This window comes from Lotus japonicus, chromosome 5 (genome assembly GCF_012489685.1).
Source record: "Lotus japonicus ecotype B-129 chromosome 5, LjGifu_v1.2".
In the NCBI taxonomy this organism is placed as follows: Eukaryota; Viridiplantae; Streptophyta; class Magnoliopsida; order Fabales; family Fabaceae; genus Lotus; species Lotus japonicus.
Window position 1 is genome coordinate 49,507,133 of NC_080045.1, and position 111,802 is coordinate 49,618,934.

Sequence of the window (111,802 nt, forward strand, 5' to 3'; positions counted from 1 at the left end):
CATTTTTTCTTATAAACTTTTGAGAAATATTTTATATATACCATCCGGATCCGTGATTATATACAAAGAGGATAGATCTATACATTTTTTCCTCCCTCTGTCAGTTTATATGTGCTTCCTTTAAATGCATGGCCATAGAATTCGGGCTTCGAGCATCTGTTTTTCTTTTGTCCGGGTGCTAACGCTAAATTTCTTTCTTAACCATTTCCTCTCTCTCTCTGTCTCTGCATGTTTTATTCCGCAATTTACACTCCATAAGTTGTATGTAGTGAATACATGCTTCTTTCCACTACTAATTTCAGATGGGGTAAATTATCTGTAAGTAGAAACCCACATCTATAAATTCATCTCTCATGCTATCAGAATTAATGCAATTTATATACTTAACAATCAATCATAATTTGTTTATGGGCTGATACATCTTAAGATGGGGTCTAATATTACAATAGGTTTTATAAATACAACTAATAACTAAACTTAATTTTATTCAGTCAAATAGTCTACTTTAACATGTTAAAAATAAGTGGTTGACTCAGTTCAGAAGTGTTTGATGAATGAAAATTATTTTGTAATGAACTAGTTATATTAAGTGATTAAATTTATCTCGAATTTAATTAGTTATACATAAATGTCCCTCTGTATAACTGTGCCTTTTAGTTAAGAACAATAGAGGGCTTTTTTTTTGATAATGCAATAGAGGGCTTTTAAATGTGAGAGAATGACAAATTTTATTGTAGAGGTACCCACCATTACCTGTGTCGGTATGTGTCTGGTATCAGAATCCTCTGTTATTTTTGAGAAAAAAGAGAACTCTATTTTGCGCAAGTTTGATTAGAAGTGCCATTGACCTAATCTCTTATTTTAAGTGATCAAACTTATCTCAAACTCGGTTAGTTACACATATGAATTTTAATTTGGACTCTTGCCTTTTAGTTAAGAATGACAGAGGGTTTTCAAATTGGAGAGAATGACACATTATATTGTAGAGGGATCCATCATTACTGTGTTGGGATTCATATCATAGAAAAGTACTTAGTTTCTTGCAACAGAATCCTGTTATTATTGAGAAAAATGAGAGATTCTTTTTACCTAAGTTTGATTAAAACTGCAAGATGATATCCAAATTTGAGCAGTGAAGATATCTTGTCTACTCTTAACAGAAGCCTTCTTTTGTTGACATGTGTTTCTATAAATACACCAAATAGCAGTGTATTGACAGGGTTGTTGATATAAATTTGTTTAAACTTTATGTATTGTAAAGGGTAAAAGCTGCTCTGAATTTGATTTTGCTCTTGCAGAAAGCAATTTGGGAAACTTTAGTGCTCCCAAATTGTGAAAGCGTATGTATCTCATGGATGTTAGCAGAAAAGGATGACTGGGTTCCTCGGAATGTTGCTCCATTCATATGGATTAACCATGAATTTGGGAATGAGACTTCCACTTCAACTGATACCAAGAATCAACCTTCTGGTGGAATGAAAACTTCAAGTAGTGCAAGCACCTCAAGTAATGGTCCAGAGCAAAATCTACAAAAACCAGAAACTGCTGAATCTAGTCCAGAACCAACTAGCAACTCATCAGGTTCTATAGCATTTCCTTTAAGTTCCACTACTCCACTAACACTGGAGAGAAGCAGGAGTTTGGAGGAACTGACAGTGCCTTTAACAGAGAATGACAAATTACAAAAAGAAACTAGATATTTGAAAGAACTTGGTACACCTTCATTACAGAATAACAAACCACTCGAAACTAGTGAACAAAAGGAGGACAATTCTGAGTTCCAACCACTAGACAGAAGTGTGGTTCCTGAGAAACATAATCCTTCTATTGAACAGGAAGATGGACTGCTAAAGAAAATGGGGAGAAAGGAAAGGATGCTTGATTTGGGGAAGAAGATGAGTGAGAAATTGGAAGAGAAAAGGCGTCACATTGAAGAAAAAAGCAGACACATTGTAGAAAAGATGCGAGGACCATGAGAATTGTAAACTAGGTAAATGGCGGAATGCACATACATATGTTGTTCATGAACTGCTGATCACGTAATATGTGGGATATCATGTATTATTTCGTTAATAATTTGTATATTTTCTAGGTGCTTCGAAGATCAAATGGAATTAGATATCCAGTAATGATCCTAGCAAAGGTAAAATTGTTAATTCGTGCCAGGACTTGGTCTTGTAAATTTGGCATAGGCATAGCCACAAGATACTGTAGGAAATCCATTTTGATTATTTTCTATTCAGATATATGCTCACTCATATTTCAGGAGTATTTCATATCTTTTTGTATACATGAGTTTCTACTTTCTATTAACACATGGATTGTATATTCAGGTTGAAGTTTGTATCACCATTAGAACTTGTTTGGAGTTAGGATACTCTTGCAATTTCTTCTGACCACCTCACAATACATTCAGTGTTATTCTCTTTTACCACCAGCGTATTTTTTCTTCCTATTATTTTTTTTTGTTAAGCCAAATATATATATATATATATATATATATTAATATGAGTGGAAATATACAAAAGTGAAAAGCCATAAGAGAGGAAAGTAAGGAAGAAAGAAGATGACAGGAGGAAACTGTTGGAAAATTTCATATCTAGGTAATTTAAAATCCTATTTTATGTTAGTGATATTTTATTTTTAAAAGCTATCTATCTGATATGATTTTATTTCAAAACCCTTATCCTACTTTTAGGGATTCTGTTTTACAATTCAGTTTTTATAGCTGATAAAAACTTTCTCCACTCCCATTACACGTTCTTTATTTTTTTTCCTCACGTTGCCTATTTCTCTGGCTGCACGTTGGCACAAAAGCTTTACAAAAAGGAGTCCTGATACAGCTTTCTAGACTCAGAAAAAACAGGACATACTATTGCCTTCTTCTTCCCCTAATTTTCACTGGTTTTTCATTAATCAATATTCAAAGAGCACTGTTTGTTCATCTAGTTCAGGGATCTATCGCTGCACACGACAGATTCAACGGGTTGACGTATCTTGGGAGAGGAGCGCATCAAGTTCTTAATCTACCCAGTGCAGTTGGGGCGTTTTCTCTCTAAGGACAGCGCCTAGCGTGCTTCAACCCAGGCTACTCTGAACTCATTCTCTTGTTATTTTAATTATAGGCTTATTTGTCTGTTATGTTGCATTGCTTGTTTCCTGCCTTGTCTGTTGTCTGCTGGTTTTCACGTGTTTAGTTTCTGTTTGTGTTTTCCACTGATCAATTTTTTTCTAACATTCTTAGAGAGAAAATTTTTTAATTCTGTCTACATCTTCTGTGTTTTGTTCTGTTCAAAATGTCTGCTATGGAAATGCTTAAGGCTATGTCTAGCAAACCTGAAAAATTCAGTGGTGAAAATTTCTATTGTTGGCAACAACAAATGAAATTTTGGCTTACTGAGTTGAGTCTGTTCTCTGTGATTTCTGGTTCTAAAACTGGAAAACAAACAACATCATCATCTAAAGAGGTTGTTGAAATTGATGGTACTAAAACCCCTGCTAGTACTAAAGAGGATGCTAATGATGATGCAACAGATAAAGATATCTTGTGTCATGGTCGTATTTTGAGTGCATTGTCTGATAATATTTATAAAATATTTTGTCATACCAAAACTGCAGTTGAGTTATGGGAAGCCCTTGAAAAGAAATATGGTTCAGCTGAGAAAGGGTTAAGTCGTTATTCTTGTGAAAAAATGATTGAGTTTCATATGGTTGATAAGAAGTCTGTGTCAGATCAAATCCATGAGTTTGAAAATATTGTTTATGACATGAAACTGAAAGGAATTGTTTTGCCTGATGTCATGCTTGTGACCTTCATGATTTCAAAATTGCCTCCTTCTTGGTCTGATTTTGCTAGAAGTTTGAAACATAAGCCTGAAGGTTTTACTTTTGATGAGTTGCTTATCTGTCTGCGTATTGAGGAAAAACATCGTCTTTCTCAAAAGAATTTGCAAGCCTCTAATTTTCAAGCTAAAGTCCACATGGTTGAAGGCTCTAGTAAATCCTCTTCAAAGTCCTTTAATAGGCATGGGCCAAACAGATATAAGTCTTTCAAAAAACCAGCTTTCTCTAAAAATAAAGACAATGCTCCTAATAACAACAATAGGCATGTGGCTAAAATTCAAGGGAATGAGACCTTTTGCTTTATATGTGGACGAGCGAATCATGTTGCTAAGAACTGTTTCCAACGTCGTCGTCAACCAATGTCTACCCATAAGCCTGAAGCCAATGTTGTCTCTGTGGGTGCTGCCTCCAATTCCCTATCTGATAGGTACCATGTCACTAGCCCAGAGTTAAACTTTGTTTTTAACTCAAATGATTGGTTTTTAGACTCTGGAGCTAATGTTCATGTGTGTACTGATAAAAAATTCTTTTCTTTATACCAGGAATCAAGTACACGAACTGTGAGCATGGGGAATGGGAGTGTAGCACATGTTGTTGGAGAAGGCCAAATTAGTTTAGAGTTCTCTTCTGGAAAGAGTCTTGTTTTAAATGGAGTTTATCATGTTTCTGATTTTAGGAGAAATTTAATAAGTTGTTCCTTGTTAGTCAAACAAGGTTACAAATTTGTACTTGAGTCAAATAGAGCTGTTATTTCTAGATTTGGTGTTTTTATTGGTAAAGGATACACTTGTGATGGTCTGTTTAAGTTGAATGTTATGCCCTTTTCATCTAATAAAAATTATGGAAATTCTTCTTTGATTGTCTCCAATGTAGAGTGCACTAATTATTGGCATGGTAGGCTTGGACATGTTAATTTGAATTCTGTTAGAAGAATGATGCTACTTGATCTTATTCCTAAGATGTCTGTTGATGTAAAACAAAAATGTGAAATATGTGTTCAAGCGAAACAACCTAGAAAACCTTTTAATAAATGTGTTGAAAAGGAAACTAGCTTGCTTGAATTAATTCATAGTGATATATGTGATAGCAATGATGTTTTAACTCGTGGTGGTAAAAGATATTTCATCACTTTTATAGATAACTTTTCTAAATATTGCTATGTGTTCTTAATTAATCATAAAAGTGAGCTGTTTGACAGATTTAAAACATATAAAGCAGAGGTTGAAAATCAGTTAGAAAGGAAAATTAAGGTTCTTAGATCTGATAGAGGTGGAGAATATGCTTCTACTGAAATGAGTGAATATTTTGAAATGCATGGTATTGTTCATGAATTTACTCCTCCTTATGCTCCTCAATCTAATGGTGTAGCTGAAAGAAAAAATCGAACTTTACTTGACATGGTAAATTCTATGCTTATAAGTTCAAGTTTACCTAAAAATTTGTGGGGTGAAGCTTTACATACTGCTTGTCATATACTTAATAGAATTCCTTATAAAAATTCTGATAAGACACCTTATGAGTTTTGGAAAAATAGAAAACCAAATCTGAAATATCTCAAAGTGTGGGGGTGTCTTGCAAAGGTCAATGTTCCTATTATCAAGAAAAGGAAAATAGGACCCAAAACTATTGATTGTGTCTTTGTTGGATATTCTTTGCATAGTACTACTTATAGATTTTTGGTTATAAATTCTGAGATTTCTGAAATTTCTAACAACACAATTATGGAATCACGTGATGCTGTGTTTTTTGAAAATATTTTTCCAATGAAAAGTAGCTTATCTAGACCAGTTGATGAGTGCTCTAGTTCTGGTTTGTCCTGCAGTAATGATGCTAATATAGATGTTGAACATGAACCTAGGAGAAGTAAAAGGACTAGAAAAGCTACAGATTTTGGTTCTGATTTTTGCACACTTTTACTTGAGGATGATCCTAAAAATTATAGTGAAGCTGTTAGATCCCCGGAAGCTCCTTTTTGGAAGGAAGCTATAAATGATGAAATGAACTCCCTAAGAGCTAACAAAACTTGGTTCTTAACTGATCTTCCCCCTGGTTGTAAGAGTATTCGTTGCAAGTGGATCTTTCGTAAAAAACTAAGGACAGATGGTTCCATTGAGAAATATAAAGCTAGGCTAGTTGTTCTTGGGTGTAGCCAAGTAGAGGGTGTTGATTTCTTTGATACTTATTCTCCTGTTTCTAAGATCACTACCATTAGAGTTTTAATTGCTCTTGCTTGTGTTTTTAATTTGAAGATTCATCAAATGGATGTTAAAACTGCCTTTTTGAATGGTGATTTAGAAGAAGAGATTTATATGAATCAACCTGAAGGTTTTGAAGAACCTGGAAAAGAGAATAAAGTTTGCAAACTTGTTAAATCTTTATATGGCTTGAAACAAGCTCCAAAACAGTGGCATGAAAAATTTGATCAAGTTATTCTTTCATATGGTTTTCAAATTAACAATAGTGATAAATGTGTGTATGTGAAAACACTTGATGATGGTGAATGTGTTATTTTGTGCTTGTATGTGGATGACATATTGATCTTTGGGAGCAACTTGCATGTTATTGAAGATGTAAAATCTTTCTTGTCTAGAAATTTTGATATGAAGGACCTTGGTCCTGTAGATGTTATTTTGGGCATTAAATTGATAAAGAAAGATGATGGCATTGTTTTAACACAATCACATTATGTTGAAAAACTGTTAAAGAAGTTTGATTATTTTAATGTCAAACCTGTTTCTACACCTTATGACCCTGCTGTAAAATTAAAGAAAAATACAAAAGAAGGTGTTTCACAACTTAAATATGCTCAAATTATTGGTTCCTTGTTGCATTTGACAAATTTCTCTAGACCTGATATTGCATATGCTGTTGGTAGATTAGGGAGATATACTCATAATCCTGATGAATCTCATTGGACTGCATTAGAAAGAGTTTTTAAATACCTCAAGGGAACCATTGATTATGGCATTCATTACACTAGTTTTCCCGGTGTTATAGAAGGATTTAGTGATGCAAATTGGATTTCTGATTCTGATGAAACTAAATCAACAAGTGGTTATGTTTTTACTTTGGCTGGAGGTGCAGTATCTTGGAAATCTGCAAAGCAAACTATTATTTCACGTTCTACTATGGAAGCTGAAATTATTAGTTTAGATACTGCTACTAATGAGGCTGAGTTTCTAAAAAATCTGTTATGTGATTTGCCTTTGTTAAATAAGCCTATAGCTCCAATTTCAATGCATTGTGATAGCCAATCTGCTATAGCTAAGGTTAATAGCAAAAATTTCAATGAAAAGAGAAGACATCTTAGAGTGAGACATAAATCTATTAGAAATTTGATATCTCATGGTGTTATTTCTCTTGATTTTGTCAGGTCAGAAAACAATCTTGCGGATCCGCTTACAAAAGGCCTGACACGTCAACAAGTACTTGAAATGTTGAGGGGAATGGGACTAAAGCCCATAAATTAGTCGCAACAACGGACACCCGTCTCCAAATTAATGGCGATCCCATGAAAGGAGTTCAACGGGTAAGAACGAAGTTGTTTGCTGATTATGGTACACCAAAATATTTATATGACGGAGCTGTTCCGTGTCCCATTCCTATGGCATGGTGTACTTTGAATTTTAAACTGTGGCAATTTCAAGGTTGAGGTTGGAATTACCTCTTAATGGACCCAATGACAATGGTTTGTAGGGGTGATGGTCACGGATCACCCTTTGAGGGTTCACCTAGTGAGTGTGGAGGTGGGGCCGCCTTTGTGAGATTTTGGGCTTATCTCTAAGTGACACTCACGAAACAAGATACATGCGCAAGGCCGTAACGCGCAACCACTGATGAGAACTTTGAATGAACAACTATATTGTATGTGATGTGTTCTTAAGTTTGGTTTTAGTGGATATGGCTCAAGACAATCAAGTCTCCATATCTACTCAAGCGGAGGTACATATGCACTAGGTGTGGGGCTCAAACCCGGAAGGTTCCTCATGCTGAATATACAATGTCATGTGCTCTTTGAATGTTGAAAAATATTTCTGGATTTTAAATTATGTGGGGGATTGTTGGAAAATTTCATATCTAGGTAATTTAAAATCCTATTTTATGTTAGTGATATTTTATTTTTAAAAGCTATCTATCTGATATGATTTTATTTCAAAAACCCTTATCCTACTTTTAGGGATTCTGTTTTACAATTCAGTTTTTATAGCTGATAAAAACTTTCTCCACTCCCATTACACGTTCTTTATTTTTTTTCCTCACGTTGCCTATTTCTCTGGCTGCACGTTGGCACAAAAGCTTTACAAAAAGGAGTCCTGATACAGCTTTCTAGACTCAGAAAAAACAGGACATACTATTGCCTTCTTCTTCCCCTAATTTTCACTGGTTTTTCATTAATCAATATTCAAAGAGCACTGTTTGTTCATCTAGTTCAGGGATCTATCGCTGCACACGACAGATTCAACGGGTTGACGTATCTTGGGAGAGGAGCGCATCAAGTTCTTAATCTACCCAGTGCAGTTGGGGCGTTTTCTCTCTAAGGACAGCGCCTAGCGTGCTTCAACCCAGGCTACTCTGAACTCATTCTCTTGTTATTTTAATTATAGGCTTATTTGTCTGTTATGTTGCATTGCTTGTTTCCTGCCTTGTCTGTTGTCTGCTGGTTTTCACGTGTTTAGTTTCTGTTTGTGTTTTCCACTGATCAATTTTTTCTAACAGAAACAGGGGACGAACAAAAGCCCTTACAACCACTGATGTCCCTTTGTCTCTCCCTGAAATCTATCCTTTCCAAACCTTATGAGACCACAAATTTTGGTAACAATGAAACAAAAGAAATTAAAAGAAGTAAAAAAAAAAGATAAAGACAAACACAACAACCTCGCATGATCCAATGCTTCTGCAACCTCCCACTCTAAAAGGTATGCAGGTGGAAAAACAGTGCAAGAATTACCCAAGAACCCAATACAAGAGGAACCCCTTCATTAATAATCAAGACTTCCCCACACCATCAATTTCCATCGAGGCCCAATTGAGTCCTTGATACACAGAATAGGCTTAAGACATGCCAAGCTCCTTAGACACCACTCTGCTCTCCTTCTCAAGTCCCACATTGGGTGTTATCACTAACTTCAAATTTTTATCATTGAAAAGTTCCTAAAAACCAGGGCTGTGCCTCCGCCTCTGGTTCGTTTGTCGTGTTTTTAAGATGGAACGGAACATAATTTAAGGCTCCAGATACGAGACATTTTAGTTTAATGAAAAATGGTGGAACGGAAGAGAACGGAATCTATATATATATGAAAATAAGGTTTTCTTCTAGAAAACCTATGACACATGACACCCTCTAAGTCATCCATTTTCCCTCCAAGAAAAAAAATCCTATCTACATTTTTGTCACAACATACTATCATGAGTCATAACTCACCTTAATTATTGTGGTCTAATTTAATTACAATTTTAATTTTCTGTTTTCTTTTATAATCATATTTTTTAAACCATTGCAAAAAAGATTCCAAACACTCATTAAATTAAATAATCCGGAAAAAATTGTGCATAATAAATGGATTTTTTTATTATGTAAAAAGAGATATTAACAAAAAAAATGATTGAAACCCAGATTTTTTTTATACAAAATTACTACAACAATGCTTTTGAAATAATAATTACATAATGTTTTAAAATTATAAATAAATAATGCAAAATTATAAATTAAATTTAAAACTATACATTTAACAATTTTATGAAATTAAGGATTTGAACATATTAATTTTATGTGTATTTGTTTTTACAAATATTACCGAAAAATATATATTAAAATAATAATTAAATAATTAAAAAAACACATATATTAGTGAAGAAATATATTGACATTAAAATTTCGTTTTTTATTTTATTTAAAAATACAACTATATTAAAAAAGTCATTCGAATTTCAAATATTTTTCTATTTTAAACAACCATTATTAAGTTTCTCCATAATCATTATTAAGCTTCACCAATCACTACCTAAATTTGATTTTTTTCCTATTTTAAACATACATTAATGCTTAATTTGATTGATACTCTTCAATTTTTTTTTAACGTGGAATCCTCTTGATTAAACTCATGCGTTATAATATATTCAAAATCATAATTCTAGCCCTAATATACTCCTCTGTTCATTATACGAAATACTATGCATGAGAAATAATAATCAATACATTTATTATACGGTGATTTCAAAGAAAAAAGTAATCAACACATTTATTATACGTTATTTTTTTTTCCATTCCATTCCAAAAAAAAGTAAAACCCCACGGTAGAGTGTTTTTCATTGCAAAACATTAATTTTTTCTTACACCACATCAGTGCCTTCACAGATAACACACAATGAATTCAAACATCGATCATATCTCTAAAATTAGAGTTGCGACCAATAAAGCTTGGAAGATTGTTACCAGAGTGCTACGATTATGGAAAGTCCTGAACACAAAGGAACCTAGCCAACCTGTCATTAATCACTAATACTATTTAATTTAAAATGTCAAAATAAAAATTTAGAAATTAGTTTCCCGGTTCCAATAATATTGAATTTTTTTAATTAAAAAAAAATTAATTCAAAAAATTCCTCAAACTATTTCATAAAAACATATGAAACTCGAGATTAATGATTAATGATAAAAATATCTAATCTTTGATTTTTTTTTCAAATTAAAAAAAATTATGACATAACTTAAGAAATTTGTATTTTAAATATTTAGGGTATTGAAACATTTAAATTTTAAATTCGAAATTAAAATTGGGGTTCCCTCCAATAATTTCAAAAATTATGAAATGATTTAAAATCAATTTAAACACTATAAAAGGAAGGATATAAATTAAGCAATTCTTAATTTTAATTTCACAAATATTAATTAATTTTATAAATAAATAAAAATCTTTTTTTTGTTACCGTGAGCGGCCTAGCCCCTAAATAAATAAAATTCTAAAATTATGCAATTATGATAATCAGACAACAATTATGATCATATTGTATTATACCTATATAATTAATATATTTAGTGAATTTCAAATTTGAAATGAGTGCTTGAAATATAAGTAAATCTTTATAATTATCAATATATAAGGTATGTTTCTCTCATATGCCAGGAACGTTTCCCCTTAAGGTGTGTCTCTCTTTTTCTTCTTCTTTTTTACTTTTCCCTTTAATCATTCATTTCTTCATTTCTTTCACTCATTATCAGATCAAGGTTTCCTCTCATTTATTAGATGTTTTACCCTAAGACTACAATCTCCTTCAAATCTTCGAGGTTTTTCTTTTTCTCGCGATGAATATGAATCTTCACCATGCAAAGATGAAATGTTGACTCTTTTATTTTATTTTTTAAAATTTTCTTTAATATTGGTTTTCCAGTGTTGTGTAGACTTGCATCTCGCGTTTCTTATTTTCTGTTATCATCATGAAGGTAACTCTATAGTTAAATTTTTCAGTTGTGTGTAATGTAGTCTCTTTTGTATTTAAGTTGCCTTTTGTGTCTGTCTTATTTGATATCCCAAATCTATTTTGTTGGTCAATTGAAAATATAAATAAGAAAACAAAAAAGAGACATCTTTCATGCTAAAATTTGATTTGATGGTTTTATATTTCTTCAATCTCTTAATCATATAGTAAGATGAGATGATATTTTTTAAGATGCAAATTCAGGTGTTCCAAATTGGGTTGATGTATAGGTGATGCGTATTGTTCCTGGAGACATTGAAAAGCAATCATCAAGATTGTGGAAAGCTACAGTATACAAAAGTGTAGAATTCTGTAGAAAAAAAAGAAGTGTAAAAGCCTAAAACATGATATGGAAAATTAGTTAAATTTTTCACACCATCGTTTCTTCATTAGTAGCTTTTAGTTATTGTATTTTTATTAAGTGGCTAGGCTACCTAAGACAAGAGTTTTACAAAAAATATATCAAACCTTGATCATTAGAACCATGTTAAAAATTGAAAGCAGAATTAAATTTTTTAACTATTTAAAAAAACATATTACTTTTAAGAAAGCTAATGAAAAAAATAAATATATTTCTCAAAAATACTAAAATAAAAAACTAATAATTTTTATTCTCTTTTAAGAATAAATTATTAATAAGCTATTCACTTCTTATTTTGTATATATTTGATATTCTTAACCTTATAACTATTAATACCCTTAAAAACTAATAATAACAAAATATCACTTCTAACTTAAAAAAAAAGATATATATTTTTTTCAAAAAGAAAAGTATAAATAATGTTTTTTTAATTTGAATGGCATATTCCATGGTAAAAGGTGGTTAGGGAGTTGGTTGTGCTCATGGCAGTGACAATATAATATAAGAGCGGTAGTGAAAGCAATGATGTGGCAGTGCTGAAGGGAAGTGATGGTGATAATGGTAGTAGTAGAGGGTAGAGGAGGTGGAGAGTGTGGTGGTGGACTTGGTTGTGGTGGTGGCGGTGGCAGTGTTGCAGGGTGCTGGCGATAGCAATGGATGGTGGTGATTATGGGAGTGGAGTTGGCGGTGGTTCATGTGGTGGTGGAGGTGGTGGAGAAACAACGATGGCGATAACAATGACATCGATACCGGTTGTAGTGGCAATGGTGGAGAGTGCTGGTGGTGGCAAGTAAGTTATATGTCACAATATTATCATTCATCTATATGGTGGATTAAATATTTCATCATTTTAATGTATACGAGTATATTGTTGGATAAGTCTATACAATACAATATTGCACCAAACAATGGATAAACTCATAATGTATTGTATAAGTTTAAACCATCATGCTTAATACGACATACTAAACGAGTCTTTATTAACAAGGTTTTATATGTAAATATCTTATGTAAAATAAGCATGCAAATGATTTTTCTCGATTCACATTAACATCTTATTTTAGAGGAAATATTGATATATAAAATTCACAAAAATTTAACTTTAAATATATATATTTCTAACAAGTTGTTTGAATAAATAAATACTTTCGATTTGGTTTGGATCGATTCGATTTTGAACATGGGAACTAAAAACTAACCCGATACATTTCGATTTACCATTATATATTGTTTCACCCCCTTTTTTAATTCATGAAGGAGAAAGACAAAAATCCTTCAATTTATTTGCTTGGATTGATAAAATGAATTTTCCCTCCGTCGTCCCTGGTAGGCGGTGGTTACCAAAAGTATGATCGAAGAGTCAAAGACAAAAAAAGGGTACGAGTTCAAACTTAAAAGTAATAGTCATGTGAGACTTTATTCAAAAATAAGACAAGCCTTTGAATCTAAATAATTTTCGTAAATTATCTATTATTTTGGTTTAATTAATCTGATGATTTTTTCCTATGATTTGATTTGAGTTTTATTATTAGTGGGGTTTTATTTTGTTGTTACATATTGATTTCTCTTCGAAATTAACATTTTGAATCAACATATATTATTATTATTATTGTTATTGTTATTATAAATAGAAACATTGATATGAAAAATAATCAATCAAATATTAATCATTAAACATGTATTAAAAAATTAAAAATACTGATTTAATGTATATACAAAAATTTGAGTGAATTTAAGTCTTATAATTTAAAATTTTAATTTTTTTTCATATTTAAATAATTAAAAAATTATAAGTAAAAAATTATGGTAAATTAATATACAATTATCATTATTATTAAGAACATATAATTGAAACAATTGTTAAAATATATTTACTTAAAAGATACAAAACATAACGTTACACGAAATTTAAATTGTAAATAACAAAAGTCACCCGTGCAGGGCACGGGTAATTCCGCTAGTGGAACGGAACATATAGTAAATGATTTAATGTTTGCACACTAATTTAAAATATTATTATACAGACACTCAAAGGTTTCCGCCATATATATTGGGAAATAAAATTCTATTTTAGTTTAAAAAAGAAGAAATACAACTGTTTGTCATACGTGGTATGATTGCAAAAAGATATATATAGCAAAACTATTTTTGAACAAGCTGGAACGTAGGACAAACGTGGCCGATAAGGAACAAACCTCTCTATATTTTTTGTTTGAGTAGTAATTCTTTTTTTAAACTCTTCCAAATTAAAATAAAGATTGGGTCAAAGCCCAAAACAACAATTAAAACCTTTTTCATAGTTTAAAATGGATTTTTGTGTGATTCAAGCATGACCTACTAATTCGATAAAAAAAAAGCATATCCTACTTGACCTACTGAATTATGGATTTTTCAAAATGTGGAACCCGTTTACCAGATTGGCATCCAAGAGATCGCCACCGCTTAGTGTGATGAATCAGCGGATCACAATGTCAATGGCAATGTATGGTTTCGGTTATGATCAACTTCACAACAAGTACAAAGTGCTAATTATTTTAGATGGCATCACCAAACTTCATACATTTGGTACTAAAACTAAATCTTGGACAATAATTCAGTTCTTACCGCTGTGTGAGCCGCCAGTGCATTTGGGGGATAGAATAGGTAAATTTGTGACTAGTAGTGGTATGCTTAATTGGTTGGTTCGAGAAAGAGATCGAATTATTTCCTTTAATCTGGAGACGGAGACTTATGGTCAAGTATTGCTCCCTCTTGCTCACCATGTGGATGGTGACCTCCCCAACAATATTGAAGTCTTGAACAATTGTCTTTGTTTGTGTTACTTAAATGATATGCATTGTGTTCTGTGGTCCATGAATATGTATGGCATTCAAGAGTCTTGGTCTAAATTGATTTCGATCCCTCGTTGCAAGATTCCAGGGCCTATTGGTGTTTTTCTTCACATTCGCCCCTTGTGCATTTCAGAAAATGGCCTAGTTTTGATGGAGGTGGATTCTGATCGTTTCAAATTACAATTAGTCATGTATAACGGATTGAATGGCAAGTTGGATTATCCTGAGATCATGAGCCCGGGTAATAGGCATTATAGGCATTATATGTATATTTACCATGAGAGTTCAGTTTCACCATTGTAGAGTCTTTCTATTTTATTTTACTTTTATTGTAAGAGTCTTTGTATTTTTACTTTTACTATTTATTATGGTTTTTTAACCAATTTTGATCTCATTTCTCGAATTATAAAATGAGGCTTGATTTATTTGGGGCACCTCACTCTTCCTCTCTTAGTTATATGTATTACTGGTTGTTGGTTCTATTCACCTTATGTAGTTCTCTTCTTTCTATCATATTTATGTGATGTCTGAGTACACATGATTAATTTGGTTGGCTAGAAGAAGAGACTGATGCATCTCTGGTGGAGTGATTAATGATTGTGTGTGTATATTTATCTGCATTTAAGAATTTTTAGGATTTTCAGTTTCTTCTCTTTGAATATGATTTTCCTCTAATTGGTAAGAACTTTGGAGATTGTTGTTTTATGCCACTCTTTAATAGCTTTTATTGTGCCCTTTGTTCCTCATTATCTGTAACTGTTGAGGAATTCTGGTGTTGTTTATAGGAGCATGACTGAAGTAGCTCCTTTTATTTTAGGCCCACTGTCCAACAATTGTTTTGTAATTTCATTGATAGTTTTCTAGGATACTATGATTTGATGTTTTTAACATTCAGTTTAATTGACTTGTTTCATGGTTAGAGTTCGGAATCTTCAAATTATAGAATTTTGAAGTGATTACAATTATGGAGAAAATCTAAAGAACATGAAATTCCCATATCGATCGGCAGAAACTATGTCGATTAATTTCTTATAACTTGTGGGCTTAAATCTTTTTTACAGTATGTATTATGCAATGCACTATATGGTTGTGAGGAACATAAATGCTTAAGTCATTGTGTAACAGAACCCTATAACTTTATCCTTTCGTGGTCTGAGCTGTCACAACACTAACCCTCGCCTCACCCTTGTTCGGGTTCTTTCTTACACATCTCTCTGTATCTAGGTTTTTCTTTTTCTTAGATTTTGAATCTCTAATTCCAATGTGTATGGCTGAGCTATGGATTAGTCTTGTTCATCTTCTGAGTAAGGCCTATTGTACTGAGAAATAAAATTGCATGTATTTGCTGTACTTTTCAACATCATGCATGTTAAGTTTTTTTGAAGCAATAGTGATTTCAAAAGCTTGTTATATTAAAATCAGGTAGTTTTTTTTGAACCAAAATTATGAATACAATTAGAATTTCAATGACAACTTGAATATTATTCATAAATTTGCTGTTGAAAAATAATTTCCTGCTCCTTTATTTGCCGCTCCTCTTTAGGAGCACGGTTTCCAAATACTCTTGTAAGTTGAAACTTGATCAATAGTGTTTATATTTTCCACTTTTGGGAGTCAGCACATACATCTTACAAGCGTGTGAATCTAAATCAGCATATATTTCTCCCGAAACAGATGATTGTGTTGAATGCTGCAAAATTAAGTACATTCATATTCAAAACCATAGGGATTGTAAATTCTCTACCTTGTAAAGAACAAAATAAGTCTCTTACCTCCCATAAGTCTCTAGCATCAACTATAGTTCCTGTTTTCAGGCCAATATCAGACCATGATGTTGTCACCGTCGCATTTGATGAGCTTCTATTCTATAAGATCACTGCTACCTTGTTACCTTTAAGAGGACCTGCCCACACCTACCACAAAACCTTTCTATTAAGATTAAGAAGTTGAACTTGTAAAATATGACCCAAATGACACATGTATGTTAGTGTATCGATAGACGTATACACCTACAAATTATTGACTTTGATTTCAAGAGTGCATTAGTTTGTATTTGTGTTATTTGTATGTGACAATATGAGATATATGCACTTAAATAATAAAATACAGTTTTGATGTATATTAACTAAAAGCATAGAGTAGTATTAAATATATAGAAGATGGTCATAAAACCTTAGCTCCTGTTTCATTGAATATTAAGAGAAAATGGCAAAACAAGGAAATTACCTCCAAATTGTTATTAGTTTTCACTTTCTTTCCTTGAACTCCTAGTTTGTCTGCAGTACCATAAGAAGATTGTAATTTGTAAGCTCTATAGCATTCTTATGTATTAAAGAAATCAAAGTCTGTTGTCATTGAAGAAAGTCACAAGTATTTTTATATGTTCATGCCTTGGTTTACTGCAATAACTTCTGGATTGGTTATTAGGTCACGTGTAGTGTTATCCATAGCAAGAATGTCACAACCAACCAATAAAGGGGCCTATACATACAAGAGAAAAATGGTTAAAGTGTTAAAAACATAATAATTTTTTCTGAAATGTTACAAGAATTGAAGGACATTTTTTTATATAAGCATGTAGTTAAACTTTGTTTAATGGTACCTTAGCTAATGCCCATATGCTGAAATGAGCACGGTATTCTTCTATTTTCATGCCTCCATTTCCAACTTCGAGCATGTCCGGATCTGATATTCAAATATCAATGACATATGTCAGGATCTAATTGTGAAGTTGAGTGTAAATGTAATTGTAATATTCTGAAGTTTAGTCACATGCTTGTGAATAAACTGTGTAACTCAAGTCTTTAAATCAATACCATTCCATCCTCCAGGTCGAGCATAAGGTGCCCATCGATCATTTGAATCTGGCAATCTGCTATGGAAGTCATACTAGGGGGAGAGAAATCAGTTGGCAATGTGAAAAACGAAGAAAGCAACTCAATAATGCAATACTTTTAAAACAAGGTCGTGAGAATTGATGACTCCTTTAAATCAATTAGCATATTTGGATCTTCTTCTATTTCATGATAATCACATCTAAATTCTAAAAGCTTCGTTCCAAATTTAATTATGGCTTAAAAATCGATTGAAGATTATTAATGCTCACCTTTCCCAATTATCTTCAATATCTCATGTTGTTCTCCAACTATTTTCCAATATTTTGCCCCAAAATTAATGGGTCTTCCCATCCCCTATGTTTGAGAAAGCAATTAACACACATGATGTAGCTTCTTGCAACTAAAAGATAAAAAGCAAATAAAATTCATACTAGTTCTACTTTATTAATTGTGTGAGAAACATCATGTCGTATTTGACTCACCACTCGCATATAGAGAAGAAAATTTGTCTTCCAGTGTTTAGTAAAGCTTGACTCATTGGTGGGTACCTGTTTTACAAAATGTATAAGAAATTTTGAATTTCTAGTTTTTATTTAACTACAAGTATTGACTTGCATTCGAATGTCGATAAATACCTTTGTTTGACGCTTATACCATTATTTTCGCAATTATCATACTTTAAGTAGTCAATTCCCTAAAGTAACATATAAATTAGACATAAGTTAGAATTGTGTAGGATGCAATAAACGATGCAAATACAAAGTAACTTTCAGATGAATTCATCATACCCAGGAAGCAAATGTTTTTGCATCTTGTTCTTCATGCCCTAGTGATCCCGGCATACGTTTACTGCATGTTTGATTTCTACAGAGAAATTGTTCGTGATCATAAATTCTTACATAATCATGGACATGCTCAAGATCAAAGTTTCAAGGTTAATGTGTGGATACCCAGCATCTGAATAAATCCCCAACTTTAGACCTTTACTGTGAACATAGTGAGCTAGAGCCTTAATTCCTGAAGGAAATGTTGAAGCCTTAGGAACCATATTTCCCTAGCATTGTTTGAAATTTGTCAGATGTATCGAAAATGGATAATATATTATACATAAAATTTAAACTATCTGCACCTATTTTTTTAGCCTACACAAGCAACAATTTAACACTACTAGTATTTAGCCCGTTTGTCCGTGCGATGCACGGATAAATTTTTACGAACTCTACTGCTAATTATAACAATTGACTAATGCAATGCACAGATAATTAATCAAACACTTATATGTTATTATTATGTTATGTTTATGTCTAGTTTCGCCCAAGCAAACACCCCAAACACATTAGCAGGAGATGTTGGTAAAAATGCTTTTAAATTGAGAGAGTGTACTACAATAGAGTCCAGAATTAATTAAATCATATACACTAATTGTTGTAAATTCTTTGGAAAACTTCCTTGAAGACAATGTTCTTTGTAACATCTTGCTCGGCAGTGTCTTCATTGCATATTAATATCTTCAAACCAGATCTACTCTTAACTCTAGAAATAGCAACATACAATTGGCCATGAGAAAAAACCGGCTTTGGTAGATAAACACCAACTTCAGATAATGATTGCCCCTGACTTTTGTTTATAGTCATCGCAAATGATACAATCAGAGGAAATTGTCTTCTTTGAAACTTGATTGGCATGCTTTCATCAGATGGCATTAAATTCATCCTAGTAATATATGCAATCTTTCCAATATGTGTACCCGAAAGAACAGTTGCACCAATTACATTTGGACTCAAGTAGTCAACAATAAGTCTTGTACCATTGCATAAACCTGTAGAAATATCTAGATTTCGCATGAGCATAACAGGTGCACTTTTTTTAAGTACCAACTTGTGATCAGGCATACCAGAACATCTAATATCATTTAAAAATTCAGTGGTTAACCAATCAGCATCAATTCCAATTTCCTCATTAACCTTCCATACTGAATCAGAGCTGAAGTAAGTTGTTTCCTCTCCGGGAAATAATGACAATGCATATTGATTAATAGAATCAACGGCATCCAAAGTTGGAGCAAGTATTGCTTTGTCACAGTAGTATTCAACACAACCTACCTTCTGAAGCATGTCTGGGTAAATTAACTGAACAATGTCTGCAATAGGATTTGATGATTGATGAATTAGTAAATCAGTAGGTATTCGAATATCAGACTCTCCATCATTATAATCACCCAAATTTCCATCACCAACATCTAAAACCCACTTGCTAAAATGTTTAATTCCTTGATCACCTTGAGAGCATGTGTTGTTCATTAGCCTCATATTCTCAGTTAAAGTCAAAACCTTGCAAAATTTCCATAGCCTTGAGGAGTTGATGGTTGACATAACTATCTCTGGCCGCCTACCTTTGGGGATAATAGGTAGGATTTGCCTAAAATCACCTCCAAGAACAACAACCTTCCCACCAAATGGTTTTTCAGAACCACCATTGAGTTTGAACCTCATGATATCCCTCAGGGTTCTATCTAAAGCCTCAAAAGCAAACCGACTAACCATTGGTGCCTCATCCCAAATAATTAGGCTAGCAAGTTGTAAGAGTTCAGCTTTTGGACTTCCTTGTGGTATCCCACAACAGGAATCTTCATTTAAGGAAAGGGGAATAGAGAATAGAGAATGGGCTGTCCGACCACCAGGGAGCAAAAGAGATGCTATTCCACTTGATGCAACATTTAGTATAATCTTTTTCTCCGATCTTAGCTTATAAGTTAAGGTCTTCCATAAAAATGTTTTTCCTGTTCCACCATAACCATACACAAAGAAAAAGCCACCATTGCATTCATTGACAGCTGTTATTATTTCATCATAAACCCTTGACTGACCATGGTTCAACTTGACAATGCATTCATTGTGTAAACGACTCATCTCTACAACATCAAAATTGAGCTCATTGAATATCAATATATTTCCAAACTCATTAAGTGTATTGGCTTGAACCCGAGGCATTCCAGAGTAATCCTTGAGAGATTTTCCATTAACCATTAAAATTTTCTCAATCTCCATTAAACATAAGTCCTTGAGCTTATGTTCTTCAATAACCAAATCTATATATAAATACAATAACAACAATAACTAAACATATTGTAGAAAACACATTTAAAATTTCAATGAATAGCATGAATATATTTAAATTTAATTGCAAAATTGAGGATTGAAAGAAGAATACCTGGTTTGTGATGAGTTTTTCGCAGATTGTAAAGAATTCCATCAGCAAGTGCATTCCATGTTTTATTCCATACGTTCAAAGGATTACTTAGTGTGTTTCCCAATAGGTATGTAACAAATAACTTCCGAACATATTCACCAGATGAAATTTTGGAAACATCATGTATAGCATCAATGAACTCACGATCATCTTTTAACAAACCCATTGCATCGCATGTATCTCGGAAAGTTTCATAGGTGTGGTTCTTATGTGTCTTCAATTGTTCATAACTTGAACAACCCCGTTGATAATTCAATAAAAGTCGCAAGTAATACAACTCGCCAGAACCTGGTGCAACAAAGTTAATTCGCCTAATGGCAAATCCCTTTTTCCTTGGGGTCCATTCTTGTTTATTTTCATCAAATACAAATGCAGAAGGGAAGTCAACATATGTTAGGTCTAAGGCTTCAGGATATTTAGAACATGCTGCCATCCATGCAGTGAACATGCTATTCTTCAATTTGTTTCGTCGAAGGACATTCTTAATTGGTTGTTGTTCCTTAAATAGGATGACTTGTTTTTTTGGCAAGTGGTAGATTAATTTTTTGACAGCTGGCCACTTGAGATGGATTTCAAATGAAAATAGCCTCCATAGAGCTTCACATGGAGACAAGTATCTGCAATCATAATATTGTTTGATCTCATCTACACCTTCATCTTGATCTGTCTTCGACTGTTGGACAGACATTGACATTGTGACCCTATCAACTCCTTTGTTAATATATTTAAATAAGTATTTAATGGAGTTTGATTTGTTGCAATACTCAATGTTGATATGGGCACGATATTTCATCAACAATTTTGGATTATAAGGAACAACAAATCTATTATCCAAGGGAACCCCTTTCCTTATGGTTGTTATTTTGGTATCTCTCCTTCTATATATTGGATAACCATCACTATCAAAGGACGTTGCTGCCACAAACTTTTTTGGAAAAAATTTGGAGCATTTACCATTCTTCATGCAAGGAGAATCTGTGTTGCTCAACCCACATGGACCATGAACCATATAGTTTGATACACATTCAAACAATTCAGGGTAGAGAATAGGGTCTGGCAATTCAGCACATATAACAGAATCAATCATATTAGGAGAACGCAGTTTATTTTCCATGCTAAGCCAAAGTAGAATATGAGCATGAGGCAATCCTCTTTTTTGGAACTCAATGGTGTATGTCCCTAAAATTAATATCATGAGAATGGTAACCAATTTATGTCTTGTTTGTGAAACTATAAATACATGTTAAAAATAAAATATAATATAGTTTCAAAATAAAACATACCTGCGACAGCTTTCCCAAAGAATTCACCCTTCTTTAGATCAGCAACAAATAGATTTAATTTCATATGGAAAACACGGCAAGCCAGATCTGGGCGATCAGAAGCAGTTAATCCATATGGAGAAACATGGCGATCAATTTCTGGCCATTTAGGATTACATGTCATTGTCAAGAACAAATCAGGATAGCCATAAGTTCTACAAATAGCCATAGCATCTTGACAATTATTGAACATGTATCGCCTACCACCCTTGAAAGATGAAGGTAGATATACTTTAGATCCAACAGTGGATGAATTGGTATCACCACGAGATATTGCTTCCTCAATTCCTTCCAAAAAATGTCTTCTGATAGTTGATTGGTTGTTACGGTAGTAATACAACCTTTGAGACTCAATCATTGAATAGCAATCAACAACAAATTGTTGGAATAGACGCCTGGAAAGAAATATTCTGTTGCACTCAAATTTCCTTTCAAAAAGTCTGAAAACTACCCATTCACGCAAAGAAATGTGATCACGCCTTGGATCAGTATTAACATTATGTAAATTGGCAAAATCAATATCCTCAGAGTAACCTTTTTCACCATGTGGGAATAAAAGTGGATATTGTAGTGGAAGGAAGGAAGTGTGGTTTTCATAAATCCTCTGGAATTGACCATGAGTTGTCCGCAAAATAATATCTCGTCCACAGTCAGAGCTATCAAAGTCACCAACTATTAAGGCTGCAACTTCATCTACACTTGGGAGATTGTAGGTTTTTGGATCAACGGAACAATTTCTAAATAACCTCAAAGCAACATTATCAGCATGACCATCTTCAACATAATCACGCACTCTTCTAAATAACTTGGCCAAACGATTGAACTCATCAACCATTTTAATTAAGTCAGAAACCAATTCAGGATCAATGTTACTATTTCCATCGCCACTCCTGTTGTTAGTTAATCATAGTTAAATGAATGAATAAACATATAGATGAATTAAAGCATTTTAGATTAACGTAATAAAATATACAATACCTGAAATGTTTCAATCGGTTCTCAACTTCATTCTTTGTATCATATATATACAATTGAGCAAACTTTGGAGAATGACCTTCTTCTGGGAGCAAACTCCCTATTCGATGGTAATTTTGACCACTAATAACAAATTGGGGAGGACCATGACCATCATTAATATTGGTGACAACTTTACCTCCAATTGAGGTAAAGGCAAACATACTATTATACAACCTAATATTATCAAGGAAATTTCGACTCCTTGGTTCATTGTTGGTAAGCAATCTCAACAATAACTCGGGGGGGTCTTTCAAATATGGAATGGATATTTTGCCTTTAGAACAACAAATAGAGAAGTCAGGGTCAAGCGTGGATTTAGCCTTTTCAGCTCGTTCCAAATCCCATAACATAGCTCCGCAAAACTTACAAATCATATTCATATCCCCAAGATCAACATAATCTGTGATTGTAAAAGAAATATTTAACATGATATTATTTGGATGTATTTATATATTTGAGGAAAAGAAACTTACTTTGTTTTTCAATTTCAATAAAATTGAAATTGGTCTGAAAGTTGTTAGAAGCAACCGTCACTGTAGATTGATTACATGACAATCCTATTTAAAAAAAATAAGATAAACTAAGAACAACAGGGATAATAAGAATTAATTAGCGTAGTACATGTTGAAAAATATAATAAACAAATAAACCAAATAACTTAATCGGTACCAATATAAAAATCAATAAGCTAAGATCAAAAATAGTAAAAATTAGAGTTACAAAGATATTTTTGTTGGCATTATATATAATACAAATTTTATATTTATTAAATTATGTACATATACATACGAATTCTGTCATGCACAGATGAATATAATGAGGTTCAAGTATTTCCTAGTAGTAATATGAATAACTACATACAAATATATAGAACCTAATATGTTACCTGACACTAAAACAAATATTTTGGGAAAATATTACAATTAAACAAATATGTAGTTTAATGTTTATAAAAAAGGAAAAAAAATAATAATGTATTAAAGGTTCAATACTTACTCATATTCGCCCTCCTTCTCTTTGGACGTTGTATATTAGGCTTTCTTGGGGTACATCCACGCTTGTACTTTTTTTGAGTATTTTCTAGCATAATTTAAAATATAAAAAAATAATATAATAAATAAGTATAAGTGTATAACTGTTAAACAAAAAAATAATGATCCAATTTGAAATTATGATATATAGATTAGTATGTAATTTATAATAGTGAAATAATTTGATGAAGATCTATGTAAAAAAAAATCATCAAGACCTGCTGTGCTTTGAGGGTTATCTTCATATGATAACCGGATCTGGTTAGAGATATCTGTATTTAACAAAAGAAACAATCAATTATTTTTAAACATTATATTTTAAAGCATTACATAATTCACTATAGGTTGAAATAATTTAGAGAAAATGACAATATTAATGGGATGATGAAATAATGGAAAGATTTAAATAAAATAATGATATATACATTGGTTCGAATGCTTATTTACACACACACACAAACATATATATATATATATCAATATATCTATGATAGAATTGGTACCTAAAGACAATCAGATGAAGCTGAAAAAGGGAAAAATCAAAGCCCAAGTGGACAAATTTTTTTTTTTTGATAGCGGCGAAAATAGACAAGTGGACAAATGATTTCATGGTGGCAGATTTTAGTGTTAATAATACTATAATACTATAAGTTGGGAAAAAACAAAGCCCAAGTGGACAAATAAGCTCTATACTGGTCGTTGTCATGGGTCAATACTATAAGTTGGTTAAGAAATTGGGTTCGTTAGATCATTTAAATTGAGTTTTAAGAAAAAAAATAGGGGGGGGGGGAGGAACGTATAGGGATTGCACCAAATATGTCTAAGTGCATTTTCAAAATTATCCCCAATCTATTTTTCTTGTCCCCAATGTATTATTCTTGTAGCATTTTTTTGGTACATTATTTTGTAGCATTTAGTTTGAAGAATTCTTAGAATCTCCTTAAATGAAGATTTTATTTTATAAAAAAAAAACTATCTCTAACTTACACTAATATTATTTGGGTCATGTATGTAGGACTCATTTGGGCCACCACTCTTCCTAAAAAGATCTTATTGTCTATAACATTTTCACTATGAGTCAAATACAAATTAATTTATCGCTTTAACTAATCAATCTCGTAGAATGATTATAAACTATCTTTATTATAATTTTAATTCTATTTGAAACAATTTAACAAAAATAAATAAACTTATCATAATGAACCTATAATGACTACATATATCATTTAATCAATGAATCTATACACCTAATTTTTACTTATAATAGTGACGGAGAGTGTGTGTGAGAATAATTAAGAACATGATATTTCATACCTTGGAGAGGAGTAGACATGCGTTTAGTGTTAGCAACAATCAGTTTAAGAGTTCAAATGTGGCTACCATAAAAGTTATAGGAAGAATAGAGAACTTCAGATTTGGAGACCAGCCTTTATATAGATGAAGGTCTTGCAATCTATGGAGAAGTAACATATATTTGAAGGAAAAAAAATGGAAATAGGATAGACTATAGAGAATGAATTAGGCGGTACATGTTCAAAAATTTGAAATACCGAAAAGAAGGAAGCATGGCTTTAGATTGGAAAAAGATGTATAGTACATGAGCATTAAATGGGATGGAATGATTAGAAATGTACTTGTGCTGAATGCACACTCTAGCGTGAAAGAAGGGATGTTTGTCAAGTTATTTAAAAGCTTCCAGTCTAATACTTGTGAAATTGAAATACATAATGAGCTGGAATGTTGTGTGAAAGTTGGTCAAGCAACATGGATACGTTTCATCACCATTAAATGCACTCACATCATGGGATTGAAAATAACTATCTCATTGTGTTTCAATTCATCTCATTGAATAGAGATGATGAAAGAAAAATGAATAATATATTGCTGGTCAGAACCAATTTTGTAATGTCTTCACCAACATAATAAGTTTAACTTTTAAAATTAGAATCTCATATTAAATATAGACATGACCAATCAAATGTTTATAAGGAGTAGAATAAGTTTTAAATATTGATGTAGTTTTTCTGTTTAGTTTAGCCTAAATAATTTTAAAATGGTGGTTATGATTCATTAATACTTTTATTAAAATGTAATATCTCAAATATATTTTTTTATGGGATGATAATTGAAAATTGAGATGAATTAATATCATAAAATTTAGTAAAAAAACAAACTTTAAAGGTAAAAAAAATAGGTTTGAAATAAAGTTTGTATTTCAATACAGTATACCATAAATGCATAACTATTTCAATACAGCTCTAATATGAAGAACTCTATAAACTGTAATAATTTAGATGAACTATTTTTAACTTTTAGCAAAGAAGCAGGCTTGATGTTAAGTGTTAGAGAGTGAACTACAATGTATTAAATTTAAGAAGCAAATAGTAGGGTGGTGGTCTCTAAGCATCCGGCTGCAGTTGTAAAGCCCAAGGGAGATGGTTCTATATTTTGAAACATGTAAACCACTGTGTGCATTTGAAGAGTTAAAGGAATGACATATTCTTGGTCGTTGCTCAATATATATAGTAGAAAAAATTTTGTTAGTGATTAAATAGGACATGGCTATGTAATCTATTAAAGCGATTTTACTTGCAAAAGAAACTGTTATAGGATCTAAGAGAATAAGTGTGAAACATGGTGCTATATAGTGACATTAATTATTTTGGCCTTAAAAGGATCAGTATATAAATTCATGCTACATGAATAGGAGTCATATAAATTTGATGACTGATATAGTTGACAGGTGTATTGTATTCTGAATAAATTAAAAATTAGAAAATGATTTAACATATACCATATTTTAAAGGCATAAATCTATGTAACTAATGAACGAATAGTAGGATTAACAAAATATAATAATATATTCTTCATTAGATAGATTTGAACAAAATAAAAAAGTAGTACAATAACAAACAATACTGCAGGGACTCTTCCATAACATAGTCCAATGTAAGCACATACTATTGGGAGTTCACATAATAGACTAATAAGAGTCCTACTATATTAAACAAAATGACATAATATGAAAATACTAAACACATAAAAGACACTAATCTATAATGCAGGCAAATCAACAACTTCCCAACCCTCCAGATCTTCAACATTGTGAATAGATGTAACCTCAACATCAATAACTTTGGATAAATCAATAAGTTCTTTATATGTAATTTCAGTATCCTCCTTCATCTTTGTTAAGTTCATTACATCTACTGATTGAGTCCTAGTTGCAACTTGAGTGGGGGAAATTTCAAATTCTTCTTCTTCAGAGACAAATTGCTCAAATTCTGCCTCAAGCTTCCTGTTGAAAGAGTCATGGATAATAGTAGTGGTAGAACTCTGAGCAACATCTACAGTTGAACTCTGACCAACATTAAATTTAACAGAAGAAGCACACATATACTTTGGATTGGCAACATTCTTTTCGTCAAACTTTGTAGTGTCATGAACATCCTCCAGTTGCGTGAATGGAGGAGCCAATTTGGCCTAATGAATAACAGGCGGTAGACAGTAAAATTAGAAGAATGGATTACAAATATAGATTGTTAAATTCAGATAAATATGACTTAAAGACTGATATAAAGAAATATATAGTGGCTGATAAATAAGACATTAAATTATACCTTTAAAGGTGTCATGAACATCTTTTCAGAATGAAAGCTTCGCATTATATCATTATCATCGGAAATCATCAGTACCTCATAAATTTCTTGGCCGTTGTACGTCATGCCACAACCAGCACGTATCTTAAACAATAACTCTTTGCCTAATATCTTATCTTGAAGTTCTGCAGGATAATCACCAAGAAGTTGGTCCTTAAAAAAAAAATTCTAAGTTCATGTCAGTAACTAAGGGACATAATAATATGAAAGAAATGAAGTTATATAGGATAAAATGATGAAATTAGATTTCATTAACCTCGTTTGAATTCATGAGTTCTTCACATGATATGTTAATAAGTTCCATTGCCTCACGATCTTTGAGTAGAAAGAAACAACTTTCAACCCCATCAAAGACTTGAACTTTGAAAGAGTATCTTTACAGAGAAAAATGTAATGTACGTGTTAGAAATTGAACTTAGTAAAGGTTAATGTAAATTAAATGCATCTAGTAGAGAATTCAGAATTCATAATTCAGACTGCAGGGACATGTACTAACCTGTGTATAAATTTTTCAATTGTGCGAAAGCAGCGATTACATCTATAAACATCATGATCACGTTCAAGTTCAGTATAACACCCACATGATGGATAGAACCACCGAGTATCTTTCAGCAAATTGACAATGCCAGCATGAACGACAAATATACCATTCTGAAATTTATATGAATAAGTTACTTTAAATCAACAGCAAAAAAGTCAAAAGTATAGTGTATTAACAGATAATGACCTCTTTCATTAAGAGGAGTTCAACGATTGTTTTCTTGGGATGCAAGTCAACCATCTCTGTAAGAATATCAATATTTTCATCAACCTTTGAGATGTAGTCAACATGTAAGTTCGAGTTAATCCCATCAAACCTGTTGAACATTTAACCTATGTGAGTTTACTTCAATGAATAAAAAGAAATGACTAATGATATATCACATAACAAAAGTATTGATCTTTCATTGATATATGGATATGATAAAATTAAACAGTACCGATTAGCAAGCAGCCAATGTTCTTCAAAATTGTGATTTATCAGGATCTTAGATACATAAGGAACAACATGTATTTGAATGACACCTAAACAACATTTCCAAATTGTGAGAAATGAGATTGCAGAGTAAAGACAATTATGTTAAAGTTTGAAAATAGGAAAACCATGGTTCCTCTTGACTTCAACAAAACGCAGTCCAACAACAGGTTTGCTAACCCAGTTAGAACATAGATACTCAGAAATGATGTCAACTATATCACCAACCAAGAAACATTTGATCATGCCACTACAAAAAAAAATGAGGCTGATCAGTTTGGAGAATAAAGTATAGTATAAAGAAAGGAGTATTGAAATTATACATTTCGTAGACTACAAAAATAAAATACCTTTTATCCAAAAGGTGGATATCCATAGAATTATATATCCTATTATCCTTGTTGAAAACTTTTTCAGAAGAAGCAGCAGTCAAAATGCCAATGACATCTACATGGATCAAAAACCATAACAAAAAAGAGAAAATCAATGTTAGTTCATAATAGTATATGGATGAGAGGTATAGACAAATAGAAATTTTTGAATGCCTAGGGAGTATTACCTACTAAGTATCCAAATGTATTCCCATAGTAATTGATATGGTCCATCCGGAAAAAATCCCATCCATTCCGTGGAATGTTGTGATCAACAGAAGGCAAGATTTTGGTGTATGAATGGAAATAAAGCTTGAATTCAGTGTTTGTGCTAGTAACCCTTCCAGACTTTGGAAATTGTTGCTCTTCAGACACACCTGTGACAAATCCAATAATATCTACAAACACATATTTTAAAAACATCGTTTAATTAATTTCATATTTCCCATATAAATTAAAAAAGACATAGAAAGTTTCAATTCAGGAAATAAACTGGGAAAAAAACGCAAATGATGCAAACTGACCTATCAAGAAATCAGACTCCCCCATAGTCATCTTAACTTCTGATGTATCCTTGAATGATAAACCAAGCATAGGAATGGTATCACACTGATCAATTTGAAGCTTTGTCTTACTATTGAATATAATCTTGTACTCATGATCAGTAGCACGATATTCCCCATTATTGTCCACAACAGAGAAACAATTCACCTTGTATACATTTCCTTCAACAATTTCCCTCTCGAATTTGCTCATCAAATACTTCTTGATATTTGCCTCAATTTTATTACCCTGAAAATTAATCAAAAACTTAGTTCAATACAGCATCATCATGATTTTGTTGAAGGAAAAATTAACATAAAAATAACAAATTATTTAAATACCTCAGAATCAATCAAGACAAGTTGGATAGCATAAGGTTTAGAAGGATCAGCAGTAGGTGCCATCTCCCACTTCCTTACAACCCTTGCTCTGATCCTCCATGCTTCTCTACCAGGACATAAACTTCTAATGGAATTCATCACGGCAGTTAGAATAAAATAAAAATCAAAATAAACCCAGAATATAGGATTTCTAGCAGGAAGTTTCGGATTTGGGAATGGTGATACTGATAGTGCACAAATGGGGTATTTATAGCCAAAATATGAATCAGTACTCATTCAAACACAGCTCATTGAAATCTCAAAAAAAATAATAAACAACAGTCATAAAAAGATGGGTAGTACGAAGTTTATCCAAGAAAATGACCAAAATTAATGAGGATTTGGATTGATACTGACCATTTCATAGGTGATTCAAACCTTCCGGATGTAATCAACCATGATAGTTGGGGAACTCATGGGGAGGAATGACAGATAACAGTTGAAAAATTGAGATGTATATAGCTGATTGGTTCTACAATAAACGACGGACACACTATCTTCAACCGGCGGCGAAAGTAAGTATGAGCTGCTCAATCAGAATGTCAGTCTCGACGGGTAGATTCGTGAGAAGTTAGTAAAAAAATCAAAGCTAAGACGAAATTACAGCTAAATCAAAGATAAATCACCAAATCAGAAGAAGATGGGACGGTACGGAGGAGCAGGTAGAGGGAGTGAGGAACACGGCGAAGGAACAACTAAATCAAAGATAAATCACCAAATCAGAAGAAGATGGGACGGTACGGAGGAGCAGGTAGAGGGAGTGAGGAACACGGCGAAGGAAACCATGATGTGGAAACGACGCCGTTGGGTGAGCAACGAAAGCGAAAAAAAAAAAAGCAAGAGATTCAATGAAATTGGACACGTGTCGGCACGCGATAGGAGGTCTTTTAGCTACAGTAATTGAAGAATAAGAAGTAGTAGATGACATCATGCATTTTTTTTTTCATTTTTACATTCTTCTTTTAGTAAGAAAGTTTTATTTTTCATTTCTTTTGGCACAGTATCATTAATTATATACTACAAGAGAAACAAAAAAATATGAAGGAAAATAATTCGAGGGCATTGATACTACTTACTTGATGGTCTCGATTAAGTTCAGCCCAACAGTCATCTAAAAAGTCACACAAAAAAATTCAAATTATTTCTTTGCTAGTTGACAGAAAAATATATTTTATTTATTAAAGGAAAAAATGGTACCTTTATCCAATATGCTTTTCATTTATTGTATGGATATATTAGTCTTAAAAAATTACTAGGCAATATTTATTCATATATTTCTTTTACTTTACACAAAACTTAACAAAATTATTTTTGTATTTGTATTTCTCGTACTCAATGAGACATCCATAAATAATACGATCTATATTGGGGACAAATAGAAATAAAGAGTGACATAGAAATTTTTAATATTTTTACCTAAATTAATATATTTGTAGCCCAAGGCTACAAGGCCGGTTGACACCATTGCATCAGCTAAAACAATAAAAAATTATATTTGAAATCAAGATTAGCTAACTTATAAATGCATAAATTCGTAAATAAAATCACCAATTATTGGTGAGTTTCAAGTGCATATAGTATGATATTTGGACTGGGCGAGCCCCTAGAGGGAATCACATTCACGTGGATTGATTGTGCAAGAAGCTATCTCTGATTACGATTATGCAGTTCTCGAGTTTTCCTATTCTGATTCTGTGACCGGCGTTCGTTTTTCGATCGAGTTTGCGTCATTCCTGGTTTAGATGGAGACGCGACGCAGGAGACAACATCATTCACCAGTGCGACAGCGAATTTCGCCGCCTCGGCGGCCTCATCGAGTTGTCCTGGATTCTCCGATACGAACGGCGGGAGTACAGCCGCCTTCTCCTCCTCCATCACCACCACCACCTCCTCCATCGCCTTCGCAGGTCGGATCTCTGGAGCGCTCACCAGAAAATTCACCTACTCCAGAGCAACAACCGGCGGTGACACAGGAACAATGGCGCCATATGATGCGCAGCATTGGAAACATTCAGCAGCGGAATGAACATCTGCAAGCTCAGTTGGATTTCTACCGCCGCGGGCAACAAGATGATGGAAGCAGGGAAGCGGATTCCGTAGCTGAGTTCCGTCCGTTCTCGGAGGACGTTGAGAGCGTGGCAATTCCAGATAATATGAAAACGTTAGTTCTGGATTCTTACAGTGGAGATTCTGATCCGAAAGATCATCTTCTGTATTTCAACACGAAGATGGTGATAATTGCGGCATCAGATGCGGTGAAGTGTAGGATGTTTCCATCAACGTTCAAATCGACGGCGATGGCATGGTTCACGACTTTGCCGCGCGGATCGATTTCGAATTTCAGAGACTTCTCATCCAAGTTTCTAGTGCAATTCTCGGCGAATAAGAATCAACCGGTGACGATCAATGACCGATACAACATTCGCCAACAAGAAGGAGAGTCACTGAAGGAATACATGGCAAGGTACAGCGCTGCATCGGTCAAGGTAGAGGACGAAGAACCTCGAGCCTGTGCTCTAGCATTCAAAAATGGTTTGTTACCGGGAGGGTTGAACAGCAAGTTGACACGCAAGCCAGCACGTTCGATGGAAGAGATGCGTGCTCGCGCTAGCACTTATATTCTTGACGAGGAAGACAATGCTTTCAATAGAAAGCGCGCGAAACTGGAAAAAGGCGACACGTCACCCAAGCGCGCAAAAAAAGATAAGAACGGCGAAGACAAGGGGGATGGCAAGCAGCAAAGACAAGATAAAGGGAAGGCGGTATTGAGGCCGACCAAGGAGCAGTTGTATCCATGGCGTGATGATTATGAACAGCGCCGGCCATGGCAATCTAAGTCTCATCGCCAGCGGGAGGAAGCTGACATGGTGATGAACACAGATTTAAAGGATATACTCCGCGAAGCAAGGGGTGCAAATCTAGTGGATGAGCCAGAGGCTCCAAAATATCAACCACGGGACGCCAATCCCAAGAAGTGGTGTGAATACCATCGGTCCGCCGGGCACGACACGGATGACTGCTGGACTTTGCAACGGGAAATTGATAAGTTGATAAAGGCGGGATATCAAGGAAATCGCCAAGGCCAGTGGCGCAACAACGGCGATCACAACAAAACGCATAAGCGAGAGGAGGAGCGAACGGACACTAAGGGCAAGAAAAAGCAAGAATCAGCGGCTATCGCCACAAAGGGGGCTGATGACACGTTCGTTCAACACTCAGGACCGCCCGTAGGGACCATAAACACCATCGCCGGAGGATTCGGCGGTGGTGGTGATACCCATGCGGCACGGAAACGCCATGTTCGTGCAGTCAATTCAGTTCATGAAGTTGCTTTCGGATTCGTGCATCCTGACATAACAATCTCGATGGCAGATTTTGAGGGGATAAAGCCTCACAAGGATGACCCAATAGTAGTGCAATTAAGGATGAATAGTTTCAATGTTAGAAGGGTACTCCTGGATCAGGGTAGTTCGGCTGATATTATCTATGGAGACGCATTTGACAAGTTGGGCCTGACTGACAATGATCTGACCCCATATGCGGGAACCTTGGTAGGTTTTGCCGGTGAGCAAGTAATGGTGCGAGGGTTCATTGATCTAGACACAATATTCGGGGAAGATGAGTGTGCCAGGGTTTTGAAGGTAAGGTATCTGGTTCTCCAGGTGGTGGCATCTTACAACGTCATCATTGGACGAAATACATTGAATCGCCTCTGTGCTGTGATTTCAACAGCCCACTTGGCGGTCAAGTACCCACTAAGCAACGACAAGGTTGGCAGGCTGAAGGTGGACCAGAAATTGGCGAGGGAATGTTATAACAATTGCCTCAACTTGTATGGCAAGAAGAGTGCGTTGGTTGGGCACAGATGTTATGAAATTGAAACTTCGGATGAAGATCTTGACCCACGTGGCGAGGGGCGAGTGAACAGACCCACGCCAATTGAGGAAACAAAGGCGCTAAAGTTTGGTGATCGCACTCTGAAGATTGGGACTAGATTGACGGACGAACAGGAGACTCGCCTGTCAAAGTTGCTAAGCGAAAACTTAGATTTGTTTGCTTGGAGCTGCAAGGACATGCCCGGAATTGACCCAAACTTCATCTGCCATCGATTAGCATTGAATCCAAGTGTCAAGCCAGTTTCACAACTCAGGCGGCGCTTGGGCGGAGACAAGGGAAAAACGGTTCAACAAGAGGTTGACAAGTTGCTGGCGGCAGAATTCATCAGAGAGGTGAAATATCCGACGTGGTTGGCGAACGTCGTGATGGTGAAAAAGGCGAATGGAAAATGGCGAATGTGCGTGGATTACACAGACTTAAACAAAGCATGCCCAAAGGATTTGTATCCCCTTCCCAATATTGATGGTCTCGTTGATGGTGCCTCGGGCAGCGAACTACTTAGCATGATGGATGCTTATTCTGGTTATCATCAAATCCGCATGCACCCGGCGGACGAGGACAAAACGGCTTTCATGACCGCCAGAGTCAATTATTGCTATCGCACCATGCCGTTTGGATTGAAGAATGCTGGGGCGACCTACCAAAGGTTGATGGATAGGGTTTTTGCTGGGCAGGTGGGAAGAAACATGGAAGTCTATGTTGATGATATGATTGTTAAGTCAGTACATGGTTTGGACCATCATCAGGATCTGGAAGAAGCATTTGGCGAGATAAGGAAGCACAATATGCGCCTCAACCCGGAGAAATGCTCTTTTGGTGTTCAAGGGGGCAAGTTTTTAGGATTCATGATCACATCCAGAGGAATAGAGATAAACCCAGATAAGTGCAAGGCGATTCAGCAGATGAAAAGCCCCTCTAATGTGAAAGAGGTCCAACGTTTGACAGGGCGAATAACAGCTTTATCTCGGTTTCTTCCTAAGTCTGGTGACAGATCTTTCCCTTTTTTCAAGTGTCTTCGCAAAAATGTTGCATTTGAGTGGACGGTGGAGTGTGAAGAAGAATGTGTTCGCCTCAAGGAACTCCTGTCATCACCGCCAATCTTGTCAAAGCCAATACAGGGACACCCGCTGCATTTGTATTTGGCTGTGAGTGATAGTGCTCTGAGTTCTGTGATATTGCAGGAGATAGATGGCGAGCATCGAATTGTTTATTTTGTTAGTCACACACTCCAGGGCGCAGAGGTCAGATACCAGAAAATTGAGAAGGCGGCGCTGGCGGTCCTTGTCACCGCCCGGCGGTTGAGACCTTATTTTCAGAGTTTTCCAGTGAAGGTGCGGACGGATTTTCCCTTGAGACAAGTGTTACAAAAACCGGATTTGTCAGGTAGATTGGTCGCCTGGTCGGTTGAATTATCTGAGTATGGGTTGCAATATGATAAGCGGGGCACGGTTGGCGCACAGTCACTGACTGATTTTTTGGTCGAGTTGACCCCAGACCGGTTTGAAAGAGTGGACACTCAGTGGACACTCTTTGTAGATGGATCCTCCAATAGTAGCGGCAGTGGCGCGGGAATAACGTTAGAAGGACCGGGGGATCTAGTATTGGAGCAATCGCTGAAATTCGAGTTCAAAGCAACAAACAACCAGGCAGAATATGAAGCTCTCATCGCCGGATTGAAGTTGGCACGGGAAGTAAAGATTGGAAGTTTGTTGATAAGAACAGACTCGCAGTTGGTAGAGAATCAAGTAAAGGGAACTTTCCAGGTCAAGGATCCCAATCTGATCAAGTACCTCGAGCGAGTGCGGTATTTGATGACGCTTTTTCAGGAAGTTGTAGTAGAGTATGTTCCTCGGGCAGAAAACCAGCGAGCCGACGCGTTGGCCAAATTGGCGAGTACGCGGAAGCCCGGCAACAACAAAAGTGTGATTCAGGATGGCATGTGTGAACAGAGGGGCGACGTGGATGGGACCCATATTGTCTATCTTGGCGGGAGACCCAGCGGAAGTAGAGCAATGCACGAAGGAACAACGGCGAGAGGCGAGCCACTATACTCTCATTGATGGACACTTGTATCGCCGTGGTTTTTCGACGCCATTGCTAAATTGTGTACCGCCGGAAAAATACGAAGCGATAATGTCTGAAGTGCATGAAGGGGTGTGTGCAAGCCACATTGGGGGAAGATCTTTGGCTTGCAAGATGTTAAGGGCGGGATTCTACTGGCCCACCCTCAGGAAAGATTGTATGGACTTTGTGAAGCGGTGCAAAAAATGTCAAGTGTTTGCTGATTTGTCTAAGGCACCGCCAAAAGAGCTGGTAACGATGAGCGCCCCATGGCCTTTCGCCATGTGGGGTGTGGACTTGGTAGGACCTTTTCCGACCGCCAGGTCGCAAATGAAGTTTATATTGGTAGCGGTGGACTACTTCACTAAATGGATTAAAGCCGAACCCCTGGCCAAAATAACCTCTGCAAAGATAGTCAACTTTTATTGGAGACGTATCGTTTGTAGGTTTGGGATCCCAAGGGCGATCGTATCTGACAATGGGACCCCGTTTTCAAGCAACCAAACAAGGGAATTTTGCAAAGAAATGGGTATACAGATGAGATTCGCCTCTGTGGAGCATCCGCAAACGAACGGGCAAGTAGAATCTGCGAACAGGGTAATTCTGCATGGACTAAGGCGACGGCTTGAGGAAGCTAAGGGAGCCTGGCTGGATGAACTCCCAGTGGTACTATGGTCGTACAACACCACCGTGCAATCTACTACAAGAGAAACCCCCTTTAGAATGACCTATGGGGTAGATGCCATGTTGCCGGTGGAAATTGACAATTTCACATGGCGAACCCAGCCAGATTTTGAAGGGGAGAATCAAACCAATATGGCGGTGGAGTTGGATCTCCTGTCTGAAACACGTGACGAGGCGCACATTCGAGAAACGGCGATGAAGCAGCGCGTGGCCGCCAAGTACAATAGTAGGGTTCGCGTTCGAGATATGCAGGTTGGCGATCTGGTCCTAAAGTGGCGGTCAGGAGCCCCGGGAAACAAGTTGACTCCGAACTGGGAAGGTCCTTACCGCATTATCAAAGTTCTTGGTACAGGGGCCTATCACTTGGAGGAGCTCGATGGAAGGCGACTACCCAGGTCGTTCAACGGTTTGAGCCTGCGTTATTATTACAGTTGATCGTGAGCACAGTGTATTCGCCAAAGATAGATGTTCATGTTTTCAATGTACCTCGGAACTCTCCATTGTAACAAAAGCGTACTCTTTTTCTCCGAAAGGAGTTTTTTAATGAGACGCATCATCCATAAAACGAAAATTCATGAAATTCGTGTCTAAAAATTCCAGGGATTCCCTGACGATCGGAATTGCCGATCGACACAAAGAATTACGGCGATCACTAGGTGGGACAAGCTTGATCCCCAAAGGGGCTTGCTGGAACCCTGAAGGTGGTGGCGATTCCACAAATGGCCTTTGACGCCTGGGAATCGCCCCCCGGAAAGTCTGACGTGATCGCCGGTCCCGTAAACGATGTGCCGGGTAAGTCTCGCCAGAATACGACGAGCGCCGTTAACTAGGCAAAAGTCTTGGGACCCCCAAATGGCCATTGGGAACCAAGCATAGTAAGCCCCGAGCGGGCAAAGCCCCGGGCGAAGCCCTCAAGAATGGAGGCCATTTATCCCTTTGTGGAGAATGTTTAAAGTCTTGGTGGAGAAATACCAAGCAACAAGCCCTAGTTAAAATTAACGCACAAAATCGTTAGGCGTAATTTAATCACATGACGCGTGAAAAATAGCGCAGGATATAAGGTCGGCGAATGAATAAGGTGGAAGGCGAGTGCTTAGTCACTCAGGACGTTGAGTATTTTATTACTCCGGGCGTCAGGGCGTTTAAAGCTATGAATCCACTCTCAAGAATGTGGCGATTCGCGAAGTGATGATCGAACAATTTACGGCGAAAGCAGTCATTCAACAAAAAAGGCGATATAAGAGTAATGGCGGAAGTTTGCTTATATATGGAGATGGCAGAAAAGTGCATTACAGAAGGCGGTAAAGGCTAAGTAAAAATTAAAATTACATTAATCATTATTTCTTTCTTTTTCTCCTGTTTCTTCCTCTTCTTCTTCAGTGGCGGTCCAGAGGTGTTGGTCAATCAGGGGAGGATCATCGGGACCAACCAGTCCTTCAGTGGTGATCTCTTTCATTACCCCCATGACGCTAAAGTCAAGGTTCGGGAACAAATGTTGGGCCTGGTCTTTGGCGAGGTAGAAGCCGCGCTCACGATTGTCATAGGCAATGTCAGCGGCTTGTTCCCTCGCCTCAGCGGCTTTGGCTTTCTCCACCGCCAGCTCGCCCTCTAGCTCTTTAATCTTTGCAAGGTGGGAGGTAATGTCGGAATCTTTCGCGGCGAGAGCAGCGCCATGGACCTCGTCCGCCTTTTTGATTTCTTCAGATGCAGTTCGCACCGCAGCCTCCAGGTCAGCCTTCGCCGAAGCCAAAGACTCAGCAGATTTTTTCTCTTGCTCCGCCAGCGCCTTTCTCACTGACTCCAGCTCAACGCGTAATGCGTCGAGTTGCGACTCCTTAGCGGCCAGCGCCTCGCTTCTGGCAACCAAGTCCTTCTCAACTTGGGTTTTTTCCTTTTTGCAAGCCTGGAGGCTTGCATCGAGACCATCCGCTTCTTCCTTCATTAGTTCCAGATTGTTTTCCAGCTCACCGATTTTGATTCCCGCCGTACCAATCAACTTGTCGGCCTGGACTTTTTCTTTTCCCGCTTGTTCCAACAGTTTGTCAAAGCGCTTCTTCCAGCCGGCGGTGTCTTCCTGGTGTTTGGCGTTCTCAGCCCTCAACCTCTCAGCTTCAGCGGCGGCGGCGTTGAACTTTTCAAACGCGTGGGCAAAGATGCACCCAGCGCGTAGGAGACAAGCAAGAGTCTCCTCCTTGGTCTCATTAATGCCTCGACTCAGAACTTCTTTTTCTATGGCGTCACGGTTGAGGCCGGTAAGTAAGAATTCTGAAGGTTCAATGGCGTTGGGAAGCATATTGTAATAGCTTGAAGAACCGCCCCCGGGAACAGGAGCTTGCTCAATCCGGGCTGCTTCCGAAGTAGTAGCAGCGTCAAGAGAGGATCTTTCCTCTTGATGAGGTGGGGAAGGCATTTGGCGCCCATCGTTCGTTGGGGGCGGGCTAGGAGGTGCGTCTTGGCGGAGGGGAGACTTGGGGGTTTCATTTTCTTTTTCTTTCTCCCCAGCAGGAGCACCGGAGGAAGCGGCAGCTTTTGTGGCATTGACGGCGACAAGCTTCTCAACAGCTGAGGGTTGAGAAATGTTGGCGGTTGTGTCAGCGGCTGGTGACTGATCACCAGAGGTTGTTGTGGCACCGGCGGGGCGGCTGTGGCGCCTACAGTAGTGGACTGGGCGACGACTGCGGTGGCCGCGCCCGCGGTAGCGGAATTGGGGACTGGAACGGTGGTGAACTCGGTGGTCGTGGCGGTGGAGGCTTTAGCAACCTTTTTGCCTTTAGGCGCAACGGCAGTTGTGGGCTGAGCGCCGGGGTTGGAGGAGCCGGCGGCAGAGGGGACATTGACCAATTTCCTCCTTTTGGGGGCTTGGGCGCCCTCGGCTTGGCTCTCAGCACCGCCCCGTTTCTTCCCATCGCCCTCGTTGTTGAACTTTGGAGAAAAGCGAGCCATTTTCCTCTCACGAGCTTTCAAGAGCTCGGCGTTGGTGAAGTTCATATCTTCTGCAACAATAAAAAAAAGAGAGGATCAATGACAACATAGAAGATGAAAAAGAAAATGTCGATGATAAAAGTAAGTTATAGATGACCTAGGTATTTAGGAGTCCTTGAGAGGCGAGCGCCTTCAAGGACTGTTGAGCAGTCAAGGATGGGAAGTGGAGCAAGGAGATTCAGGAAGGCTTTGTCGTTGGCAGACAAAGATTCCTCTGGGGGATCGGTGATCCCGTTGGGCTTCTCCGTCCAGTAAAGAGGGAAAAGGGCAGTCCCGTCCCTGAGGGTGAAAGCCTCTGGATAGGCGGGATGGACCGCCACACGAAAGTACCTCCGGGCAAAGGAAGACTTCGCGTTGCTTTTATGGGGATACAAACACTTCCGGCCGGCTCGGGCCTTTAAGGAGATCCATCCTCTATTTTTGATGGACTTGGAGTCAACATCGTAGAGGTAGAAGAAGCTGGCGGGAGATGGGGCGGTGCCAACCGCGGCGCATAAAATTTCAAAACACCGGATGAAGGCCCAGGCGTTGGGGTGAAGTTGACAGGGAGCCGCGTTGATGTCGCGGAGGACGGTTTGGACAAAGGGCGAAAAAGGAAGCCTGACTCCAAGCTCGCCAAACATGTATTCGTACGCAAAGAAAAAGTGGGATCTCTTTACGTCGCCGTTGAGCTTATGAAGCCAGGGGCGGTCCTCAGAACTGCAGGTCCAAATCCTGAGTTTGGCGTTAAACTCATCATCGTCAGAAAAACCACCCAGGGTGCTCACGAATTGCACGATGAGGTCACTATCCTGGAAAATGGAAGGTTGGTCTATAGCTTCGTGGGTGTGGGCTCTTTGGACTGGAAGGGGCAGAGTGGCGAAGGTTTTTAATCGGTAAGGAGGGATCTCCGGGACCTCTAAGCGGAGGCCGCCAGCTGCGGTGGAGTCAGGGTCGCTCCCGGAAGAGGAAGAGGAGTGGCTAGGGGAGTTAGGGGAGGGGTGATTAGGGGAGTTAGGGTTTGAAGCCATTTTAGACAGTGAAATGGGAGAAAGGAAAAGATGAGTATATATATGATGCAGAGATAAGAGCAGTAGGACTCACCGGAGAAGGATGTGAAGAGTGGGTAGCGGAAAGGGTGATAAGCGACGGCTCCAGAGCGGAAGTTGACAGAGGGAGTTTGGTAAGCGATCAGGGAAGTGAAGAGAGGTCTCGGAAAGGGGTGATTGTAGGGAAGAAGGGTTTTTATTGGAAAAGGGGGAAAGCTGGAAGGGTGACGCGTGTTGGACGCGTGTGGAAGGTTGGAAGTCATGATGCTTTTTGGGAAGTGGGTCGCGTGTAATGGGGAGTTATTGCGCACGATGGGACAGTTATGAAAAGTGAATTGACGGTTTCGGAGAAAGAGGAAAACTGATGTAACTGACGCGTCACAGGGGGCAGTTAGGAATTTGAAAGGGTTTTGAAATAAGAGGAAGCGCGAAAGGCCTCGCCACCATAGGAACCAAACGCCATCGCCTGACAAGTAATACCAGCATTAAAGTTTAGTCACTCGCCAGGGACTTTGTCAGCCGACGCTTGGGAGATCAGTACCTGATCATTGCTTGCCACCTTTCTCGCCGGCGAACGATCGTTCACCTACTCCAACCAGTCGCTAGTACGGAACGGTCGTTCTCGCCGCTTGTGGACTTGTGGACTTGTGGACTTGCCGGTTTAGGTTGTTCGCCAAAACCAAAAAATGCGTGTTTCCTTTAGCTTACGCCATGTTGGCGACGTAATTTACTTCCTTTTTTCTCAAGCCATGTTGGCAGCTTAGATCCCAGTGTACTATAGGATGCGTGTAAAGGCATTTAAAAGACACACTTAGCTCTCATACTTCGAGCTCGGTGTCTTGTGGACTAGTGGACTGGGCGAGCCCCTAGAGGGGCAACACCCAGTGTGTAGCCCGCCCCGAGGCGAGGGCCTAGCCTTAAGTTGGGCCTCAGCTTCGAAGGCCCAATTGGCCCAGTATGTAGTACCCAAACTCTATAAATAGGAGGTAGTTACCAATTGTAAGGGACTCTTGGCTCATTTTATGAAATTACGCATGAAATTCAGCATTCTCTCTCTCATTCTCATTCCCTCTCTAGCACAATTCTCCACACTCCAGGTACTATACCTATCCTCAATGTTCATTCCTAGAACAATATTCTAGTAATGAACATACTGGTTTCTCGAATTAAGCTTTCATTGATATCACATCCGAATCGGTTCCAGCTATTCCACCTGATCATATATACACTTTCATGAATTTAACTTTAAAATAATGTGAATTTTACTCTAAATTGAGAGATTAATTTTAGAGGAAAATAATAAATAAAATAATGGACTAAATTTTTTTTTTGGTTACAGTGAGTGACTAAAGAAACCACAGGGCTAAGGAAGAACAGGAACACCATCATGGTGAGGACGAGGACCACAATCCTGAAGCAGCAAGTTATGGCATTCTCCAAATGGAGAGTCGAAACAATGTTCCCCATATTGGAGATCCAAACCAATTTTCGCCAAATAATCTGCCAAGTTATTGGTTTCATGCGGGGTGTGCTGGAAGGTGATGCCACCATGATCAGCCTGGAGCCGGAGAATTTCAGAGGCCCAGCATTCATAAACGATGACCTGCTATCTCCTGGGAAAGAAGGAGCTGGACCACTTCCTGAGCATCTGACTCGACGATAAAAGCAGTGATCATATATATACTTTGACTAAATACCGATCTCGATAACCCACACAATCGTTAGAAATAAAGAAAAACAGAATGTTAAGAAAATTTTGTAAGAGTTTATAGAAGATGAAAATGAAGTGTTTCAGCTATAATAGGATTTTTATTAAAAAAAACGCACACACAAATATATATATATATATATATATGTATATATAAACTTGCAATGTAAATTAATTAGTTCATGGCTAAACCATATTTTTGTCACGTAAATTGTGTGAATGTAACAAAAGACAGGATTTGTGGACAGTAAAATTTTAACTTGGTTCACAAACGCAAATTCATTTCAGGGAATTGTTATTCAGACCTCCCACTCTTATTCAGACCCCTCAAAATTGGCGAATTGTCTAAAATGTCTCTGTTTAAAAAAAAACTTCCCACTTTCCCCACTAACTCCCCCACCCCCCTTCTCCCACTTCTCCCACTTCTTCAAACTTCTGAAACCCCCCCAAACACATTTCACTCATTCAAAATCTCCCTCCCTCTCTCACGCATATTCTCCATTGCCTCCGCCGACCGCCGCCATCGCCAGTGACACCGCAACCGTGTGGAGTCGCCGCCACCCCCATCGCCACCTTCTGCTGCCAACAGCCCAACATTCTTCCCGGAACCCAGGTTCGTTACGCGACCCGACCCATTATGTTATGGTTTTGATCGCACCTTGTAGATGCGTCTGTGTCGTAGCTTGAAGGTGTGTGTTTATAATGCACGCACCTTAAGGGTGCGCTTGATACGCACCCTTAAGGGGCGACACAGACGCACCCTGAGAGTGCGTCATAGACCCTTATCTGTCAAAACGTCAATGCTATGTTTTTGTACTGTTTTGAGTCTTATGTTTCCAATGTTGGTTCAGATATGACAAGAACAAAGAATTTGAATGTGCCACCGGCCAATGAAAGGAGAATCCCCCCCCCCACGGCATCGGTACGTAAGGCTCGTGAAGTCGCTGCCCTACAAAAGAAAGAAGAAGCACGTAAAAGGCGTGACGAGGCAACCCGTAAAAAGCGTGCAGGTAGTGCAACGACTGCTGCCAGTGCAGTACAGGAGCCTGAACCTGAACAAGTACATGAGCCTGATGATGATATGGTTGATGCAGAACAGGTTTCTGGTGAAGGAGAGGAGGAGAGTTATGCTGAAGAAGAAGAGGAGGGTTCTACTGAGGAGGAGGAAGAGGAGGAGGACGGGGATGCACAAGCGGATCAAGGTGAGGAAGATGATGATGATGACATATTCTTTCCTGGGGGGCCTTATGACAATACCTTGCTGAAGAGCTTCAAGCAACATATATCACTGGAGGTGTGGAAGCATTACAAGAAACCTGCTGAAGTGCTTGATAGGGGTGTCTTGAAAACCTACCACCATGGGAATGCTATGCTTGGGAATGATAAGGAGAAGCATAACGATGTGAAAAAATGCTTTTCGACTTATGTAAAGGGAAGGGTTGAGGCTGCTGGTCTATTGCCTTTGTTGACATGCAACCTTCCCTCTGTTGACAAGACCATGCTAACAGCGTTTGTGGAGAGATGGCAGCCGGAGACATCCTCTTTCCATATGTCATTTGGGGAGATGACCATCACACTGGATGATGTTAGTTCTTTGCTACACATTCCTGTGAAGGGAAAATTCTTCACTCTCCCAGTCCTGACTCGTGAGGATGCATCCAGTGCATTGCATAAACAGCTTGGTGTTACACAAGCAGATGCTGAAGAGGAGATCCGAAAGACCTTAGGACCTTATGCTCGTTATACATGGTTGTTGAAGGTGGCTGAGGACATGGCAAAGGAAGAAAAGACCAAGAAAGCTGCTAGAGCCTTCTTGCTGCGTTTGGTGGGGATGACGATCTTCTGTGGGAAGACAAACAACAAGGTGTATGTTGCATATTTGGGGATGTTTATGGACTTGGAAAAGGTTGGGGAATATGCATGGGGCGCCATGACATTGGCTTTCCTTTATGACCAGCTGAAGGACGCCACCAAGGTCGGCACCACTAGTCTTGGAGGATACTTAAATCTGTTTCAGGTATGATTCTACAACTCTTATTTTAGTTAAATTGTAATTAACGTAATTTAAGGTATCACATTTTGATGTATGATTATTTGATTACAGGCATGGATATTTGAGCACTTCCCTGCTTCATTGTTTGATAGAAACCTGAACAGGATATACAGTGAGAAAGACCCGCGAGCTTGCAAATGGGTCACCAAGAGAGGGACTGTGGACCTGCATGCGAAGAGGCTAATCCTAGATGACCTTAGGGATAACAATGTTATATGGACTCCATATGACGGGCATAGAGTGGATTGACCCTTTCAGCAGGAGTATCTTTACAGTGGGTGGATTCGGCATTCAGGCATCATCCGGCCATATCTGCCAGAGCGTGTGTTAAGGCAGTTCCATATGCTCCAGGATCAACCCAATTTACCACCGGCAAACATTCCCCCTATTGAGGATATTGATGAGAGGTTTGAGAACATGGCTCATTGCGTGGCTGCACAACATACTAACACTCCAACGACAACGCCTCGCTACTTTGAGTGGTACAAGTCAATCTCACACCGCTTTGTGGCCCCTCCTGAAACAAGAGGTCCTGTGGCAGTAACTCTTGTGGTAAGGATCAATAATTTAATGACTAGTTTGATTTTGTTTATGTTATGAAACTTGAAACCAGAAACAGATCTTGAACAGAAACATGATGAACAGAACCATATCCAAGAAAAGGTATTTATTCATAATTTTTTGATGATACATTACAAAATTTTCGAACATACAAGTACAATGACCCCTAGACCCTAAGTCCTAACTCTAGTACTTGACATATACAAGTACAATGACCCCTATATGGGATACAACCAAGAAGAGGCAGTCTTCTTCTTCTTCAGGTCTCTTTCTTGGCTTCTGTGATCCTCTTCATTGTCTTCTGCTCCTCGGCATTCCGGATGGATCCAGTGCAGCCACCTGAGCCTGGGTGAGCCTTGATGTTTCCATCAAAAAAAGGAGACGCCGGAGGGCATTTTCTATTGGAGCGTGTACCTATTCTATTTAGTAACTTTGAGTACTTTGAACAAGCAAGGATGAGCAAGGATGGTCACCCCTACATTAGCAACTTTGACACTCTGAATTTGAAATTTCACCTTCAAAGTACTCAAAGTTGCTAATGTTGGGGATAACATCTACATGACCCCAACCACTCAAAACCGCCTAAAAACAAGACATAAGAAAAGCATAGAAGAGGAGGGGAGGAAGAAGAGAGATTTTGTGTGAAAAATGAAGGATTGGGAAGCCTTTTTATAGAGCTGCGGTGACTTAGGTTGTAACAACGCATTTAATGACTTATTTAATGAGTTTTACCGGTTGTTGACTCATGGTCAATGGCCGGTGCGTTTTTAACGCACTCTCAAAGTGCGTCAACAACGCACTCTCAGTGTGCGTTAGTGTCGCACTCGGAAAATGAGGTTCAAACTGCGACCATCATGCAATTTAAAGGTGCGTTCGAAATGGGTAATTTCGGGTTTCAGAAAATTCTTTCGGTCTAAATAGGGGTGAGGGGGGTCTGAATAACAATTCCCTTCATTTCAATACAGAAAGCACATATTGTAAATAATATATTACATTATATAACAAAGTAAAAATATGGTTTATGGATAGACCAATTTTTACAATGATCAACCATAAAATTGACTATACAATAAAGAGACGTTACCCCATAGAAGGTGTCTGGCCTAGTCCGTTCTGAATGAAGTAGGTTCTAACTTGATCTATAGATATGAAGATCTCTCTAGTTTTGTTCAACAAGACGCGAGAAGCTTCACAACCACTTATATTCAAAAGAATGAACATGCAAAATGCAAGCACAATTATCATTGGTAACTTGCCAGAGAATGAAAATTACATAACCATAGTACCACTATAGATAAAGGTGTATATTTCTATATAGTATGGGTTTCACAAAACCAAAGCTATTAGTTCAATAGCTTTGATATTGAAGCAAATTAATGTGTCAAGATGAAATATAGAACAGGTACAAGTAGAAAAAAGTGATGTGTTCTAGTAGTTAATGCTGGCAATTTATAGAGAAAATGAAAATGAGTTTTGGCTAGTGCCACATTCCCAATGCCCCAACTTGTCAACTTGATGGGCATATAATATTGACTTTTATCCTTAGTTTCTAATACCGATACATTATTTTATTGCTACTCTCTCTTTCAGTTTTTGTTTTCTTAGACCAAAGAATGTCGCTTTGTTGCAAACTTGCAACAAAACAGAAATTTTGGGTGGTAATGATGTGTCACTTTCTGGTTTGCGAATTGCATATAAAATACATAAACTCAGGTTTTGCCTACTGTGGGTCAGTTTTGAACTGACCCATGGTGGATCATTTTAATCAGGACTGTTGGATTTAATCTTAAACTATTCAATGATTCAGATTCAAAACATAAAAATGGTGCAATGGCCAAAACACCCCTGAATTATTCTCTGCATCCTTCCTTACTGGTTTGGCTCTGTTGTGCTCTTCCTCCCTCTCCACCTCAGTTCCGCCGCTGCCGCCACAACCTCCACTCGCCAGTGCCGCCGCCACCACCATGACAGAAGCCACCACTCTTTAACCTCAACCACCACTCCCAAACTCCCCTTCTTCCTTCTTCAGCAATTTTTCAACAGATTTGACCCACCAACATCAATTTTCTCAAATCTGATAAAACACGATGTGCAGATCTTGATGAATCAACCATGATACTATGATCCCACATCCCCACGGATCACCATCACGATTCACTCTCTTCATGTTGCAGATCCTCTTCCCGTCATCCTCTCTCCCTCATCAAACCCCACAAACAAAGGTTGCAGCTTTCCTTTGCCGGTAGCGGAGATGACAGATTCTGTTCAAGGAGAGTTTAATGTGATGATGGTGGTGCTAGATTTGGGGTTTTAGGGATGTTGGTGATGGTAGTGGTACTGGATTTGGGTTTTTAGGGTTTTTTATCTCTAGATCCCCAATTTCCTTATCATTTGACGGCGGAGGCGGCGTTTTGCGGTGATTCGCGAGGTGGTTGACAACGTCGGAGGAGACACAGTAGAAGTGGTGGGACTCGTCGGCGACGGCGCTGTTGCTGTGTTTGGCGGTTCCAGATTTGGGGTTTAGGGTTGCAGATCCCCAATTCTTTTATCCTCAATTCCAAAAAAATAGCAGCAACATCAAACAAAATCTACCTTTCTCCATCGTGGTGAGGAACAATCAGTGGAGATGCTTGTGGCACCACGGTGGTGGGGAGCGGTGGCTTAAAACACCGCTGCCGAAGACAAATGGGGAGAGGTGGTGGAAGAAAAGGAGAAGGATGGAAAGTGAAAAATAAGTTTGGACAATTTTGTAATTTAGATGGGTAATAGTAACTGCACCACAGTGAGTCAGTTTCAAACTGACCCACGCTAGGCGCAGCCATAAACTCAAGGATTGGGTCGTTGTAAATACCCATTCATATCATAACAATATAAGAAAATTTTCTTTCTTGTAGTAGAGACAAATTAACTTAAACATGGATTTTTAAATAAAGTTGAATTTTTCCCTATAATCATAAAGACTAAGACAAAAATCCTCCAGAGAATAATTTGAGGACAAGAATAAAGATAACTATCCACACATACACACGTGTGTGTCTCTCTCTTTCTATATCTATAAATTTTTTTCTAACTTACTCTCACTTATTTTTCAGAAGTGGTAAGTTAACATTCAACACCGTTCTTTTAGAAAAAAGAATCCAATCCTTTTTTTTTACAAAAGTTATTGAGGTCAGGTGTATTAATGTAATTTAAATTATTTATGTTCTCAAGACAACCCTTTGTCATTCCCAGTTTCTCTCCCTTTAACTTTCTATCATCTTTTTGTATAGATAGATGTCTTCAATCCTAAAACCATGAAAACCGCCCATATGCATCATGCTTAGCATTTCAATGACCACTAGATTTCTAACTCATAGCTGCTCCAATTAATTTGTCCTATACAAATTCACTTAATTTCATTGTCCACATATCTTCGTCCTATAAATATCGTTACAAATATTGTCATAGTTGCTCCAATTAAGGCTAATTTAAATCACCGCCCACGGATTCACGATCTCTGTCTAAACAAGAAGAGTATCTATAGACAAAACACATCAAGCTAATGAGAAAAGCATAATCCATAAAGGTAAAAGAAAATTATTTTTCTAATATTCTAAATCATATATATGAGAGCGTATCAAGTGAGAACAATGTTTATTGTGAGAGATGATAGCATTAAATTGTGACCGTATGATTTTACATCAATGGTCGGCCAAGATTAAAACATAAAGTCATGTAACTTTTTTAAAAAAGTGAATTTTTTAAAAAGTCACATGATCATTAATTAACATTTAATCTTAAGCACTCATGTTAGATCAAACAGTCACGATTTAATGCTTTTATCTTTCACTATAAACATTGCTCTCACTTGATGCGCTATATATATATATATATATATATATATATATATATATATATATATACTAGCGGAATTACCCGTGCCCTGCACGGGTGACTTTTGTTATTTACAATTTAAATTTCATGTAATATTATGTTTTGTATCTTTTTAGTAAATATATTTTAACAATTGTTTCAACTATATGTTCTTAATAGTGATAATTGTGTATTAATCTACCACAACTTTTTACTTATAAATTTTTACTTATTTAAATATGAAAAAAACTAAATATTTTAAATTATAAGACTTAAATTCACTCAAATTTTTATATATGCATTAAATCAGTATTTAATTTTTTAATAAATGTTTAATTATTAATATTTGATTGATTATTTTTCATATCAATGTTTCTATTTATAATAGCAATAACACTAATAATAATATATATATTTTGATTCAAAATGTTTTGTGAATGTGCATTTCCTTAAAGGATTTCGCCTAGGATTCTGGCCCGGGTTTGATCCCCTCTAAGAGCAACTCCAACGCAGGTTGCTTAACCTGGTTGGAGAAAATAAGATGCATTGCTTATTTTTTGGAAGCGTTGGAGCTGGCTGAGCTGGCGTTGCTTAGCCCTCAAAGTTAAGGAACGTTGCTTAGCTTCCTTCCTTCTTCCTTTTTATTATAAATATCATATTTTCTCTTTCATTCAACAACTGATTGCAGTTAAAAAGAAGAGGGAAACAATGATCAATGAGAAGAGGCAGAATAGGCAAATTCCAGACTTGAATCAGAAAAAAAAATTCCAAACTTGAATCAGAAACAAATTCCAGACTTGAATCAATTTCTTTATTATGAGATGAAATTAGAAACAAATTCCAAAAAAATAAAAAAACCCAGACTTGAATCAGAAACAAATTCCAGAAACGATTTTTTTGTTACACTTCTACAGTAAATCAACTGAACACAAAAAATTAAAATTAAAACCCACAAAAATTAAAAAATGAAATTACAGGCGTGGAATCTTCGATCGGTCTTTGATTCGCGTGCATAGAGGTGCTTTGTGTGCTTGCATGTCACCGATTTGGTCCTGAAACCTCTGATGGCGGTGGAAACCACCGATCTTGACCTATGAAACTCCGATCGCAGTGGAATGACAGTGGAAACCACCGATCTGACCTCTGAACCACCGATCTGAACCTCTGATATGCCTCTGATCTGGACCTCTGAACAAGACGGCTGAAGTGAAAGGAAGGAGAGGGAACTAGGTTTATGGCGCCCTCTTCGATCTGGGTTTGAGAGGAGTGGAAGAGAGGCTTCGATCGGCGGTTTGAAGAGGAGAGGAAGAGGGAGGGCGGCGGTTTCTCAGAGCAGAGGAAGTGGTTTTCTCAGTGAGTGAAGGTGGATCAGAGCAGAGGAAGAGGGAAAGAAGCTTTCGACCAGAGTAAGAGGGAAAGAAGCTTCGAGAGAGACAGTGAGAAGAGAGTATGCGGTTGAATGGATGGATGGAGAGTGAGAGAGAACAGAACCTTCGAGAATGGTGAGAGGGGTGAATGCGTTTGGTGAGAAGAGAGTAAATGTTGTTTTTAAAAGAAATGTGTGAGAGAGATTGAGTGAGATTGTCGTTTTGAGGGCGATTAATTCAATATTACTTGTCGTTTTTGTGCAAAATATAACTGTTTGACCCAATATGAGGAAAAAAAATTCAAAGCAAAAAAAATTAAAGTGGTGGGCTGAGGATTCGTTTGGCCCTTAAAAAGAAAGAAAAAATATTTAATTAATAAATTAGTTGATAAGATGATTAATTAGTGGTTAAGTAATCAGTTATATTTTCAAAAAGAAAGTAATCAGTTACATTGAATTAATTTTTAAATTTAAATGTGAAATAAAAAATATAAATATAAGAAGTACAGTGGGACCCTACTAAAAGTAAAATAAGCACCCTTGCATTGGAGCAAAATCAGCATGGGTTGCTTATGAGTTGCTAAAATCCTATGTGGCAATTTGGGCCCACAAAAATAGTGCTTAAGCAACCCAACTAGCAACCTTACATTGGAGATGCTCTAAGGGAAAATATAATACATTTGTGGTAGGGACATCACTACCGTATCCCGAGTCAGATTAGTCACGTGGGGCCCTTTTCCCCCGTGGTGACTGGCGGCCAAAGGACAAAAAAAACATGTAACAACAAAATGAAACCCCACTTAATAAAACTCAAATCAAATCATAGGACAAAATCGCCAGATTAAATAAACCAAAATAATAGATAATTTACGAAAATTATTTAGATCCAAAGGCTTCTCTTATTTTTGAATAAACTCTCATGTGACTATTACTTTTAAGTTTGAACTCGTTCCCCTTTTTTGTCTTTGGCTCTTCCATCATACCTTTGATAACCACCGCCTACCAGGGACGATGGAGGAAAAATTCATTTTATCAATCCAAGCAGATAAATTGAAGGATGTTCGTCTTTCCCCTTCATGATTTAAAAAAGGGGTGAAACAATATATGATGGTGAATAAAAAATGGATGAATAAGTAAATAATAGGATCATGAAATAGGGGTGTTCATAACCGAACCAAACCAATTAAAACCGCTCAAATCGATCCAAAAAAACCAAAAACTGAAAAATCGAAAATCGCAAAAACCAATATTTACGCTAATGGATCGGATTGGTTTTCAGTTCACATGTTCTAAATCGTACCGATCCAAACCAAACCGAAAGTATTTATTTATTTAAATTTTGACATACATAATTACCCATTTAACCATACTTATAATATTTTATTCCATGTATACCCAAACCTTTACAGTAATGTGTTTAACATTTTCCAAGTTATGAGACATATGTCTTCTTTTCATTCAGCGAAAGTGAAACATATCAGTGCGTACATAATTCATTTCTTACAGTATTGATGTTAGTGTTAAGCATGATATCTTGTCTCTGTAACTTTTACAGTGCTTCTTGTTTTATGATTTTATTTTCTATTTCGTTATGTATTTCAAAATTTTTACTTTCTTTGAAAAACTGAAATCCAATCAAATCCAAACCGATAAAAATTGGATCAGATTTGAAAAAAAAAGATTGGGTGATTAAATTATAAAACCGAAACGATCGGATCGAATGAATTTTTCCTTTAAAATCAAATCGCGATCACCCCTATCATGAAACATGAAATAAATCATTTTACACAACAAATAAAAAAGGAGTGAATAAGAGGATAATGTAACCAATAATAAACTTATCATATTACGAATTTGCGATCATATAGTGGTGGGGGAGAATTATAAAATAAAAAATGGAAATAAAACTCTGAAAACAATAAATCAAAATAAGATAAACACAATGCCACAAAGAACGGGTGAAAGAGAATGTTATAGATTAAAGAAATAATATAATGTGAGAAATGTCTCAAAAGAGCAAATGAATTCTCTAACCAATGCACATGTATAGCAAAATTAATTATTTTTGCATTAAGATAAAATTAAAGCATTACCTTGCACATGATTGATAAATTATTTTTCTCTATAGTTGTTTCAAATGAAATAAAAATTGAAGGTGAAAGTTCCTTATCATGAAATTGAATAAAGAATTGAGAAACAGAAAAATGAAAGGGAGGAAAGAGAGGAGTATGAAAAATATGGAAGAAAGTTGAAAATACTTACCATCGAGTAGACGAACGGAGAAAAAAACAGGATGAGTTTTTTTCATAAGAAATTCCAAAGATGAGAGGAAGAAGTATAAGATGAATAGGAAATGGAGGAAAATGAAAGTCCTTGCCTTGTTTTCGAGGAGGTATGCACAAAAGGATGCTGAAATATTTTGATTTATTAATGTTTAATTTTTTCCTAAAATAAAATATTCATTATTGGTCAATGAAAAATTAATCAGAAATTAAACATATCAACAAAATTATTTGCATTAAATGATCTAAGGATTCATTAATTAAATTATATCAAAATGTTATAGATTAAATAAATAATGTGAGAAATGTCTCAAAAGAGCAAATGAATTTTCTAACCAATGCACATGTATAGCAAAATTAATTATTTTTGCATTAAGATAAAATTAAAGCATTACCTAGCACATGATTGATAAATTATTTTTCTCTATAATTGTTTCAAATGAAAGAAAAATTGAAGGTGAAAGTTCCTTAACATGAAATTGAATAAATAATTGAGAAACAGAAAAATGAAAGGGAGGAAAGAGAGGAGTATGAAAAATATGGAATAAAGTTGAAAATACTTACAATGGAGTAGACGAACGTTGAGAAAAACATGATGAATTTTTTTTCATAAGAAATTCCAAAGATGGGAGGAAGAAGTATAAGTTGAATAGGAAATGGAGGAAAATGAAAGTCCTTGCCTTGTTTTCGAGGAGGTATGCACAAAATGAAAAATTAATCAGAAATTAAACATATCAACAAAATTATTTGTATTAAATGTTCGAAGGATTCATTAATTAAATTATATCAATTTAATTTCGAAAATGTAGAATATTTCATTTTGAAATTTCAATTCTTTAATTAATCTTGTCTAATTTAATTAAATTTTTTCGTTATTTCTTACAAATTATTTCATTGTTCCAATAAATTATCAATTCTTGAGCATCAAGGTTTTTAAAAATTGAATTTTAAAAGACAATTAATTATACTCATTAATTGTAGGAATTAATTAGAGCCATTAATTTCAATTATAAGAAATCAAAATTGTAGTATCTAAAATAGGAATATTTATTCAATTGCAAAATTTTCGAAAAATTCAAAATAAAAAAAATGATGCTGAAAATTTAAAAAAAATATATTTATTTTATTTTCAAAAATTTATTTGCTCATCATACTCATTTTACAACTAATCTAGTAATAATTAGATTTTAAACAATTACTATAGTAAAGGAAATTCGAATTTCAAAAAAATTAATTTATCTTTTAAAATCATTTTAACCATAATATTAAAGAAAAACAAATAAATGAATTTTAGAAAAATAAAAATTAAAAGATCCAATATTTATTTCTATTTGAAATTATTACGAATATTTATTATAATTATTTAGCATATTATTAATTAAAATAAAAGGATTGCAAGTATTTTTATGAATCTTATTTTCAAATTTGTGATATTTTTTTAAAATATTTGATATATCTTAAAAAAGAATTTCAGGGAAAATAAAAATTTAATTTTTTTTAATCAGAATTGATTATTTTCAAAAAGTTTAAATCTAATAATGAATTTTTAATAATGGATGAAATGAAATAGGTTTAGAGATGTTCATGTATTGTATCATGTTTTCGAAAATATGGAGGGGCAGAAAATAATATTATTTGGAATTTATATCCTTACTTTGATAGTTTTTATAAGTATTACTTATGTTTTATTCTTAATAAAGATTTTACCTATATTAAACTTAGCAATTAATGTGACAAAAAAAAGTGGAAATATATATTTTTGTTTTGGAAGGAAAATGAATTACTTAAGAGGAGACATGTGGCGTAGGTCTTCTAGAATAAAACCTTCTTTTCATATATATATATAGATATAGATTGAAAAATTAAAATAACATTTACGTTGAAAATTAAATTAAAAAGGATTTAAATTAATTTTATTTTCTGATTTTTTATTATTTTTGTTCTATTTTCGAATTTAATTTTTTTATTATATTAGATATATTTTCAAATAAAATTCCTAGTAAAGGTTACATAAAAAATTGAAATTAAAATCAATATTAAATATTGAAAATCTGTTCTTTCGAAACAGATGAAAAATTAAAATAATAATTACGTTGAAAATTAAATTAAGAAGTATTTTTTCCGATTTGTGATTATTATTTTTTATTTTCGAATTTAATTTTTCTTATCATATTTGTAATGTTTTCAAATATAATTCCAAGTAAAGGTTATATAAAAAATCGAAATTAAATATTAAATATTAAAAAATTAAAACATTAATTGCTGTGATAATTCAATTAAAAAGGATTTAAAATATTTTTGAACTTTTAAATAAAGGGTACATAAAAATTGGAATTACATTAAATGATATTAAATAGGGTGAGTCATGATTGTATGTTTTGACAAAAAAGTAGAATGAGTATTTTTTTTCTTGGAGGAAAAATGGATGAATATGGAGGTGTCATGTGTCATAGATCTTCTAGAATAAACCTTATTTTCATATGTATATAGATATGTGTGTGTGTAAAATTATAATGACTGAATCAGTCAAGGTTCACACACACAAAAAAAAAATTGATATAAATGAATAAATACAAAACATGGAACCGCAAAATAATTGTGAAAATGCTAGAAGAGTAAATATTTTCCATTAGCGATCTCTATTCGCCAGAAGCAAGCTTTATGGAGAAGAGAGAAACAGAGAAAGAAGCATGCACTAAATGAATAATGGAAAAATCTATTTTTAAGATTTTAGCCTAAAAATCACCTTCATGAATTTATGACAGTAACTTATCAAAATAAAAAGTAAGCACTCAATGAGAGAAAGTAAAGAAAGCACTTACAAAAAATCTATTACGTGTACTTTACCTGAAGAAATCTTGTGGCGGCTAAATGCAGTGTTATTATATTAATGAGGACGAATGGAGCTCAACTGTCATCCCTCTCTGTCCATGCAACGCCCTAAACGGAGAACCGTTCATAGTGAATGAACTTAATTTAGGGGAACATGTCACATATTTGTGTATGGGAATTCGAATCGCGATAATGTAAGTTGAAGGAGTATCATTGATGATGGTTAAATCCATAAGGGTTGCATTTATTATATCAAGGACTCCGAACTCCTCTAGGGAAACAAGATTAGGATAAATCAAGATACGATCTTATGTTTTTGGTTTCAAAAATTGTAGAACAGAGATAAAGCACATCCAGACTACCGGACAGGGCGTTTGTGGCATGCTGGAGAGGTAAGCATAGGCCCACTCCTGGGTAGGAGCGCCGGAGGATCTCCTCGAGGATAGTTGCCCACCAACTGGGATTTCACTGACTCCAAGGGGATTCGAACCCTCGACCTATGAGGAGATGAGAGTTAAACCCGAAACCAGAAGTAAGTTTTGCAACCCATATTGGCATCAAGACACATCTTTAATTTACAGAGTTCTTCACTTATTACAAGTCGAAAATAGTTTAGCATGACCGTTTTCATCAGTACAAATTCCAACCCACTCAAGAAGCAAGCTTACTAGTTCTGAAAGATCAAGATGTAAAGGGACTCTTGTTTTTTTATTTGTTGATAACATACGGTGAAATTGCAATATGATGAGAAATTAAAGACCGATAAGAAAAGATAGAGTTTGACAAACTGAAATTGTACGAGACATTGATCTTCAAATGATGGAGATTGAGAAATGGATCATATTGAAAGAGATCATTTGTGATCCGAGGCGGAACGTAACTGTGGCAGTCGAAGTCAAGAGTATGCAAGGGAAGGATCCCACTGTGGTGTCTCACAAGCCCGAAAAACAAGGGATTGTTGAAGTTAGAGACATGCAATGTAAGATCAGGCAAGGCCTTCCATAGGATCTTCCACCGTTTTGACAAGATGCAAGTCTAGACAACATCTTGTATCATCACAAATGACATTATATGAAGCATAATTGCATAGGGCATGTCACTCAGTCAGACCTTCTTTCCCTACAACCTCTCGCTCCTTCTCACTGGCACCATTTTCTCTTAATTCTCTATTAGTAGAGAAATAATACACATTCAGATAACATATGCAAGTGACGAGCTCATTAAATTTTAATTCTAGCATATACAACACATAAAAAGGATGGAAGGGGGTCATAAAAATTTCAATGCAAATTTATCTTATTTTACATGCCCAATTTTCAATGAAACAACCACCAAGGAGGGTTATAATAAGTTTCTTCAATAACATCAAAATGAAGGAAAAGAAATCAGAAAAAAGTGTGGAAATACCTTGTTTCAAATAGTATTGCCAATCCAAGTCTCCTGAGGAAGGTTTTATTGGCATCGAACTAGCCAATTTATATTAGCAGAGTGAAGCGGGATCGTGGAGGTGTTGCTTTTGAAGTTCGGATTTCTAGGATTGCTTCTTTGTCAGGAAGTGAACGTGATGTCAGCTGAACCCTTGAATGGGGCAAGAATTTAATTAAATTTGACTTAGAGTGTCCAAAGCAGTTTGCCTAGCCTCACCTTATACGATTTTCCCAGAGATATTTGTGAACGTTTTATTTTCCAAACAACATGTAAGACATGATTTCAATCATCTCATATGAAATGACAAAGTCAAGTCGGACACTGTGACTATTTCTCTTTTTATAGATATATAATATTTAAAGGGACGTCTCACATATTTAATATATAGGCTTAATTGCACTTTTGGTCCCTGATGTTTGACCTTTGTGCAATTTTAATCCCCTTTGTTCTAATTGCGCAATTTTAGTCCCCTTTGTTCTAAGTTAGTGGCAATTGGGTCCCGTCGTTAGTCTTCCATCTAATTACTAACGGTGGTTTCTATTTACACCTTTTATTTTCTATCTGCACCACCTACCCTATATTAAAATAACAAATACATAATTTATAAATTTTATTTAACCTAATACATGATAATCACAAGTACAGATTAAAATAAAATCCCCAAACCTAATATTCATCATCTTCAACCTCCATATCTCACCACTATCTTCAGCCTCCGACTCCCACACGACCACATGTCCCGACACTGTGCTATTCTCTTCACCCTGTCCTCAACCTTAGCAGTCGCTACTTCCTTCTCTCTTCTTCTCAACGCAACTGCCACTTTCCACCCACCACACTCCTCTTCTCTCCTCTCAAGCCGCCACCTCCCCCTCTCTCTGCTCGTTGCTGTTACCTCCTCCTCTTTATCCTCGCGCGGCCACCACCTCCTCTCGTGCTCGCCCGCGACCGCCACCTCCTCCTCTGCTCGCGTGCAGCCACCAGATGGAACTGGCCATGACCCAAACGCCCAGTTCTGCTTCTGATCTGACGGAGTAAATGCCTACAACCTTAGCTGACCACGACGGGGAGCCGTCCAAAGGAGTTTCCCCTCAGATCTACGCCCACTGCCCCTGCGACCATCTCCCATTCCCGATCTGTTCATCGCCACCGCGCTGCTTTGCGGCTGCGCCGCCACCACCATCTCGTTCCTCTGACTTCCGAGCACCACCGCCATTCTCTTTCCCAGCACCAAGGCAGGTCTCGATTTGATTCTCAAGCATCTGTCCCTGGTTTCTTTTTTCCTCTCTTTATTATTCTCACTCTCATAAAGATCAAACTCACAAAAAGTTTGGGTTTTTGTTTGAAATGTGTTTACTTTTCTTGAATTTGATCATGTCTGTTGTAGGGTAGTTCATGAGTCAAATGATGAGTTTCTGGCCTTTGACTTCTTCTGTTGCAGGGTAGTTCATGTGTCAAATTTGACGGAAAATTACACTTAAAACAGGTGTTTGAATTCAAGGTTCCAGGTTTGGGTTTGTAGGGGTTGTTGATGATGATGGATGAAGACATGAATTGATGTAGATGATGATGTTGGGAGATGATGATGAATTGTTCAATGGGTGAGAACACCGGGTGTTTTATGGATCAAGATGTTGGGAGATGATGATGAATTGTTCAAGACGATGAATTAATCAAGATGTTGGGAGATGATGATGAATTGATAAATATGATGAATTGTTTAATGGATGAAAATTACACTTAAAACGCGTGTTTTAATTACTGAATTTTTTTTATTTAATTTGTTTTACTTTTTATTTTCATTTATTTATTTATTTGATGAGGAATCTAAATAAGAATATTCCGTTTGAAATTGAACGGAAGCTAACGCAAACCTGATTTTCACAAATTGAAACAAAGGGGACTAAAATTGCGCAATTAGAACAAAGGGGATTAAAATTACACAAAGGTCAAACATCAGGGACCAAAAGTGCAATTAAGCCTAATATATATGAAGATAAAGATAAACACAAATATGACACATGATGATATTTTTGTGGATATGCAATTATCTCAGCTGAGGATGTGGATGTTTTTTTGGGGGTCTTTGTTTTTTTTTTCCTTTTGGGCTCTTTGTGTCCCTCATTTTGGTTGAGTTTACATCTCATTCCCTTTCGAAAGGTTATTTGTCATACTTTTTTGAAAAATATAATCATTTTTCTTTAGAAAAAAACTACTCAAAGCTAAGCTTTAAAAGTATTTCTCGTTATTTAATTTTCAAGTTTGAGTTAGTTTAGAACTTATAGAAGTATGTATCTACAGCCCTTAATTATGTTGTTAAGAAGATAAATTGAAGAGGCTATTGAAAGCAATACTCTGTTGGATGGAGAGGCTAAGGAACTCAATGTTAGCCTCAAGAGGCGGAGCCAAATCCTTGTAAGAGTTAAGTATAAAAGTAGATAATCCAAAAATCTCTCTTGCTAGGTTTTGATGATAAAAATGAGAGGGTAAGCATGACTTTTATGGCTATAACTAATGTGTTTTGCTGAAATATAGAAGGATCTACTCAAACCAAAACACAAAGCCTTTGAGATCAAGCAACAAAAATTTACTTCGTATGATACCTCAATGAACATACATCATCGTCTTATCAAAGAACATACATCGTATGATCCAAGGATGCTACATCGTCTGATAATACACTGCACACCTGTACATACTCAGAACTATAATGACCTCTATCATAAACTCAGATAAAGTATCTCCTCATGTCAGTAGACAAACCAGAACAAAAGTTCAGAGCCAACTCAAACTTTCATGGAAATATAAATTATAGTACAGAGGTTCATTCTTAATACTCTAGTGTTGCTTCTTTTGGTAAAAGTACAAGCTAGATTACCCAAGCACTAAAAATGGTAGAATAACATAAATGTAATATTTCTATCCGTTGGAAACCAAGGAATCGCTAGTGAAAAGTGAACCAAACTTCTGAACTAAATCTTCAAAAGTTATCTCCTACTTGGAGGATATATAGAAGACTTGAAAAAGAAAAGAATAACAAGAAAAAAGAGACAAGAATTGTCATCTTTCAAGAATATCGATATGCAAGCTAAAAGTGTTTTATTTTCTTTGTGATTGAAAAAATCTTAGTGTGTTTTTCATCTTTATATCTGCTTAGGGCTGAGCACGGGTCGGTTTCGGGCGGGCTCGGGTCAGATATACCGGGTTTGAACGGGTTTGCATCAAGGATATCTCAATCCATTTCCGACTGAATCAAGGATCGGATAACTCGGGTGCGGGTTGGATCGGTGGACGGATTGGACGGGTCGGTTTTCATGGGTATTGAGCCAAATCACACCTCTGGTTTGAGATTTGTTGAGTTTTACTGGGATTTGTGATGTAAGGCAGCAAATGATAGAAGAAGAGGAAGGAAAGAAGAGATATTTTGAGGATTTGGTGACTGGTCTATCTTCCATTGCTGTAACCGGACTATGGGTTTGGTAGGGAGTAAAGAGTTAACATGAGAGGTTGAAAGATGAGAAAGTGAGTTGAAGGAGAAATCAGAAAAATTGAAAGTGAAAACAGATGAGGACTCACCAATGACCACCGTCTCTTTCCCCTTTTCTTTTTCTTTCTTCCTTCTTTTTCATCTTTGTACTCCATTGTTATCCCACCCACCCCTCTTTCAGTCTCTCACTGGTACCGAATAGGTTAGTAGATTCATCAAATTGAATAGTCAAAGAATGGTCTAGAACTCTATATTAGATTTTTTATTTTTACTATATTATTTAGAAGATATATAAAAGAAAGAAAGGACAAAAGGTAGCATTCAGCTTTTTAGACCATCCCTAGTCCATATTCTCACTAGGCTAATAAATAATAATTATCCTCTCACTGACACAACCAGCCTTTCTCTCAAGCTTCTGCACTCACGTGATTGACATTTACACATTTTTTAATATGACATTGTACTCATTTCGGCCGGGTGCGGTTTTCGACGGTAGAATTTTACCAAACCCGCACCCGCCCGTTCTCACCCGTTTCAGACCATTTCATTTTTCCGTCTTATCCGCTGGACCGACCCGGACCGACCCATTGCTTCTTTTCTGTTCGGTTATGTCGGTTTTGGGTCGGGCCAGTATATTTTGCTCAGCCCTATCTGTTAGCATTACTTCGGAGTTCTTGAGCTTTAAAAACTACTATCATATATGTTGAGATGATTTTAAAGTAGATCAAACTCACACTCTTGTTAAGTCTGTAAAAGGAATTTCTATAGAGTACTTGGTTAAGGAGACGTTCTTGACTTGAGAATACTTGTAAAATTATAAGTCTTTTTAAATACTTGACTCTTGTTTGAGTAAAGTATTCGTTGGATACCAAGGTCTGAACGTAACCCAAGATGTTAGGTTGAAAGAGGATAAAATTTATTGTGTTATTTTCTCTTACCTTGATCTCTTTGTTTATAGCTCTATATTTTTGTTGCATCTAACAAATGGTTCTCTCTATAAAAGGTTATGAAAATCAGCACAAGAGTTTAATAACTCAGTTTTTGCAAAAAGTTTTAAAACACAATTCAACCCTCCTTTTCTTGTGTCCCTGTGTTTACTTTCAGTAAGTTGGTTCAACGTTCATGGATCATCACTTGGGAATCCAGGGAGAAGTGGAATTGGAGGGATTGTCATATCTTCTAATAGGAAAACAGTTGGGATGTCTTCAAAGGCAATTGAGGACTCTTGGGCGTACGAAGCCGAAGTTTAAGCGATCCTTCACGCGCTTAGTTTTTGCAAACAATTTCAGCTTCATCATATCCTCATCGAGAGTGACTCGTCCTTAGAAGTCAGTTGGGTTAACTGCAAACTCAATAGGCATTGGAAGTTGATTCAGGATTTTAATCTTATTTATCTCTTGTGTATTGAGGTGGACTTCATCGGGGTGAGCCATATATACATTGAATCAAATAGCCTAGAGGACTACTTGGCGAAAATTGGTGTTCAGAGATCCTCTCCAATCTGGGCTTCCTTTTCTGAGTTAAATGCACAGGGACCTCAGTTCCTGACTTGCCATGACATTTCTCTTGTGGTCTTCAATTGTAACTTCCTGGTTTCTATGTTGTTGCTTCCCTCCTTTCTGTTTCTATTGTTTGGATCGTGATTTCAGGGTACATGACCATCTTAAGCTTACTGCCTCTACATTTGATGCTGCGGTGTGTTGCTGATTGCTTGCAACCGTTGCTGGTGGGAGGTTTTTTCTCTTCAGTTTTGCTGTCTCTCGATGGAAGGCGTGATCTTGTTGTTTTCTGTGGAGTGCTTTGGCCCTTACTGCTATTGTCGTTGGCTGTCTTATGTCATTTGCTTCTGTCTCTTCTCTAGAATGCAGAATAGCTGCTGAGGTACAAGAGATTGAGAGGTTGATTTGTTTTTGTTATTTTGCTATTTTGTTTTCTATTTACTGTTACTTTTACTTTCTAGTCCTTCTTGAACTTTAAACTCCCACCTATTTTCATGAGAAGGTTGTTATCATGGTTTATTATCTTTAATATTTCTCTTGTTCGAAAATAAAAGGTGGTAAGAGGAGTAAATGTAGCCCAAGATCTAGGGTGAACTAATATAAATGTTGTGTGAATTTCTCTTTCCCTTATCTACTGGAGTTAATAAGTAAGATACAAATTTGTAAGTTTGAAAAGAACTTCGTCATAAACATAATTCAACTCTCATTATTGTGTTAATATTTGTTTATTTCAAATTACACAATATTGCTTATAACTATAGTTAGTCAACTAGTGCTAACTTCATCTATACCAATTCAACGATAATACAATTAATTCTTCAATTTTCATCTTTTGTTTCTTCTAATTTTTAAAAGGCGCCTTTTTAAAATGCCATAATTGTAATACATTCCCCATAATTTCCAACACGATGTGCCTAGTTTCAAGGTACAAGAGATTGAGGGGCTATAGAGAATTAAAAGACATATTACTTGAACTAAAATTGAAAACACAAATAGAAGCTCAATGAAAATTTCAGCGTGTGTATTTATTTTGATAATTACATCTATTTATTTTATCGCTCCCTCGTGGGAACATTATTTAGTTACCGACATTGCAATACATATCACAAAATTTGAACCATGGCTTTTTTTTTAATCTACTTTTCTGCCTTTGTAAACATGCTAGCTTTTGGGAGTGAGGACATACATCTTGCAAGCATGTGAAGCTAATTCAGCTGAGATCTCTCCTGAAAGTGATGTTTGTGTTGAGTGCTGCATAATTCATAACACATAATCAAAACTACAAGTATATGCATTGTAAATATTGCAAATTACAACTTAATAATCCATCTTTACCTCCCATAAATCTCTTGCATCAACTATAGTCTCTGGTTCCAGGCCAATGTCAGACCAAGATGCAGCCACTGTAGCATGTGATGAACTTCTATTCCATAACACCAGTGCTATTTGGTTACCACTGAGAGGACCAGCCCATATCTGCCACAATATCGTTCTATTATAAATTGTATTTTTTAAATTTGACACTCATTCTTCATATGGGCATAAATATAATATACACTCGTAGATACTCCCTTCGTTCCCTATTATAAGTCACTTTTTTTGAAAAAAAATTGTTACAAAATATAAGTCACTTTCTAATATCTAGGAAGCATTAAATAATTTTTTCCCAAGTTCACCCTCATATTTAATATGAAAGAGATGATAAACTTTAGAATTATTAACTTGGAAAGAGAAAATTATAGGAAAGTAAATAAGGGTAATCTAGGAAAGTCAATCATTTTCTTTACAAATTTATTACTCTTAACTACTTTTCTTAATCTAAGAGAATTAGTTATTTGTGACTTATATATAGGAACAGAGGGAGTATTAGTTACTTTGACTTCATGGGAGCATTAGTTTGTATTTTCTTTATTTGTATATGGCGTTGAGATATATAAATTAAAATTAAAATTTTATAGTGACATATGAATTGAATGCAGACTATATATCAAGAGAAGATGGTGAGAAAACCTTAACCCTAGTTTCACTCAATAACCAACATATGAAAGGGGAAGCAAGGAAACTACCTCCAAATCATTATTAGTTTTCAATTTCCTTCCTTGAACTCCTAGTTTGTCTGTAATAACACAAAAGATTGTAATTTATAAGTTCTATACCATCCATATATGTTGAAGAAATCAAGTCCTTTTATCTTTGAAGAAAGTAAAGAGTACTTTTATCTGTACTCATACCTTGGTTTACTACAATAACTTCTGAGTTGCTTATTAGTTCATGTGTGGTGTCGTCCATAGCGCGAATATCACAACCAACCAATAAAGGAGCCTATACTTAATAGAAAAATATTAAAGTATTAAACATACTGCATTTTCTTGAAAATTTACAAGTCATGGACATTTATATAAGCGTGTAATTAAATTTAGTTTAATTATACCTTAGCTAATGCCCATATGCTGAAATGAGCACGATATTCTTCTTTGGTCATCCCTCCATTTCCAACTTCGAGCATGTCAGGATCTTATATTCAAAGATCAATAACATGTATCAGGATCTTATCCAACTGATATCATATATTGTAATTGAAATCATCTGAACATGCTCGATGGCATACATAACAATCAAATTGTATGAGGTTAATTACCATTCCAATGTCCACGTCCAGCAAGCAATGCCCATTGGTCATTTGAATCCGCTATGGAAGTCATGCTAGAAGGAAGTAAAGTAAGTTCCTTAAAATGTATCAAAAAACAATAATTTCGCATGTCATAAAGAAAATGAAGTAAAGAAATTGAATAATGCAGATAAATGAAAATAAATTCTTGAGAGCTGATACTTCTTTATCATTGTTATCGTTTTAATCCAAGAAATGCTAGCTTTAAACCAATACCTTAATAAAGTGTTAAGTTAAGTGTGAACGTGAAACTTCATGCTCACCTGTTCCAATTATCCTTAATGTCTCCTGTTGTTCTCCAACTATTCCCCACACTTTGGGCCCAATTCGCAGGGTCTTCCCATCCCCTGTGTTTAAAAAACCAATTGATCATAAACAGTGTATTTTCTTGAAACATAGATTAAAAAAGAAAATGCAAGACCAATTTGACATTCTTTGTGCATGACTCACCATTCGCACATAGAGAAGAAGATTGGTCTTCCGGTGTTTAATAAAGCTTTACTCATTGGCGGATACCTGTTTTTTAAAATGTATTAAAACCTTGAAATTCATGGTTTGTACATAAACACATAGGGCCTTTAAAGGATCTATTTGAATTTAAAGGACAATAAATAAATACCTTTCTTTAACACTTATACCATTGTTTTCACAATTATCATACTTCAAGTAGTCAATTTCCTAAAGTAACATTTAAATTAGACATTAGTTAACATCGTGTATGATGTAATAAGTTGATAGAAATGAAAAATGATATTCAAATATGATCAATTTGTCACACCCAAGAAGCAAATGTGTTTGCATCTTGTTCTTCATGTCCGAGTGATCCAGGCATACGTTTACTGCATGTCAATTTTCTGCCAAAGAATTAAAATGGTCAAAAGTGTTTGAAATCATAGATATGTCAAGACCTAAGCGTAATTATGGTTAAGGTGATGTGATACCCAGCATCTGAATAGATCCCAAACTTTAAACCTTTGTTGTGAACATAATCAGCTAAAGCCTTGATTCCTGAAGGGAATGCTGCGGCATTGGGAACCATATTCCCCTACAAGATCAAGATAACTTTCAACATTAATCGATGCACCATATACAAGGAACAAAAAATGAGCATATATAAATTAAATGTAAATATAAATCACCTCTGCATCTCGATAAAGTTCGGCCCAACAGTCATCTAAAAATCATAGAAAATAATTTATGTTAGAATTACTTGTCAGAAGTAAAATATTGCGAATGTTATGAAAATTAACAAGTTCCATATTATATGTTGAATAAAGTACTTTTAATTTTTTTCAAAAAGTTAAACTTATAAATATTTCAGTCATTTAAATCTTTGCATAGTCAATAAAAAATATTTGATATTCTGTTTTTGAAATTAATAAAAAATATTTGATATTGAAAAGGATGTTGCAATATTTGTGTTGAATTATAATGAAGAAAAATAATTTATGAATTTATTTTAAATTTACTTACCATTAATAACTTCTACTTTCGAAAACAGAAAACCATCATTAATAACTTTTAGTTTAAAACTTTCTTTGAAAAAAAATTCTTGTTGACTATAGGGAGATTAAGCCTTTGTGTATTATTGAGGATGATTGGGGTTTTTGTATTTGTTGTCTCCATTATCCTATTTCCGAGCTTGGTCTTTTTCCTCTTTATTAATATTAACATATTTGGACTTCCAAAAAAATGTGTTTGTATAGATATATATATATGTGAATTTCATAATTGATATAAATGATAAACACATATAACATAAATAATAAATTTAAAATTTTAAAAATACTTTTGATATTTAGTTTGCACATCAATTGCAATCGATAAATTACTAAAAAATTACATAGTTTATGGATTGACCAGTTTTTAACATGATCCAACATAGTATGACCCTTGTTGAATAAAATTTTACATATCAATTTTACCTTTTTAGGTCATTTCATATCAAATATCATTAAATGATATGAATATAAATTAGATAATTAAAACCAGTGATAAAAAATGAAGTTATATTAAGCCATGTTATTTATCTCTATTAAAAGGTTAACATAAATAAATAAATTTTATTCTCAATTAAATTAATTTAATTTATTTTATATTTTATTGAGTAAGTATAGTAGTAATGACCTAATATTGATAGAATTATTGTTTAAAATAATAATAATAATAATAATACCTAAATTAATATACTGATACCCTAAAGCTGCAAGCCCGGTTGATACCATTGCATCAGCTGTGACAATAAACAAAATCATATAACATAAGTACAAAAATATATTGGTGAATTTCAAGCTCACATAATGTTTATAAAAGAGCTCACATAATGAAGATTATTACCTGTTTCACGAACTATGCTTTCATTGACATCACAACCAAAGTGATTCCAACTATTCCACCTAATAATACAGAAAATGAAGATTGTATAAATTCTATTTTTATTAGTCTACTTTTTTAATAAAATACTACATGCACATTTTTTTTCAGTTATTTGAATCATGTTTCTTACGAAAAAAAATTCACAAAATTATTTATACCTTCACTTTTTTGTGAGAAAAGAAAAATATTCATTATATAATTTCTGAGAACATCTCTCACAAATAAAATTACGATAAAACTAACCCCTCATCAAAAAAAAAAAAAAAACTATACATTATAAGGTAGTATCTCTTCCTCTTTTTTGATTGTATGCAAGATTTTCTTTAAAAAAAGTAAGAAAATTAAGTATATTATTTTTAAAAAAATCAGTATTACTAACATTAATCTTAATCATAAAAAATGTTAATCTTGAGAAGCCTTACTAGCTTAATAATGAAATTGTTTTGTGAATTTCTTATCTGATGATATCAGTGCGTACAAATTAAATCCTTACGATATTGTATAATCTTATTAGAGATTTAATTTCTCCTTTAGTTTTTTTTTATAATATATATTGTTTTATTTCAAAGAAAACTTAGCCCGTGTTAAAATAAAAGAAATAATTATACATATATAACTCATTTCCTTACTAGACCATATTTAATGTTAAATAAGTATTTTTTTTGAACTAAATGTTAAATAAGTAGATAAAGATGGGTGGGTGGCTATATGTGTACAATATTAAAGGGGCAATTTCATAGTGGACTCATGAACCATACTTTTATTACTAACATTTACTACATATTATTTATGATATTGTTTATGTGTTAAAATTAATTTACAAAAAAAACTATTTTATCTTGTAAACCATTACAATATTTTTCATGGTCCACATTAAAAAGGAAAAAGAAATTAATGAAAATGCTTACCCCATGGGGGGTGTCTGGCCGATTTCAGCTTCAACCTGCAAGTACCTCCCAATCACCTTCCCGGAGGACATGGATACTTCCATATCTGATAATACAATAAAGATTGATGACCCACTCTTTTTAGTGTAGATATCATAATGTATGAAGAGAAACGATAAAAGAAATAAATGTTATCATATGTAATGTGTTTGACAAGAAAAGAAAGATTCAGAGGGAAAAAGAGTGTATATGGGTGTTATTACTGTTTTGTGGCACACGATTCGGGACTGTTGGTAATAAACGGGCAGCACATGAAACACTTGAATTCAACAACACAAAAATGCATAAAGCAATAAACATTGTCTCCATGCTTAACCAACATCTCCAACCCCGGAATGAATTTTGCAATGCCATATAGCAACACAAACACATATATTATTGATAATACCTAAATGTGTATATATACCAATATATATGTATTTATGAAGTGAAGTTCCTAGTGCTTCAATGTGTGAAGTGACACAATATGTTTAGTAATTTATAGAGAAAACGAAAGTGGAGGATTTGGTTGCGTATCCTAACTAAGGAACCAACTTGCATGTTGTCCAGTAGATGATCACTAAATCCACATAATAATGTCTATCCATACACCGATATATTTTGTTGCTATCTTTTTCTTTTGTTTTTTTAAAGCTTTTTTTAATTGGAATGTCGATCATTTGCTATCTTACAACTGAAATTTCGGCTACTTCTGATTGTTATGTGTTTTACTTGTTGAATCAATTCAAGCAAATGGATTGTTGATTTCGCTACAAGTGGGAATTTTGTAAAAATATATTTAGATATTAGGATAGTTTTAAGAGAACATGTTGGGAAGATAATATAAATATAATGTATGTGCTAGAGTGATTTTAGATTGCAATATGATATATATATATATATATATATATATATATATATAAAAGATTCAAGTTGAAAGGATAAAGAACAACCAAATTCAAGGATATGTGGGCAAGGAATCAGGAGAGGATAATCTTAACGAGTTACTGCTTACTTAGTGTATAAATATTTTATTGCAATTACTTGATATAAATTTTTATTTTTATTTTTTTTTCAAAAGTAAAATAGAATTCATATAAAAATGAGGAGATATACGCGATATACACCCTTCTAAAAACGGGATCAAAAACCAGCCAAAGAACAGCCCAAAAATCCTATGCAAAGCCCCCCAAAAAAGCGCCAGGCGGTCAAAAAAGCCCAGCAAAGCCCACAAAAAAACAGGGATCCCACCCTATAGACACAAAGCAATCTAGAAAAAACAAAAAACCCAACCAAGAAAAACCAGCGGGGCTCGCTCTACAAGGGCTATCAAACCCTTCTAGCCAAAATTTGTGTCGCGATCTCACCTTCAGCTATGAATTCTGGGCAGTCGTACCTCATCCCGAGCCGCTTCCCCATCAAGATAGCACTTCTTGCACGCGTCATTACGCTATAGGGATTAGAGAGCTCCTTAGAGAGAACCATCAGCTCTTTTCCGGTTGACACCTCCTCATCATTGGTCGCTGCAACGGCCATAGTCACCGGCGGAACCTTCCTGCTTCCCTTAGCCTCGGTCTTCTTTGGTCTGCCTCTGGGTCTCCGCAAAAGCACAGATACTCCCTGTAAGACCCGGATTTTCGGAACAAGTTAATTTCCGACTCACGCGTGGAATCAGTGTAAACGTGACAGGAGTTTGTTGTTTGAGAAAGATCAATGAAGAAGAAAGTTCAGGAATTGCTTGAGGAAGGTTGCGTCGTTGGTTTCGGAGTTAGTGCGAGTCGTCTGCACACCTGCCTTATGGCGAGCGTGTCCAGAATAGGCTATTTCGCTCTTAAAGCAACGTTTTGAGTGAGATTTCGAACTCTCGGAAAATTTAAAGTTTCTCTTTATTTTTCCATCGACCAGCGTTTCATTTCGGAACTCTGGACTGTACGCACGATAGGTTTCACTTTTCGGATGTCCGCCGACGCTAATTTCTTTGCTTCGAAACCCTATTTTCGAGCAATGGATGAAGACTTTTTCTATTCTGGACTTCTAAAAAAGATTCCGTCCACGTTGCCAGACTTGTTTCGACATTTCCAATCTTTCTTCTGTTGGAAGTTTTGTCGTTTGAGCATCACAGCAAAAAGTAGTTTTTCGGGACAGACTAACTTACACCGCTTTTGGCGTTTTGGATATCGTTTTTCCTAAATTTTAGATATTTGTTTTGAGTTCTGGAATTCTGACGCCAGAATCTCTCTTAGAATTCCTTGGTGAACATGCTGCAAAAATCGGAATCGCGAAATTTTCATTTTCCCGAGATTTCGCCCGCCTATAAATAGGCGAAAAAGCAAAATATCTTTCATTTTCCTCCATTAGTGGCCCAAATTCGTGGAGAGCAAGGGGGGAGGAGATTTTCGCGAAAACTTGACCAATCTTCGTGCAGTTCGTCCCTACTTCTAGGTATCAAGGTAACTAACACGATTCCTACCTCTGATTGTTGTTTCTGTTGCGTTTCTAAAGCCGTTTCTGTGCTCTAAGTTTTGAGCTTTTTCTAAAATTGTCTGATTTCTCTGATTTCTTGCTTGGGTTATGTTCCTTATGTTACCCTGAGTCTAAAACCTCTGTCAGTAAACTCTGATTGCGATTCAGTTGTCCAGGATCTGAAAAATTGACTCAAAACTCTTTTTGTCTCACATTTCGAAACTTTATTGTCAAAAAGACTTAATCTGACTTCGTGCCTTTAGGATTTGTTGTCACGGATGTCATGAGGATCATTGCTGTCAAATTTGTTTTCAGAACTGATAACTTTGAAGTTTTGAGCCTTTATTTTGGACCAAAATGCCCCTGCGTAGCCGTATTTCGGCCCGATTGTCCGAAAATTGTTCTGACAGTTTCTTTGCCTTAGTTTTACCCTAAAAATACCTTGTAAACTGATTTGATCGAAAAAAAAGAGCCGAAGCCCTTTTCTCCTTATGGTCGTGGGTTATTTCCTTAGGGGGGGGAGTTTTCGTTTTCGAAAACTTGTCCTTTCGTACCCGATTGTCGTATTCTGAAGCTTTAATGCTTTGTCTATCGTTTATGTATTGTTTTGCGATCGAACTAATCGATTTTGTTTGGATTCTGCTTTGTTTTTCTCCGAGGTTCAGTTAAGGGAACTTTGGAAGACTCAGAGCAATTGTTTGAGGAGAACTTTGTTTGCGAAGCTGGAACAGCTCGAGGTTAGGGCAACTTACTATATACTAGCTATGAATGCATGATAGGCGTCGATCAATTCGACTTATGCTTTACTTTGATGTTGATTATGTTGATGAACTGATGTTGTGATGTTGTGCTTTGTTGGATTGAGCGTTTTGACGCAACTTCGGAGTGGAGGTTCATTGATCTGGTGATCTTTGACATTTCGGGTTGGATGAACAACCCTAGGCAAGTCCGAATGTGGGGTTTGAGACTTAGCCATTTGTTGGGATTCGTTGGAATTCCTAGACTTTCCCCGGGAAATGTATTTTGGGTGGTTGATCTTTGAAAACTTAGAATGATAGAGCTTTCGAAAAATAAAGACTTGGGAAACTTAGACTTTGAGAAATAAACTCATAATTTGACTAATTTGAATTGAAACCATTTTTATTAACGTTTAAGCATAGGAGAACTGAAGGGGAAAAATATTTATGAAAGGCGGGGAAAAGTCGACTTATGTTGTGGGTTTGGAGAGTTTGGAATTGGGAAAGCCATCAAGGTGGGCTATGGTGATGATTGAAAGTCACCGAGTACTCTAGTACTCCTGGTAGTGTTGTTCGAGTCGTGTTGTATTGACCGGCACAGACTCTGGGTTTTGTTTGGGCTGTGTTGTATTGACCGACACTAGACCCTCGTGTAATCTTGTTGGTGGAGTTGTGTTGTATTGACCGACACTAGACCCTCGTGTAATCTTGTTGGTGGAGTTGTGTTGTATTGACCGACACTAACTCTTGGGTTGTTTTGAGTTTGGGTCGGAGCAGCTTTTGACCATCGAGATTTGATGAGTCAGATGACTCAAGAAGTCATCAAGGGTGATCGCACTCCTTTCATAAATAATTGTCTTTTGTCGCCGAATCGACATATACCTTCGGGTACAGTATATGCCTTCGGGTACAGTATATCTATATACCTTCGGGTACAGTATATCTATATACCTTCGGGTACAGTATATACCTTCGGGTACAGTATATGCCTTCGGGTACAGTATATCTATATACCTTCGGGTACAGTATATTCCTTCGGAGCTTCACTGAGGCGTGAGACTTCGTGAAAGCATGGAACTTCACTGAAGCGTGAGACTTCGTGAAAGTGAGTAAGCTTCACTGAGGCGTGAGACTTCATGAAAGCAGAAACTTCACTGAGGCGGGAGACCTCGTGGAGACGGGAACCTTCGCTGAAACGGGAGACTTTGCGGAGGCGTACACCTTTGCTGAAGCGGGAGACTTTGCGGAGGCGTGCAACTTCACTGAAGCGTGAGACTTCGTGAAGGCGCGAAACTTCACTGAAGCGTGAGACTTCGTGAATGTGTGAGATTTCACTAAAGCGTGAGACTTCGTGAAAGCGTAAGACCCCATTGAAGCGTGAGACTTCATGGAAGCGTGAGATTTCATCGTCGTTTACCCTAGGGCAACGACAGGGAACATTGGTTTAGTTGGATACGTGTGTGTTGGGAGGACGATACATTGTTTGACTAACCTTATCACCTAACTTCATATGTTGAGATTATGATGATTTGATGTTGATGAACATCGTTAGATATTAATGATTGAACTGTGTAGGAGATTCGAGAACATGTTATGTATATACCTTAGAGTAGGCAATACATAACTTATATGTATATATATACAACCTATGTATATACCCCCTTTATCACAAGTTGATTGTATATCTATTGTATTCTGTAAGTTGACCCTAGCGCCTTGGCTTTGTTTGTATGTTTGTGTTTGGGCGGTCGGCCTGCTGCCAAGCGTCTGTCAGCCGGTTCGTGATGATTCGTTGTGCGGGAAAGACCCGGAGCGGAACGACTATTACTGAAGCTTTCGACGAGGACCCGGACTTCATGCCTGATCGAGGGAGGGTTGATGATAGTAGTATGGGGTATGGGTGGTTAGAGTCTTTTGGAGTTGGTTGTTACTGTAATAGCTCTGATTCGTTTTGCTTTTGGGACAGGGTAGGTTCCCGACGCATGGCTTTTTGTGTGGTTCTCTTACGGAGGGATCACAGTGAGTCAGTCGGACCATAGGGGTCTTTGCTTAGGCCATATTGAGGCCGACTTTCTCCTAGTGGTTTGTAATTATACTTTTTCTCACTCACACTTCTGGATCTGTAAATATTTGCCTACGGGCACACTACTTTGGAGTCACTGCGAGTGTGTGTGACGGGGAAGTGCAGCTGAGGCTGTACATGTTTATATTTGATGTATATCGGTTAGTTTAGTTGTTGGGCTTTGTCTTTATTTCTTTATTGCTTTTATTAAAAGGAAACAATCAATCGAAAAAAAATTACCTGTTTTCCGCGTAAAGATTATTTTTGGTTACTAAAGTGACACCTGGAAATCGGGGTGTTACACTCCCTCAATGGCAGGAGGAAGCTGAGCACTGGAAAGCCCAACCCCCTCCCTACATGGAGACCCGGAACCAGAAATGGCGGCGGTCTCCACGAGCTCCTCCGCCCCAAAGTCCTCTCCCACTTCACTCCCTCCAACCAGGTCAGCCTCTGTAGACACAAAGCGTTGCAGCTTGGGCACCTCCCGGATTACATCCGCTGAATCTACAAGATGACGTTGGGTTAGCTCAGGAAAGAGGAAAAGCGCAGGGGTTTGGAACTCCAAACAGCACCCCCTGTCTAGCCCCGTGACCATCTCCTCATCCCTAAAAAAATTCCCACTGGTCTTGTACTGTGCAGCCACCACCGGAGGTGCTCTTCTGCAAGGAGCTTGCAAAACAGAGTCAGGAAGCTCCTCTCTTGGGAATCTGGCCGGAGCAACTAAGAGGGCATGCCCTCCCACCTTGAGGCCATCAAGAGCAGCCATGGCGAAGGCAGCATGCTTCTGAGACAAGAACCGAACGAATCCAAAGCGAAATCGTCTTCCAATCTTCCGAAAACGTTGCACAAAGACCCTAGAAAGGCTCCCAAACAGAGAGAAGAGGCCTCGAATATGATGGTAGCTGATTTCCTCTTCGATTCCGTCGACAAAGAGGGTCGCCGAGCTGCACCGCGACCCTCTGGAACTCGGAGGAGAATCGCCCCTTTCGACCTCTGTATTCTCAGAAATCGACCCCTCACCATCGACATCTAGGGCCAGGATTGGACTGCCCCAGACCTCCAACGCCTCACCTTCATCCACTTCGTCGCCTTCCGCCACCAAATCGCCTTCAGTCGCCGTCGCTTCACTTGCAGCCGCCGCCGAGCCTGTTTGGGTTAAGGGAACCCTAGCAGAGCTTGGCACCATCGCTCCCTTATTGTTACTATAATTTTTTTTTTTTTATATTTAACGTAAGTGTATTAGTGTATGTATATAATATTTATCATGAGAATTGAAAACTATTATACATATTTAATAATCATTGAGAAATTAGTTTAAACTGGTCATTAGTGGTGATGATGATAAGTAGCTTGATAATTTTATAAGGTCCTGTGAATATAATAAAAAAAAGAGTTAGAAAGCGATTTACGTGAAAAATCTAAGCCGTCATGAATTTATGAACGTTATGCCTCATAAAATATTTTTTTATTGGACTATTATATATCATCCAAAATTATTCCACATTGGTGATGTATGTTATGACAAGGAGCTCCTCTAAGCTTAAGGACTAAGAATTGTGCACGTGGCAACTTCTTGTTATTACACGAGTGCAAGTTTTCTCTTTGAAGATAATGTGATCAAGGATTAAGATCTACAGTTCAGTTATGAATTGCATCGTCATGCAGTTTTTAAATAACAAAAATATTGATTAGGGACATATAATTTGAGGATAATAAAGGGGCTCTGATATTGTTAAATGATTTTGTGGTACGAAACAAATTCGTATACAACTAAGACCGAGGCGTGTTTATTTGAGTGATGATATGTAGGCGTGCTATTGAACATACGATCGATATACGAGTTTGTGGAAGTTTTAGACTGTCACAACTCGTGAAGTTACAAAAAAATGAAAATGTAATTCTAGCATTAATGTTGGCAGTTTCAGACTGTCAAAAATGCAAATGACTGATTTATGACGGTACTATACTAGGGTCTAAAGGTCATTTCCATAAATTTACCTAGGCCTTGATTTTCTTGGATCTTATTTCAAATCGACCTAGAGAATTTGCATACGTTAATTATATAGGAAAAAATACAACATTACTTTATTCGTTCAACAACTTTAAGCTAGGGAATTTAGGTGTAAGGAACGGAAACATATGGTTCCCGAATGGGATGATCGCCCTCCAAAAGAAATTTTTTCCTTAATAGAATGGTATACAAATATTGTATCAACCCTTTTAAAAATTCTACACTGCATTTTTCAGTTAGTCATAGTTAATTTTGTTTAATTTATCAAATTTTCAACCCTTACTTATTTTTTCTTGTTTTGTCCTAGACTCCTTGTGAGCTTCATAATCTTTAATTGAAACCATGAACATATTGTGACTATTCATGAAAGATACTAGAAGATGGGATAGGTTTACTTCAAAAGCTTACAAGAATAAATCATAAAGATTGAGAATAATGTAATATAGAAAGAAATGGCCAAGCTGATATGGATTCTTTTGAAAGCCATAGATTCATGCATTGGAATTTTTTCGAGGGTGAATAAGAAATTAAAATAAATAATAAGATCCACATTTGATAAAAAAGAGTTTTCAATAGTTTATAAGTGAAAAAGCTTATACAAACATTACTTTAGGGTTTTGAGTGAAATATATATATTGTCGTTCGCTAATGTTGTTCACTCCATCTAATGTAGTTACAAACATATATATTAATGTTGGTGCGCTGAGGTTTGATGGGCATGCCATTTTCCGTCCTTCGAATTCTTGCTTTGAGGTTGGTGAAGGTTCTGGCTCCGCTGATGCTAGGGGCCTTCAAGCCTGTCCAGAAGATTTCTCAGTTAGTGCGAGGGAGGAGTTCCTTGAGGTTGAGGCCATTGCTTGTGATGTTGATCCCGCTCTATATTTTTCCCCTCCGAGGCCTCGTCCTCGTGGCCGGCCGAAGAAAACTTCGGGGAGGAAGCGTGAGTGCTCTCGGCGGCCTAGGGGTCGTCCCCGTAAGTATGAGAGTGTGGATCTCGTTATTGAGCCGGCATAGCCCAGTCCTCCTTCACCTTCGGGTCCTTATTTCACCCGAGCGAGGAAGGCTTCGTGTCTTGCTAAATTCTCAGGCATGTCTTTCCCTTGTAGTGATGAAGAGGCCATTCGAGGGTTGACTGCAGTAATTAAGGAGAATTTTCCTTCTAGGTGTTAGGAAGGTGTCTCTTTTCTATTTTGGCTGGTTTTTTAGTCTTTCTTGGTTGGCTTGGTGGTCTTTTTGTATTCCCTCTTGTTGGGTTGCTTCCCTCCCTTGATTATTAATGAATAATCTCTCTTTTGCTCTTGAAAAAAAACAAACATATATATTAATATCCTCCCTATCGTTCTATAACTGTGAGGTATATCACCTCACACCATACCATAAACATATGGATTGTATGACTTGGTATATTGTGTTTATAAGCTTACATGGTCAAATGAAAGGAAAGACCCAGAAACAACCCATGAGAGATTCGACAAAGCTGTATCAAATTAAAATGGGGGATGGTTTGGTCTCATAAAAGTGTTAATCACCTAGCGAGATAAAAAGGTAGTCTAGCCATAGAAAGAGGATATTGAAGAAATCCAAACCAATGAGATTGGATCAAATGACTTTTCCCTTCAAAACCGATTCAATCTAATCTGCGAACATCCCTACTATCTACAAAAGGGAAATAAATGTTCTGGTCCAGGCATCTTGGTTTTTTACTCTTCTAAGAATATTTATGAATGTTGCGAAGAGAAAGGAATGATGAAAACACCTTGGAGAGGAAGATTAAGGTTGAAGAAGGCTTTTGTCATTGGTTTATCTCTTCTACACTAATTTGAGTTGTTAGTCATCATCATTATAAGGGTTGTATTTTTCATGTTTATGATCTGTGGTTAAACATCTTTCTTGACGTTGTGATGTAATTAATGTTCTGAACGCCAATTTTAATTTGGTGAATCATTTTTATTTGATTGGATTATCACCCCATAATATCTCTAAAATTTTATTTAATCACTTGCAATATTTTATTAGTTGATTACCAACTCATACTTTCTTTTAGTCAATTGTGGTTAAAAGCAGAGACCTCTCCCAAGACAGATGGTTGTGTTGAATGCTGCATAATTTTACACATATATAATCAAAATCATAGATAGTTTCATTGTAGATATTGTAAATAGCATAAGTCATTTTCAACATATCTTACCTCCCATAAATCTCTTGCATCAATTAAAGTCTCTGGTTTCAAACCAATGTCAGACCAAGATGCAATTACTGTTGCATTTGATGAACTTCTATTCCACAACACCACAGCTACCTTGTTACCACTGAGAGGACCTGCCCACACCTGCCACAATGCATTTCAATCAAGAAGCTATTTTGTGAAATCTGACACCCATTATGCATGTCTATACACACACATTAGCTTATATTTGCTTTATATTTGTATGTGATAAGATCGAGGCATATGCATTTAAATAATAAAAATTGTTCCATATTAGTGTCAGAGTTTTGTAGTGATATATGAGTTGAAAGCACATATTATATATACTCACCGGAGTAGGATGTGAAGAGTGGGTAGCGGAAAGGGTGATAAGCGACGGCTCCGGAGCGGAAGTGGGCAGAGGGAGTTTGGTAAGCGATTAGGGAAGTAAAGAGGGGTCTCGGAAAGGGGTGACTGTGGGGAAGAAGGGTTTTTATAGGAGAAGGGGGAAAGCTGGAAGGGTGACGCGTGTTGGACGCGTGTGGAAGGTTGGAAGTCATGATAGTTTTGGGGAGGTGGGTCGCGTGCAATGGGGAGTTACTGCGCACGATGGGACGGTTATGAAAGGTGAAGTGACGGTTCCGAAGAAAGAGGGAAATTGATGTAACCGACACATCACGTGGGGCAGTCACGTGGGGCAGATAGGGATTTGAAAGGGTTTTAAAATAAGGGAAAGCGCGAAAAGCCTCGCCACTATAAAGATCAAACACCATCGCCTGACAGGTGACACCAACAACAAAGTTCAGTCGCTCGCCGGGGTTACCGCCAGTCAATGATTGAATGATCAGCACATGACCCATGCCTGCCACCTTTCCCGCCGGCGAACGATCATACACCTGCTCCAACTTATCGCCAATACGAAGTAATCGTTCTCGCCGCTTGTGGACTTGTGGACTTGCCAGCTCGGGTTGCTCGTCAAGTCAGTGGACTGGGTAACTGAAAATGCTAGTTTCCTTTTGCTCACGCCATGTTGGCGATATAGTTTACTTCTCTTTTCTCAAGCCATGTTGGCAGTACAGATTCCGGTGTACTGTAAGACATATGTAAAAGCATTTAAAAGACACACTTAGCTCTCGTACCTCGAGCTCGGTGTCTTGTGGACTAGTGGACTGGGCGAGCCCCTAGAGGGGCAACGCCCAGCATGTATCCCGCCCTGAGGCGGGGCCCTGGCCTTCAGATGGGCCTTGACCTCGGAGGCCCAATTGGCCCAATAGGTAGTACCCAAGCTCTATAAATAGGAGGTAGTTATCAAGTGTAGGGGACTTTTTGGCTCATTTGATGAAATGACACATGAAATTCAGCATTCTCTCTCATTCTCATTCTCTCTAGCACAATCCTCTACTCTCTAGGTACTATACCTATCCTCAATGTTCATTCCCAGAACAAGCTCCATATTAAAAAAGAACAAAAATACAGAGAAAAGGGGAAATAAGGAAATTACCTCCAAATCATTATTATTTTTCACTTTCCTTCCTTGAACTCCTAGTTTGTCTACAACACCATAAGAAGAGTGCAATTTGTAAGTTCTATATATCATCCCTATGTATTGAAGAAATCATTGTGTCTTTCTTTAAAGAAATTCAAGAGTTATTTTTTCTGTTCATATATACCTTGGTTTACTGCAATCACTTCTGGGTTGCTTATAAGTTCATGTGTGGTTTTATCCATTGCGCGAATGTGACAACCAACCAACAAAGGAGCCTATACATGAAACGGTTGATAGTTAAAAGTGTTGAACAAAAAAATACATTTTCTTGAGATGCCACAAGAGATCAAGGCCATATAAGCATCAAAATTTTATTTTCTATCACCTTAGCTAATGCCCATATGCTGAAATGAGCACGATATTCTTCTGTAGACATGCCTCCATTTCCCACTTCGAGCATGTCCGGATCTAATATACAAAAAAGTAGTGGCATATATCTAGATCTAATATTGGAGTTTGATGTAAATGTAATTGCAATATTTTGAAGTTCAATGATACACATATATCAATAAACTATGAAACTAGAGAGGTTAAATAAATACCATTCCATCCTCCAGGTCCGGCATAAGATGCCCATCGATCATTTGAATCTGCTATGGAAGTCATACTTTAAGAGAGAAAAATTAGTTCCCCAAATGTACCAAAAAGAAATAGGTCCCCATGCCAAATTCAAATGAAGAAAAGAAATTCAATAATGCAAATAAATGGAAATAAATTCTTGAGTTTATACTACTTTATGTCAATTTTGTTTTCCATATATACACAACTATTTTTAAATAGAGACATTTGTCAAGTATCCAGTTTGCATGAATGTTAAATACATTAATGCTAACCTTTTCCAGTTATCCTCAATATCTCCTGTTGTTCTCCAACTATTTCCCACACTTTTACCCCAAATTGCAGGATCTTCCCATCCCCTATGTTTGAGAAGGAAATAAATCAAACACTCTATATTTCTGATAAAACTTAAAGAGGGAAAACAAAAATGGAAGACTAATATGACTTTCTTTTGGTATGAAAAACAAACGTCATCAATTCATCGCCAAATTGTCTCACCATTCGCACATAGAGAAGAAGATTGACCTTTCTGTGTTTGATAAAGCTTGACTCATTGGTGGATACCTGTTTCACAAAATGTATATGAAACTTTAAATTCATGGTTTTCATGTAACGGCAAATATCTATTTGAATTTGAAGGCACATACCTTTCTTTGACGCTTATACCATGATTTTCACAATTATCATACTTCAAATAGTCAACTCCCTGAGGTGAAGTTTAATACGATATTAGTTAAACTAAGTTTAGGATGTGATTAGGTTGATAGAAATGCAAAATGGCTTTCAAATGAATGCACCATACCCATGAAGCAAACGTTTTTGCATCTTATGTCCTAGTGATCCAGGCATACGTTTACTGCATGTTTGATTTCTGCAAAGAATTATAAATGGTCAGATATGTTTGAAATGATCATTAACAAATTTATGATCTTGGTGTAAGGTGAAGGTGGTGTGTTACCCAGCATCTGAATAGATCCCAAACTTCAAACCTTTGCTATGAACGTAATCAGCGAGAGCCTTAATTCCTGAAGGAAATGCGGCTGCATTTGGGACCATATTTCCCTATCAAGATGGTTTTCAAGTTTCAAAATTAATTCATGCACTAGATAGAAGGAAGAAAAATGAGCATATACAAATTAATTGGAAACACAAATCACCTTCGCGTCTCGATTAAGTTCAGCCCAACAATCATCTAAAAATCATACAAAATCATTTATATTAGAAATGTTTGGCATAGTACAGTATAACGAATTGTTAATAAGTATGAAAATTTGGGAGTTTCATATTTTATTTTTGATTTTAAATAAGTAAAGTAGTAAATGATCAGACACTAGTAAATTTAAGAATAATGCCTAAAACCGTCCTAAAAGTAGAAAGTTAATTTTATTCCCTACTTCTAACTTTTTAGGTGTTAAATATTACGACAAAAGTGGAGTGTCGGCGAGTGGTCATGATTTACTTAAGAAATTTAATTTTCTTAAGTAATGTAATAATAATAATAGTAGTAGTAGGAGTACATGTAGTACCTAAATTAATATATTGATACCCTAAAGCTGCAAGCCCCGTTGACACCATTGCATAAGCTGTGATAACAAATAAAAGAAATATAACATGAGATTGAAAATTTTGAAGTTTTCTTTAAAGGATAAAAAAATATATTAAGTAAAAGTTCAAGAGTGCTTCAACCCAATATAAATAACATCAACAAAGTATGACCACCTCAACTACATGGAAATTATAAGCTTTCATCCATCTCACAAAAATTGAGGAATTTGACAATCAAACCAGGATTGAGAATATATTGATGAATTTCAACTCATATAATGAAGTTACCTGTTTCTCGAACTATACTTTCATTGAGATCACAACCAAAGTGATTCCCGCTATTCCACCTGATACGCATCCAAAGCCATATATATTCATAATACACTTTTATGATTTTAAGACAAAACGAATTAAAAAAATTAAAAGTGGGTCCTCACTTTTCACATAATATATTTTCAAAAAGATGCGTAGATCACATATGCAATATCTACCATATTACTCAATAATCTTTATGATTGTTTTATTTTTGGTACATTGGAAAGATAAATTGCACCCGTCAGAAATCAATCCCTGGACCTCCCCTGCTACCCAACTCATACGTCCCCTAACCCCTACCATTTGAGCTATCCTACGGGAACATCTAACATTAATGTTTGATTGCATTTTTAGTTTTGTGTACCTAAAAACATATTTTAGGAACTATTTTTTAAAACTATTTCTCAGGAAAAAAAAACTGTCAAATGATATTTTTTCTAACAATAAAAAAACTGTAATATGTAAACTAAAAACAAAAATAAAAAATATCTCTGAACTGTTCTGATATTTTAGTTTTGAAAACAAGTTATTACAAATGAATTTTTAAATTTTCCAATTTTTTAAAACTGTATTAAAACGACCCTAATTATTTTCCAATTTCTACTTTGTGGCAGTAAAAAATTTCCACAATAATGGATGTTTGTTGTAGTTGATACCGTAGACCATTGTTCTTTACGTATTAGAGCTGATATATTTTCAACAAAGACTACTTGTTTTGATGCTTGAATATTATATTTTTATTATTTTAATAAATGAACTAGTAATAATAAAATTATTTAAAATATGATTAAAAATATATATATATATATAATAAAAAAATTAATGTAGCAAAAAAAAAATTGAATGTATTGAAATACGACGGTTTCAGCCCCCTCAATTTCCCTCCCCTCGCTCCTAATTTTTGAAGCAAACAATATCATATTAAGAAAAATTTGTCCCGCCAACCAAACACTAAGTTAGTTATATTAATTTATAAAGTGACATTCTTCGCTTTTTAGGTACACAAATTTTTCTTATTTTATATACTCTCTATAAATGCAAGATTTCCTTGAAGAAAAATAAAGTAAGAAAAAAAAAATTATATCAGTATAACTAACACCATATGAAATGTTCTTTACTTTCATAATCATAAAATTATTGTGATATTAATAAAAGGGAAATTTTGTGATTAACCATGTTAAAAATTAATTCACTATGCCTTCTCTCCTCTGCTTCGCTCTTGACCTATTCCCTTTGGGTGGCCGCCGCGCCGCCACTATGCGCGGCGGCAACCCCTTTCGTTCTCTCACCTCTCTTCTTCTCTGGCCTTTCCGCTTCGCACTCTTTAGCTTTCAATAAGGTGGAGGGCTGCCCTTGCTGTTTCTCTCTTGGAGCGGCTGATCTGGGCCGCGCTCACCTCTTGTCTCGGCGGTCCTTCTACCTTCGGTTTCCTCCCCCTCCAGGTCTGCGCTTTGTGGTCCGTTGCCGCCGTCGTTGGTTTCTCGTCGTGGCCGCAGGACTCCACAGATCTTTGCTTTGGTTTCTCCTTTTCAGCGAGGAATCGTCGTTCTTCCAAAGGAACCGACCGCAGGTGGCCGCCGGAGCTTGCTTTCAGTGGTGGGTTTCTCTCTCAGATCCTCTGCTTCAGGCTTCGGTTTTTCAGGTTCCGCTGGTTGGGGTTGTGCGCCGCTCTCTTCGTGGCGCCACCACCTCGCTTCTTGCCTTGCCTCTGTTTCTTTTGGCTTACCCAGATCTGTTCGTGCCTGTTGAGGCCAGATCTGCTCGAATCGGTGCTTGTGGTGGCCTTGTTGTCATCCTAGATCTGTGCTTGCCTGTTGAGGCCAGATCGGCTCGATTCGGTGCTCGCGGTTATCATGTCCTTCGCGTGGTGTTCATGTTCTATGGGCAGTTTCGATTGATGTTTTGAACAGTTTCAATGGTGGCGGCGAGGAGGTGCCAACTGGGGTTCTCTGGGTTTGTAGTGTTTTTCAGGTCTTCTGCTGCGAGTCTGTGTCGTCGCGCGGTTGTTCGGGCGGTTTTAGATGCCTTCGCTTGATGGTCGATGTATGTGCTGATTTGCGTCTCCTCCAATATGGTTGTGGCTCTACTTTTGTTGGGTTATTGTGACTTTTGTCACGCCTAGGTCCCCGGTAGTTGCCCTTCTCGTAGGTCTTTATTTAGTATGGAATGATCCTTCTAGGGTCGGCTTTGTAATATTGGAGGATTATGCACACCTTAGTGTGTGTTGTGTGTACTATCGATTATTATATATAACATCATATATCTTTTGTTTTCAAAAAAAAAATTAATTCACTATGAATCATTTTTTACTAATAACATTTAGTACATATTAATTAAAATATATTCTTTATGTGCTATATTAAATGGATGATGAGACTTACCCCATTGGAGGTGCGTGGCCGAGTCCATTTTCAACCAGATTTCTCCTAAACTGCTCGTTGGACAAGGACCTTGGCACCCTATCTGGTAATAAGCGAGCAGCAGATGAAGTACTTGCATTGAATAGCACAAGGATACAAAAGGGAATAAGCATTGTCTCTATGCTTAACCTACACCTGTCACCTGGGAATAAATGTTGTAATGCCATATTATAATAAAAATATTGATAAATTTAAATGTATATTTATATATCAATATATATGTATTTATGAAGCAAAGTTGCTAGTGCTTCAATGGTGAAATGAATACAATATGTTTGGCAATTTATAGAGAAAGTGCAAGTGGGGAGTTTGATTGCATTGTCCTTAAAAGAACCACTTGTATGTTGTCTAGTAGATAACTAGATCCACGAAATAATGCCTATCCATGCACCGATATATTTTGTTGCTATCTTTTTCTTTTATTTTTTCTTTTGGTTAAAGACTAAATAATTTTAAATTGAATGTTGATGATCATTTGCTAGCAACTGAAAAATCGGCTACGTAAGTGATCATAATTTTTTTTACCAGATGAATCAATTCAAGTAAATGCATTGTTCTTTAATAATCACTTAAGATATATATTGTGTTAATTTTTTACTTCTTTCGAGTGCTTCAATTATTTTGTTTTTTAATAGGTTGTCTTAATTAATCACTCATGAGGATCACTAAATCTCGCCCTTTTGGACAAGTTAAATTATTTATAAAAAAATGAAATTACTTATCCACTTAGTATATTGATCAACCTATATTTGATAGCCATAGGGTTAAATAACTCTCATTAGTGATTTAGATGACTCCTTTAAAAATTATGAAAAAAAGCTAATATAATTAGAATTTTAATTTGTGTAATTTAATTAATGATATAAGAAAATGTATTTTTTAATTGACGTTAATTGCTTTCGGTTAAGCCCACTCAAATAAACGATGATGCGTGTTTTATGACATAATGTGGGCTATACCAACGCTAATGTCATCGTCTATTATCTTAGTATAAACTTCAGTGTCATCACCGTTCATAATGTTAGTCCAAACATTAATGTCAGCTAAGCGGACATTAATGTTAAATATGTACTTAAGTCAATCGTGTCTCACTCTCATACTCTCATCCATAACCTAGGCCTTATACTTTTTATACTTTTTATGCATAAAAAAATCATATAATTATAGTGATTATTTAAGTATATAGATGGAGACATTTTGTGAGCCTGATGATATGAACTTAGCTTTGTCTATTGTTTCAGCTCATGAGGCTGTTGGGCAATTAGAAAGTGAAGGAAATTCAAATCTGTTGATAAAAGTACGCGACTTTTGAATTTTATATGAAGATCAAGTAATACATATATCTTGGATGTGTTCATTTTGTCACTTTGTTGTGGGCAACATCAATTCAAAGTTATTCCACGTTATTGATGACTTATGTCATGGCATGGTGACCTCCTAAAAGTTTAAGGACCTTGAATTGTGTACGTCCACAACTTCTGGTCATTATGTGCAAGTTTTCTTTTTTGACGATATGATCAAACCGTTTATTTTAGGGGATAGATTTAGAAATTTAGAATATCAATGGGCTCCAATCCATAAAAATAGAGTAATCTATAACCACTACATAACTACTTAAATAAAATATTAAATAGGCATAATGTTTTTTTGTTTTTTTGAAATTTCAAAAAAAAAGGCATAATGTTAATAATAAATTTCTAGTGGTTATATGATAAAATAAAATAGCCCTTAAACAATATTAATATACAAGTCACTAATGTACTTTTTTTAATATGCAACCAATTTTTTTGTTAATTGAAACTAATTAACTTATTTCTAGCTAACAACCTCTTAATTAGAAAATTCTTAAAAATTCTTATGCATTCCAAGTCTTCCTACTAACCTTCTAAAATCTTCAAATTTGACAGGCTTAGTGAAAATATATGCAACTATCTCCACTTTTTTCTTATTAATAATTCTTCTTAGTTTTTAACACCAACTTGACATCAATTTCTTCATGGACATTAGAAAAATTTGATAACTCGCAAGCATCATTCTTCTCAATGTTTTCAATCTGATATTTTCCTCCATAGCTGGTCCCCAACTTGTCTTCCACAACTGTCAACAAAATGACAAAGAAAATCATTTATAATTTAAGTTTCATCATACAACTCTTTAATGCTTCTAATTTTCCTTGGTCGTTCAAATAAACTCCCTTCGATCAGAAGATGATGCTTCATGAATTGAAGGAGTTAGTGAAAGAGGTGGAGTAGAAAAACCATTTGGCCCAACAACTTTCATATTCTTTGATGGTAGCCTTCAAGCATTTTGCTTCAATGGTCTCAATTCTTGCTTCAACCGTCGCAATTCTCAAAGTGAACATTCTATTCTTTGACATATATAAAAGACTTAGCAATCAAATTAAAATTTTGATTTCTAACCATAAGCAACAATCTTTCATGAGAATCTCATACCCCTTCTCCACAAGTTCAAAATGCTACTTTTTAGTTTAGGAACATATATAATGAGCATCTTTCATCAATCTAGCTATGAGCATCATCTTTCATATAAATTAAAATGGTGCATTTCCTTTGGATTTGAAGAATCACCAAATTAAGCATTTCCTTTCACCTTCTCATCAAGCTCTGCAATCTCCTTGTAGGCACAATTTAATTGCTTTCTCTATTGTCAAGAAACCATAAGCACTCATCAATATTATTCTTACAATTATTAAGTGCTGACAATAATGTTGGCTCTTCATCTACTTCGTTTTCACCAACAATATTATCTCTTTCTTCAAAATTTGCTTGAGACTCCCAATCAAAATGACTATTTTTGTGGCAATTAAAACACTCAAAGTTAGACTTGCACTCTCCTATCATCACCATCAAAACTGTCATGATTATATCTTTCTCTTCTTCCTCGGCCTTTTGTCCATATCGTTTTCAACGACCACACAACCTTTGACTTCTATCTTCTCTGTTTTCTTTAAAAGAAGCTTTGAGGACATGATCCAAAGGCTTAATTATTTTCTCTACTTTTGAACCTTTCTTCATATGCTTGAAGTGAACCATTAATTGGTCTACCTTCAAAGGGTCTAAGTCCTTTGACTCTTCAATTGCGCAAACTACATAATCAAATTTTGTGGTTAACAAGCGAATGATCTTCTCTACCACACGAACATCTTCCATCATTTCTCCATAACACTTTATTTGGTGCACAACCACCATCACTCTACTGCCAAAATCTGATATAGACTCGGACTCCCTTATGCACAAGAAGTCAAACTCTCCCTGTAGAGTTTGTAGACACACTTTCTTCACTTTGTCAGAACCTTCAAGAGAGATCTTCAAAATCTCACAAGTTTCCCAAAGGCTTTTCTTTGGGTTATTTGGAGTTCAGTATGTAGAGATGCTCACTGATCTTCTACAATTGCATTCATCTTTAAGAGTTGTATAAGATAGAGCTAATCGATTCAAGGTATTCTTAATCCTATTCTATATATGACTTAATCAAATTGTGAAGTAGACATGAATGTATTTTGATCACAGTCACTTTCTTCTTTTTCTCTCTAAGGCATATAACTCGTATCTTTTAATTTGAGTCTTGTCTCTCTTCTTTTTCACTCTTGCTTTTTCTAAGAGGTTTTCAAGTATATTCTCATTGTTATAGAACCTCTAATTGAGAGTATTGTCCGAACAATCTACATGCTTTATATTGATAACCATTTCTAGCTCGTGCGCTCTGTCTTCTCTTCTTTTTTCTTCTTTATATTTTTATTGTGTCTTTCAAATGTGATCGTTGCAAAACTTGATCTTCCAGTGGATATCTTTTAGACGGTCTTCTTGTAGACGTTTAGAGAGTGTAGAAAAAGAGTCCTTCTAAATAATAGTACTATAGGAAGAGTTGATTTAGCTTGTGCTAGAGAGATGAAGAATCAATGGTTCACATGTGAGCTTTTAGCATGTCTTCATTGTCCATGAGAGCTATGAATTGTACTTTTGTCATTTCTTTTAATTCAATAGTAGTCAGTACTTTGATGTTCATTAAATACTTGTTAACCGTTGATGTAATTGTCAGATATGACATTTCTTCTTTAGGAAACAACATGCTTCATAGCTTTTTGAAGACTTGACGACTTTGTAGTTTGTCTTTGATTATTGTGCTCTTGTCAATTTTGGGCAAGTCACATATGGACAAATTTAGCTTTCTATTTTTCTTTATTTTGTCACTTTTCAGCGGATGATTTGACTTTCTTTTACTCAGCTAAGTCTCCATAGATGTGAATCACTTTGTTTGAAAGCTTTGTGTGATGATCCTTTCTTCTCATGGGAAGAGGACTTAGTTAGCAACAATTCCTTTGATGTGACTTGTTCTAGCTTTTGGTAGATTGTGAACTTTATAATATGACACTTGACATGTGTTATGATCAGACAATGAAATCACTGGACTGTGCAGATGATAGACGATGAAGCTCTAGACAGTCCAATATGGACAATGGATCAATAGACATTGTTTTCTGGAACGACTCGTATAGATCCTTTCTTCAAACCATACTTGTGTGGACTATGCCAAGAAATGATAATGCGCGATTGAGATAGCTGATCAGTTGATTTCTCTTTAGAGTTTCTTTCTCTTTAATTAGTCACTTGTCTTTCCCATTCCTATTATGATCTTCAGTAGTTGCTTTCTCATTTTGACATCATTGAAATACTCCTTTGCCATATGTTGAGATCTCTTTTGACCTAACATTTTAGAGCATTTGTTGAGAAACAAATCTAGTGGCATGCTTATAACAACTTCCAGAAGTGATGGGGGAATGAGTACACACCTCAATAGAATTTAATAAACTTTCGTCGAAACAAAGCTGTTAAGAGACCACTAACATTGGGCTATATACCTCGCCAAAATGGCATCTCCAGAAGAAAATTTCAAATCATGATGGACATGACAAAGTCTATATATGCCTAAAATATTTTGGCCCATGCATGACATTAATATAATCGTGTATTAGTTGAATAGATGTCTATTAAATGTGTTATGGAATAAAACTTGATTTGAAGTTTAGAGGGGTAAAAAACCTTTAGTGAACCATCTTAAAGTTTTCAATACGTTCTCTATGCTCGAGTTCCTAAATAATAGAAGACAATTTAGAAAGAAACAAGTGATATATGTTTCTTTAGTTGCTCTTTTGCAAACTCCTTTGAGCCCGCCACTGGAAATTACCACCACCACACCTCCGTTGACATCGTCACCACCACTCATTCTTAACTGGCACCACCATTACTACCAAAGTTTCTTCCTTTCTGTTAAAATATAATATAAAATCATTCACTTAAGCTTTTGAGTTAATATGTTACTTGGCATGGTATCAGAGTCTGGTGCATGTCAAGTAACCAATTATCCTAAAAGCTTAAGTTGTTATGTAAAGATCAAATGAATGATTTTATATTATATTTGTCAAAAATTAATTATCTCAAAAGCTTAAGCCGCAAGAACCCTTTGAGCTTAAAGCGTGGATGAATACACAGACTCACCTCTCATGTGCTTAAATTTTACTTTTTAATTAAAAAGTAATGGGAGCAATAATCGAACTCTAAACTGCTAAGTCAAAGAGACTCATTTTTTTTTGGTTTTCCAAGGTATCCCCACAGCCGACAGCCATGAGACTAATCCTTCGAGGCTCTGAGATCACGCTAAGTGGGTAGGTCTCTCCCAACAAATGCTTCTTCATACGCACCGTCCAGGAATCGAACTCTGGACTAGATGGTTAAGGAGTCTAACTATCTACCAGTTGTGCTACACCTTGTTGGTAAGTCATAGAGACTCTGATACCACGACTAATTATCTCAAAAACTTAAACTGTAGAGTAAGGGTCACATCAATGATTTTATATTATATTCTAACACTTTCCACCTTCTTCACTCGTCTCCCATGTGTAAGAAGAAATTAATTGTTCTTTAATTTCATCTTTAATTTCTCCCAAGGTGTATTGTGGAGCACACTATATATTCATTGACTCATGCTAAACAACACCAATAGCTTGAATAGGTTCACTTTAGGGCCGGCCCTGGGCCTGTGCAAGCAGGCCCACAACCCAGGGCCTCCAAAAAGAAGGGGCCCCAAAAAAAATTATCATTAAACTTTTCCCTAAAATAAAATTTGGTTATAACAATTAATGTTCAAGATGTTATTAATGATTTGAGCTGGCCTAGTGGTTAGTAACTGTGTATGTTACTTTTAGTTTCATGTACCGGGTTCGAATCCCACCTTTTGGTTTTTGAACACACGACCCGTTGCCAAACGAACCAACATAATGGTTCTGATGAAATTTCGAACGTTAAAATTATTAGGGGCCCATTTTTATTTTTTGCCCAGGACTTCCAAAATATCGGGACCGGCCCTGGTTCACTTGAGAAATGGTGCCTATCATAAACAATAGATTCCTCAAAATTATAAAATATTGTAGTGATGGTGAACTAAATCCAAAATCAATTTCTCCATGGCACAATCGGCACATTTATGTCCTATTCGACAGAGTAGTTACTTGAGCCAGAAAAAAGGCAGTATCCTTCAATGATTTCACATTTCTTTCAAATTGTGTCAATTTTAGAACATTGTTTACACTTTATATTGCAGTAATACTGCTCACACTTTATTATTCAAAGTACATATACCAAGGATAATAACATCTAAAAACACTTAATCAACAAAGTTCCGGGTCTATATATATCCAGACTAGCAGACAGAAAAATTCATACACACACTCATAAGCTTAGGCTTATAACATACATAACATACATTACATTTCATAATAATACACACAAAGTTGTAACTAGTAATCTTCAGGAGCCAATGGTTGATGAGCATGAGGAGGCTCAGTTGGGATCATTATGTATTCATATATGAGTGCAGCAAGGGCAGCCCCAAGAAATGGGCCAACCCAGAAGATCCAGTGGTAGTGCCATCTCCAGCCCACCAAGGCAGGCCCAAAAGCCCGAGCAGGGTTCATGCATGCTCCATCAAAAGGCCCACCAACGAGGATGTTTGCCCCAACTACGAGCCCAATTGCCAAGGGTGCAATGTTGCCAATGGTGCCTCTTTTGGGATCAATAGCAGTAGCATAGACAGTGTACATGAGACCAAATGTCATGGCAATCTCGAATATGAGGCCGTGTGCCGCACCAACACCGTATGACACATTGAATCCTTGGGGTCTCTACAATAGGCAAAAGCAACCGTCAATATCTAAGATTCCACAATGCATATTCTAAAAAGGCCTAAAATATGTTTTTGTTATTGAAAATACCTAGAAAAATATTTCTATAGTTTTTAATCCTCAAAATTTTGTTATGTTTTTGTTGTTGCCCATAAATTTTACTTAGACTCACAGAATGATGTCTTTTATCTAATTTGGCATTGTTGAACTCAATTATTTACATAACTCGATCATTGTCGTTAAATTTTGTTTACATGGATCACATGCATGTGCTTCTATGTAAAGTATATATAGATGACGTAAAAATGAGTCAACTCATGAGCTGATTCGATTCACTTTGATTTCAACACATTTAGCTGGGGTTAGGTGGGTCAAGGGAAAAGTAAAACAACTAAATTTGAGCCAACATTTTTCCAACCAAAACCAATCAAAAAGTGAGTTAAACCAAGCTGACTCACGAGCTGAAGCTGAGTTCGACATGGTTACCTACATTATTGAAATTGAGTGGAGGTAAAATAAGGTGAAATTTAAATTTACCATGTTGTTGGTGACAAGCCTCAACAAGAGGGAAGCCACAATAGAACCAAGAAGTTGAGCAATCCAATAGTAGACGGCTCTAACAACTGAGATTCTGCCTCCAAGAAGTGCACCGAAGGTCACAGCAGGGTTGACATGGCCACCTGATACATGCATGCTGGAAGACACAGCAGCAAACAGTGCAAAGGCATGAGCTACTGCAATCACAACTAGCTCACCCGCTGATGCTCCTGGATCCTTGTAAATCTGGCCTGCAACAAAACAACCACACAAAATTAATCATATATAGAATGCATATATGTGTATTAAATTACGAAATGTTAGCAATACAGTCTTTTCAAAACTCTCTCATTTATCAGTTGAAATTCATGCGGAATCCACTAAAAGTATGAGACCAACATAAATTTCAACCAATTAATGAGAGAGTGTAGACAGAATGGTTCATTACGCAGAGCAAGTGCAGAGCCTTCTGCTGCAAAGACAAAGATGCAAGTGGAGACAAATTCAGCTATGGTTGCTCTAATGGAGTCTGGATGGTTAGCCTCATCTAACAGTCCAAACGCGTATCTTCGTGTTGCCATTTCTTTTTCAGTTGAAAGAGTTCAATTAGGCAATTGAGAACATTAATTCTTCTCTGTATTCAGGTTCAGGTGCATGCAATTCAATTAAATGAGCATGAAAATGAGGTCACTTCACATGCATGGCTGAAAAGTGGAGTGTCACTGCTTATATGAGCCAAATGGGGTTTGAACCATAGTGGACACCTGGTTTCTGAAATGGTGAATGGTAGCCACGTGGTGATATGTGTTGTTGACTACTCACTAGTAATATTTTCTCCTCCTGTGTATCCATTTGTTGTATAAGCAGAAGACTGTGTTTGGTTGCAGTGTTTGAGTTGATCTTTTTCCCTAACAAGGACAAAAAAAATCATATTTTGGTTCGGCTGTGCGGTTGTTCGGGAAAATCTAATATGCACAAAAGAAACTTGGTGCAACCTTGCACAAGGGGTATGTGACCTACTGTGGCAGGTTTACCGGTTTTTTTATTTTAATTTTAGAAAACTCAAAATAATAGTTCCCAATTAAAAAAAAAAAACCTCAAAAAACTCAATCTCTCACTGCAACCCATCCTGCTGCCACCATAAACCCCAAACACCTACCCTCCTCCTTCTCCTCCCTCCTCACTGATCACCACACCTCAACTTGTGCCGCGACCGCCGTTATCACCATCGTACGCGGTCATCATCAACGCCGGAGGGGGAGGAGGATAACTCAAAAACCCATATCTCAAAACCCCATAACCCAAAATTCCAGATCTTAGAACCCCAAAACCAAGCAGATCGGAGGTTGATGGAAGCAGATCGAAACTTTTTGACGTTGGTGGAAGAAGAGGAAAGCAGATCGGAATGTAAACAGTCCAGATATGAGACTGGTGAAACCACCGGCACCGGCGCCGGCCGCACCAGTGGTCTCAGCTTCTTCATCGGTGTCGTTAAAAGGTTGTTGTTGCTGCCTCTTCCTGCTACTGTCGTTCCCAGCACTTCTCGCGCACCATGCCTCTTCTACTGTTAATTTATAGGAAGCGTTTGTTTCAAGATTTGGAAAGAGATTTCCGGGAATATGAAAGTTGGGAATGAACATTCCTGTGTTTGTTACAAGATTGGAAACTATGATTCTTGAGTATCAATCATTCCCGGGAATAAAATAACTTCCACAATTCCCATGATTTCCTTCATATTGATTCCCATGAAAAAAGTTGGGAATCTTACATTCTCATGGGAAAGATGAATGTAACTTCCCACTTCTCCCACAATTTATCATTATTACCTCTATTTTAATTTTTTTTTTTAATTTTTAAATTAAGAAAATTTTAAAATGTTCCCAGGAATACAAAATACTTACCAAACACATTTATAAAATTTACCCAGGAATAACATACCCGGTAATCATATTCCTGGGAATAACATTCCCGGGAATGTGATCTCAAACCTTGAAACAAACGCCCCCATATTGTTTATTTCACTCGATTACGCTACTGTCGTTCCTGGTCGTTTCTGGCACTTCTTTCTCCATATGGCTTTCCCGATCTCATCTTTCTTTCTCCTGAATCTCTCTTTCTTTCAGTGCCAATATTGCAGAGGTATGATGATCGGCAAAGGGATGGTGATCGGTGACGGAGGAGATCTGGTGGTAGCGGTAGTTGTGGCGGAGGGACTGTGGTGGAGAGGAAGTGGAGGAAGAGTGGTGGTGGAAATTATATATTTTTTTTTAAAACTGAAATTGGATATTAGGAAAATAAAATTCTGTTTTTTTTTTCGAAAAATAGTAAAATACCGGGTAAAGGCTAAGCAAGTAGTTGTGTAAGGTTACACAAATTTTTCTTTCCCATATTAGACGCGCCCATCCGGTTGTTCTACTTATCTATTACCTATGGCGGTTTAAAACGCGACGTATTGAAGTTTCTTTGCTGCTACTGGTGTTAATTGTTTTTGTTATTATATTTCTTAACATCAGATAATGGAAAATATTCAATTCAATGTTGAATATGTTTATGATTAGGGAATTGTTATTCAGACCCCCACGGCTATTCAGACCGAAGGAATTTTCTGAAACCCGAAATTACCTCTTTCGAACGCACCTTTAAATTGCGTGACAGTCGCAGTTTGAACCTCATGTTCCGAGTGCGACACGAACGCACACTGAGAGTGCGGCGGCTTCACACTCCTTACGTACCGATGCCGTGGGAGGATTCTACTACCATGGCTAGAACGGTTGGCTGGGGCAAATTCAAATTCTTTGTTCTTGGCATATCTGAACCAACATTGGAAACATAAGACTCAAAACAGAACAAAAACATAAAGACATTGGAGCTTTGACAGATAAGGGTCTAAGACGCACTCTCAGGGTGCGTCTTGGTCGCACCTTTAAGGTGCGTATCAAGCGCACCCTTAAGGTGCGTGTATTCTGAACACGCACCTTTAAGCTGCGACACAGATGCATCTACAAAGTGCGATAAAAACCATAACAAAATGGGTCGGGTCGCGTAACAAACCTGGGTTTCGGGAAGAATCTTGGGTGGTTGGCAGCAAAAAGTGGTGATGGGGGTGGCGGCGACTCCACTCGGTTGCGGTGTCGCTGGCGGAACCGATGGCGGTGGCAGGCGGAGGCAGTGGAGGAGGATGCGTGAGAAAGGGAGGGAGATTTTGAATGAGGAAGATTTAAATGAGTGAAATGTGTTTGGGGGAGGGGAGGGGGGTTTCGGAAGTTTGAAGAAGTGAGAGAAGTGGGAAGGGGGGGAGTTAGTGGGGAAATTGAGAAGTTTTTTTTTTAAAACAGGGGCATTTTGGACAATTCACCGATTTTGAGGGGTCTAAATAATAATTCCTTTATGATTATTAATTTATTATTGAAATTTTCACACTGCTGGTTCTATGTAAATTCTATAATTTTAAACACTAACTGTATTATTCAACTTCAGAATTAATCAATATTTATGTAACATTTTCCTTCATTTTTACACAATTCTCACCCCAAACTGTCAAAAGCAGAGTCTGCAAATTTTTTGCGGTGAATTAATGTGTCAGCTTATTGGGTGTTGCCCATGTGAAGGTAATTTAATGAGCCTGAAATCTTTGGCCCAGTCCAACTTCATTGAACGAAAGCTCAAAGCCTCAAACTGTACTTGAAAGTTTTGAGAATTTGACAAATAGAGAAGACTGTAGTTGAAAGGGTCCAGTTGAATGCCATCTGACCAAAAAGAAAAAGGAGGCAGTTTCCGGATCATGGCGAGCTTCTTCTTTTCTTGTTTGGAAAAAAGAGATTAGATGATTAAGTGTTGAACACTTTTGACCAAAAAAAAAAAAAGTGTTGAGCACTTACAATCACGGGTATGTTAAACCTTAATAAGAGCACTCCAATATCAGTAAAGTTATGTTCACACCTCTTAAATGAGGTGGAAAGAGGTGGAAGATGAGAGAGATAGGAAAAAAAGAAAAGGTAAGAGAGAGAAAGTATAAGATATGATAGATAATAAGATGAAAGAGATAGAAATAAAAATAGGTGGAAATAAAGTGTATACAAAAGAAGGTGTGTATATATCATTACCCCTCCAATATAGCACTAAAAATGGTGGCGGAAATGTTATCTACACACCTTGAATAGTGTTTCCCTCCATTTCCACCTCTGCCACATCACACCCTGCCTGATCAGCTTGCCACCGTGTAATTCTTGTCATTTGGCCTGGAAAATGAGAAAGTGAGGGAAAATTGGGGGGAAAACAAAATTGGAAAAAATTAGGGTTCTCTCACCCCAAAATCCCGCACCACCACCTCCAATACCCGATTCCCTTCTCTTCCCTTCGCGTTCCTTCTTCTCCACTCCGTCACCGAGCAAACACGCGCACCACTGCAGTGTTTCCGTTCTCCACTTTGTCGCCTCACCGAGCAACACGCGGTTCCGTTCTCCGCTCCGTCGCCTCACCGAGCAACACGCGCACCACTGCAGCGGTTCCCTTCTCCACTCCGTCGCCGCCACCTTGCTGCCTCTAGCGCCGCCAGCGGGCTCCTCTTCCAGCGGTTCCGTTAGTTCCTCTGGCTCTAACCTCTTCTTCTCTACTCTTCTGTGCAGAGGTAAGATTTCCACAAAAGCAAATATTTTTTGTTTTCTTCTTTGTTCTTGTTACAATTTAGAGGCTGCATTTTTTTTTAGTCTCCTGAGAGAGAATTACAGAAAAATAAACTAATTGCCTTCCAAAATCCTTCGTCTTCAATTTGTATTTTTCTTTTCTTGGAACAACTATTGCAGCTACACATTACCCCGTTGTTCATTTTAGATGAAACCATTTCATTAAACATTTCAAAGCTGTGCATGTAAAGTTTGTTAACCAATAATCCCTTGCTCTCAGAGATTCCAAATCATTGGATTCATAGAAGAGAGACCATAATTGAAGTGTTACATAATGGTGGTGTGACTTAAAAGAGATTTCTAACAGTTAATGGGATATTTAGCTTTTTAGTTCCAGAAAGAAAATGTAAGACGTTAAAAATTTCAAGATGTTAATAAGAAATTAAGTTGTGTTTGTGTGAGAGGAGAAGATCATAGATTATGAGTAAATCATTATGGATAGGGTATGTTGTATGAGATTTATTTGACAGACACTAAAAAGTTGGAAAAATGTGATTTAGATTTGTTTGAATCTAATTTGTGCAATATGTCCAGTGCCATTGCAAGCCCTTTGTGCAGAGGTAAGGTTACAACTTCTCTAATTAGTTTGTTTTTTGCTCTGTTTTTGCATTTGTCATGTGAAGAATTGGCACTTAGGATATCATACAAGAAAATATATGTATTACCTACACACCTGGACTTGTGATGAACAAATCATTTTTTGTGTTTGTCATGAATGAAACTTGCAACACTTAGGAAGGGAACATGAAAGCATTGTTCAGACTTTAGCACTTTAGCGATAAGAATTTAGTTTCCTAAATTTATTTTCCTGGAGAAAAAATCTTCTCTTGTTTCCTCAATTAGTCTTTAATTTCGAAATCAGATAGTGCATCTTTCATAATTGATTTATATCTGAAATGGTGACCAGATGTTTACAGACATGCCCATGTTTTAAACATGAACTACCCATCCATTTATAGTCAATTCAGATCAACCTTATCCACTTAATTGACTCAAATACCAATTTGTGGGACAACCAAATTTTAATTAGACAAAGTTTAAGAATGGTCTCAAAATATTCATCTAAGTTTAGGTCCAAAGTCTATTAAAAATAGCCTTACTTAAAAGCAACTACCCGCAAAGTCGGACATTACTACCCAAGTATATGTAATAACTATAATGTGATAATTTGGAGTTAGGATAAAGGACCAAACTTTTTATGGCATTATGTGAATACACATTGTATTTGTATTTTACACATAATCATGTTATGATTTTATAGGTTGCACATTGAATTAGTATTCCCTTCCAACCCCTCAAGTGAGAGCTTTGACCTTAGTGTGTTGTTATCATGAAGCGTTCCAAGTCACAAGGCGAGCATAAGGTATGAAATCATGGTGGACGTTTTGATATCTAATGTCACTAATGGTGTTCTGTTTTTTAAATTGTTGATGTTGGTCATTTTAGGTACGCCTAAGGAATAAGTGTGGAACCCGCTACATATTAAGAGCCAATAACCAGTTGAGAGACCCGAAAGCAGATAAGCGTTTGACCCAATTGATAAGTCAACGAATTGAGGCTACCCCGTTCAAATGGTGCTTGTACCTAGAGGAAGAAATAAGTATATCTGGTATATTGTTGTTAGTGCGAGTTATAACGCATAACATATAAGTTGGGTGGAAAATCCACATTTAATAGTACATTGACATAAAATATATGTGGTGTAATATTTATTATTTCTTTGATGTCTCAAGTGCAGGTTGGCAGCATAAGTTATGGTGTTTATATAATATCTTTTTTGGCAAGCTAACCAGTAGAATCAAAGACTGAAGAATGTACAGCAATATAAAGAATGTGTGATCTTTAAGTTCCACATAATCATCAGTGTTTTTTTTGTATATTTCATGTGTAAGGTATAATATATATACATAAATTTTTTGGCAAGGGAAATGACAATGTTTTGTATTAACTACAAACGTATAGGGTTATATTCAAGGACTAACAGTTTGGCCACTTTGTACATGACAATGAAATCAAATGTTGAGGTTTGATGCCTATATATATATATATACCTATATATATATATATGTTTTATGTTGTCCATTTTCAGATTTTGGTGTCAGTTGATAGATTTGGGTACTCATTGTGCACATTACAGGATCAAATTATAGTTGTTACATATACTTGGGTAGTATCGTCTAACTTCGTGGGTAGTTGCTTTCAAATACGGCTATTTTCAGCAGTCTTTGGTCCTAAACTTGGATGAATATTTTGAGACCATCGTTAAACTTTGTCTAATTAACATTTAGTTGTCCCACAAATTGGTATTTGAGTCAATTAAGTGGCTAAGTATAATCTGAATTGACTGTAACTGCATGAGTAGTTGCTGTATAAAAGATAGGTATATATGTGTATGATTGATCACCATGTCATATATAAATCAATTTGAGAGATAACCATGTTTTTTTTATTTTGATGTAGATTAAAAACCTTTAATCTCAGAGGCACATAACAAAAGTATCAAATTATAGTTATTACATATACTTGGGTAGTATCGTATAACTTCGAGGGTAGTTGTTTTCAAATACGGCTACTTTCAATAGGTTTTGGTCCAAAACTTGGATGAATATTTTGAAACCATTGTTAAACTTTGACCAATGAAATATAGTTGTCCCACAAGTTGGTATTTGAGTTAACTAAGTGGGTAAGGTTAATCTGAAATGGACTGTAAATGGATGGGTAGTTCAGGTTCAAAACATGGGTATATCTTTGTACAATTGTTTTCAATATCAGATCTAAATAAAATAAGAAAGATAACATGTTTTAATTTTGAAGTAGATTAAGATCCTTTAATCTCAGTGGAACATAACATTATAACAATTACACATACTTGGGTAGTATCGTATAACTTCGTGGGTAGTTACTTTCAAATACAGCTATATTTAGAAGTCTTTGGTCCTAAACTTGGATCAATATTTGAGACCATTCTTAAACTTTGTCTCATTAACATTTAGTTGTCCCTCAAATTGGTATTTGTGTCAATTAAGTTGATAAGGTTAATCTGAATTGACTGTAAGTGCATGGGTAGTTGCTGTATAAAAGATAGGTATATATGTGTATGATTGGTCACCATATTAGATATAAATCAATTTTAGAGATAACCATGTTTTTAATTTTGATGTTGATTAAGAATCTTTAATCTCAAAGGAACATAACAAAGTATCAAATTATAGTTATTACATATATTTGGGTAGTATAGTCTAACTTCGTGGTTAGTTGCTTTCAAATAAGGTCACTTCCAATAGCTTTTGGTCCAAAACTGAGATGAATATTTTGAAACCATTGTTAAACTTTGTCTAATGAAATATAATTGTCCCACAAATTGGTATTTGAGTCAACTAAGTGGATAAGGTTAATCTGAAATTGACTGTAAATGGATGGGTAGTTCAGGTTCAAAACATGGGTATATGTTTGTACAATTGGTTACCAAATCAGATATAAATAAATTATGAAAGATAACGATGTTTTTAATTTTGAAGTAGATTAAGAGCGTAATCTCATAGGCACATAACAAAATATCAAATTATAGTTATTACATATACTTGGGTAGTATAGTCTAACTTCGTGGTTTGTTGCTTTCAAATAAGGCCACTTCCAATAGTTTTTGGTCCAAAACTGGGATGAATATTTTGAAACCATTGTTAAACATTGTCTAATGAAATATAGTTGTCCCACAAATTGGTATTTGAGTCAATTAAGTGGATAAGATTAATCTGAAATTGACTGTAAGTGGATGGGTAGTTCAGGTTCAAAACATGGGTATATCTTTGTACAATTGGTTACCAAATCAGATATAAATAAATTATGATAGATAACGATGTTTTTAATTTTGAAGTAGATTAAGAGCTTGTAATCTCAGTGGCACATAACAAAATATCACATTATTGTAATTACATATACTTGGGTAGTAATGTTTGACTTTGCGGGTAGTTGCTCTTAATAAAGACTATAAATATATGTCTAAAACACATGAATAGGATTAGGAGTTTAGGACTCATATTCTCAATGGACATAACAAAACCACCATAGATGGTGCATCTACATAGTACATCAAAGCTACCCCATTAATTAACAAAGATTTTCTACTTAAAACATGACCATTCTCTTCAAAAAAGAACATAACAAAAACTGTTACAAGTTTCCAGCTTTAACCTCCTTGCCCTTGTTGTGTCTCCTCTGATATGTAGTCCAAGGTGATCTAGTTACTGCACTTTCAATGCGCTTTCTTGGTTCATCCTTAAGACGCGTGTATATGTTGGATCTTACTTGCAGATTTTGTTCCTCAATGTGGCATTCATCATGATTTTTTCCCAGTACATATAGGTCTTCCACGCAAGAACATGTGCTCCAAAGCCCAAATCTATATCAGCACCAGAAAATCATTTAGTTAAATGAAGAAATGCAAATAAAATATTTTAAACAACCATAGCAAATTTTAGCAATAATAATAAACATACTACAAAGTACCTGTATTATGGCTGCACAACCGGTTATCCTCACAACTGATTTATTCTTTGACTTATTCAAGCATTTTGCACAACAACTCAAGCTTAGAACCAAGGTATCATAAACAGCAACACCCCAACTATATTCTTGCAATGAATTTAGATTATCTAACATTCGCAACAAACAACTAGTTGAACTCTGCGGGAAATAAAACGTTGCAAACCCAAGAAGGATATATAGCCTACAAAAGTCATCAACCTTGTCATCACTTTTATGCCTCCTTAGTTGCTTAACTATTGTCTTAACTGTTATTTCTTCCTCCTTAAATAAACCTTTGGTATGACATTCAACATCTTCATCCCCATTGTAATTCACATTTAGTCCAACTACACGCAATCCTAGTGACAAACATACATCTAGTGGAGTAAAAGGCACTACATTATCTTGTATTTTAAAACCGAAACGGTTCTCCACCCACCGACTCGCTAAGTTAGACAACAATATGCAATTGGTACGTAATTTTTCAGGCATTTCCATTAATGAGTGAAACGGGGTTCTCTGAATTCGAGACCTTTGGGCATCTGTTAGATGCTTATTCACCTTAACAAGCCACTTTGTCTTACAAGTGTGCCTAAAACGTACCTGGAAAAAAAAATGCATGTTCAATTTTGGTGTTACATGTTTTGCGAAATATAAGTGTACTTTTAAGCAAAACAAGAAAGTACCACCAGACTTATTTTAAAAACTAACAAACTCCACGGAAACACAAAGCAATGTTGAATGAGGGCAAAACAGAAATTAATTGAAGCGGGATGGTAGAGAAAACCCAATCAAAAGCAAAACTCACCATATTTTGCAGAAAAGGGTGAGTGGCTGCAGCTGGGCTTGGTGTGGGAGGAGGAGCAGCAGCAAATTGAGACTTGTATGACCCAACCTTCTACAAGTTTAAATGGCAAAGAAAAGCAAGTATCACCATCTTCCTTTGACTATGAGGATCCCTGTTGCAGAAAAACCAGAGATTTGGTTCACAGCTGGACAATATATTCAAAAGCAGAATACATTCATACTCTTCCTACAAATGACAAAATAAAAAACCAAAGAATCAACTTTACAATTCACTTCACCATAAGGAACCTCATAAAGCACATGTGCCAAACATGGTTTCTGAAGAAAATACTAGGAGCATTGTACAAGCGGAATCAAAATCAGTGCCTCTTAATGGACACAGAACATGTGATAGATGTGCATGGATATCATGCACACAAACTTATTGATCCAGAAAGTAATGAGGAATGATCCAATCCATGGGTACAAAAAAAAAACAGCAGAGAAAAATACCCAGAAGAAATAAAAAGAAAAATTTACAGCACCCAAATGAAACTAAATCAATACAACAGAAAAATTATTCAGGGGAGGTTCTCTAAACCCATATCAAAATTATTCAGGGGAGGTTCTCTAAAGTTCTCTAAACCCATATCAAAATTATTCAGGGGAGGTTCTCTAAACCCATATCAAAATTATTCAGGGGAGGTTCTCTAAACCCATATCAATTCACCAAAATCAAATTTTTCAACAAATACATGCATTTGGGGGAAAATAATCAGGACCCAGACGTTGATTTTGATTGGAAATAGATACAATAACAAGCACCAGCATACCTTGTTTCTCAAGGGGGAGAAATGGTGGTTCTGAACTAGGGCAAGAGAGAGTGAGGGCGAGCTGCGGTGGGGACGAGGGAGGACCGAACCCAGCGACAACGTGGAAGAGCGATCCCAGCGGAGGGGACTTGCTTTATTGGGGGCGACGGTGGCTGAGCAAAATGGTGGGGGGGACGGTGGCTGAGCAAGAAAACCCTAGAGGTGAAGATGAGAGAGAGGCTGCTGTCTAATTTTAGACTCAAAATTTCGTTTGCCCCCTTTCAATTTTCCAATCTCTCTCATCCAACTTGATTTTACCTCTCTCATCCAACCTGTAAGCTGACATGGAAAATGATCAACAGATGCTTACGTGTACAAGGTGGAAATGGAGAGGTTTACTGTACAAGGTGTGTATATATCGGGACTGCTAAAAATACACATTTTAAATCAAGCTCGCAAGCTCACACATTCAAAGTTTCAAACTACGAGAGAGAAAAAATATCTCACCAACACCGGCAGATAAAAATCTAGACTTCAAATCATACATGGTATAAAACATTTAGATTCCAACTTCTACATTTTTTTACCTTCAAAATCCTCGCTCTCAGTTCTTTGGAATAGAGGAAAGCTTCAATGCCTCCTTTTGCTCTTAAGTGTGGGTTGACGCAAGGTGATCCATAATTTCTATACTTATTTGTCCTGTGCATGGAGCGTCAAAGCTTTGCCACTCCCGCTGCGATCTTTGAGGGTAAATGGTCCCCGACACATATCGCACAGAATATATAGCCCAAGGTCGTCTCATTTGTTCTTTGCAGATAATGTTTTATTTTTTGTTAAGGCAAAGAATAGCCAGGTTCGCCAAATGAAGGATCTTCTAGATAATTTTTGTAGGGCTTGTGGGCTTAAGGTGAGTGTGGAGAAGTCCAAGGTGATGGGTTGTCTACAGCTAAATCCATCTCTAATATATTTGGTATATATTTTTTTGTCCAAATCTTTGGTATTTCTTTTAATTTCAATTTTGGCAAGTATTTGGGCTTCTTGGTTTTCAATAAACGGGTCACGGAGCAAGGATTTGATTTTATTATAGATAAGATGAAGTGCAAGATGATTACACAGTGGCGTCTTATATTGGCCCAATCTATTTTCGCCTCTATGTCGTCCTATTGTATGAGCCACTTCTTAAATCCGCAAGGGGTTTGTTTCGAAGGGTGGCAATGGTAGAGGTTTGTGAATTGGGATTCTGTGACCCGTCCTAAAAGTATTGTTGGCTAGGTCTTCGGCAAGTTAGATATCGTAATATAGCTCTATTGGGAAAGAATGTGCGACAGGTTCTCCATTATACAAATAAGTCTTGTGTTCACATGATTCGAACGACTTATATGTCGGATGGTAATTTTCTATTTGGGAGAGATGTTAAGGGCTCCCCAGCTTGGAACCCTATTGTGAAGGGAAAAAATTGTCTTTGACATGGCTTCTCGTGTAAGTTGGGGTTGGAAGCTCCTTTATTTGGTACGTTCCTTGGTTTCTCTAGGAACCACTTTATAATATTCTACCTTAATTTTGTTGACATTTAAAATACAAATCTTTGTGTTTGGGATATTTGGTTAACTAGTGGGATTTGGATAGCCTTGTCACAATCTTTCCTAATTATATTAAGGAGATCATTTTGCGAAGAAGAGTGCGTCTTATTGATCACGTGGAGAACAAGTTTAGCCGGTCCATATGTATCAATGGGGAGTACTCTTCTGGTTGGGGTTATGTGTGGCTGATGAGGGATAGGCTTGGAGTAGGGCTTGCTGGTGTGGAGGTGAGGTTTTCTTAGAGCTGGGTTTGGAAACTCAAATCCCCTCTCAAGATTATCGATGCTTATTTGGTTGCCCTACAAGAGGGCGATTCCGATAAATGAGTTTAGTCATCACAGGGGCTCATCGGATTCTTCTTTGTGTTTGAGATGTAGTGATGGAGGTGAACCAGTGATGTATTTCCTTTGGGACTTTGTCCATGTGTGTGCAGTTTGGCTTCATTTAGGATTTGATCTTGGCTCACCTGCATTCTTGAACTTTGATGTTTGGGATTGGGTGATGTTGATGTTGTGAGGTTTGAATCCTTGGGTGCTAGCTACCCTTTGGTGCGTATAGAGGATGCGAATTAGTGGTGCATTGAGAATATCAACTTGCGAGTAGAGGTGGTTATTACCAACATCGTCTCGTTGGTGGACGACATTCAAGGAGCTTTTACTGCCACCCCTAGGCCAGGTGGTGATGAAGCTAGGTAGGTAAATTGGCTGGCACTGCGTGCTCTCGCGGTGGCACTCAATGTGGATGGTAGCTACTTGGGTAGTTCAAATCGTGTTGGGTATGGTGGGTGCATTTGTGGTCATTTGGCCAATGGTTTGTGAGATTTTTCAATTAGGTGATAATTATGAAATCCTGAGCTAACTTTTTGGAATCTTTGAAGGTTTAAAGCTTGCTTGGGATAGGAATTTCAAGTTTGTCTTTTGCTATTCTGATTTCTTATATGTATTTTGGCTTTGAATTGGAGTGTGCTTGTGACTCGTACTTTGAAGAAGGTAACGCTCGTGCGGACTTCATGGCTAAGATGAGTGCTAATCAAGACCTTCTTTTAATGATCTCTCACAATGTTTCGCGTATGTTAGATTTGCTTTTTTCTGCTTGGGTTAATGCAAGGGGAGTTGAGTTTGAGAAAGATTAGTGTGTCGGATGATCTTCTATTTTTGTGAATTTTATTTGTCATTGTAAGTGTTAATTTGTTTGGAATACGGTGGTATCGTCTCTCACAACAAATGATTTAATCTTGTAATCTCACCCTTAAAGTGATCTAACTTGTCTATCATTAAACCAACATCTTACCTTATTTTTTTTTGACATTAACATCTTACCTTATTACCAAAATTTTAATTTGCCAAAAATATAAATGGATTAGCTCTGGTTTTTAGTATATTAAAGAGGTTGTCTAAATGACCCATGATAAAGTTTGGGTTAAGTAACCCATCATCCAATCACATTGGAGATAAATGAGTTAGAAATAAATTAATAAATAAAATATAAAAATTTCAAACTTTATCATGGATCATCAATCAATTTTGATAAAATAAAAATAATTTTCACTATCAATGGAGGAGGGAGTTGCTTCTACCTATCAGATTCATTTAGTTTGTGTGTACTAGGGGAAGGTTGGCATTGCAACTTCCAACCTCCAACAGAGCAAGCCATGTCTCTCCTTTGTCATTCTCTTCTGCCACTGCCATGTTCTCAGGTCCGTTACTCTCTTACTTTCTCCTTATCTCTACCAATCCTTCTCAATTCTCATGCCTTTGATTTTAACCCCCTTCTCTTCAATTCACAGTGGAAATTGAAGCATGAAGCTAGGTTATCATCATCATCAAGCTTACGAGGGCGAAGGATAGGAGGAAGGAGCAGAAGCATGGCTTTCAATTCCAACAGCAATTCACACGGAACTGGGAATGGGGTTACAGCGTTTTTCTTTAATCCAGCTCAAGACCCCATCGTCCAAGAAGCTCTCAAGGTACTGTTTTTACATATCGCTTTTCTTTCTCGCTTGGATTCTGTGGCCAATTTCTTCCCTTTTCTGGAATATGTTTAATTTTTAGCATATTTTGATATCTTCAAAAATATGTGAATTGAGCTAGGAAGAACTCAATTTAATTAAAATGTTTGTTGCCCAGCTGCAAATTTTGAATTTGTCTAATTGATGGCAGTTAGATGAGAATATCTCTTGGTTTTTACTGTAATGGACTTTGATTATAGGAAACTAAAGTGAAATATTTTTCATCTAAAATGTCTATTTTTTCCCTTGAGATAGGGTAATTGAGACAAGTGTAGTGTAGAGAGGCTAATGTAATGTGAACTTAGTTGCTCAATTTGAGGAATCTTATTCACCTGTGATTAAGTTCACAAAATTGCTGTGAGGAAGAGGGATATTCTTCTTTTTGGAAAATGCAATACTATTGAAAGGAAGATGCTCCTGCAGTGTTGTTAATAGCGGATGACTGATTATGGCGGAAAGCCAAAAACAAGCCATATTTGACAAATATTGATGGTATATGGTTGAATATTGGCCATGGCGGCTTGCTAGAAATCCGCCTTGAGATTTGGCGCGGATATTTGACAACACTGAGATGAGGGGGTATCAATTAACATCATACACTAGCCCTATGCAGATTTAGGGCTTTGAAAAATGCTTGTGGTTGACTGGTGGGACTATATGCTATAACTAAAGTTTGAATTGCCTGCTACTTCAGATTGTTATGTCATGTGACCTTTGTTAGAAGCTTTAGAAGTCAGCTTAATCTTAATTATCGTCCATAGACAAAACACTTAACTACTGGTTCATGAACAAATGAGTTTATTGACAGATAATAGTTATATTGAGAAAAAAGTATCTGCTGAAAAAATGACATCAAAATTATGCTGCTACTAGTCTGCTACATTTGATAGTTAAATTTGATTAAAATATCTTCACATTAGGTTATTAGTTATATCTGTCATATCTCCATCTATAGTAATCAGACAATTGTCTCATTTCATAACTTATAATCATGTGGACACTGAATGTGGTGCAAAGTTCATTTTTGTTTTTGATCCATAATTGAAATCCAGATTGATAATTTAATCATGAGCTAACCGGATGGTGGATACTGAAAGTGAAATATATGTCAAGCATACACATACAAACTGCTGTAGAAAAATATGAGTTTTAAGTCTTAACATATAAGATATGATTAGAATATTTTAATTTGTCAATTTTGGCATCGGTGCAATGCTTCCTTTCCTTATTAAGTATATTTAGACTTTACCAATACTTGTGACCTTTAGATGTAGTTCTTCTGTTTTTTATATATGTCCAACAGCAGAGGGCCATGGCTTCCCAGTGCTCTATTTGAAGTCACTAAATGAAAAGATTGTTTGTTTTCCCCTCTTAATAAATCACATCTGAACTAGCTTTTAGCCTATTCGTTAGTTGTGTTTATATTGCAAATGTATAGTGTTCTCGAATCTCGAGTGAATTTTATGAAATTTTTCTGAGAAAGCAAAAAGCTTTTCTTCATGCAAAAGAAGAAGAAAATGAAATTCTTTCTGTATTACTAACTTGAGACCTTGTTAGTTTGTTAAATGCTTAGCTGACTTCCTATCCCCTGACTCCTACTATTTAGCTAAATTCAATTTTGTCACAATCCTATAATGTGGAAGCATTTTGTTCAACCCATAAAAATGTTCATTGGTATGCATTGAAAATTTGATATTGTTTTCCCGACTTTTGTTGTGCTATATCTGCAGGAACCAGTAGCATTCCTGGGTGGCATGTTTGCCGGTATTTTAAGGCTTGATTTAAATGAGGAGCCTCTGAAGGAATGGGTTACAAGGACAGTGGAAGCTGCTGGTGTTGATGAAGAAGAAACAACCACGGAAGGATCAACAACTGAAGCAGCTCCACAAGAGATTGTAATTGAATAAAACTTGCCACTTTGTATTTTACAACTTTCATATAGGATCAGCATGCCAATAGTACAATATGAATTGGTTTAATTGGTTATAAAGTATAATCTTATCGCATATGTGACATAGAGAACAACTCTAATCCTTTCTCTTTATCCCCTTTAAGATGGTAGATGTCTACTTTCGTATTGATTTATTGATCTGCTTGGCTTGGTATAGTGGAGTTGGGGTCTATTGCTACTGCCAGCTTGATTGTGTCCTCAAGTGTTTTATTTTGGGAATTTGCAAGAGGTGCTTTTAGGACAGTTTTTGTTTTTATTCATTGTTTGGTTGAACATAAAGAAAGGGGAGGAAGTGAGAGATAGAGAGCAACTACCGTTGTTTGGTTGCCAGGGAGGAGAGGTTCACCTGATATTTTTAGAACTTAAGGTTCCCTCTTCCATGTGAAGAAAGGGAAAGCTAAAGTCCATTTAATTCTTTGCTTTTTTACACACTTCCCCATCCATTGTGTATTCAATGCCCAAACACTGTACTTCAAAGAGCCGATTGTTTGTCCATAAAGGGCAGCCTGGTGCACGAAAGCTTCCGCAATGCGCAGGGTTTGGGGAAGGGGTTTGACCACTAGATCTCTTGTACACAGCCTTACCTTATTCTGCACAGTAAGTTATTTTAAGGACTTGAACTCGTGATCTCAGTCGCATAACAACATTTTTTTACCGTTTGTCCCGTAACAGATACAAATTTAACAGTTAATAGTTAGATAAAAGTGTCTTTTTATAGAATGGATGTAATAATTCATTAGATTTATAGTTGTATCAATTCTGTTGATTTGAAGGAATAATCGAAATGACAATTAACAATTGCTTGGATTTTCCCTAAGACATGATAAAAGTTAACCTGTACACAAAGTTATCCATGTACTGGACAAATCTATGGTCTTCATGTATTATACACTTTCATTTATATTGATGACACATAGCCATGAATGGTTAGTTATTCATACTGTTAAACTTTTTAATTTAAAATCACAAAAATATATCACTATAGCACTAGTTTTGCATAGTGAAATAGTGATGAGTGTTCTAATAGGGAGGACTGAAACTTTTCTCCAATATACCATAGTGACTTCTCGTACAATGTATGAAACGCAGCCTTAATGTGCAAGTAAGGTTTCCTTCATTGCAAAGCAAACTTGAATATTGCCAATATGCCTATTTGCATTTTGCACATCTTATGGCAAAAATTACCCGTCACATGCCATTTTTATGTTACACATTGAAACAAAAACGTTTTAGCAACTATAATCAAATAATAGAACTATAAAGATGTGAAGACATGTGTATCTAACATTGTTATCTTTATATAAAGTAAGCTGATGAATCATGTGACTGTCAAACTCAAACTTACATTACTTGTAAAGGAGTCCTAGCTTCAACATGAATTTAAATGAAAAAAATAAAAAGTGAAAGCTAAGAATCCTTGTCTCTGACGCAAGTCAACTAAAACTGCATATTTAGATGAACTACCACTATCCTTTTCTGGTAATTTACAATATATTTGTAGGTGAGGAAGGTAACCACACCATTTGCAGGACCAATTAACACACTTTCTATTAGTATTTCACAATAAGAAGTCAAATAAGGAAGGTAGTTATAGAAGCAACATAATGCTTATCATGCTCAGTCTTTAAAATAAAAAGGTGGTACCACCACAAAATCTCAGAGAGAAGAAGACCTCCCTCAGCAAATTCCTCGTGGATTTTGATTCATTCACACCTCAGTTTCTCTTCCATCTCATTTCCACTTGTATCCATGGTTGATCCTCAAAGACAGAGGATCCACCCTGTGGAGGTGGAAGCACGGCCGCCACACCCGACAGCCCCATTAGTACCACCAGGTTCCTTTAGATCAGAAAAGGGAAACCCTGTGCAAGTACATCGCCATCCTCCACCACCTCATGCTATTCCAGCAACAATTCACTCTCCACCACCAAAAAGAAGCTACTTTTGCAAGTGCATATGTTGGACACTAACCTTGCTTATCCTGATTCTCATTCTCTTGGCTGCAAGTGCTGGAATCCTCTACCTAATCTTCAAACCAAAACTTCCCAATTACTCTGTGAACTCTCTGAGGATAACTGATCTGAGGCTCAACTTTGACATGAGCCTCTATGCAAAATTTGATGTGAAGATCACAGCAGACAACCCAAACAAAAAAATTGGCATTTACTATGAGAAAGGAGGGAAGTTGAGTGTGTGGTACACAAAAACAATGCTCTGTGAAGGGTCTCTACCTCAATTCTACCAAGGTCACCAGAACAGAACAGTGCTCAATGTGGCACTAACTGGTCAAGTGCAGGGCGGAAGCACATTAATGGCGGCGCTGCAGCAGCAACAACAAACCGGACGCGTTCCATTGGATCTCAACATACACGCGCCGGTTGCCATTAAACTTGGGAGGTTGAAATTGAGGAAGGTGAGAGTGTTGGGAAAATGCCAGCTTGTGGTGGATAGCTTATCTTCTAATAATCTGATTAGCATCAAGGCTAGCAATTGTAAATTCAGAATGAAACTTTAGTTCCTATGGTGGGAGAGTTAATTAATTTGTCATAGTATATGTGATGTATATTTTATTCTTTTTGCTTTTTTTGGATTGGAATGGGGGAGTTTGCCTTAGTTCCCATGATGGGAGTGTTTTTTATTATTTTTTGCCTGAACTTTTTTGCTGAATAATGAACTGCTATTGCAGCAGTTCCTTGAAATATTTTTGTGTTGATTAATTTGCTTGAGCGAAAGAGTGCGGCTGGGAGATTAATTTGCATACATAGTCTTAAGAGCATCTCATACGTCTTTGGAAGTGTCAACACCACCAAGCATGGTGATTACAATGTTAGCAGCTGAACTGACAATAGCAAGAAGAGTTAATTGATCTTGATGCATCTAGTGAGTGCATGCAAGATTGATTTTGGTTTTAGCTGCACTGAGAAATTTGTCTGGGCAGGGAAGACTGCCATCGATGTAGCCAATGTTGGGAAATAATCTGTATTGGGGAAGATGCTGCAACTCTTGAATTGATGAAGTTGATGACGGAAGCACTTGAAGATTCAAAGCATGCCTAAGCACTAACCTTTAGGTTCAATTCGCCCCTACCAATTACTGTATATTGGATGCAATTGAGATAAACCGGTGAATTCCCTTCAGGATACTATGAATCCCTTGATGTGGTTTGCACTAACACACCAAGCGTATCTTTGACAATAGTTGACAGAAGTATGATTCTCACACTTCACTCATGCATTAGTGAAGTGAAGGATGATTTACAATAATGGAAATGTGAGAGAAATCGGTAAGGAAGATGCCAATTTCGCACATGTATTATGTTTGATTTTTTCTGCCCAAGTATCTCTTTATATAGAGATGTTAACATCCCTTGGTGAAGAGAAGTATCTCTTGAAAAACTAACGATTAGAAACCGTTATATATTTAATGTTCGAAATATAATTAGAATCATTGTGTTGGTTCGTTTGGCTTCCAACGCTTGCACCGTTTAGGGAGGTCGCGAGTTCAAATCCAACGGGTGCAACCTTTGGCATAATTCAAATTAAATAATGCAAAACCGAACCAGCAAGATTCGAACCAGGGACTCGACGGTAAGTGGCTTGTTAGCCATCCGCTAGTCCACTATCAACATGGACTCGACGGTAAGTGGCTTGTTAGCCATCCGCTAGTCCACTATCAACATGGACTCGACGGTAAGTGGCTTGTTAGCCATCCGCTAGTCCACTATCAACATAATGATATAATCACGAACTTTAAATATTATAACCATTAGCAAAATACATATTTCCAATTCATATTTTGTAAATATTTCTCACAGCCAATAAGGTCATAGCTAACAAGGAGAGCATTGAATTGAACCTCCATACAGGATAGTTAGAGCCAGAAAGTTTAGGATAAATTTGAGTCTTTGCATTCAAGGGAACGAGAGCAATGCTGTTGTTTTCTCCATTGGGCGGATTGGTGCCAACAGAAGCAGTTTCAAAGGCTTGTGTTTCTATTCATCTTTTTTTTTTTGGTTTCCGAAGGTATCCCCACAACCGACAACCATGAGACTAATCCTTCGAAACTTTGTGATCACGTATAATATATACAGATGTAATGAACCCCGAATAATAAAATACAATATATGTTGAATCACCAAATTAAATTAAATTATACAGCAACATATATGGAATGACTTAGGAGATTCGGTATCAGAAGCGTGGTTAAATGCCAAATATGTAGTAGTGAGATAATGCACAACAGTTACTGAGCAGATCAT

The 111,802-nt window shown here is 36.4% G+C and overlaps 7 protein-coding genes, 1 long non-coding RNA gene and 1 pseudogene across 12 annotated transcripts in view; 5 read left to right on the forward strand and 4 right to left on the reverse strand.

The window, feature by feature from the left end:
• Nucleotides 1-2,258, forward strand: part of LOC130717031 (uncharacterized) — an 8,247-nt gene extending 5,989 nt beyond the window's left edge. The window contains exons 7-8 of one of the 2 annotated variants that reach the window (XM_057567117.1): nucleotides 1,299-1,990; nucleotides 2,093-2,258. In XM_057567117.1, the coding sequence (XP_057423100.1) occupies nucleotides 1,299-1,976 (678 nt within the window). In that variant the 3' untranslated portion in view covers nucleotides 1,977-1,990; nucleotides 2,093-2,258. Of the gene's footprint in view, nucleotides 1-1,298 lie in introns of both variants that reach the window. The other variant, XM_057567116.1, reaches the window with a different exon arrangement.
• Nucleotides 2,259-16,898: 14,640 nt separating this feature from the next.
• On the reverse strand, nucleotides 16,899-23,323 carry LOC130721279 (uncharacterized). 3 transcript variants are annotated; one of them, XR_009013386.1, is made up of 12 exons: nucleotides 22,898-23,323; nucleotides 21,881-22,809; nucleotides 20,559-21,776; nucleotides 19,451-20,436; nucleotides 18,299-18,402; nucleotides 18,137-18,212; nucleotides 17,984-18,042; nucleotides 17,831-17,896; nucleotides 17,618-17,702; nucleotides 17,328-17,400; nucleotides 17,114-17,196; nucleotides 16,899-16,992 (listed from the first exon to the last, which is right to left on the reverse strand). XR_009013386.1 is itself a non-coding variant. In XM_057572044.1 (5 exons), the coding sequence occupies exons 1-5, from the start codon at nucleotides 23,314-23,316 to the stop codon at nucleotides 18,767-18,769; spliced, it is 4,098 nt and encodes a 1,365-aa protein (XP_057428027.1). In that variant the 5' UTR covers nucleotides 23,317-23,323; the 3' UTR covers nucleotides 18,456-18,766. The 3 variants fall into 3 exon arrangements, 2 of the variants coding, with proteins under 2 accessions (XP_057428027.1, XP_057428026.1); XM_057572044.1 differs by lacking the exons at nucleotides 16,899-16,992; nucleotides 17,114-17,196; nucleotides 17,328-17,400; ... (3 more) ...; nucleotides 18,137-18,212; nucleotides 18,299-18,402 and having other exon boundaries at nucleotides 18,456-19,488; nucleotides 19,627-20,436; XM_057572043.1 differs by lacking the exons at nucleotides 16,899-16,992; nucleotides 17,114-17,196; nucleotides 17,328-17,400; ... (3 more) ...; nucleotides 18,137-18,212; nucleotides 18,299-18,402 and having other exon boundaries at nucleotides 18,458-20,436.
• Nucleotides 23,324-41,974: 18,651 nt separating this feature from the next.
• On the forward strand, nucleotides 41,975-44,597 carry LOC130719705 (protein MAIN-LIKE 2-like). The gene is made up of 4 exons (XM_057570318.1): nucleotides 41,975-42,125; nucleotides 43,147-43,394; nucleotides 43,563-44,312; nucleotides 44,400-44,597. The coding sequence occupies exons 1-4, from the start codon at nucleotides 41,975-41,977 to the stop codon at nucleotides 44,595-44,597; spliced, it is 1,347 nt and encodes a 448-aa protein (XP_057426301.1).
• Nucleotides 44,598-57,245: 12,648 nt separating this feature from the next.
• Nucleotides 57,246-58,449, forward strand: LOC130721521 (uncharacterized). The gene is made up of 2 exons (XR_009013486.1): nucleotides 57,246-57,908; nucleotides 58,111-58,449. It is a non-coding gene; the product is annotated as an uncharacterized LOC130721521 (long non-coding RNA).
• Nucleotides 58,450-62,655: 4,206 nt separating this feature from the next.
• Nucleotides 62,656-68,085, reverse strand: LOC130721247 (alpha-galactosidase-like). Of its 2 annotated transcripts, XM_057572011.1 has the most exons (16): nucleotides 67,850-68,085; nucleotides 67,608-67,692; nucleotides 66,661-66,719; nucleotides 66,500-66,556; nucleotides 65,463-65,497; nucleotides 65,265-65,368; nucleotides 65,102-65,177; nucleotides 64,943-65,001; nucleotides 64,774-64,839; nucleotides 64,587-64,670; nucleotides 64,294-64,358; nucleotides 64,087-64,169; nucleotides 63,887-63,977; nucleotides 63,722-63,771; nucleotides 62,991-63,131; nucleotides 62,656-62,906 (listed from the first exon to the last, which is right to left on the reverse strand). In XM_057572011.1, exons 1-16 carry the CDS (start codon nucleotides 68,016-68,018, stop codon nucleotides 62,817-62,819), a joined length of 1,314 nt encoding a protein of 437 aa, XP_057427994.1. In that variant the 5' UTR covers nucleotides 68,019-68,085; the 3' UTR covers nucleotides 62,656-62,816. The 2 variants fall into 2 exon arrangements, with proteins under 2 accessions (XP_057427994.1, XP_057427995.1); XM_057572012.1 differs by lacking the exons at nucleotides 63,722-63,771; nucleotides 63,887-63,977.
• An 8,857-nt stretch (nucleotides 68,086-76,942) lies between these two features.
• On the reverse strand, nucleotides 76,943-86,676 carry LOC130719706 (alpha-galactosidase-like; annotated as a pseudogene).
• A 3,605-nt stretch (nucleotides 86,677-90,281) lies between these two features.
• Nucleotides 90,282-91,783, reverse strand: LOC130718925 (probable aquaporin TIP-type alpha). The gene is made up of 3 exons (XM_057569576.1): nucleotides 91,651-91,783; nucleotides 91,203-91,453; nucleotides 90,282-90,665 (listed from the first exon to the last, which is right to left on the reverse strand). Exons 1-3 carry the CDS (start codon nucleotides 91,781-91,783, stop codon nucleotides 90,282-90,284), a joined length of 768 nt encoding a protein of 255 aa, XP_057425559.1.
• A 13,351-nt stretch (nucleotides 91,784-105,134) lies between these two features.
• LOC130721276 (UPF0426 protein At1g28150, chloroplastic) lies at nucleotides 105,135-107,600 on the forward strand. The gene is made up of 3 exons (XM_057572040.1): nucleotides 105,135-105,282; nucleotides 105,373-105,552; nucleotides 107,325-107,600. The coding sequence occupies exons 1-3, from the start codon at nucleotides 105,238-105,240 to the stop codon at nucleotides 107,499-107,501; spliced, it is 402 nt and encodes a 133-aa protein (XP_057428023.1). The 5' UTR covers nucleotides 105,135-105,237; the 3' UTR covers nucleotides 107,502-107,600.
• A 1,366-nt stretch (nucleotides 107,601-108,966) lies between these two features.
• Nucleotides 108,967-110,214, forward strand: LOC130721523 (NDR1/HIN1-like protein 6). The gene has a single exon (XM_057572327.1). It carries the CDS (start codon nucleotides 109,295-109,297, stop codon nucleotides 110,057-110,059), a length of 765 nt encoding a protein of 254 aa, XP_057428310.1. The 5' UTR covers nucleotides 108,967-109,294; the 3' UTR covers nucleotides 110,060-110,214.
• The last annotated feature ends 1,588 nt before the right edge of the window (nucleotides 110,215-111,802 follow it).

What these genes read in the sequence shown, in the direction of transcription:
- LOC130721523 (XM_057572327.1), top strand. Translation starts at nt 109,295, where the DNA reads ATGGTTGATCCTCAAAGACAGAGGATCCACCCTGTGGAGGTGGAAGCA.
- LOC130721276 (XM_057572040.1), top strand. Translation starts at nt 105,238, where the DNA reads ATGTCTCTCCTTTGTCATTCTCTTCTGCCACTGCCATGTTCTCAG. An exon ending in TGCCACTGCCATGTTCTCAG is followed by an intron (nt 105,283 to 105,372) that starts GTCCGTTACTCT and finishes TTCAATTCACAG; the next exon opens with TGGAAATTGAAGCATGAAGC. An exon ending in TCGTCCAAGAAGCTCTCAAG is followed by an intron (nt 105,553 to 107,324) that starts GTACTGTTTTTA and finishes CTATATCTGCAG; the next exon opens with GAACCAGTAGCATTCCTGGG.
- LOC130719705 (XM_057570318.1), top strand. Translation starts at nt 41,975, where the DNA reads ATGGTGAGGACGAGGACCACAATCCTGAAGCAGCAAGTTATGGCATTC. An exon ending in ATATGGTTGATGCAGAACAG is followed by an intron (nt 43,395 to 43,562) that starts GTTTCTGGTGAA and finishes ACCTTGCTGAAG; the next exon opens with AGCTTCAAGCAACATATATC. An exon ending in GATACTTAAATCTGTTTCAG is followed by an intron (nt 44,313 to 44,399) that starts GTATGATTCTAC and finishes ATTTGATTACAG; the next exon opens with GCATGGATATTTGAGCACTT.
- LOC130721279 (XM_057572043.1), bottom strand. Translation starts at nt 23,316, where the DNA reads ATGAATATGATTTGTAAGTTTTGCGGAGCTATGTTATGGGATTTGGAA. An exon ending in CTTTGGGAAAGCTGTCGCAG is followed by an intron (nt 21,777 to 21,880) that starts GTATGTTTTATT and finishes TATTAATTTTAG; the next exon opens with GGACATACACCATTGAGTTC. An exon ending in AAAAACTCATCACAAACCAG is followed by an intron (nt 20,437 to 20,558) that starts GTATTCTTCTTT and finishes ATTTATATATAG; the next exon opens with ATTTGGTTATTGAAGAACAT.
- LOC130721247 (XM_057572011.1), bottom strand. Translation starts at nt 68,018, where the DNA reads ATGTGTTTGTGTTGCTATATGGCATTGCAAAATTCATTCCGGGGTTGG. An exon ending in GGCCAGACACCCCCCATGGG is followed by an intron (nt 66,720 to 67,607) that starts GTAAGCATTTTC and finishes CTGTATTATTAG; the next exon opens with GTGGAATAGTTGGAATCACT. An exon ending in GGGATCTATTCAGATGCTGG is followed by an intron (nt 65,178 to 65,264) that starts GTATCACATCAC and finishes ATTCTTTGGCAG; the next exon opens with AAAATTGACATGCAGTAAAC.
- LOC130718925 (XM_057569576.1), bottom strand. Translation starts at nt 91,783, where the DNA reads ATGGCAACACGAAGATACGCGTTTGGACTGTTAGATGAGGCTAACCAT. An exon ending in AGGCTCTGCACTTGCTCTGC is followed by an intron (nt 91,454 to 91,650) that starts GTAATGAACCAT and finishes GTTTTGTTGCAG; the next exon opens with GCCAGATTTACAAGGATCCA. An exon ending in GGCTTGTCACCAACAACATG is followed by an intron (nt 90,666 to 91,202) that starts GTAAATTTAAAT and finishes TGCCTATTGTAG; the next exon opens with AGACCCCAAGGATTCAATGT.